The sequence below is a fragment of the Mastacembelus armatus genome, chromosome 4 (assembly GCF_900324485.2).
Source record: "Mastacembelus armatus chromosome 4, fMasArm1.2, whole genome shotgun sequence".
In the NCBI taxonomy this organism is placed as follows: domain Eukaryota; kingdom Metazoa; phylum Chordata; class Actinopteri; order Synbranchiformes; family Mastacembelidae; genus Mastacembelus; species Mastacembelus armatus.
The window spans coordinates 18,384,488-18,528,666 of record NC_046636.1 but is presented as its reverse complement, the minus strand read 5'-3'; the positions used below and the strand labels follow the sequence as shown (position 1 = coordinate 18,528,666).

Sequence of the window (144,179 nt, the reverse complement as noted above, 5' to 3'; positions counted from 1 at the left end):
GATGTTCAGGGGTCTTGCCTGTTGTTCTGCAGATGTTCGTTTTTGGTCAGTAACATTAGCCTGTCATGTCCATAACCTGGCTCCTCGTCCCAGTATGGGGTGACCGCCAGTCATCACCAATGCATCCGTCTTTAGCATTGATTTTCTTGTTCAAGTTTCCTTCTCATAGGAGACTTGCCACTTGTGTTTTACGAGGTTTTTCTCCCTCGTTCCACCTTCCTGGTCGCTGGGTCATATTCAGTGACCTCATCTGCCCAGTTTGCCAGAAAAATGCTATTTAACCCATAACTGGGCGTTGGTTCATGAGTATCAGGGCATGTCCACGCGTCGGTGGGCCTGCATGCCATACGATTGGGGGACAAACCTCCTTAGAGAAGTTTAGCCTGTGGCTTTGCAGTGCCCAGTTGACACGGGGCATGTGAGCCTATCGTGTAGACACTGCATGGGTCTTGCTGTGGAAAGGCTATGTACCAGCAGGTGAGGCTTACACTTTCGCTGCTCCCTTTTCGTTGTGCTGCCAGGTAGCCTGCTAGCTGGCAGTGAAGGCTGAAAGTGAGAGATGACAAGCACACAGACGCTACACCAACACACTAGATGCATCACACAGCCATTTGACAGGTGAAGGTCCGAGCTAACTCACCCTCTGATGATTGGAAGCCGGCCTTGTCAAGCTACACTCAATCAGGCATTCAGATGCAAAATAAGAAACTACTTGTGACCAACCAACCCTTGCAAAATTGATTGCAATTGACTGCGGACCAGTTTTGGTAATTTTGAATTTATTTCCTCAGCATATAAGGTTATATTTTTTAATGTTTTTGATAGATGAAAAAATGTTATGATTCTGAAATGCAAGAGATGTTGAACTTTAAAGTCTATGTTAATTATTAATTCATTCACTTAAATGCCAAAATTTATTTGAACTGAAAGTTTTAATACACAGCGAACATTAGATCACAGTGCATGTAATTAATTAGATTTTTTTTAATCGCTTGACAGCCCTAGTTAAAAAAAACAAACAAAACTCTTAACAGTAAAAGGTTATGAGATGAGGCAAAAATATAGCTGTGAATAAATAATACTTTTTGATTAATATAAGCTTTTTATCTTTGAAAGTTGAAAATAAATCGAGCTAGTGTAAGATAAATAGAAGTATAAGAAGTATAAAAATAAAATTAAATCTTTAATTTAATTTATTTAATGATTAGTATAGGTTAATAATTTGTGGTAAAGGAATATAAATTTTTTCTGTACGTATTTTTTTTACATTCAGTTGTCACTATTTAAAATGATCAGTTATTGATGCCTTCATTTCTAGTTTTTGACTTATATGAAAACCTTGCATTACCTAAGTCAGTTTTGGGAGCTTCCTATTCAAAATGCAATTTTCCTTCTTTATTTCGAAGGTATGAAAAATCATCTTGAAGAACACTCTTTGATGTTAGGCCATTGCAGAATAGTGTGGGTCAACACTTGTCAGGGTGCACACAAATACACAAAATATTAACACAAAGTTATATTTTTAGTATCTTTGTATTTTTGGGCCATACTTGCCATTCAGGATAAGGATACGGAATACCAAATCCCAAAATCAATAATGTAGTTGTTTCATTATAGGTTTTAGCAAACAGTACTCAGACAAAAGTAAACTGTGGATTTGTTAGGGACAATTTTTAGCTGCAGATTAATATGCGTTTGATGAGCTAGAGAATATTGAGGGTAGCACTTTGGTGTATGTGGGATTCACTCAAAATAAATGGCAGTACCCACATTTGTGGCACCGAAGGAACATGCCACCTGGTGTAACAGTATGACTCATAGGTTTTTTAATAGTGAGGGCTTATGGCACATGATATTTCCGTTTTTTTTTTTTTTTTTTTGATTTGGAAGAGGTCTTGAGAATGTAACTAGAGTCTCATCAGATATACAGCTGAAGATTGTAGTCATCTGTTTTAGAGAAGCTAGCTGATGTCCAAGTAAAACTATTAGAGAATATGTATTACTATTACCAGAAGCAGCGTATGAAGCAGTAGAGTTCCTTGTATCTATATGCATTTGCATATATGCATATGTCTCAGCTAACATGCAAACATTCATCTTCCCACTTGTTGATCAGGCCTGTGTGGCAGAGCTCATTTCTCTTCCTAACACAGCTCTAATGCAGGCCAATTTCACAGTGTGGACAGATGATGCAACTATTGTGGTCACAAAAAAAAAAACAACATTGTCTCACATGCAGATGGGAGTGATGCAGACTCCATGTCTGCAAGCACACCCTGTTATTCTTGTTGTGGCTGGTGGAGACTTGCATGGACTGTAAGTTCCAGAGCAATGTGGCCTGCTTGTGTTACATACTTTTGTGGGCCGCCTCCCTGACAGCTTGCAACAAAGGAACCATTGAGCAGAGGCAGCTACGAGGGGCTTTGATGCATAATCTGCATGCGTTTGTAGAAGGAAACTGGAGCTGGCTTAAAGGAAACAGGTGCAACTAATTACAATGTCCCCAGCCCTACTTTCCTCTGGATTTCCTCCTGCGTTCTCGCCTTTCAGATTCTTTATCATCTTTGTTTTCTTTATTGTAAAATCTTCTGCAAAGGTAAAATTCCTTAATGAGACTCTACTACACACACACACACACACACACTGCATAACACAGAGCGTGCAGCTTCATTCACTGCTTCCTCACAGGTCAGACATCAAAGCGCTAAGGTGAAATCTGTGAGGTAAGTAACTGGAAGATTTTTTTAATGTAATTCAACACACGGCAAACATTATGACTTTGTTCTTTGCACGTCATCAACATCTTTTCCAGTCTTTGATTAACCGAAAGCAGGATGACATATTATTTGGTACAGCATGGTCCCTCTTGTTCAAAATGCATGTACTCTTTGTGATGAAATGTGTGTTCACAAATCCAATCTATTGTGCAAAATAATGCAAATTTGCTTCAGATATTACCTTTAAAGTAGTTGAGATTTTCATTATTTCAAATTGCATGTTCTATTTCTGAATCTAGTGCACCACTCTAAAATGAGAGGTCATTCTATGTAGACACACTAGAAACACTGCTTTCAAATGTCTCCTTTCCTCAGAGCTTAATTTGAGCAGAGGCAGCTGTCCAAATCCATACAGACAAATAAAAAAACAAAAATAAGCTGCTCAATACCAAATACATTTTGTGCTTGGTATCGTCTGTGGTATTTTATAATCATAAGCAGATTTTTAAAAGAAGTTATAGGCTGATCTTAAATTTGGCAGCATGTACAATAAAAGGGATTTCCATGTTAGATGGTTGAGCCTGACATAAAATATACATAAACTGAATATTCACTAGCTTTGTAACCATAACTAGACTAGGTTTCTTCACATGCCAAAACAGTGTCAGTGGGCTGTACTAAGTCCAATGTGCAACCTTTAAGACATTGAAATAAAAAAAAATTGTTCTTCTGAAAGGGGTTATATTAGAACAAAATAATAATACATAATACAGTACAATCAATAATACTAAAACTATCTCACTCTTTCCGACAGTACAAAGACATAAGGTCTTTTTATGACTGTGCCCATGATCAGCAGACTTACATGTGACTTACAGCATTAACTTCAGCCATGATATTTCATCTGGCCACCAGGTTCATACTAAAAACCTCTTTTACTGAGGTTTTAAATTGAGGTAACAATGATTTAACCTCATAAACCTCATAAATAATTGCTAACAACATTGCAGTAAAACCTACTTTTGTCTGCTTCTGTCTAAAATCCATCAGCTGTTGTTCTACAAAAATACTAAGAATAGAGTGAGTGGTAAATTTGCCACAGATTTACACTGACATGAGACCATGAAGTGTGACGGGTGTAGCGACACTAAGGAGGGCAGGGTTAGCAAACAGTTCATTACTGTTGATTTTTTTTTTTTGTTACTTCACTGTTCATGTTCACTCTCACTATACTTCACTCTCAGTGTGTTCTAATGTACATAGTAATACTAAAAAATAAAACATTTAGATGTTTAAAATGGTGCTGAACAGTTTTGCTTGTATATACTTTAGAGCTAAAATTCATTTTATTCCATTACAACAAATGATTTTCACAAATGCAAAAAGGTGACTCCCCATAGAAAAAATATATAATTTCACAGTACAGATCCATTCATGATAAGTGAGTCATATTAAGACAAATCAAAGCCTGCAATCTTTCAACAACACATTCCAAAGTCTGTGCTTCATGTAGGGTGCAATATCTTCTCTTGCACTGCCACACCTCCAGTGCAGATTAGCTCTATCTATGTGTGTGTGAGGGAGGAAAGGAAAACAATCTTGCACTAACAAAACCATTATTAGTTCATTATGAATTAGAGAGCCACATCTGCAACTAATACATGGCCAGGTGGGATTTGTAAAGAGAGTACAGTGTTGAGTTTGTTCCACTAATGCATTATAAACACTGCCTGAACATGTGGCCTTTGAGGTTATAGTTACACTGAATATGGAGCCTGATGTTGCTCAGATATAATGTTTCTCACATGGGTCAACATTTTTGAATTAAACAATCTGGGATGAAACGAAGCAGTGCCCTTGTTTTTTCTCACAGAAAGCTTTTATTTCAGTGCTTTGGTCTCACTTTGGCCACTTTCCCTGCAATTTCAGGACAGAATTCTCAATTTTCTGTCTTCTTTCTGTGATCATTTGAGAAGGAATATCCTGCATAACAAGATGAAAACTATATTTATATCTCTGCTTCTCTCTCTGATTCACACACACACACACACACACACACACACACACACACACTCATAAAGCAATTAGGAGCCTATTCATTGCAACGAGACACAAAGCAGTTTAGCCTCAACATTCATTTAAATTCCATTTAGCTCTTAGTTGTCCTCTCAACTCTGTGACTATGAAGGTGGGTAAAAAGCCATTTTCCCAGGCTGCTCAAACAGATTTTGGCTTGAAAGAGAAGCACCGCAATGAGAGAAAAGGGACATCAAAATTGGCCTCTTGTCATCAAGTTGTGGTATGATGCCTATTTGCCTTTCTCCGGGCAATCCATCAGCAAGCCTTGATCAAAAAGGGATACGTCTGAGCATTCCCCTTTTCCAAGAGATGAGTGTCCCTCACTGTCCCACTGCAATCACTTCCTGTGAGTCAGGAAGCCACAAACAAAGGCTTGCCCTTTCTCCAGACCAGCATGAGTGCAAAAAAAGAAATACAACACATATTTATGAGATTATCTGGCATCTCATGTTTCATTATAATGAAAGAAAGAATTGTTTCAGCCTCACATAGTTGAAGCATGTGACACCAGGAAATGGTTTGGTACTGTTACTCTCTTGTCTCAGAGAAGGAGTGTATTTTTTGGCAAGAGGGATAAGTGATGATGTGATTCAGAAACTGGTTGGACAGGCCGGAATCTAGGGGAAAAAGGCAATATGCTCTATGGAGAAGTTACTAAAGATGGTTTCAGAAATAACAATAACGGTCTTATCTCGCTGCACTCTTTTACTAAAATGTTAAAAGTATTTTTTGGATGAGTGAAGCGAAACAAAACAGAGGAAGTCAGTAGGTTTGTATCTGTTGGACTCTCCCCACCAGTTGGGAAAATCTCTGTGTTAGAAAGGAATGAGTAATCTTTTTGCCTGGAAAAACAACAATTTTCTCCCATTTGTTCCGCTAATGTTGTTTAAAGGCCAGAAACTACATGTTTGTGGTTGCAAAAGAGTACGAAAAGAAAAACATGCACACTTAGCAAAACCTTTCCCATGATACATCAACAGCCGCAGCCACAAAGACAGTGGCCCTACCTGTGTTTGCTCTGGGCGTCCGAGTGACACAGGCTTGGTTTCAGTGGGATCATCTGTGACAAAAGCCTAAAGTTACAGGGAAAAGCCATTTAAAGGGAAGGTCCTTATTTTGACTCTGCTTTGTTCAACTTTGGAACAAGTCATTTTAAGGTTACAGTAGCTGTGTATTGCTGCTACTGCTACACAAGACCTGAAAACTATTGTTGTTGTTGATGTTGAATTTTAAACATTTATGACTTTCTTGTTTTTATTTCAGTACATAAATTGGCTGGTTATAAAAATGAGCAAAGAATTGAACATACTTTACAGAAATACTACAAAACATCAGTGGTGGAAAGAACTAATCCTTTATTATGGTAAGAATAAAGGTTTGTGCAAGTCTATTCATTTCAAGTTCCAATAAAAACTCTTAGAATTCTGATACCCATTACAGAACATAAAGGTTCAATGTGTAATATTAAGAGCAACCTATTAGCAGAACCTGAATATAGTATTCAAAAATATGTTGTGATTATCGTATGATCGCCAGAGAATCATTGCATCTTCTTAATCTTAGATTAAGCCTGTTAAACTCTTTTTTGCATAGGAAAAAAAAATACCCATAATGGAAACTTGTGTGTCCCATAATGGGACTGAAAACAAAGCTAATCATAACCAAAGTTAGTCCTTAGACTAGGTCTAGACTTAGAATAACATTGGATTCACATCAATTGTTAAGAATTTGCAACTCGTGCGACGACATCACAATAATAGTTCCAAGAGAGAAGGAAATGTAAGTGATCAGATAGTTGGACAGGTTGTATGGAAGACAACAGTTTAGCCACATTTGTTACAGTATCACTGTAGCTTGAGTGTATTACTTGAACATAAAACATGCTTTCTAAAAATCCCCAAACAGCAAAGGTCAGCCGTAACTGTAAAGTATATAACAAGCATGGATATTGTTAACACAAAGCAGGTACGTAAATTGTGATGAAAGCTTACAAAAGATAATTTAGGTTGTTTTTAGCTGTATGTTATTGTTAGATACTAACAGTAAAAGAAAAAGTTATAAACTTAGCAGGTTCTTGTACAACCTTTGAGGTTGTCTAACTTCTTAGGTTTCTAGCTATTTTTAGCAATGTTGGTGCATTGCCAAAGACTGATAATTACTTGCATAGTATAAGTTACCATAAGCAAAAGAACTGAGAGGAGCTGGCTTAGGGCTATCTATGCCCTATTTTGTGTGCCATTTGTTCAGGTAGCTGGCTTCATGAATGCTAGAAAGAGCACTAAAAGTTGCAGTTCCGCATTCACAATTTCAAGGAGAAACATGTAGTGCTATATGTTTTCTTTATTTTTCCATTACAGATGATGGCGTGTAAAGGGGTAAATATGCAAATGTTAAATTAAATGAAGCTGCACTATAATTTCACTATGCGCTTTGAAATAGCTGATCTCTGGGGTGTCTTTGTGTCATTGTGGAGGTTGATGTTTATTTTCTATGATCAAAAGCTTTCCTTCAATGCTATTCATTAAGAGAGTCACACTGGCTTTGACATGGCAAACATAAGGTCTCCTTATGCCCATTCACTGGGTAACTCAACTCAGGCAAAATGAACTATACATTACTCCCTAAACATACAGTTGTAAACAGTCAGTGTTAAAAAGGTGGTGGTGGTTATAATATTGAGACGATACTGTATATGCAGGGTGTTATGAATAATCATACATAAGAGCTATTGCTGGAAAGTAACTATTTATTGAATAAGTAGTAAGTTAGTCAGGTGCCATACTAGAATTTAACATTGAAGACCATGTACTTAACATAAGCTGCTTTATCATTTACTGCAACTTGATATTTGATATTTACTAATTTTTTGCCTTCCTACTTAAAAATCAAACATTATTTTTGTAACATCTTTCCATAAAGCCACATGGAAGAAGGTTAACTATTTCTGCTTCACATCTGTTTCTGTGTGTGTGTGTGAGAGTTCCCATTTCAAACATCTCAGGAACAAATTCACAACTCAAAAGAATATGAAGAAGAATTTTTCTTCTACACATTGGTTTGTCTTAAAAGCATTAATTGAGGGTCACTTATCCCCCTCAGAAATTACAAAAAACAGAGTAGTCTTTCATTGACTAATTGCACTCACTGACACATCGTCTGATTTTCTTACAATTTGGATCGAGCATTTATTTCTGATGTAACACGAAAAAAAAAAAAAAAAACAGTCTGAGTCCCCTAGAAGAGTGTTTTCCCTCCCCTTTGAAGGAAGAGGTAGAAGAGTGAATTTACGCTGTTATCTGCTTTTCATCGCCAGCAACCTAAGCGGCTATAAATGAGGCAGGGCAGTAGAGCTTTGCAATGGTAAATAGGGTGTCTGATTGAAAGATTAGCCCACCTGGCCATGACTGTCAGGAGGCCTCATCCGAACGCAGGCAACCACAAAGCTCCGCTAGCACCTTGCTGCACCCACTTCCCTGTGTCGCCCAAATAGCCTCAGACGGGACCTGTGTCTGAGGAGATTGCTTTCAGAGCACTGTCACTGGACCCTGATAGAAGAACACTTATCTCTGGGTAATTACCCTCAGTGCACAATGACTAAAATAAGAGACAGCTCTATAATCTAAAGCCTGGCAAGCTCAGAGATTACACATCCACTCATATTATTCGCCAAGACTAATATGCAAGGATGATAAACAAGTGAGGTTATCTTTGGCTCGTCTTGATATAGAGTGGGAGCCGTTCAAATTTATTTTACACTGAAATTTATTTCAGTTTAATTGCACATGCTTGAAAAGCCAGTCTTTTCGTGGATCTGTAGTGTTGCCTTGGTAACATATAGTATGACTTCAGTGCATGTATGACAGAAAACTGAACCTGCAAGTCTCTTGTCCACCAATTTGGACAACACACACACACGCACAAACACACACAAAAGAATGCATATTTTATTTCAATTCCCAGGAAGGTGACAATGTTTTTGCAAAGTCACTCTATGCTTATGGATATTTTGAGCTCTCCATAGTCTGCTGTCTTTGTGGAGGGTATAAGACTTCCCCACTCTATTGTTGAGCTTTGTAATTGGCTGTGTGTTCACGACAAAAGAGGCTCATGGAGGGACTCTGATGAGAAACTGCCTCAATCCAGCTCTTCTGTTTCTGGATGGGCTTAATTAGAATTGCTGCAAAGACCCTAAGGGCCAGAGAGAGGGCCTATTTCATTTTCCTGTTGTCTTTTGTCATCCTCACATTGTCTTCCCTAATTATTTCAGAGCCAAGAAAATCTGCTGGAAGAGGTCAGTTTCTTCAATTAGAAATGCATCCTTAGCACCAAGAGAGAACATTTGGGAGAGAAGTTAGTAATTACAGTAAGGTGCCACATAGGATAAATATCTGTCATGCAATGTGCCGTACGATATGGCTCAAGCATGGGTGGCTTAATCTACGATATGCATAACAGTCCAAAATAGAAAATAGAGCAAAATCCATCCATCCATCCATTAACTTTACATGATAATCCCTGAGGGTTGCTGGGGGTTGGAACCAATCCCAGCTGATACTAGGGTACTGACAGACAACCAGTCACACTTTCAGGCAATTTACTGTCACCAGTTAACCTCCCTACATGTCTTTGAACCATAGGAGGAAACTGGAGCACCTTGAGGAAACACACACACATGAAGTACATGCAAACGCCACACACAAGGGCTGTAGCTTTATAATCTTCTCATCTAACACTCAGCAAGACACCAAATAAGAGTATTTAGAGCTATTCCTCCAAGGCCATCATCATGCCATTCACGTTTTATTTGCTAAAGTTCTAACAGAAGCCTGTGAGGACCTATGGTACCCATCCAAATTAGATTGCATTTTGAATGAAGATATTGCAGATGCTTTATAAAAACCAATGTATACATTACAGACATTTGTGAATATTAACTCTGCACACTGGTGTAGTAACTACTGGTTCATAATCTGTAATTCCAATTAATCATAAACTAGTGCAATCACATCCATGTATTAACATTATTCCATGGATTCTATAGTACAGCGCAGTACATTGAGCTTGAAACATTATACAGTCACCTAACGTTAAAGACATCAGTCAGCACAAATCCAGAACACGTATGTTCAACATCTGCATAGATGGAGTGAAAATGGATCCATGCAGAAATACTCTGTCTGTGCAAATTAAAGGTGTGAAAAAGGCTACAGTGCCATTACTGTACAAAATAAGGACTCATTCATTGAAACAGTTAGTTTGAGCAGTTAATCACTTGACATAAATAGCCTTAAGTAACAATTTACCTGTCAGATTTTACATGTAAAGTCAATCACATTGGTGCCTACTGCACATACTGCCTGTACTGTAGCAGAAGCTATTTAGCGGGGATGTTGCGCTGTATGAGGGTGATAGGAGTAATCAAGGAGGGGAGGGGGCTTCTCCATAGGAAGTTCCTGCAAACAGAGTGCACCCACTTTTTAAACCCCATTTGTCTTGTTAATGCTCCCCTCTGATTACCTGATTGCACTGGATGACTGTGGAGAAATCTGATTGCGTAAAATTATATAGAGCAAACTTTTGATTGGGGAGGGATCTGGCGAGCTTGCTGCCACCATTGACAGGCTTTGTGAAATTTGGCCTCGCTGATTTCAAATCAGCTAAGTGTCACGTCCCGTAATTGTAATCAGAACTTAATTTTTTATCCTTGTTCTCTTTCACAGCACAACTTTCCCCATGTAAACTTTTAAAGCTTGAACAATACTGCAAGTATGTTCTACATACAATAATGTAAAACACACTCATCCATTCTCAAAGTGAGTTTTCACTGAGGCTCTTTTACACTCTGAGACTTCTATATGGGTTCTGCAATGAACTCTCGTTATGGTATTTGCGTATAACTCTGTATCCCATATATGGCACAAAATGAATGAATTAACTTTTTTGGTAGTTTATATAATCTAGACATTCCTGCCCATTCTCTTTTCACTTTGTACTCCTTGACCCTGCAGAGCCATCTGTAATGAATTAAAATGAATGGTAAACAAAGGGGACATATACCCAACAGTAGAATCGCATGAATATAATTGAAATAGAACTACATGTATTCAAAATTTAGCCTATGAAGATTTAATAGAACTGAAAATGATGCCTTTGAAAACTCATTAATGCCCTCAATCATATATTTAATATAACAAATTTTAGTCATGATATGATGCAATTTAATTCTCAGAAGTTCATCTTCCAGTCCAGAAAAAGTGTGTACTGCAGTGTGAGTTGCTGGTTTTAGCAAAAAATTTACAGAAGAAATTCAAGGTAAATTAAAGGTAGGTCGATTTTTTTTAGAAGTAAGTTGGTGACATTTCAATGATTAGGACACCATCATAGGCGTTCGGAAATCCATACTTCACAACATTGCAGACTCTTCATTAATTAACTTCCTATTGATCACTGACCTTGCCAGTTCAAATTATTTCCATTTCACACATCAGCTTACAATTCAGTCAACTTCTGTTATGAGTAATAGTGTAAGTTCAATTCTCTTAACCACTCCTGTCTCCCACTTGGAGACTTTCAATGCTTTCGTTGATTACAGCAGCCGATAAATTTATCTTGTTGATAATGAATTTTTCTGGAAATTTAAAGTGGTGGCTTTATTGAAGCTCAAGGACGCACCCGATAGAGGACAGGAATTCTTTGCAGGGCTGACAGAGTATGTTTTGCACTTCTGATCAGAGCTCATTTTTCAAGCTCAAATGACAAGTTCTGTTAAAGGTAGTATGATCAAGCTGACCAGACTATACTACACCACCATCATCAGTGACCAAATCAGTAGCATAAAGTGGAGGCCCTCGCTGGTGATGATAGCGTTGCTGTCAACACAATAGTGACACACAGGGTACTTTCTCAGTAAACACTTATAACAACGCCACAATAAACACAGAAACCATTGTGATGTAACAGCTCTGTTGCAAATGTTAGACTGCTAAGCTCCTACCCATTTGTACAGAGCTTGTACAGACTAATTTTGTACTGAACAAAATGTGACAACTTGAAATAACAACAGACTGAAAATACCTGAATCCTTACCTTACCTGAAAACAGTCTAAACCAATGTTGTGAATAACTTGGCAGCTTGAATAGCGTTCCTTTCATTTACTGTTTGTACTGACGTGTATCTGAAAAGTGATCTGCTCATCTCGGATAAAACATGAAAATATGACTGCTAGTCTTTGAACTAGGTTTCAAACTTTGCCCTCTTGCAGCAAATGGTGCATCCACTCACTAGTTGTGATGCTGAACACAAAAGCTGGCGAATGGAGTGATACAAAAGTCATTCTTAATGGAATATTGGGATCTGTATCACTCACTTTCCATTATCACCAACAGGTGACCAAGACTAAAATCTTAAAGCTGGATATTTTTTCATTGCTTACCAGGTGTTTAATCTCCTTCTAATGTTATATGGTGAATCTGATGGCATGCTGGCACATCCAGCAGAGATGAATTCACATTAGCTCTCAAGCTAAACCATGTTTGTGTCTACCTGACAAATGTAAGTACAACATTCACTTTTCTTTTAGCTCTGTTTTGATCACCACCGACTCCTGAGAAAATAATTAGATTCTTTAGTTGCTAAATGTTTCACTATGTTCACCAGCAATTCACAAACTTTTTCTTTCTGTTATTTGCTGTTGGGCAGGCAGTGTATATTTGGTTCATTAGAGTTTTCACTAAAACCAGCTCTCTGCTGTAGCTTGAAACAAAGTGTGCTAAGATACTAAAATGCTGTGTAGATCTAAAGGCAACTGTGGTAATTATTTGTGGGTTGGCCGCTATGAACAACTTTGACATTAATGTTGACTATTGCAGCTTTTAACATGTTGGCACATTTTTAGCAAATTTCAAAAATAAGGACCACTTGTGGATAGTTTTTTGTAGAAACTCATAAAATACCAGAAAGGTAATAAAGTGGCTTGAGTTCAAAACTACACTGTGGACCTAGGCTGCTGGGGCAACGTATGCAATTTCCTGTATTTAGGATAGAGTTAGTTCAGGCTTACATAAAGTCATAACCTTAAAGTCTTTAACCTGGCTTTGCTCACACCTTAAAGTTAAATGTCATTGTTGAGTAGACGGCAGGAAAGTTGGAGATAGACTGTAACATTTTGCCACGCAGTCCTAAGTATAGTCACATCACAGTCAAACTGCACAGAAGAAACACCATATTATACTGAACAACTCCTCAGCATTTTGGCCCATCTCCATGCAGCATTCTTTTTGGCTCCTGAGCCTCCAGCCACCTGCACAACTTGTAATAAAACTGTCACAAATGAATGAAAGTCGGGTGGGGGAGGGAGGGGGCAGGGGGGTTAACACAGATGTCCAAATAAAGTGTGAATGATTCATTTTGCCAAGATTAGTGGCATTCTCTGGCAGAAACTTTCCCATGGCAAAGGAACTCAGCTGCTTTCATTACTGCCCTGAGGATTGTCATCATAAATTGATTTTCTCTCTGAAAGACAAATTAAATTGCATATAAAATACAACAGAAAGAACAAGAAAGTGTCTGTTTCTCCATTTTCTTTCACAGCTCCCATTCCCTCCCTTCTCTTTGTTGTCCCCTTTTTGTCAATTTCCCATGTCTCTCACATCTAAGTGATCCAGAGTGTTCAAACTTAAATTAAGATCTCCGGCAAGATAAACAGTTAAAACCAGTTCCCATAGTTACGGCTCACACAGTGTGGTGATTGCATTATAATCCGACAGCAATCAACTCTAAATGAAACAGGGATGATAAGGGTGCTATTTTCTGTGTGTGTGCGTGTGTGTATGTACGTGCTTGAATGTAGCTTATTTCTTTCCTTTGTTCGACGTAGATTTTTATTACCTTCCAATCAGGTCAGCTCCACAGTGGAGGCTTTTTGGACAAACATGGCCATGATGTGGGCAGAATGAGATTAAGACACTACAGCAAGGACTCATTGCTGCTGCTGTGGGAAATTCAATGTCCTGTAATAACAGTTCAATAGACACTAAGTATGAAAGGGAGTTTGCCCTTCAACTGTAAGCAGTATTTTATTCTACAGTCCATATACCTAAAACATGAAAAATGCAAGCACACATTCCTGGAAGATTACCTTATAACATGAACTTTGTAGTACGGTTTCATAACGACTGTTGCAATGAAAGGAAACATAGATGCCACTGTTAATTTTTTTCAGTTTTAAAATCTTGTCTCACAATATGGTCAACTGCTGTGCAGTTTTTAAGCATCTGGTAAGCCTTCACCAGATCAACCTGTTGTTAAAGGCATCACTTGGCTGAACTAAGTCTTGGCATGCATTTCTTGCACTTCCTTTAGTGCAAGTTGCAGCTTTTAAAAAGTTTTATTTAAATTTAGCACAATATTTTGACTTGCATTGTTCCTTGGTAATAAATATTACATATTTATTATCATATTACATTTTTTTAAACAAAACCAACTCTTGAACACTAAGCAGAGATACCTTCCTGTTCATTCATCCAAGTCTGAGACTTGGTGTCTCTGTGGGAAGAATGCCACTCATCTGAGATGTCTGCAGGTTGTCAGAGCATGAGGGAAGAGGAGTGAGGGTAAGGCGAACCCTGAAGCAGCCCCAAGACAAACAAGAAAGGCATCTGTGAGTGGAAGCCATCATCAGTCATCCTAAAGAAATTATCCCCTCCACCGTGTCCCACTGATCAACAACGAACTGCATGCTCAGACCAAGGCCTCCTCACGAAAAGACAAAACCCTCTTTCATTACGTGCTTGTTTTAATCTACATTAAAGGGAGAAGATATCAATGCTTCTTACCACTTCTTTCATCTGATGTTTGTGATGAATCAATAAAGATGGACCAGATAGATTTGGCGTGGTGCCTTGCTGAAAGAAAAATGAGCAAAGTTAAAGAAATGATGCAAAACAGAACAGCCTGGTTTAAACAAAGGAACGACATCATTGCACAATGTGTACTGTATTGTATAACAATGACTGTATGCACAGTATGCAGTACAAAGCACGTCACTGTGCATAAAAAAGGGAAAGAGCAGTCATTCAATAAAGTGGGGTTAGAGCCAAATGAAATATGCTCCCAATTATGGCAATGGTTGTAAGGAGCTAATAAAGTGAATGTCCCTACAAGACACTGAACCCTAATGGATCCCAACTAATTTGCTTTGACTGATGAATTTCCCACTCCAGTTGTGTGGGGTTGAATAATTATGAAATTTATCACAAGACATTGAGACTCATTAAGGATTCACGACATTTCATTAAAGCAATGTTGTTAGAGGCAGCACATGGTGTTCTGTTTGTGTTTGTAGGTGTGCGCATGCAGAGAGTCTGAAATAGTGTGTAGAAGTAATTATCCCACGATTAAAGCACTTGAAGGAAAGGCTGCTTTTGCTTCTCTGTCATTTAGTTTCTGAATTCCATCAATTCACATCTTTTTTTTTCTCATGGCATGGAGGAGTTTTCTGGCTGTATTGTGCACATTCATTACTGTCAAGGGCTTCTGATGTGTTTGAAAATGTGCACCTTGAGCCATCAAAAATCTACAAAATCCATTACATTTATATAAAAATGGCATGACAGACTAGATGGTTCATTGTATAGCTTTACAGAAAAGTCTGTTTCTGAGGCCCAAATCCTGTACAGACTTTGGCTTAGAGTACAGTTAAGTTTGGGTTTAGAAAGGTATCAAATGAAAAGAGCTTTGTGGAAATAAGTGTGTATTTTTAAATATAATGTAAGTTTAAGGCTGTGAACGTGACAAAACCACACAAAAATGCTGCCAAATATGGAGAACAAAGAGATATAAACAGATTACCCTATGTGAGGGTTAGCATGACCAGCACTGTCAAACTGGACACTCCTTTTACACTTCACAGTTTTTCAGTTGCTGTGTCTCGTGTATCTGGGGAAAGCCCCTCAATGTAGGGCTTTTCTAACAATGAATACATCCAAAAATGACAGAACATTTGATTCTAAAAGGAATAGTTCAGCATTCTGGGAAATACATATATTTGCTTTATTTATGAAAATAGATCCATTTCATTTATGAATGTATGTTGTTTGTGATATATAGAGCAATTTCATTCTTCATCACCTGACTGGGATGGGACAAGGAAAAACAAGTCAACAGGAGTGGTGAGATGGGAATCATAATAATATCAAGAATTTGCTAGCCTACTTTGTCCAAAAAGTAGTTTTTGGAGTGGAAACACACTGCAAATGCAATAACTGCAATGACAATAATAATCACTGCTTTTTTAAGTTCACTTATGACCTTGCTGGTAAACTGCTGCCTATTTACTGCCATCAGTCAGACACAAAGCAAAAATATGCAGTCAGTGGGAGTCGTGTTTGTACTGCTGTGATATTTTCCTGCAGAGTGTGCCATCCTCCATGCAGCCATGTTCACCTACATATCTGTAGGTGAACTTGCCGAATGTTGTTCTGTGTGGGATGGGTAGTGTACAGTGGATTCAGCAGAGATTTATTTTAGTAGAGACAAATGGTGCTGATGAGGACCCTAAAACACTGAGGGGAACTTCATTATCTGCTGATAATTATCTGTGGGTTCACTACTTTGAGTTATACTTTTCATATTATGCTTATAAATGTAATGATTAATGAAAAAAATGGAACTAATGTCAGCGTTAAATTCTGTTGTCACATTGAGGTTGCCAGGTTTGGTGCCATCATTAGTCTGTGGAGACCATTAAAAACTCGCCAACTGTATCTGGCAACCCTTTGGCATAACTGCTGTTTGTCTAGACATTGTTTTAGCACAAAAATCCCTTTAAAATTACAAAATTATGTTTTTTTTTTTTAATTTATAATGTTTTTCAGGTTTAACAACTGAAGTACACTGTGCAAGTAAAACAGCTTTAAAAATGTTTTAGGTGTATTTTTGAACTTTGGACATACTTGAACTAACCGATTCCTCCTGTGTCCATTCTTTATGCTTAACTAGGTTAAAGATTTCCTGACATGATATCAAGTTCATGTCCTGACAAACACAGACTTGATATTAATCTTCTCATCGCAACCTTCGCAAAAGAAAACAGGTGTAAAATGTTGCACAGTGTTTTAGGGCCAAGAAATACTGCTAAATTAGATTGTCTTACTTCCAAATCTTGTTCTCTATTGACTCACTTCTATCATGGCCATGTAACTTCTATGCATATTTTAAGTATAGGGGAAAGTAAGCTGCAGTGGATTCACATATTACTTTAAGTACAATATTTGTTTGAATTCCTTTTTTATCCCTTCACCTTGAGATCACTGCATTTGACTTGACACATTTCTTCAGAGTTGTAATTCCTAATGAAATCAAGAACTACCAGCACAGGCTCTAAGGAAATCCACTGACATACAAGTGGTATTCATTGGGTTGTTGATTTCTATTTACCTAAGCTCACTTGGTTTTTGTTTAATTATAAACGATAAATGAACAAGATCAATACCACCAAATAAATGAAGTGAGACATAGTTTGAGGGGGGAATATTGAGCAAAACACGCCTGGCTGTTTCATTGTTTCGTGACCCAAGTTGAGCTGGGACCACATGGGAAAGTGGAAGGAGTACAGAGAAAATACCACAAGACAAAGCAAAACAGCCATGAACTCAGATTGAAGGGTTTGATTACACTCATTTAGTCATTTTGAATGTGCTTGTTTTCATGCCATTTTAACTACATATTGCATGAGTGTAGTCGTCTATAACCATGAACTAGATGTTATTGATTTGCAATGTATAGTATCCACAAATACACCAGAAAGGTTTTTGTTGTTGTAGGCTGACTGTCTTACCTATGGAAATAGCAAGGTTCCTTATTTCCAGTGCCAAATTGAACTTTCAATTCAACAGATATGTATGAAACTGATCCTGAATGAACTATTCTCCCATGGTTTCGGTCTTTATACTAAGCTAACTGGCAGCTGGTTTTAGCCTTATATTTGTTGAAGATGTTTAAATTATAGATATGTCAGTGGTCTCGGTCTTCTTATCGCCTTCATTCCAAAACGTCAAACCATTGCTTTAATGTGTTTTTAGGTAAGTAGCCAGTTGCTCATTTAGTAGATTTAATTTGGAGATTTTCCTGCAGAGTGTGCCATCCTCCATGCAGCCATGGAGTGGGTTCTCTCTATCTGTAGATAATCTGAACTCTAATCTTCCCTCATCAGTTGGCTCAGCTAGCTGAACATCATTCTCTCCAAAAGACATCATACACATGCACTAAAGTGAGTGTGATGCTATATCACAAACAGGAGACATGGCCATACACAGCTGTGGTAAAAATCCAGTGTAATCTTATGAAATGAGTGTGAGAGAAAGTTATGGCGCCCTGGGTGCTGTTTAGTTAGAAGATTGCCAGTGGTCTGTAAACTTGCAAATTGAAACCGGCCTCTGTGTGACTCACTGTCATGTTAATAGAATATAACGCAGAGTGAATCCCAATCCGAAGTTAACCACCATACTGAATGTTGCTCTCTTGCTTTTTCCCACAGGACAAGCAGCTTCATTATGAAGCACTGTGGTCTCCTTTTCATCTCGGTGAGATCACCCCTGTGGGGAGTATCAACACTGTGAGCCACATCTGACGCTTTCTTGTTGCTGTTTAAACATTGAAATAGTGTTCCACCATATTGTTGTGTGCCGCTGTTTTTTTTTTTTTTTTTATCTGGTCTGCAATAATGCAGCTGCTTGGAAACTGCCACAGGATTGAAAGATCTCAGTGGAGAAAGGAGATGATCAATTTGTGAGGGACCCCCCCCCCACCCCACCCCTCCACCTCAGCTCCCTTTCTCCTCCTCATCTCCAAACCCTCTCCCCCACAGCTCCCTGACCCCCATACCCCTCCTCCTTCTCACTTCAACTAGCCATAATTATTTTGCAAAAGAGCTCCAGCAAAAGAACACGCAGACTAATTTCTCTTGCCCAGTTATGAAAAGCTCATTAAAATAGGCCTGGAACAAACAAAGCTTTTCCTGTGAGGCCCCTTTTCAAATTCATTTCATAATTTCACTCTGTTTTAATCATTTATATCAATTAATCATTCCTTGGTGGAAAAGACATTCTTTGCCATCTTATGTGGTTTTTTTGTTCTACTGAGTGAGAGGCTTGATGAGAATGTCAAGAGAATAAGGCTCAAACCAAGGTGGAGTAGCACTGGCTTTGCCAAAGGGAAATCAGCTTGATGCAGCACAATCTCTGGAGCTGCAGGAATAATTAAACAATTAAAGTCAAGAAAAAGATCATCTTTATACATCTGATGTCTTTCTAATGAAGCTAGGGGCATCTTATAATAAAGCTGTTTTGTCATGTAAAACCACTCAACCCAGTGAATCTCAAAACAAATCTGCTCTGAGGCAACTTTTCTCCAATAGCAACACTTTTTTTTTAGTTTAACTGCAGACGTCACTTGTCTGCGTGGAACAGTTTCAGGCTGTTACACTGCAGCTTTTCTTTTGGTAAAAGCTAAATATAAAACAGGAGGTATTCGTCTTCCTTCTCTTCCTGCACTGTGACAGAAAACATGTCAGCCCCTCCACTTGTTTTCATTAAAAGGTGTTGCAATTGCTTCCACTGTATCGGGTCTTTGATGTCTCACATGATGGTGAAAAACTAAACCTGTGAGGCTAAATGAATTAAAGAACCTCAGCCAAATCAAGGTCTTGCAGATTAGCCTTAATAGGTGTTGAAACCAATGACCTAGGGCTTAATGAGGTTGTAAACGACAGCAGGCTGGTGCTGCGATTATTTCCAGTGACAGACGATGGCGCCACTACGCAGCTGTTAGGCCTCGATATTTCCCAGAGGTTAGAGTTACCCTTGGTAAACTAAGTACTTATTGAATGTCAACTAATTAAACTCAGACGTGAGATGAATGTGGCCTATTATTGGATGTTGCCATGCAGTCTTTATATTTTAAAAAAAAGCTCAGTCTGATCCTAAATTAAACAAGTGAAAAATGAAAATCCATCTTTTTTAGGATAATAATATTTAAGACAATTACTCCTTTTATTAATACTATATATGATTAAATGAGATAATAAATTACAGTTTGTGTGGCAACACGTTTAACAGGCTATACGGAACGGCTAGGCTCATTATAGGCTAGTGGTAATTTTGCAGTCTGTCAGTGTTTGACACTCTTCTCCGTTTCTCCCGCAGCTCTCCGCTCCGTCTCCCCATTCCCCCTGTCCATCCTTCTCTGCGTGTCCAGCTCAATCCCCCATCTCTTCTGATTGGCTGGATTTGTTATTCTTCTTAAATGAACTGCGCGCTGATTGGCTGCGGCGGCACTTTCGTCACGCGGCTAAAAGGGGTTTTTACTGGAGGTTTCTTCCTGTCAGCGACACATGTAGAACAAGCAGCTAACGGGACCCGAGCCCAGACCAGAGGACAGTCTACCATAGCCTCTCTGCCAGACTCCTCATTTCCTTTTTTTTTTCATTGCTTTTGCCTAAACGCGTCCTTCTGTGGTTTTGAGGAAACTATACGTAGATCTGTAACCACGTCTTGCAATGGACTCCTTTTGTTCCAGCGAAAACCAGAGCAGTAAAGCCGCCACAGTCCGCCGGGGACCATCCAGTGGAAATACTATCTGATAACTCCATTTGCTCGGTGCCAGTGACACGAGCTCCAGTCCTCGCTGAGGGTTGCTGCCGCGCTGAGCTGGAGGCCGACGGCGCGCGATCCCGTGTCCGCTTTTACCTGCACTTTTTGGGACTCCCGTAGTCTTACCTGTTCCGCTACGTGCCAGTCAACTCGTTAACTTTCCAGTCATTACACTTAAAAGAGACAAACGAGGTGGGTGTTCGGATATTAACAGCGACGTTGCATGATAACTCCTTAAAACGTATGTCATTATAGTTTGTTTGTTTACACCGTAGCCTCGTTGCTGTTTTTCTTTTCAGAATGCTAACAGTGATATGTGATAGGCTGTTATTCTTGCGATGTTATCCTCCTCCTTATTCCTGAATTGACCCCCGCAATAGCACCAGTGTAATGCTACATTTCTTTTATTTTCCATTAAAAAAAAAAAAAAAAAGCAGCCAGCGGACAGGAGCTTTTAGCACATGACTGCCTGATGTGCGCACCCCCCTTCACCCCCCACCCCCCCTTCCCTTTTTATTTCCATGACTTAGTCTCTGCGTCCAAATTGCCTGCCCGTGTAATTACTTGAGTTAGCCCATTTAAGTTAAAAGCCAGCCCCCCTCCTGTCCCCTTCATCCCTTGGCGGAAAAAAAAGGATCTCCTCTCTGAATGAAACTTGACGATGGTTCGTCTTGTTTATCCAGGGAGTCACTTTCAGGTCGGCTTTTTGATTCATCTCCTTTTAGATTTAATCAGCACTAAGGTACGCTGTGGTTTGTCCCTAAGAGCCATCGCTAATGGGCTTACTGAATGCTTTTCTGTGTGCACCCCCCCCCCCCCACCCTTCCCAACTCTAATTAGCCTACCTGCCTTTCAACAAAGATTTGGCTTTATCCAGCCATGTAGTCTGCCTGACCAAATTGGAGAGGATTATATTTGAAAGAACCCATATTAATTTTGTGGGTGAAACAAATGCCTGCATTTCATTACATTAGAACACTTAACATCGTTACAGCAGGTCTGTGGTATATCAGGGCTATGCCTCCTATTAAGGTTCTGTTATAGTCACAAGACAGATCATATTCATCGTCTGGGTCAAAGACCTATGAAGCATCAAGTGCTGGTTAAAACCAACATGCCAGAATGTTGAAGCCAATTTGGTTTCAGCCTATTTATACAGTATTCCTTTGTGTTTTGCAATAACCACCTCCCAGCTACTCAAACTGTAACAGAGTGCAGAATTGTCTGTTAAAAAGTATTGTGCTATTTAGAATTTCTTTTGGACAGCTCAACAAAAGCTTGTGCTGCGTGATTGTTCTTTTGGCCCCCAGTGTTATCAGTTAACAGACATTCATCATGAGCGGTCCAATGAAGCAGCAGCATGGGGATGAGACAGAGATCAAGGGCAGATTAGTTCACTAAATGACTCGTAGCTCTCTCGTAGCAGGACAGGTCTCACAACTGTTCCCTTAATGAGATCAGCTATTGTGCTTTGGTACAATTTGCAGTCTGCCGCTGTTTTAAAGACCACACTGATGTTCAAGAGGCTGGAACTTTTCCATTTGATAATTCACTTGTGGACCATGGTTCATATTACTGTGTTGTACAGAGATCCAATCTATCGCTATTATTACCCTCAGGTCCACTGTGTACAAAACTGTACTTACCTGGTAAAAGCAGGAGCTGCAACCTTCTGGGTATGATGCACAACTGTTGGGACTGTCACATCATCTTCTCTGTCTCTGTGTGTTTGTAGAGACAATGGTGAACCCCGGAGGCAGCAGCCAGCCACCACCAGTGGGCACAGGTTCTCTGTCCTGGAAGCGCTGTGCCGGGTGCGGGGGCAAAATCGCAGACCGCTTCCTCCTTTACACCATGGACAGCTACTGGCACAGCCGATGCCTCAAGTGCTCCTGCTGCCAGGCCCAGCTCGGCGAAATCGGCACATCGTGCTACACAAAAAGCGGCATGATCCTCTGTAGGAATGACTATATCAGGTGAGAACAACACATCGTGTTTACAATATGTTAGTTCGATTAGTTTTAAATTTCAGGATAATGTCACTGACAGTTATTACCACCAAATGTTTGCTGTTCTGACCTTTCATTATAACTTGGGTAACTCATTTCACATCTTGCATGAATTTGTAAGGAAAATTGCATATCTCAGAAACCAGATAACTTCAAAAGTCCTGGAATGTATTAAGCAATGATATTAAATAGAGTTAAAACCAGGGATCTTTTCTGGTCATGCAACGAGCTGCAAAGTTGGATGTGCTTCTGCAGAACATGTGTCTCAAATTGTACTAACATCATCAGTGCTCATTAAAGTATCCTGGTTGAAGTCTCCCTGGTCTTCGTTGAAAGAGGTCAGACATGCTGGGTTGTTGACAGAGCACAAAGCAAATGAGTTGTTCTGCAGGCACTCTGCATATCTGTCCTCTGCTGTTCATGGTCAACTGAAGGACAGAAAATTGGTCTTGTAGGATTTACTGTATGTTTTCTCTGGGGGACATGTATACAGATGACACAGATGATTTTTGGCCATTACATACATATACAAAAAATAAGATTTTAAATATTGTAATAGGTGTACCAGACACATAACTATAGTTTATAAATGACACTCTTAAATCAAGAATAAGTGCAAGAATGACATTGATTTAACACTTGAGTTCTTTTTGTTTATTGTGCAAACAAACAGATATTATTTATGTTTTTAATTGAGGTTTTCCTTTGTTATAAGTTATAATTCAGGTATCTGAGTTTGGATATAGTTAATTTCTTTTGTAATAATATAAAAGATGGAACTGCACTACAGCCAACATGCAACACTGCTATTAAATTTGCACGAATAATTCAAAATCTAAAGTGTGCCTGTGTGCGCTCACACCCATCTCATAAAAAGGATGAGGAAGTCAATGGGGTGCTTCATTCATAATGGGACTATAACGTAATTAAAATTGGAAGGGAAAAAAATGTGGCTACACCTTTCCACTTGTAATGAGAGCATGCTTGGTGGAAGAGCTAAAACGCATATTATGGAACCATGAGATCTCTGCAGAGATAAAGATACGAGTGGGGGGAAAACATCTGACAGTGAGTCTACACAATTAAATGCTTTAATTATAGTCCCCCTCCATTTCCTTTAGTCCTGATGGGTTTTATCTAATGAGATCTGGTCCCTGGCTTGTATCCGCTCCCAATGACGTGTCCGAAATGAATGAGAGCCACACTGCAAACAAAACATTTAATTAACCAAATTGGCTTTTGAGAGAGAGCAAGAGAGAAAGACAGATAGAGAAGAGGGATTATTGCGAAGGCCATTTGCTGCTGTTTTTCCCCCCTCATCTTAAAGGGACAGACTCATTTTTGTAATAGACTGCTAAACTGCCAATATGACATACATTTCCAGCCGTAGCTCCAAATTGACATAAATACAGCTGAAATGAAAATGTTTGTCTGATTGAGCAGGAGTGGGAAAAGCATCACATCAGACTCATGTTCACACCCATCTCCCATCACTCAGGTAGGAGTATTCACCAACATCACGGGAGAAGCACCGGCTTTATGCCAAAACTTTAATGTCGGTCTTAAAGCCAAAGTTGCTTCTGCTGTGGGGCTCATGTTGTTTTGAGCTAGAGGTGATATTATTTCAGTGGGCTGCTAGTAGAAGGAGAATTAATTTACTTGTGGCTGCTGGATTCAGGGAGAATGCTGTCCCCTTAATTGAATAAGCCTAGGTAATTAAATGGCACTTTTCCAATAGAATGTGTGAGGTAAATCTAATAGTTGGTTATTTAATATCACTTTGAAGTCTGCCCACTCAAGCACTATGACAGCACACGAGAATGTGAACTATTAGGCCAGGAAAAAACTGGGATCTCAGAAATTAATTAAATCGCATGCAATTTAGGGGAAACGTTTATCTTGATTTGTCATAACAGAATTAATTCAAGGCCTTCAATTCACTTGGGGCCAGATCTGTTACTCTGAATTAACCAAGTGTAATTTGGCTGATCCACCACCACCCTCCACCCCTACACACACACATACACACACACTCACAGACAGACACACCTCCCCATCCCCCTACTCCCAAAACACATGCACATAGACAACACAGATCCACACGCAACCTCCCTCATCCTCGCAATCTCCCTACCCTGGCCCCCCACACCCTTTTCTCTAATGTAGCTCTTCCCATTATGCAAAGCCCTGCTTCAGTATCAATATGTCCTAGTGCTTTTAAGGTGCTTTGGCTGCTGATGTAGAGAGGCATTTTTAATGGACTGTGTTGCAGAAATCATTGTTGTGGGGTAATTTTACCCTACTCAAAGGCCTTGGTGAATGAGGTCTGCATTTACCAGACAGCCTAGCAGCAAGCCATGCTATATTTCACCTGGCAGTCAGTGCTGAAATGAAATCCAATAGTCATTGCCTATATAGACAACAGACAGCTCCAAATGTGTTTTTTGTTTGTTATTTAATTTAATCAAACATGTCAGCAGTAGCAAAGTCAGATGCACGGGGGGGAAAAAAGCAGATAAATCAAGATAAATCCATCCTCCAGAACCAAAAAAGAACCACAGATTTTTTTAGGAGGGAAAAAAAACAGAAACCAGATGTGTCATTGCAATTAAAGAGTCCCTTGGCCTTAATTATACTGACCTGGGGTGTCTACTTCACCTCAGCGCTGTAGTTCACTGGCAGAAGAGGCCATTAGAGCCCAAGTTCAAACCGATATAGCAGTTTAATTGCACACCTAAAGGCTTTGGCTCCTTAAATCAAATACTATCAAGAGCTATCCCCTGGTAAAAATAATCAACCTGGTATGTGTTCTGCACTGTGGTGAAATACAAAAAGCAGTGGCGAAGACGTCCTGTAGTCCCTGTTTCAACACCTTTCAAAAGTGTTCACGTAGAGAAACTCCTTGAGGACTAAATTCAGCTTGAACGCGAGGAGCATGTTTTCAATTTGAGAAAAGTTTGAGTTTTAGAATGAGGCAGCTTTGATATGCAGAAATGCCTTTTCAGGAGAAGTGTAGTTTTGCTTCTCCACACATACACACACACACACACGTTGCATGAGCACAAGTCTTAAAGCAAGGCCTATATGTTCATTTCCACTATCGTGTTTGTCCCAGTGAAAGCAGAGAATTGGCAGTGTTGTGACGACAGTCTCCAGTTAATTAGTTTCTGAAATTGAGTTTTGATGGAGCCTTTCCAAATGATGCCAAGACAAAATTTGCTTCTGCCTAGTCTGTCTTATTGAAAGCCATTTCTGTGTCCCTTTGCAAAGAGCTCTGGCTTGTTTGTTCGTCAATATATCTAACAACTGCCTGTGTTATGGTTGGGATGGTAGAAGCATTTATTCTCTCGCTTTGTCTCAGTGTAAATTTGTAAATACTTTTCATAAAATTGTCCTCAAGAACATCTGAACAGGAAAAAAATGTAGATCTTACAACACTTTCCTCTTGTTTCTTTTCTTGTTAATTTTTTAAGTCAAACAGCTTTTCTCTGATGCACACACACCAATGTTAACCACTCCCCCTATCCCTTTCTTTCTCCATCCCTCTCCCCCTCTATCCCCTTCTCTCCGGAGCATGTCAGATGCTGTGGTCTTATTTGATTGCTTAGGAAAAGTGCAGTGATAGAGCAAACACCCGGTGAGATATGATGACAAATGGGTCCAGATCCCAGTAAATTACTTTCTGCTCAAATCGAAATTTCATTCAGTTTGCTGCTCACCGAGATGAAGTAATCTAAATTGTGGACTCAGAAGGAAGATAGAAGGGAAGCTGGAGCAAGCATTTCATTATCAAGAGGCAGAGGAGAGAGAGAGGGAGAAGGTTAGGGACGAAAGAGATGAGCAGAAGCAAATCTAAAGTGTTGACACCATGATTGAAAAGGTTAACCCATGCACATTATATATCAACCCGAGTAGCTACGGGTTTCTAATGGAAACACGGCACTGACAGAGCATTCACAGGAGTCCTAATGGCAAAAGCACTATGTCTCCGCCTGGATGTACAATCAAATCCTCTTAGGTCCTGATTGCTTATGTTCCAGGTTATTATTAGGTTGCAAAAAATGTGCACCAAAAGTAATATGCCGTTTCAGTGGTAGATGCTTGTGTAGAGGAGAGAACTGGAGGATTCATGTTTCTGTTGATATTGTGATGATTTTCTATTTCTCTTCTCCGTTTTTTCTCCTGTGTGTTTACCCCTTCAAGTTAGAAATAGAGCTAGGGAATAGTGAACTTAGCACTGAATATAGTTTTCATTCAGTCACATCCTCAGCAGACAGAAGTGTGGATGTCACAGTTCATTAAACACGACTAAATCTATGCAGATGAGTACACTGGTTTCACACTAACACTTGCTCCTTTTCTTCTTCCTTTCCCTCAGATTATTTGGAAACAGTGGAGCTTGCAGTGCTTGTGGTCAGTCCATTCCAGCCAGTGAACTGGTGATGAGGGCACAGGGCAACGTGTACCATCTCAAGGTAAAGAGTTTGTTGACCTTGTGTTGTGTAATTTCACCTGGACGAATAAAGTTGTATTCACTTGAATTTGGACTAATTTTGCAGGTGGGTTGATTGTAGAACTGAAACAAGTAGTTGATTGATACAAATTAAATCCACATCTGTTTTGATTCACTGTCAGAAATGATTTTTAAGCTAAAACAACATAAAAGTTGCCAAGTTCCAGAATGTAGCCTGTGAGAAATAGTGTTTTCTTTTGTCATACGTGACCAGTTAAATTAAGTGTTCTGGGACTTTTTTTGACCTGACCTGTTAATTAGTTGGACCTGTATTTTTCAACTTTACCCAGTTCCAGCGACTGCACAGAAATGTGTATATGTCTGTGTCTGTACACAAGCATGCTCAAAGATGTTATTACATAACAGGATTGAGCGCTGCCTCGTGGTCCTCAGGCCTTGTTGTGATCAGTTCTCTCTCTGTCTGTCTTCCCCCCCTCCCATCACCACAGTGTTTCACATGTTCCACCTGCCGGAACCGGCTTGTCCCTGGGGACCGGTTCCACTACATCAACGGCAGCCTGTTCTGCGAGCACGACAGACCCACACCACTCATCAACGGCCATTTGAGTTCACTGCAGACGAACCCGTTACTGCCCGACCAGAAGGTAAGACCCCCACCATCCCTACACCGTCCTTCTCTCTCTGCACCAGTGAAACACAACAGGGGACTGTCTAATGGTGAAGTTGGCTCTGGAGTTCTTTGTGAGCTTATTTTAAAGTATTAAGAGGGGCAGAAGTCAGAGGGGCAGAAGTCAGCTTTTACAGAATTCAGTCAGTAAAAGCTTGTCATCAGTCAGTTGGAGTCATTAGCAGGAAAAGAAAAACATCTGTAATTTTCACGCCAACATTTTTCACTCTGTTCATATTGATGTTGTCGATTCAACTCCACTGCAAGGCATGCAGCAGATATTAAATCTTACAGAGCAGAGATGAATTTTATTTTTAGACAGCCAATGGATTTTTCCATCATTCTTGTTTGAGAACACGCACTCAGAAAATCTGTATTAACCGTCAGCACAAAACATGTGAAAATGATTTTTTTGTACTGCTGTCCTCGCTCGGTTTGTTATGAGCAGATACATATTTGACTCATCTTGAATTTATTTGCTGTCCCGAGCCAGACTTGCAATTGTGCTGAAAAATGACACATGTTGCCATTAATACCAAGTGTTTAAAACTGCATTTGACTACTCCATCAACAATACTGAGATCACCTGGGCTAAATTATTACTCCAAGGCTAAAAATATGTATATCTGGGACCTGAGGTTGAACACAGACAGTAAACTGTAGCAGCTAGTATATCATGAAAGCTGTCATCATGGCTTTCCCTGATTTGATCTTGATGCCTCCAGTGAAAGCAAAACAGAAGGCCTAATCATATACGAAGGATAACTTCATTCTTCAGGAAAGCTTCATTCCACCCGCAAGAGATATAATCATTTTTGCCTCACAACAAGGAGCTTTATTGATACCTTGTCTGCACACACAGCACACAGAGAGATATGGGAGGTGTTTGGAGTGTGTCAGAGTTAGACTGAAAAAGGAATTATATTGTTGGGAGCATGCATTTCACCTTGAGTGGTTTTGTGAGTAGAGGAGAAGTAGAACTCCATTAAGCCCCCCCACGTCACGGGCCTTTTAAGGGCTTGTCACTTTTACAAATCAGCTCTCAGAGCTCTTAGAGCTCCTCACATTTAAATTGAAAGCTGTTGCATTATCTAGCTTAATTTTAAATGTCTGTTTAAGTCCTTACTCCCATCCCCAGTGTCTCTAGTAGCATGGCTGCCGTAGTAAATATGAGGCCTCATTGTTTATTTATGCGCTAACATCAATTGTAGTGAAAACTGCTGAATTATTGATGCTAAAATGCAATCTGAATATTGGCCCTGGTGCTTTAATTATAGCAGAGAGAGAATTATTAAATAAACAGAGACACATCGCTCAGTGAGAACAGTCTCAGGATGCTTTTGTTATCATGGTGAGTGAAGTAAGGAGAATTATCTCGCTGCTGAAACACTCCATACATCATACATTCTCATTTCTTGTGCGAAAACAGAATTTGGATGGCCTAAAACAGCACAGACCTACAGTGGGAGAACAGCTCTCAAAATCAATGTGCCTCATGTATCCTGAAGAGCACAACATAAATTGTGTAGAGAAGCACAGGCAGGGTTTAGCAGAGAGAAAATGAAGCAGTCACAGAAACACAGGGTTATCTACTGACCATTGTTTTGATTATGTGCGATTTTGCCGTGACATAATTGGTGTAGTCCGTGTCCAGGGTGCAAGACATTTGATGCTCATTTATTAAGCTTTCTTCTCAGCTTCTTCCTAATCTCTTTGTTCAGAACAGACAAATTACCTCTCTCATATGGAGCTGCTTTGACCCAGGGGAGTGAGACCCTCCCAGCGTCAGTCACTTTAATTAGCCCCCAAGTAGGAGTTTGCAATTACTAATAGAGTGAAGCCCTCCTAATGATTTCAGGGATGAAGGGGGAAAATGAATCCCCCCCCCCCTTAGAATCAGGATGGAAAAAAAGAAAAAAAAAACAAGAAAGATGAAAAAGTTGGATGCTGTTGGAACCCTGACAGATCATTTTCTTTACTCCCCTGCATTTTTCTGTTTCACAGGACTGAACACCTCCTGCAGTTATGTCGGAGCGTGGTTATAATTATACCAAAGAGAATCGCTTCATGGATGCACTTTTAAGTTAATGCTAAGTAAATGGGACACCAGATGGTTTTCAAAGCCTGGCTGATCAATAAATTAAACACTAGAGCTGGTGGAAAGTTGATTCATCAGGGTGTGACATTGATGGCATTTTGTGAACTGCAGCTCTTAATGACGGCTTGGATATTTTCAATGTTTTTATTTAATTATTTTTTATCTCTCACTATTCAGGTGTGTTAGGTGGGAGCTGTGGAGGAAGCAGGATGTGTGCCTTCATTTTAGCCCTTACTCATTGTCACCCGAGACAGCGTGGATCAGCAGCACCCCAGGCTTTTAGCTGTGCTCCCAGGCCCTTTGCCCTAAAGGAATCCTCTGCCCATCTTTCCAGTGACCTGACTTTGATTTCTGCAGCCCATACCCAACACTCAGCCTTCAACAACCTTGGCTTTTCCCCAAATATGGGTGGATACTTGCACTTACTGCAACTCAATTGGGATGCTGAGGACTCCAAGACCTTGGACTAAAAAGGCCAGAGACCGATCAGAATCCAAGGGGACTCTTCAGGAAGACAAAATGAAATCACACACAAGAGGATGTTGTGACTGAAGTGAGGGGAAGAGATAAAGACAAATGAGGTTAAAAAGATGCAGGCTTTTCAACTCTGCATATTTGTTTAAAGACATTTTTGGGGAAAACCGGGACCTTTTCATTTTTCCTCTCTTCCTTTTCTATCCTCATTTCCCAACATGTTGTTTCCACTTTATAGATTTTAAGTGTTGTGAATGGGGAATATGTTTTTTCCTTTGGTGGCATATATATATATATATATATATATATATATATATATATATATATGTGTGTGTGTGTGTGTGTGTGTGTGTGTGTGTGTGTGTGTGTGTGTATATATATATACATATATATATATATATATATGTATATATATATACATATATATATATATATATATACACGAAAGAAGGGGTTTTAAAAAATTCTGTGGCTTTTTTGTGGAAAACAAATCATGAACACGCTTGGTGTATTTGTAAAACTACCATGTATGTACAGTATGCATGTAAATGTTGTTGTCCTGGCGTGGCTACAGTACATTCAACCTCTCCCCACTCAGCTCCCGTCCTCCCCCCACCCCCTCCAAACCTGAACCCATGGCAAACTGAAGAAATTTGCTTATAGTCAGTAATGTAGAGATCATCACCAACATATAAATGCTGAATGAAAGAGAAATTTATTTGTGATATTTTCCGAGACATTTGCTCCAGTATGGTGTATTTAATTAATAAAAATACTGAAGTTTATGCGCCTCCTTAAATTCATTGTAAAACATCTGAATCTGTACTTCAGAGTGGCAACTTGCTATATTTGTGTTCATATTATTTAACTATATGTAACTATATAATTCTAGTTCACACACTTAAAACTGCTTCTGTCACAAAGTGATGTCATAATGCTGCCTTGAGTCCATAGTTTTTAACCAATGAACCATTTCAGTGATGTCTTTGTCTGAATTATGAAATTACTACAAAATCCCATTAGCTAAATGCTAAATTTGATCTTTCCTGCATAGGCCTGATTTCAGTGCATGACTTCTCTGCCATAGCACTGAAAATCCTGTACTGACGATCCTGCAATGCTGCCATTTAATTTCCAGCTTAGCAATCATCATAGTGCATGATGAGCATCTAACTGAAAATGGATAAACATGTATCCTTTCTTTCTGTTCAAACGACCATTTGCTATTCATCACTCTAATACCTGACAGAAATAGAGGAAAATGTCCCTTTGAAGATTCAATTACTGTAGAGAGGGAGAGAGGTGTCTCTCTTTGGCAGGCACAAATTGAATGGGCTATTTGCAGAACAAATTGGTGTTTGAAGTCCTTGCAAGACCTAATAGGTCTGAAGGAGGGACCCAGTAATGGCTGATGCGCTTATCATCAGAGTCAGGGCCCCTCACGCGCCTGCTGCTGTTGCTGAAACAATGCTGCTGTACAGGATAAGACTTTCATGCGAAAATCAGTTCAAATAGAAGAATAAGCCTGAAGAGTAACAAACATTTGTGTGTTAAATTGGAAGTTTAATGCCATGAAAATTTTGGAAAGCTCGAAAAACTGATCTGTTTGGAATGCCAAGCCATGTCCCAAAGTACAAGCCATGTCCCAAAGTACAAGGATACACATTTTGATTCCCGAACACTAGCCCTCCAAATATTTTTATGTTTTGTGAATGTTATAGCATACTGAACCTGTCTTTTGAATTATTCCAAATCTGTTACAACACATGATATCTAGGCCAAAAACAAGTAATTTAGCAATTGCTGTTTGAATAGGCTGCATAGTGAGCCTACATTCAGCAGGTACTTATCAGGTACCAGGTACCTGGTGTACACCTGCCTGTAGGTGTAAATAATATGCAGAAGAATTTCTGTGTACAATTTAGCTGCTTTGGCTTTCAGGTCCTGGTATTGTTCATGCTGGCTCATTACTTTCCATCCAAATTTACCGCCAATTTTAGCCGAATTTCCTGAATATCTTCCAAAGAAACATCAACCGTTAAACCACTGCAGAAGAAGAGGGATAATAGTCAAAAGTAGAAAATGTGATGGGAATTTACTATTTCTTTCATCTGTTAATTTGATCTAATTTTTCCACTCCTATCTTTTGTTTCTGTAGTGGGGCGGAAGCTTGAGCGAAGTTTAGGTCACATGCTTCATGTACATCATAATTTAATCCCAAAGAATTTCAGGCATTTCCAACTCAGATTTTTTTATTCGCATTTTTTTTTTCACATAAATCAGATGGATTGAAATCCATCTGGTGCCATGCTACTGGGACCCTGGAACACAACATAGTCATTGTTTATGTTATTGGTAACATGCTTTTCCTACTATTACAAGTCTGAAAATCTTCTGTGAAAAAGACAAGCAATTTCTTATAAAATATATTACCCATTTCATACATAGTACCAAGTCAAGTTTTATTATGCCATAGAAATTGAATAATAAAAACACAGGATTAAAAAACAAAAAAAAAGAAATCCCAGACATCACTGGGGAGTTTGTAGCATAGTGACAAAATGCTGCTTCCACATGTTTTGCGTTGACATGACAAAGAAGACACAAGGTCTGAGAAATAGAAATGTGTTATTGGCCTAGTAGGTGATTTGTAGACCAGCAACAGAAGTTTCAAATCTAAATCACTAGCAATATGTTAATGTTTTCATTAAAATTCTGGCTGAATTTGAATAAGTTGTAGTTGCCAAAGAGCTTTCTGTGATAGACCGGAGCCTGACCTAGAAACAGTCACACCTGCTCCAGATATGAATAATTTTTCAGGATCATGTTTGGACAAGAGTTTCTTTACTCCAGCCACGTTTTAGATGATAAAAGGCCGATGCTATAACTGATTCATATGACAACTAAAATTCAGATCCAAGTCAAAGACACCACCCATAATTCTGACCTGAACCACAGTTGATACAGTTAAGGTGTGGCTAGATGAGCAGGTAAGTAGTACCTCAGCAAACAGTGGCATTAACAAAAAGAAAACTTTCAATTAAATTTAATGTATCACATTTCAGAGTGTAGTTTGGAGAATAAATTGATTTTTTTTTTTATTGAATAAATGTAACCACCATCCATGTAACGAACTGTATTTGGTTGGGAAACATTAGTAAGTGAACCTTAAAACCTCACTCTTGGAGCTGAGTATCATTCCAAATACACAAAAGCAATATAGTCAGATTTACAAAAATAATGAAATAAATAAATAAATAAAACAATCTCAAGGGATAATTCTGCTTTTTCACGTGACATTTAAAGGGAGCTTTTGGCTGGTTCTATGAACTACTTTAAACTGGAATTTTGGGGGAATAGCTATGTAAACATCATAAAAATATAGTCAGCACTAATACTCAGATGACTGTAAAATGCTTCAAAACCATCATCCTCATTTAGCTTAAGTCATGCATTTGATTTAAGGTCTTTTAGGATGATTTGAGTATGAATTATGAAACATGTCACAGTTGTTATCCATGGTTGATGTTTAGAGGTGGTAACGAGAGAACCGTAGCATATGTACCACTTTCACCTGCCTATCAAATGCCAGAGAAGCCTCTGAGTATCAGATTTTGAAAAAAAGAATTATCCTTTAAGTTGATTTCGGGTTTGATTTTGCTTTAAAATGACCTCAGTAATCCACATCAGAACAACAGTATTTCGTGCTACATTAATGTTGGTTTTTTCCATTATGAAATCCGCTTGGTTCCATTAAGCTGTTTACTCACACACGTGCACACACAACACACATAAATATACATAAGCTGGACACACTTGTACACAGACAGACACACACACACACACACACACACACACACACGCACGCACACTCATATGTCTTTCAAAATCAACTTATTGAAGAAGTCAAATTGCTAAATTCCACACCGAATTAAAGGAAAAAAAAAACACTATTTACACTTAATCCATATGTGAGAATTTACTTTGATGTGGCAAACCAGAGTGCGGGCTAATGGATCTCACCCACAACAATGGAGCACACTCAAATGGCATGACTGCCTAAGGGAAATTATTTTCCTTCAACTCCAGCTCCTTCCCGCTCTCACCAGGGAGTCTGCTGATGCACCACAACTGGATTATGATTAGTTATGATTAGTCACCTTGTATTTATCTGTAATTAGTTTGTGTCTCCATTCTGCTGCACGTTTTTGATTATCATTTATCTCAGTGTGTTTGGGAGGTTTTTATAGTGAGAAGAAGCTGCATTCTCCATGAAAGGCAAACCAAGTTCCCAAACCAGTTTTCGTGTAAGTTTTTGTTTACTCTATCAAAATGAATGTATGTAACACCCTCCAGATGATAATAACTTTAACAGACTATAGATTTATTTAGTGGATAACATAAAGGCCTGAGAAGTGTCTGTTTTTGTCAAAAATTCTTTAGTTGTTCATGCTAGGCCTCAGTGCTTCAACATTCAGAAATTTTCAAACAGTGTGAAAAACATTTAGGATTCAGGAAAAAAAAAATCTTGCAGTAGAGCAGAAGTATTACATTGCAAATGGAACTATCCTCTTATTTGTACTTTTACCAGAGGCTGGTTATTGATGTGTTGATGACTACTTTGAAAATTGCTCAAGGCGGAAACACAGAAATGTCATGTTCTGTCATCATGTGGCTGATACTACAGGAACTACAGCCTTGCAACTGTGAAGATGCAGTTTGGCAAAAGTGTGATAGACGACCCGTTGAACTTTGGTTGTTTGGTGTCCAGTTTGTATGCAAATGGCACTTAGTGGTTATTTACCACTTATCCTTCAGGATTGTGGGTTGCTGGAGCCAATCCCAGCTGACAGTGGATGAGAGGTGGGGTCCACCATGAACAGATCACCAATCTATCATACGGCTGACCCACAAAGACAAACACACACTCACATTCACAGCAACGGACAATTTAGACTCACCAATTAACCTAACCCCAACCATGTCTTTGGACTATGGGATGAAACTGGAGTACCCAGAAAAAAACAAACGCAAACAGAGAGAACACGCAGACTCCAAACAGAAAGACCCCAGGGATTCAAACCTGGAACCTTATTCTTTTGAGGCAACATTGCTAACCACCACACTGCCCAAATTACAATTTTTCCTTTCTTTTGTTTTATTTTTACAAGTTCAAGATGTTTCTCATTCCAACTATGAAAAAATATATGTATACCTAACTATAATATTGCTTCTTTTATACCTGGGTATATAACTGAAAAAGTGACCAAACAAAAGCATTAAAGCTGAAAGGCTAAAGTAGAAAATTAACTTAGCTCTTCATCTTAGCTGTGTGTGTATATATATTATCACACAAATTTATAACATGGATTATAGTTCATTTCATCCTGTTTTCTAGATTATACTGTATCATAAATAACCTTTTCAGTATTAGTCACTGCCTGTATTTCCTAAATAACTTCCTCCAAACCATCACTCAACTTTCATTTCTTTATTTGTTCCTTCATTAGTTCATCCATCTGTTTTCTTGGCCAGTCTTGATCAGATTTTGCCAAAACCTGTGAAAATTATGCATCTCACCATTGTGTTCCAGCAATTCTGTAATTACACTGATTAGGTCCAAGGGGTATTGTCTGTTCTTTTGTTCATTTGTATCTTGCAAACTATCACATTTTGACAAGACCTGGGCAAGTCATGCATCTTACACTGAACTCCAAACTTTTAAATTCAAAGTGATTAAACTCTAATGATCAAAAGATAGGGGGATTTACTACTGACAGACAGGACTCAGGAAGGCTACATTACACTGCAAATCATAAATGTATTTTAGAAAATCCTACTTCCATAAAAATTACCATCTGTCAAATTGAAACCATCTATAGAGTTGGCATTGTAGGCAGTAGGCCAGAATCCAAGCTTTCAGTGAAACCTGAGGCCCCTAAAAACACCATAATGGTGTGAAATGTGGTTCAGAATTGTCTTGTTTCAGTCCACCGTGGAATCAGCAAACAACTTAAAATAGTTCCTGGGCTGGGCTGCTCAGTTTCCTAGCAGGGTGTTCAATAACACGGAGAGGGACATGCAAATATTGGTAGGGTAATTATTGGAAGTTATGTTTGGCCTAAAGTAGCAAGTAACTCTATCCTCTCCATTATGGGTACTGTGAACTCTGGTGCAAGGAGGACTGTTAAAGCTTTGCTCTTTACTGTTAAAAGGCTTCTTACCTCCTGACAAAAAGAGGCTCACTTTATGCACAGATGTCCTTTGCAGCATAAATGCACTCATAATGCACCAGGGGTAACAAAGCACCTCCTGCCCTCAGGACTCTTATCTTCTTAAAGTCACATTTAGTCTAAGTGGGACTGGTTAACTGGCAATACTTTTGCTTAAAAAAAAGAACAAATACATTATTAAATCTACATTTTCCCATAAAATACATCTTAAATCAGATTTTCTAAAAGTATGTCCAAAATATCACTTTGTCTATTTTAAAGCAAATCATAATGACATTAGGAACAACTATTATAGGATTAGGACATCTAATTATTTTATAAACAAGTAACTTCATCATCTTTTTCACAGAAAAAATAAACACGCAAAAGGAAGTGGAGCCACTCTTTCTGCATTGACATAAATATTTATTTCACCGGAGCATATTACAAACATTACATCTGGGCTCAGATGGCTTTTATGAGACAATGAAGAATACAAGCATAAATCCAAAAGGAATGAGACTGTCAACATTCATGTTATGTTTACCCTCTCACACACACATAACACACACACACACACACACACACACACACACACGCACGCACACACACACATGCATATCTTCCCCTTTTACTGGTTTGACTTTTGAAAAACATTCTTTGTTCCATTTTCCCCCATTCTCCTCAAGAATGTAGTAACAATAATAACGCATTAAGAGGGCTGAGTACTCTAAACACTCAGTGCTTCTTTGCACAGTAAGTGCAGAAACAGTTTGCCTGCTGTTGAAAGCATCTCACACAGAGTCCTACAGAGTGGAGAGTTCGCCTTTCCACCGCCCCCCTCCCCCCCACCCCTCACTCTCAATCTCTCACTCACAATAGACTCCTACACACTGTCTGTGACTGTGGATGATGAAACGAAAACACCGTCGGACTCAGGGGTCTTGCACTGTCCGGTGAATCAGACAACCTCAATGTGTGAAATCCTTCTTTTTGCACAGGCGTTCTGTCATGCCTCCAGAAAAAGTTCCATCTGAGTTCCAACACACATCATGCTCGTGTCTGCTGGAGCCACCAGCATGGTGCAGCTCTGAGCAGGGGGTTAAATCCCCCATAAGAACACCAAAAGGTCACCAAATGCTGTTGTTTATCAGCCATCCTAAAATGAAGTGCTGAGTGGGTATCCTGTGGATTGATTTTAGCCCCTCTGTGCCTGCAGCAATGCAAACAGATCATAATGATTATCCCAATACTCCTTTTTATGCAAACAATGCATAAAATAAATAAAAGAAGTAGGGTTTAAAATTTTCAGGAATTTTCTTAATTGCTTTAGTAAATTGGAAGTGGTAACACTAGTACATGTTTTTCCATAACTAATATAACATGTATGCATTTATTAGAGATAGACAGGAAACAAAGAAAAACAGAACATGAAAAATATAAAACTCAGGTCCACAGTAGGAATGATGAATGCGCCATAACCGTCAGGATAACAGGGCACCCCATAATAATTGTTCTAAAACTACTGGTGTGGCCCATAATCACCACAAACCAATGGAATTAGTAGTACTATTTGAGCAACACATAAGATAAACGAGTTTAGTTATAATAACACCTGCCAAAAAAAGTTAGAGTTAGAGCTGCGTTGCAGCAAGATGAACCAATCCATTATCAATACCACTTTTCACATCAAGGGACAGTGGAAGAGGTTAGTACCAGTATAGGGAATCTCTCAGTGTACCATTTACATGTAAATCAGATTTACAACCTGCAATGATTAGATGTTAGCTGGTTATGCTGAAGCTGTTAGCATAAGCATTAGCCTGGACAACTCAGTTGGTTTTACCTTGTTTTTTTTGTGACTCATTCAACTTTTTTTTTTTTTTTTGATAATCAATAAGGAGCGATGGTAAAATATGCATGCATTTAAGCCCTTTTGTGAAAGCACATTATTTTTCACGTTTCCAGTCCAGACAAGCAGCTCAACAGTGCAAGTAGAAACAGGGACTTTTGCAGTCTTCGAAGTTGGAGCCATTAAAGAGCACTAAATCAAGTTGCGAGTTGTCTCAGCAAAGGACTGTGTGATTTGGCATTATCTTTGCAATTACAAGGAAGGGAGTAGGATCTCTGTTAGATCTCTCTCTATGCCCTTTACACACACACGTGTGCACACACACACACACACACACAAATGCAAAGAGAGAGTGAGAAAGACAAGCACTCCAGGGAGAGAAAACATACCTGAGGGATATCCTCTGTCTTTGATTTCATAGCTCTGCACTGCCTAAGTCCTGAATTAACTTAAATACCATGGTATAGTATTTATGGGTGAGGGTAGTTGGGTGTGGTTGAGGTTGGGGGCATTTTGTGTTCATCTGAGTTGTGACTTCCTTTTGCTCTATTTATCATGAAGATAAAGAATAACAGATTTCATAATAACCTGGAGACAGAAATGCAAAGCACAAAACCTGAAAGTGAAAATTCTATTCTTCCCCTGGTCAATGACCTATACATGTAATTATGGGACCAGTCCAAGCTGCCTCAAATACACCCTAAAGAATGTCCTGCATCATCAGTTCATCGCCTCAGAACTGATGTTTTATTTTATTTTTTAGGCACTACAGCTCGCTGTTTCTTCATATGTCACAAAAATTCAGAATCTGTGACCTGAAACAGCCTGAGGAGAGCGACTTCACAGGCAGTTTCCTCTGGGACTAATGTGTTTTCAGAGTGACGACCATCTTTTTCTCTGTTTAATGAGCTCAGTCATAAATAAATGCATGGCCTTAATTAGCCTGCGTGTGGCGGGGGCACTGGAATTAGTGAGGAGCTGTGGAGATGGAGGCTCCATGCCTGAGTTCTTCTGGAGATGGTGATCCAGGCGTGGGGAGGTGGCCTTTGAGCAGATGCTTTCTTCGCTCTCTGCTGGTATAGGCTTCTACGACTTCCCTCCTTTCATCTAAATCTGTTAAGCTGTTTCTCACTCAGCTTTGCTTGGCCAGTGGAGGGGCATGTCGGACAGTGGGCCAAACAGTAATCTGTGTTTTGAGACATTTATGCCAGAGGGATGAAATGAAGCTAAAATCATATTTTTTCTTTGAATGGGTATCTTATTTTTATAGTTGTAGAAGTGAAAACAAATGAAATTCTGTGTATAAAAATTATTTATTTTATATCCCTTGCAAATCACTTCAATTATGATCTATCAGATCTATTATCAGTTCATTTATTATCTATTATCAGATTATGAAACAAGCAGTTTAGAATCTCAAAAAACTAAATTGCCTTAGTTTTCAAGTGCTGCTATTTTATTTATGTTTGAATTAGTGTATGTATCCAGGCTAATCTCAGAGTGCCACTATCAGTGTCAGTCATGACATCAAATGATAATTCATGATTGACTGAAATCTCATTAGATTAAACTATTTACTATATTTACTACTCATATATGTATTATGTAGAGAATAGTGAATGTACAAACCACAGATTTGGGGAAAAATGTTAAAATAACCCTCCTCCTCAGATATTGGTAATTTCTGGCAGCTATGATATTTTTCAGTTTTGCAAAAAGTAACGTTGAAAATAAATGTCAGCACATTGGTACAAAAATGGCTGAAAACTCTCAGTTAATATTGCAATAAAATACAGTATTAATACACACTGTTTCATCTAATTAAAAAATATACAATGCTTCTTTGTTACTTTTTAACCAACCATATTAACAATAAATATAGATAATTTAAGGGGTTAAAACAACACTTGGCAATGTCAATTGGCTAGTCAATGTTTGCCCACTTTGTGCAAACACAGCATTAACACCAGCCTAATTGCTCGTCCCGTGTATGTTGGATGTAGCTGTTATTGATTTTGTACATTTCTTGAATAAAATACAAACCACATTAACAATGGCAAAAATATATGTAACCCAGCTTCTAAAAATGTACTTCAGCAAAATTCAAGCTAACAGCTGCATATTAATAATTCTTTTGTGACTATTGGAGTGTAATTTATGTCAAAGCAGACTTAGAGCTTTACAGTGAGAACTACAATAGAAGGGAGAAATATTCTATATTGTTTCCGTAACTAACTGTTCCTTAACTAACTGGCACTGTTATAATCCATGCCACAAACTAGGATGAAGGCATCCCAGCCAGTGGCACACATTGCCATTTGAGTCTACTTCACGGACAAACTTAGCAAAGTTTCACCGTATCAAATATCTACTTGACTAAATCTTAGAACTCTCAGCACATAAATCCAGCCGTAACCTAACATGTTTGCATCCTGGCTGGAGGAAGAAATGCTATCGATGCAAAGCCAGTGACCATTTTAGTATACCTGAGGTACAGACTTTGCAACTTTTAAAACTTAGCAACTTTTATAATGTAACAATTATCTACTTGACAGTAAGTATGAGACTAATTAGGACTCTCAGTGCCATATGCTCAGGCTCTCCTGATTGTCTTCAAACAAAGCTGTAGAAGTGAAGGGAGGATCTCAGGTGGGCAGGTATAGTGAGAGACAGGACCATTTAAAGTACACAGGTGGTGACAGAAACATGAGTCAAGTGGGTGAAGGCCTGTTGGGAATGTGGTGACTAATTCTGCTCTCATATTGCATTCTAAGTTACAGTGCAACTATGAAAAGACTGGAGGCTCCTCCCCTCCGGTGATGATCAAAACCTAACCACACACATACACACAGGGTTGCTCTGATGAAAGCAGAGAGGGGCCTATCATCTCTTCTGACCAGTTCATCTGTCGTCCAGGATATTAGTGCGCTTGACCATGTAAACAGCTCTAGTCTAGTAGGCTACACTTTGACATTCTCGCTACACATCAACATTTGTCCAAAATAATTTGTAGAGAGTGGTCCTGGATCAGGATTGTAAAAATACATTAGAAAGAGACATTAGTAATATTGCTGGGCCATATGTGTGGCAGAAAACTGAGGTCACCTGACACTGAAGGTCACCTTTTTCAGTTCAAATTATTAAGTGCTTCCCCTCTAATCAAATGAGATATCCCACATACTGCCATGCACATAGCAACCAGTTTATTTATAGGCTCCAAACTGAAATGACCAGTTGGTTTAATTTAATAGTGAGCAATAGGATTATACATGGAAACAAATTACCTAAGTGGGGGTACTCGCTACCAAAATCTTTTAACAATGATGGAAACGACGGACATGATGTCTCCCAGCATTATTTCATTACTGGGTTTAGCCTCTGCATCTGTCAGCTAGGCCTGGCTTCTGTTAGGGCCCAGCTTGTGTCCAGACTGACGCACAGCTGCTAGCAGCTCACACAGACCCACACCCCAGCCATCCCTCACTCCAGGGTCATGAAGGGGAAGGGCAGCATCCTATTCCTCCAGCAACCACAGACTCACGCTTACTACACAATTACAATTCAATTGCATTGCCTGCTGTGGTCAAAAGAAACAAGCCCGACATGAAGGTTTAACGTTTGCTATGCTGTGAGAACAAACACTGACTTTCTCTGTAGATCAAGGTGTCTGTTAATATATCTCCATGATGCTCCTGTTAGTGAACAGAGCATCTATTCTGACATTGAATCTCTGAGTAAATGGAGGGGTTATTTAATCCAATGGAGCACAAGGGGCCAACATCAGCATAGGAGCAGAAAAGACACTGTAATAAACCATTTCTCCTGTAAAAGAGTTGTGCTGGTGACAAGATTTTTTTTAATATCAAGGAATGCAATTAGACTTCAGCCTTAATATCTCAGAGGCTGTCACATTCTCAAACTACTCTGCTATGCTTGCCAACTGCAATCAGAAATAACTCTGTCCCTTCAACTTAATGAAAAACAAGTACTTGGCTATAAACTTGTAGTCATCCTCTATCCAATCACATTGTCTTGAGTAATTAAAATGATTAGCTTAATTAGCTTAATTAACAAAATTTGACTACAGGACATGGCCATATGGTGAAGAAAAACAAAGATGGGAGCTAATTAAAGTTAAAATAATGCAGGTTTTAATTAACTCAACCCTTAGGCATCAACATTTTCAAATTTATCCAAGCTGATAATTAAAAAGTCCTCTTGCCCAAGCAACATTTCTTCTCTGAGCTAATTAAATCTGGAAATAAATTAGCAACATGACGCTCCAAATATTAATTCCTGCTAGAAGATGACTTCACTTTCTAATGAAATTAATTAGCTGCACTGGACCCTCAATCAGATGCCAGGCGCTGTCCATGAGCATAGACCTCATGTAATCTAGCGCCAGGCTAAGGGCCCGAGGGCAGAAATTTACAATTGTAATGAACACTCTTTAACTATGTGTCTCTCTTAATATACCAAATGAACATGTAGATCTATTTATGCCAAGGGCTTCCTCATTTATAAAGGAGTGGTAAGACCAGCTAGTTAAAACTTTCTTTTTTTTCAGAAAGAATGTGTAGTGTGAGAGAGCACATAACCACATAGCTGCCAAAAGCAATGCCAAGACCAGCTTCAGCAGCCTGTAAGGTTCCACAGGCTGTGCCTGTGTGTGTGCCAGCCTATTACAGAAGACCCTCATGAATTCACCCCCCTACAGTCTCTTGGCAGCTTAAGGGGATGACACTGTGGACGGGGGAAATGCAGTAAAATTTACCCGTCTTTATTGTGCGCATTGCCTATACATATAATTTACTGTATATACTGGGGCAGTGTTGTAAAACAAACTTCATTATCCACCATTATGGCTCTGTTTAAACACATGTCTGTGTGAGACACCGTAAAAAGTCAGCAATGACATGATTTAAAATATATTCTTATATACAGTATTTTAGGACCTTAAGACTTAGCATAAAGCAGTTTACTGCATCGGTGGAAAAGCAGGTTACAGCATAATCAAACAGATTTTAAGATTAAGATTAAAAAGATAAGACCAAGATGAAATTTTAATGATCCCCATAGGGAAAATACATAAAAATTACAGTTCCAGCATGCAGAGCCACAACAAGAACTCAGGTAAGATACTTCCTTTGTGATAGTAAAATATGTCACAAATACACAATGTCCTAAAACTACAGCAGTAAAAATAACACTTAGGCCAGCATGATAAAACAGATCATTTAAATGTACAGAAAGTAATTCATAAATATGTCATAACTGACAATTTTAATTTAAGTAGATACCTTATGTGTCTTATCACACAGGTGGAAGAATGTCATTCACTGCTGTTAAATACATTTATTGTAAGTGGCACTGTCACTAATAAGATGTTGTACTACCTGTAATGAATGTCTGCAGCGCTGTGTGCTCTTCCTTGTTATCATGTGGCTTTATTTTCAATAATTAAGTCAGAACAAGTCTCACGCTCAATGACAGTAATCAATATTTTGCACTTTCTATTATTCAGACCGCACCAGCAGCCTGAGACAACAACAAAAACACACACTGTACAGTAGGTGGCTCTCCAGAGGCTGTACCACATCCTGTTTCAGATGCTTGTTACAGCCTATTGCGCAAGCACAGCATGAAGGGCAAACCTTCATTCTACTATGGTGACAGAAGAGGGCCCCAGCCTTTGTGTCAAGCATGTTCCCTCAAAAACTAAATAATAAATAACAAAAAACAAAAAAGGTTGCAGTGTCTTGAAAATTGAGATAATTGTGTTTACTGGGCACAAAGTGGCTTTCAGTCTGTGCAGACAACAAACTATGAAGAGAAAAAAGCAGCTCTTTTGATTTTGTCACTTTTTCAATAATTAATGCTCTCCTCTGGCAATTTTGATCCAATATGTAAATAGTTTCTCATCCCATTATGCGGAGCATTGATGAATATGACAAAATTCCAAGAGATGACAAGCCAGCGAACACAGTTGTGGGCAAACATTACAATACACTAATGACCCAGGCCTTTTAATGTCATCCCATCTGAGACATTAGAGAATTTGAAATTAAAGGTACAGTTGGCTCACACGACAAAGTGTCCCTCTTCTAAGTGGAATACCCACATCAGTCAGGATGCAGCCATGATGCGCCCAAGCTAAGCTTAAAGCTAGTTATAGCTCACATCAAAGGACCGTCATCATGCCCAACAGCTACCCTTGCCATTTGGATCCCACTGAATCCGATCCCTTAGTTGTATTTTTCAAGCTATCTCTCCTCCAGCTTCCATGCTTAAACGCCATTAAAATAAAAAATATAGCGTTTTCTGCATCAGCCCCGGCCTTCGTTATTTCACAGACTTGTCCTTGTTATCTTGATTGCAGTAAACAAGCAGCATATACTCCTCTGAATTCTTAGCTCTAGTGAGTAGTTGTCTGACAAAGTGGTCAAGAAAGTAGACACAATTAGTGCTACAAAGACATGTCTAGATATCAACAAGGTGGTGCAATTTCCTTTAAAGCAAAAAAATTCCAAACATTCACGGAGCTCATGGAGAATCTCTGGCTGCTGCCATAACGGTCATATACTCATTTAATTCAGGTGTTTTTCATATGTTCTGCTTTGAAGAATAATAAAACTCAAAGCACTAATCATGCTGCTCTGGGCTGTGATTCTTCCCTTAGATACTCATAACACAGAGATACAAAGAGCCATTAGTTTATGTCAAATCCTTACACAGCTTTTAGACAGAAATGAAGTTTCTGATGGTGATTGTTTGATGTTGAGAGAGCTACTTTCCTAATTATCCTTCTGTGGATGATATAATACAAGGGTGTCCACTTTTTTTTTCTCATTTTATGATGCAGATTCTCTTTAAACTAGTTCAACAGAGCATGGCTGTGATTAACCTTAAAAGGTCATTTAAAATAGCTTTCAGGAACCATGTGATGAAACCTGGTTGAATGTTTCTAAATGATGTACTTGGAGATGAAGACACCACAGCAGTCTTGCTCAGCGACCCCAAAAATACACTTTATGCTTTAATGACCGCTGACAGCATACAGAAGTCATTTCTAGACCTTCTGGCACATGTACCTGCAGAAAAAATAAGCTGTCTTGGAACAATAATATATCAAGATTCCTGTAAATGAGTCCTTACATGTCTCTGAGTGCACCTTTTGTGACCTGCCTCAGACATCAAAGGTTAATCCATGACAGGGTTAAAAACTTATCTGGCCTTTCTGGTCACATAACATCCCAATTACTTTAACAATCTTACAGGGGGAGAGAGGGAACGAAAGAGATGGGGAGAGAAGAAAAATACAATAGATAAAAGTGTGTCTCACAGTAAAAGATAAGTTCTTATCTTAATCTAATGACTCCACAGCCTTAATTTGTCAGACCTGGATTGCCTGGAAGGAAGAACAAAAAAAAAAAAAAAAAGAGTTTCTTGTACACAGTGTTAATAAGGGACATCTCTCAAGTCTTGGTGTCTGTGAGTGGAGGAGAAAGGATCATCGGCGGAACATTCGGTGGCAACAACGAGATGCGCTTCATTCTGTGGATGTAATTTTTTACTTCTGCTAACAGTTGCTAATTAGCACCTTATCACCCTCCAAGTAGCTCCATACTGTGGAGATGCCAAGCACAGAGTATTTATAACCCAACTTCAGTGACTGTGGAGATAAACAGCTCAGTGTGGCCAACGGCCAGATCAAATATTTTGCTGGTGTTACAAAATTATTTAGCTGCATTATTCTAGACAAAATGTGGGCTTTACAGAGAAAACATTGCATTTTAGATCAAGTCTACATGAACTCACTACTCCAAGGGGCACTCTATTTAACATATTAACATGTCAGTTACAACACCAGCAATTAAAGTGAAGAAAATCATTTTATGAGTATTCACACTTTTGTAATATATCTCTAAGATGATGTTTTTTTTTTTCTCAGCCAAATCACTCCCATGTTAGTCCTGTGCTAATGCAACGAGTGTATTCATTTACTGCATGGCTGGATCCCTTTAGAATCAAACCGTTAAACCTGGCAGCGTTGGTGACATGCTTTGCTAACAGAGCTGCACAGGACCAGACTGACGTAAATGACACGAAAAAAAAAAAAACATGCCTCTTGAGCTGCAATTTCTTTGATGAGACAAAGACAATGGAATGTGAGCATTGTGTGAGAGCAAATCTCAATAGATTAATTTGAAGTGTTCACTGAATTGTGATTCCTTTTAATTAATGATAGAATTAACTGCTTTGTTAATGTGTTCCTGGAGGAAATGAGCTGCTGGCAAATTCTGCAAAGAACAAAAGGAGTACACATCTCTCTTGACATTTATACAAGTCTAACTTTGCCAGTGTCAGGCTACAATAGCTCATATTGGGTGAAATTTATCTTCATGTTTTCCTATGCTGCCATCATACAGCTATCCCTATGTTTATAATCAGTAAAAAGCTGATCTGTTAAAACCAAATGAAAACTGGAGTTTAACTGTCACGCTGGTGTTGCATGCCCTGTTGCCCTTTCTGTAAACTGGGTTGGTGCTATTGTTCTCTTTGGCAATGCAAAGTCACTAGTTTTTCTCAGTGAATATGCTCTCATGTGGCTTTGGCTCCTGCACCGACTGTGGTCAGTGTTACAATATTTCAACTACGGAACTCAACTAGCTGTAACCTGCAGCTTCAAAAACCCTTAACCCTTCGGAAGAGTTGAAGGGCTGATGTGGTCAGTTCTGTTTTGCTTTTATATGGTATTTTTTCCTGTGTCAGTTTACATGAGGGTGGGGCTTAGTTCCTCTCACACACACAGCTGAGCAGAGGACATCGAGTCAACCACAATCCTCGTTAATCATGTGTACAGCAAAATCTGTCAGTAATAGAGACTGTTTGAGCAGTTTATCAAACAACCGCTGAACACGCAGAAAACAAACTCACAGAAATGAGACATCTTCACTGTTTTACCTGTGGTTAGCTTGCTGAAGTACCCGTTTTGCTCCTTAAAACAGTATGAGTGGTAGTTTACATGCCATGCTTTCATTCATTCATTCATACATTCATTATCTATACTTGCTTATTCCTAATTAGGGTCACAGGGATCTTTTGGAGCCTATTCTAGCTCACCAGGTCACCAGCCCATCACAGGGCCATGCCATGCTTTTTGTTATGCTAATACATACAGTAAGACGTAATGAGACAGAGGTTGAGCCAATCACAGGTGACACCCCTGGGAACACCTACGCCCTTCCCCTTAAGTATCTTGATTTAATACTACCTGCTAAGGGTGCCCGAAAGGTAGCTCCTGGAACTCACCACCAAAGCAGGTGGTGGGCAGGAAAAATAAGCAGAACTAGGACCAGGGAATACAAGTCTGGTTACCGGTCGGGTAGTTAGAGAGAAGCCCTGTAAATATATCTAATGACAGTAACTGATCCCTACTGTTGTTCAGGTAAACCACAGCTTGATTTTGGTTAAAGTTAAACTTACACTTAAAGCATAAGACCAGTCATTTTCTATATTATACAATTATTTCTAATTATATAAGTATTTTTAACACTCAAACCAACAATGAATTGCCTCTACTCACAGGTAAGCTTATATGTTCATTTTATAGTTATAGTTGTTAAAAAAAACACAAAAGAAAAGAAAAGAAAACGACATCAGCAACACGCAACGCTGCACCAGGACACGCATTTTACTAAACCCCAATTCTGAATATTTTTTTCATTTCATTTTTTCATCCATGTTTAAATCGACAATTTAGTTGGTACAACAGACAGAAGTTGATCTCACACTCGAAGCCTGTTAAGTTCCTCCCCTTACAAAATATTACTAGACTAAACACTGCCTGTGAAGAAATTTCATGGTGAGGTCGCTGAAAAGAACTACCAACTGTAAAAGCCCTTGACAACATACCAAATGTGTTTGAGTCTGTTTGATTCACATCACAAAAGACATCCAATAAAACCATCCAAAACATAAAGTGTTCACAGAGCAATCTGAGATTTAATATGGCATCAGTGTAACACTTGGACAACATTGGTACAACGTGTGCTCTGTGACAACAGAGTGGATGTATGCTTGGAGTGGATGCTTCAGAACATTTTCTTTTTGTCAGTTTACTTTGTGATGATTTTGTGTTCGAGCAAGACGTGGAGACAGAAAATCATTGCGATTTCAGGAACAGTGATATTGGAAGTGGAATTGAGTGAGTATTACAGGCTACATCCCTGCAGTGGCTTTTAACACATACTAAATTACTCTGCATCCACGCCCATACTCGATATAAATCCATCAAAGTAGAGAGTGGGGGAAAACAGCACAATATCTTTTCATCCAGTCATTCTAGGCATTTAATGAACTATTTGGAATGTGTCTCTCCACTGAGTACGGACGCACATCTTTTAGTAAGAGCAGAGTTTGAAAGGGTGTTTACTCAGAAACAGCAGCATGTTCCACAATCCTGTGCCAGTGGGTGTAAAATGACAGCATACTGTGCTCTATTAATAGGGCAGGTGACCCATGTAGCTCCAAATTAAGCAGACATTTGACTCATTTAAGTTTTGGCATAGGACATTTATTCCTGCCCACACCTTTTGGACCATGATTTCAAGACAGTCAAGGCAGTTTCAAACTAAGAACAGCACATATTACAGGACATATTCACACAAATGTCACCTTGTACAAGTAGACCCTCCCTCACTGACCCTAAAAAAAAACAAAAACCCCAAAACAACTGCATATTCTATTGAAGAGCAGGGCAATGGGGCATCCATATGAGCATAATATCACTGAGCAGGCGATTCCCTGCTCAGGCCTGTCGACCATGATGTACGTAGCGGACCAGTATCTTTCCTACCAGAGCTCAGATTATTTTGATATTTTTATTAATGTGTCCTCAATCATAAATCACGCCAAAGGAAGTGAGGCTGATCCTCCTCTCTACGAAGCATCAGATTACGGGCAGAAGACAAAGTTATCAGACACCTTGCCAGGTGTCTAGTGTTTAAGCTAAAACATTTCTTTCTGTGTTTGTGTGTAGAGGATAAAACTCAGTTTACATTCAAACTTTGGAATGGAGTGGAATACAATATACATAGAATTATGTAAATTTGACTTGCCCATGTAGTGTCTGGGATTCAAAAGCAGCCTTCTATCCTTCATCAGTTTTTATCGAAGCCAGAGAAAGAACCAGTTGGACAGGGACTTCTTGCAATGTCAGGATCTGATGTCATTTCGCTTTAAATAACCTCGGAGGACATAATTTTCTATTTTAGTGCATCTTGTGATTTTATCTTCTCAAAATAGACATATTAATGCATTGTTTAAACACAATACCATGTCCATTTGCATCACAATAACACTTTTTTTTTACTCTTCAGCAAGCCAACCACTCTGCGCCCCCCACTTCAGCCAAGCAGCAGCCGAGCCATTTTGCAGCCACACACATTTTCACGTCAAACCAACTTGCCAGTGTGTGCAAAACTGTCAGACTCTCTTAAAGGCTCTGGAAGCTATGTGTAATTCCTTTAACACGAGGCCACGCAGATATCCTTATCATTGTTATAATGGCGTGCTCATGCCACCCTGCATCCTGCGAGCTTGCACAAGGCAGCTGGTAATTCACTTAATTTATTCAACTCAACCCGTGGTGGATCAGAGCACGCTGCGCTGTTCTTCTGAGGTGATCACAGGGTCATTTATGTTTCTATCACAGACCAAAAAATAACATTCATGATGTCCTGTCTACAGCCGGGGAAAAACAAACATGGGATCACATGGTGGACTGAAAAGTATTGATCAGAGCTGTGATGGTTAGTGAAAAGGTAAAATTGATGCATTATACCTAATCAACATCAAATCTCTTTTTTCTTCTTTTAACTATGACTTCACTTGAATCGAGATCTGATGGCTTTTAATATGTAAACACCATCTGTATTCTGTTTAATCCTCCTCAACAGGTAGCCAACTCTAAAGCAGATCCACTGTCACTCACAACCTAGGATATTTGGCACTCACACACTGATTCAAATCTGTGTGTTCGTGCTTCAAAGCGAATATCTTGTTCACATGTGGTCTGATGCGCTGTGGGTGTGTTAACTGGATCTCAGTCAGTGCAGAGAAGGAGCTTTATCTCTCCTGATGGATCTGGCCACTCATTATGAAGTGGACTTGTCTAACGAGCTCTGATTTCACAAAGGACTTGGCTTATGTTCAATCTGAGTATAGGGCATTAATAGGTTTGGATTCAGTGTTTTGTTAACCTGCCCAATTTTTTGAAAGAACTATACTGTAAATCACACACACACACAAAGTGTGTCGAGACCAAAACAGAGCTATAAAAGGAGAGAGAATATTAGAATAAATGATGTTCTGTATCTGCATGGGTATACAGGCAACTGTTTGTCAACATGTTTCCCATACAGTGATGAAAGGTATAAAGATGAAACTACTATGAAGAAAGATTCATGTTGATTCATTCGTTGATTGATTATATTAATAATTTATTAATTACTTCAGCACTAGTGTTTTCTCATACAGTATTACTTTGTCTGTCTGCTACATTTTCACATGAGACGCTTGAGTGACCCCATGTTGAATGCACTGACAGTGAAACCAAAACATAATGCGATAATGTGCTGATGGCAATAGTATGCTCATACAGGCAGCTGTAGCTCAGGTGGTAGAGTAGGTAAACCATTAATCACAGGAGTGCCAGCTCAATCCCTGGCTTCTCTTGTTCACATTACCAAGAATCCTTGAGTAGGACACAGCACTTGTAATCGCTCAAACTTGTGTGGATATGTGAAAAAAAATATTATGTACAAATAATTTTAATATTCTTCTTCTTTTCCTTTCGGCTGCTCCCTTCAGGGGTCACCACAGCGAATCATCCGCTTCAGTTTAACCCTATCCTCTGTATCCTCCTCACCCACACCAACTATCCACATGTCCTCCTTCACTACATCCAAGAACCTCCTCTTTGGTCTTCTTCTAGGCCTCCTTCCTGGCAGCTCTAACCTCACCATCCTTTTACCAGTGTATTCACTGTCCCTCCTCTGAACATGTCCAAACCATCTCAATCTGGCTTCCCTGGCTTTTTCTCCAAAACATCTAACATGAGCTGTCCCTCTGATGTCCTCATTCCTGATCCTATCCATCCTCGTCACTCCCAAAGAGAACCTCAACATCTTCAGCTCTGCTACCTCCAGCTCTGCCTCCTGTCTTTTTCTCATTCTTAGTGCCACTGTCTCTAAACCATACACAAATAATTGTAATATAAAGAACATTATTTTTACATCCAACACCTGAGAAAAGAAGTCTGTTGTCAGACAAGAAGGTATGAACATACGAAGATATGCTTGCCAGAGGGATTCATTTTGCAGGACAGTCTTGTAACCTTTCGGGCTGCCATTTACAGCAATACCCTGTCAATGGCGAAAGATGTAGGGAGGGGTCCCTCCCAATGTGCCCACCTGCCTCTCTTACCACAGTCTGCTGTACCATGTGGAGCCCCAGATGTAGCCGGCAGAATAATCCACACTCATACACTCATGAAAGTGTCCATCTGGCCCCCCACACACATTAAGCCCTGGAACTATACAGGCATGGGGACACTGGGACGCCTCTGCAATCCTGTTGCGGCATTTACCAGATACAGCAGTGTGAGATATTGCTGTACTTCTATTCTGTCCATAGAAAGGCCCGAGCTGAGGTGGTGCACAGCTGAGAGTCACTTGGCTGTGACCGAGAGGTGAAACGGAGAGGGACTGAGCAGGATAAGCCTGCAGAGCTGACTGCTAACAGAGCAGAGCTGAGTGAGGAGGATCTTTTTACATTAGCTGCGCCTGAGGCACATGCAGATAACAGCAAAGCTCCTGTCTGGCAGGAGAGGCACCAGCACTATATCCCTACATCACAGCTGGCAATGTTTATCCAATCAAAATAAAAGATTGCTTTTTTTATTTCAAGGTTTTCTTTGCAGATCTGAAAAATATTTTATGTATTTTTCTGACTGAAACACAGTAAAGTAAATAACAGACAGGCCTGCGTCAGATTTTATTTATTTGTTTTATTTGTTATTTGACATAGTGATGGTTTAGTTTTAGCAGCGTAATTTAATTTTTTAATGTAATTATTTTATATGCATGCCATTTATATAGAAATGACTATAAAGGGGCACTTATGTACACAAGATAATTTAGATGATGTCATCAGTATAATATTGGTAGACGGCAAAGTTATGAGAGAAAGCCTGCATTACAAAATGGAGAATGTAAGCATGAAGCATTTACATACTATGGAGTGTCTAGGAAAAGGTTGACGCTCCTTGCATTATAGGGTATGTAGGATCCAGTATATTTAGATATTGATGAATATTAGGGAACTTGACGACTACTGTACATCATGTATTGAAAATGGTCTGGATAATGATGTAGATGGTGCCCTGGGGACTCTAATGTATAATTTTTCCAATGACATAAATCTGTCATTAACCAGCAAAGTGAAAGTTATTATAACATACAGGATTCAGGGTCATTTATGAGATGATAAAAAAAAGACTGGTAATTCTATATTTTTCTTATTCTACACAAATGAAATGAAAAGGCTTACAACAAACTTACAAGTATTTTCCGTGTAACCAGTACCTGATAATTCTCATATTATCAAACCATACAGATGATATACAGATGACAACTTAAACAAGACACATGAAGAAACAGGTGGAGAAAACCTACAATAAATACTAGTTTAAATCTGTTGATGGTAATGTAACATAAGGCCTACTTGTTGTTTATGGTTTATGTTGTACGTACTAGTGTCACACTGGGAAACCTCACTCTCATATTTGAAGCAGCAGCGGGACAGACGTTGCTCTCACCCTCACTGTCCTCACCACTTCTCAGACTATTCAATTAGCAAAAGAAGCATGGGAGATGGAGCCATAATGGAGCTGATGAGATGCACAAGGACAGGTGACACTAATCAGAGCGGCGCCCCATTGTCTCTGTGTGGGCATCATTAAGGAAAGAGAGTAATTTCAGGCTTTTTTCCCCTTCTCTGAGCCTGAACATGCTCATGGAAGCTGCATGCATTCTGTTCCCTATCATCAATTTGCTGTATGTGAGAATATATATATCTCCACTGAATAAAGTGAGAGTGTAAGGCTTTCGTATTGAGGAAAACAGGAATATTTGACATTTCAAAAATAGATTTTAAAGTGTAAGACCTCATAAATGCCATGCTGATAAACTGAAACAGTGGTATCTGGAATGGTTGTAAGACACATCTCATTTCCAAAGGATTTACTCTCACCTCATAATCTGTAAACTCTTCCTGTTAGTAGTTTAGCGTAGGCGCAGACATCAAATCTTCAAAACATCCACCTTCCTGTTGTAAATTTGAACAATCCCAGCAGCCGCACCTAGTTCTGTCTTCCTTAAAGCCTCTGGCCTGGATGGTGAAGGAGCTCTGCTCAGCCTGCCGGTACCGTCTGCTGAGGTAGCTTGACAGACACCTGAGAAAACACAAGGGAAGTACAAACCTGAGGAGAGAACAAACTCAGGGCTCAAGGTCTGACTGTTTTATCCCACATATTTCTGTCCTGCAAGTACAATTACTGTAGCAACATTCACAAACTCATTCCAAATAACTTTATTAGTATAATAACTTAATCCCAGTCTTATTATTAAGTCCCTGTCCTCTGAGTCGTCAGTGTACGTGGGAAACTCTTGCTGGATCCAGGGTGTTGCTCAGCCTCTTGACAAACTGTGACCATGCAGTCTAGTAATAGCTTGTCTTTCCAATTATTTAGGAATTGGCAGTATTTTCAAAGTATGAAATCTAACACAGAATAGATAGATAGATAGATAGATAGATAGATAGATAGATAGATAGATAGATAGATAGATAGATAGATAGATAGAAAGATAGATAGATAAATAGATAGATAGATAAGATGGACGGACAGACAGACGGACAGACACAGACAGATAGATACTTTATTCATCCCCCATGCGGGAAATTCAGATTGTCCTGTAGCTCTTATATTAACTTTAACATAGAGATTTCACTAGAAAATATAAAATTTGAAATATAATTAACAGATAAAGGCACTTAATAACATATAACATAAATAGCATAACTAACTTACCAACAATAACTATTAAACTGTCTAATGGCTGTGGGGACAAAGGATCTCCTCAACATCTCAGTTCTGCAGCGCAGTGAAATGAGCCTCCCACTGCAGCTGCTGCTCTGTTTAGTCGGTATATCGTAGAGGGGGTGTTTATTATTGTTCAATATAGAAAGCAGCTTCCTCCAAATCTGCTGCTCCACCACAGTTCTGAGAGGGTCCAGCCCCCTGCCTAGCGCAGAACTGGCCTTTTTCACCAGTTTGTCCAGGCGCCTACAGTCTCTGTCCATAATGCCACTCCCCCAACAGACAGCAGCATAGAACAGTGTACTTGCCATGACACTGATATTGATCATAATATTGACATATATACCTTTAATATATCTGTAGTATCTGTGTACCTGCAATAATATTAAAGTTTGCATTTTATTCAACACCGTCTCCAACCAAAAATATTTACATACTACTAATCGCTTTCCCAAATACATTTTGGAGTACACAGCTGCTGCTGGAATAGGTTTTGTCCAATCAGAGAAGTGTGGCTTCTGATACGACAGCATTGATTGTCAGATATAAGGGATAGGTCTCTGAACAGACCCCTACATAGATGTAAAGGTCAATGTCCATTTTAAGGTTAAGACATATATTATGGTAAAGATCATGGGATTGGATTTATATTGAAAAATAAAGTCATCCAATTACATTGTTCAGGCCAGCAGGCCTTTATCATTACTACTAATATATATATATATATATATATATATATATTAGTATATATAATAAATATAATAAATAATATATAATAAATTCAAGCTTTTTCTAATAGTCCTTCAATAACAAGGTCTAGCATTATTGACATAACAACTGATAAAGCTCACAATAGTTACTTATATTATTGGTCAAAAAAGATAAGAAGTTTGTTTGGTTGTGTTTCTCTGGCTAATGTACCAGTGTTGGCTAAACAAACAAAACGAACAAAAAAAAAATTCTAGTGCTTCTATTTCTTCTTCTTTTGTTTTGGTTGACGGTTAGCAACCGGGTCCATTACTGCCCCCTCTGTTGGAGTGTGAACCACAGTTATGAGTCTGTTGTCCCGGTTGATAGATAGATAGATAGATAGATAGATAGATAGATAGATAGATAGATAGATAGATAGATACTTCATTAAGATCAATAATCAGAAAAGATTAGTTCACCTTTCAAGTCTCACGATAGGCTTAGACTGCATTGCCTTAGCCTATGGGGCTGTCACGTGATGGGCGAACGACTCGAATCTAAGGCGCGGAAGTTCAATCATTCTGTTGGGTACACAGAAGACGGCACGGCATAGCTTAGTTTAGAATGTTATGTGACAAAAGAACGAACGAATTCGACCCAGAAAATCCAGGGGTGACGTGATGAAGTAACAGACTGCACAGCCTCAAGACACAGGTAAGTTATTACTTATAATATGACCTTTTGTTATTCGAAACATGATCAATATGTGCATAAGTAGATGTGGGAATTACAGTGTAACATTTTAATTACTTTCTGCTGAAGTGAACGAAATGACTTGAAAAAAGATTCGTTTATTTTCCTGATCGAGATTCAAAGAACCGAATCAGTAAAATGATCCGAACTTCCCATCACTAAAATGAACCGCTACAGGGCTCGAATGGAAGCGGGCCCAGACCACCTCTTCTTTGCGATCTTGCTCAGGCGTGAATACATCATTAGTCAAGTATTTGTTCTTCTTTTTACTCTGTAAAGGTTTCCATCAAACCTGACAGCAATATCTAGTTCTGTTGCTCCACTACAGAATGTTTAAATGATGCACAGTTGGATGCAAGTTGGTTGCAAGCAACAGGGAGAACGTGCAGACTTGACACAAGAAAGGCTGTGTGTTTCGAACCAGGGGTGTGAGGCAACAGTGCTAACCACCACCAACTGTGCTGCCCAAGTTGCAGGATGTAAAACCAAAATGAAATGAGCTGAAAGATGCTAAAGTTCTCCACAGAGCTGAGATGAACTGCAGTCCCTGTCCTCTGTTAACTGCTAGAGATGGGTAATACAAGTAATACCTTTGACATTACACATAATAATTTCCCCAAATGTTAAAAGAACATTTGTTAGGTTGTAAGTTGGTTCTAGCTTCTAATTTATAATGTAATGTTTTCCAACATTGCTGGCAGGACAAAATAACAGTTTAAGGGCTGAAGGATAATGGACAAGTAGTGTCAAGTTTCAAGTGACATTTTAAACTGATATTTAAAAAAAGAAAACATGAAAGAAAAACTCCACCTATACAGAAAAACAGATGCAACAAACCCCCCCACATATCCAGGTCAAAAAATAAATAAATAAACTTGACTCATATGAGATAACTGACAAGCAGCACATGTCAAGCACTGAAAATAAATCTATGTACAAAACAAATGAGAACACGACAATATATTATGACAGAACGAAAAAGTTTGTAATCCAACCATGTAGTCCTTCTCCATGGCCACACCAAACTGCTCCCATAACCGAGTTTTTGCCTCCATCACCACCTGGGCTGCAGCACGCTTGACCTGGTGGTACCTGTCAACTGCCTCAGGAGTCCCACAAGCCAGTCAAGCTCGGTAGGACTCCTTCTTCAGCTTGACGGCATCGCTTACCTCCGGTGTCCACCACTAGGTTCGGGGATTGCTGCCACAACAGGCACACAAGACCTTACGGCCACAGCTCCTAGCCGCTGCGTCGACAATGGAGGTGGAAAACACAGTCCATTCGGACTCAATGTCCCTCGGGATCTGGTTGAAGCTCTCTTGGAGGTGGGAGTTTAAGATCTCTCTGACAGAGGGTTTGGCCAAACATTCCCAACAGATCCTCACAGTACATTTGGGCCTGCCAAGTCTGTCCCGCTTCCGCCTCCGCCATCGGATCCAACTCACCACCAGGTGGTGATCAGTCGACAGCCCTGCCCCTCTCTTCACCCGAGTGTTCAAGACATACGGCTGAAGGTCAGATGACACGACTACAAAGTCGATCATCAACCTCTGGCCTAGGGTGTCCAACTGATGGACACTCTTATGCTTGAACATGGTGTTCGTTATGGACAAACTATGACTAGCACAGAAGTCCAACAACAGAACACCACTTGGGTTCAGATCGGGGAGGCCGTTCCTCCCAATCACGCCCCTCCAGGTTTCACTGTCGCTGCCCATGTGAGCACTGAAGTCCCCCAGCAGAACCAGTATAGTAAGAAAATTATATTACAGCACAATGTGAGATAGATAATCTATTTATCTGATTTCATCTCGTTTCTGTTGCACTCTCCTTGTCTGCCATCTTGCCGCCTCCAAGTCAAACACAGTACGAACGCATGTGCAGTTTGTGAAATCGATGTATCTTCTGCTCAATACATAATGCCTGCGATTCCGTGACGTATTTTTGACAGTAAAGTCACGGTTGTCAATTTGTATTCATAAAGGAGAAACCCCAAGCGTAAAATTGCGCTTCGTATTATTATTATTTTATTTTTTTTGTTTTTTGGAATTGTATTCTCACATATGAACATACTTAGATATTTTATGTATGATTTGACTCATATGAGAGTTTACAAAACCATGTTTTTGTGTATATTTTATTCATTTATGCACAACGTTAGGCCAATATGTAAGAATGTTTATTAGTACAAGCCTTTTTTGTCAGCAACTTTACCCCATAGTCTTTGTCCAGGGGTTTGTTAGCATGTGTGAAAAATGGTCATGCTGTCCTCACAAACCTAGCAGATGATCTTTTTTGTATTCACCCGAATACAAGAAATAAACAAACAAACAAACAAGGTTGTTACAGTGTGTTGCCATCTCCTGATTTGCTAAAAGTATTAAGCAAAAACGTAGAACTCTGCAAGTACATCCAGAAACGGTACCTCAGTGTAGCTTATTATCTGACAGTGGACTCAACAGCTATAATGTGCATATTTTAGTCTTGGGTGATGGCTAAGTGCTACAGTGTCATGTGATTCTTTACGTTGGTGCATACTATCACTGCAATGAGTTAGTTATCATGAGGTTTATATGACTGAAGTGGGAGCTAATCATGATAGATTGACTCCAAGGCGGCTGGACGGCCTTATACTGAATCATTTTCTACAATCAGTGGCCACTTAATATTAAGACATAAAGAAATGCCTAGCAACCTGAGGGAGGAGCATTATCTCCACCTTTTCAAACTATAATACATTTTAATTCAACACTTTGTTTGGTACAAAGTAATACACTGGACAACACACACACACACACACAAAATCCCTCTGCCTGATTGACTGAGCGCATAACCTGAGTTCACATAGTATTTGTCTGCTGAGGCAAATCAATGCCTCAGATCAGAATTGAAGTATTTTGCTTGTTTACAACATCTATCATTTGTTCTTATCAAGTGTGATCAGAGCAATTTTCCCTCCCTTAATATAGGTTTGATGGGACAAAGAAAAGCTCAATTCTCAGAGAATTGGAAAACACATTTTTTTGTGCTTTGTGGTAACTAAACTGTCAACAGATAAGAGAGTCTGTAGTATCAACTTGTGGGTAATTCATCTTACAATTTCGCTGTTTTGTTTTCCTTTGAAACAACTTGGAAATATGGTTTGAGGCCTTTGCTCAGATGTCACAGGAAAAGCTTTGTCCAAAATGCTTATGCAAATGAAAATGTAAAGCAGAATGCAAAATATGTACACTACTCTCCTTGCCCCCAAATTAACTTATGTGTAGTTGTTATTAAAAAAAACACATTTGTACCCTTGTGTAGACTCATATCTGCAAAAGGGTGACAAACTACTTGTCCTTAGGCAGCTTTGCAAACTGCTGTAGACAGTAGCGTGAGGTGAGAGAGCAGTGTAGGCCACTTTGTATCATGTCAGCGCTAGCGGTTAGACGCCATCTCCACAGTGTCCCTTGTCACCAATCACATCCTTTTAAACCACCCAGGGAGCTCAACAAGCCCCCCCCCCCACCACACACACACACACACACACACACGCATACAGACACACTCTCCCTTATCTGTCAATGCTACTTAAATAATGTAATTAATGACTTAATTAACATTTCCATAATCTATTTTAATAAATCTAACACGGCATAATGAGAGATTCTAACCTCCAGGCAATGGCATATAAAAATTCACAGTGCAGAGCTGCATGGTCAGGGCACTGTCTGAGCGCTGCAGCTCTCACCATGACAGTAAAGGAAGGAGAGGGCACATATTGTGTGACAGCCTTCTGAAAGGCACTTCAAGCCTAGCAAATGTCATGTGACTTTGTGGATGTGTCCAATAACAGACCTGCAGAGAGAGAGAAAGATTCTTTTGGAGATTCAAAGTGTTAAAAGGAAGCCAGAGAGCAATGCATAAAGAACAAATGATCTCGAACACAATTCAAACGGTCTCCTATTACCTTATTCTGTGGCTTTTAGCACTTGAACCTGAAGCTGCTCTGCTGAATTGGCTTTTGCTTCTTCTACTTTCCCCTGGTAAAATGAAACTAAAGAAAATAGATACAAAACTGGACATAAAAATACTGGTTATAATGAAGGATTAGTCTGACGTTGTTTTATATTTTTGTTATTATAAACTGAGATGTCCTAAGCTGACCCTGGCCTGATATGGGGAACGAACTTTGTTTTTGTCCACCTCAGCGTGTTAGACAGCAGTGCTCTGCTTAATCAAAGTTTGTCTATAGCTAATTAGCATTAATTCTGAGCAACTTGAGGACAGGCCTAAATAAAATGTTTTTGCTGTCGAGTTAAGGTGCTCCTTGCAGCCAGTGTTTGTGCTTCAAAGATCATTTGTGAAGTAGCTCTACAATCAGACTGGACTGGAGTGTTTCTGCAGCTCCAACATCTCCAAAAGAGTGAGATGTCTTTTCTCTGGTGCACTGCATCACATCACTTTCATGAGGCACATTTGCATGGTATCAAAAAGCTTAAATATTTACATCTTGCACTGTCATTGCAGCGCAGAGTAATGTAAACTGAGCAGGGATCATGTGCATGTGCAAAATCAGTGATCTACGTTTAAGTAAATAGAAACCTCAGAAAGTTAATAGACTTGAATCAGAAATGTAGCAAAAAAAACAACAAAAAAAAACCAACTAGAACCTATTGTCTACAAATTCAATAAAAAAAAATAAATCTAAATAAACAATCTAAAAATCTTATCCATATCCCATTACTGTGTTTGTGGCACTTAGCTGCAAGTACTGGTTCCTGCTGTAGATGTAAATCAGGTCACAAATATAAACTTTAGTTCTGTTGTATTTTTATTCAGCTGGACAATGTACTTTTTAACAAATGGTACTTACGCAGGGAATTTTGCATATATTGATCATTTACAGCAGCACTGCATATGTATTTAGGGCAATGAAGGGACATGTTAAACAGGTTGTGCTTCGTAGATGAGGTTTTAACAGTTTGCGGAGGTCTATGGCACAGATGAATATCACATCAGACTTTGGCACCAACAGGATTTGTTAATAAAATCAGTTGACCAATATCAAAAAAATCATTGCAGGAGAACTAAGGACATAGTTTTTTCTATCCCACATATTCTTCTTCTAAAAAACCAGTGCCAACAATACTCATGTTGCAAAGGAACCACCTGCTCATCTGCTCTGAGAATCAGATGAGTTTTTTCTAGCAGCATCCGATGTACAGCAGCTAGTCTCGAGTACTGATCGGGTACAGACGTAACGTCACTTCTACCCCACATCCCCAGATATTTCTCCAGTTTCTGAACTTGTGGCCTTCTGCCACAGCTGACACTGACTCAAGTAGCATCACTTGAGGCCATTCCACACAGATTTCACAGTGTCATAAAAGGCTTTATACACCTTTTTTTTTTTTTATGCAGCTGTATGCTTCAAGATCTGTAAGGAGACTTTGATGTGTAAAAACAGCAATGTTTTAAAGAGACAGAAGAATGAGATAAAACAAACATATTAGCATAAACTTATATTTAGACAACATATGTATTTCTTTATTTAGAACTGTCCAGTAATTACCAATTTTCATTAAAAAAAAATCACTATAGCATTTAATTGCTTTAAGGCAAACTAACCTTGTGTTTGAAGTGTTGTATCCATGGCAACTGCCAACAGGTAACAGATACAGAGGCTCAGTCATGGGGAGGATAGCAAACTGCTTTAACCCCTGCCATTAACCAGCCTTTACTGTATGTTAGCATTTCATTAGGAGTCAATGTAAATAATCACTAAGTACTCAACATGGGTCCGACACAATAAAATGTCATTCTGACCTGTTTACCTGTTTATCTTGGTCTTAAAGCTTCTGGGACTAACAGGCCATGTCGTGTGTGAGAGACAAGGGGGTTGCTTCTTACATGGGTTTCCACCCTGGGGCTAAAGAGTGACTGAAATGCACCCTGACAGTGGGCAGCAGGAGGCTGGCACATCCCAGGCAGAACAAGCACCAAGGGGCACGGGTCTCTGAGGCCCACCAAAATTAATAAGGGCACCCACCAACTTTCCCACCGTACCATTAATAATGTAAGCATCGGTTGACAGTAAACCTGTTTAGAGCAGTGCAATACCTCCAGTGTTATGTTAGACAGATGCATGTACAGTATGATGACTATTTCTGCTCCATTTAACATAAACTACCTGTACTCATTTAAGATTTGGGCTTTGAAGCTTCAAAACAACATAAATATATAATAACAGGTTATTTTCAATGATTCATGCACATTAAGAAGATGTTTGTATTTTAACAGTGCAATTGTTCGCATGACAGCATATTTGAGTGTCTTTCACCTCAAACAATGAGCAAATACCTGCAGCCATGATCTGGCAAGAATGCAGCTCGTCTGAAGCTGCCGAATGTGTTGTAAACAAACCAATTTCCAGTCATAAAATTACAGCTCATTACTAGCATGGATAAGGGCTACAACAACATAATGATGCAGAAGCACATTACCAGTGCAACCATATTTATTAATTACCAGCTCACTAGCCACATTCCTTGCAAAGGCAGTTAATGGGGGGAAAAAAGTTACGAGCCTTGTTGAGTTAATTACAAACAGCTTCTTATTTTAGTTAAGACAAATACTGGAGGAAGAGATGTAGAGCACAAAGTTTTAATTTTGCTACTGGCACAAAAAGCAGTTTAGGGTGATTGGAGGGTAACATCAGTTCTGCTACTAGAAATTCATATTTCAGAATTTTATTAAGCAACATAACTTGTCTAAATCCCGGTATTCAGTCGATTAAGGTCACTGAGGTCATTAAAATGTGTTGTTCTAAAATACTATTAAGACTTTTATTATTTTTTCCAAACATAATCCAGGAGGTATTTTCAGTAATGTGCTCCTGTTTGAGTCATTGCTTTCGGCAACAACAGATTACAGTACATAAACTTTATTTGTAATCTGACTACAACATTCGTCATATGTTGCTTACTAATCACAGAGAAGATATTGTTTATGCCAGGAATCGAATACATTATTTACAAGTTAGATGCTAATAAAAATGCAGTTCATTTACTAATGGTTTACAGAACCGCAGGCATAATTCCAATTAGCAATATCAAAATGGAAAAGAAGACTAAGTGAAAACAAGCGGGGTGGAGGGTGTTGGGGGGGTTTGACAACAACATGTTTTCAGAGATGATTATTTGGGTGACACAGACGCTCACCGCTTCTTGTTTTGAAACTCACATAAAAATGAAATGTTACTTGAAAGTATTGCTTACATTTGGCAAATGAAAACACATCTAAGACCAGAATACCATAGCGGAAAGCCCATCATCATCATTTTAGTCATTAATATTCTGACTGTTTGGCATGTTGCACCAACTTCAGACCAAGGACACTTAAACTCAAAAAAGTACAGACGTGACAGCTAATAAACACAGATTAATAATGAAATACTCACTTGATCAGCAGGATCTCTGTCAGAAGACCAAAAGAGGCTGCTGCCACTTTAAAGGTGGTGGGTGGGGGAGGATCAGTGAAAGCGGTCATCATGCAGTGAACAACATAAGGCATCGTACCCAGTAAAATAAACGCAGTCATCAGCACAAGCCATGTCTGCCACTGGAAACAAACCAACTGCCATGGAGAACTCCTCTGGAGCTGGTACTGGGTGACAAGAAAAAACAGATATACAAGTGTGAGCCCAATACGATTTAAAGAATCACAGCATTCAGTCTAATCACTGAAAACTCTTAAATGGTCATCAACGTGGTTTTAGCTTTTGATGCACAGAAACAAATCTAAAGCCACAATCAGGTTGGATGCACAGTTCGGTTCAGTTGCTCCACTTTGGTTGACAAGTGTTGGAGTCATGACATTTGGTTCAGATAAATTGCAATAACTTTTGTGATACCTTTACTTTTTATCTAGTCTGCTGTCATCTGCTCAAAGTTTAATACTTTGATTTATGGCCAAATACCCGCAAAATGAAAAAAAAAAAAAAATCCCATCAGACTCAGCTGGATTTTAGGTTTAGTGCTATTTAGCAACTATTAGCATGCTAATACATTAAATTATGATAGTGACAACAGTAATCATTATGTCTGCTAAACATCAACATATTAAAATGTGATTCGGATCATTAGCAATTAACCCAAATCATTGCTGAGCCTAAGAACAGTTTGGCTTTATTTTTAAAACAATGCTGCAATCTCTGTGGGTGAGACAACAATCTAGAAAGTCCAATTTGAGTAATAGATGTATGAATTTAAAGGCTCGTCAGATACCAAAACACTTCACAGTGGTTTATAATACCCTGGCAGAAGATTTCATACTTTGTAATGTAGCCTTGCCAACCAGACTAACTCTTTTTCTAATCTATACAAAGAATCAGTCTGGAATCTTTTTGGTTGAGATTGAATTCCTGGGGGCGGGCCAATGGACGTAGAATAAACCGATCAGAGATGGAATGAATATGCCGAACAAAGCGACAGCAAGACCAGTGAATGGCGGGCAGTAGAGTAGAGATGCTAGTGAATTATTATTGAAAGTTATCCTTTTTGTTGTGAAAACATGAGAATATACGGCATTATCACCAGTTCTGTGCAAATTTTTGAACAGAGTAAACGGCAAAGGCCAGTTGAAAGATTTGCTGACTTGAGAAATGTTACAAACAAGTCACGCATAAATCCCGCCAGCCAGATAAACGGCTGCGATTGGCCTGGCTCTTTTGAAGCCAGAGGAAGAGTCCCTAAGCTAGGTGGTCCAGACCCACATTCTTTCGCTAAGAAAGGAGTGGGGCTGGCTGGCCAGGCTAATTGCAATGTTATCACATTAGCAAAAATGTTCTGTCTTGTCATGATGGCTGTATTCATGTTGGCATCAATGTTGTGCATTTTTGGTGGACTATGTGTTGAGTTGTGGCAATATTTAAGTCAAGTTATCTTGCATGGCCCAGCACTTTGCATTGGCACACCGGCTGGAATGCAACCCTAGCTTGTTGGGAATTCTTTATGATATTAGGTTTTACGGCTGTAGCATTAGATAGCTAGCTGTGTGGGATGATGACATAACCATTTTCATTTTTTAGATCTTAGTGCTGTTTCTGATAGTGTCGATCACGACACCCTAATTGACTATCTTGGATAGGCATCAAGGACACTGCACTAAATTGGTTTCTCTCATATGTTTTAGAAAGAACCATTGTGGTGTACCACAGGGTTCAATTTTAGGTTGGATTTTATTCTCCATTTACATGCTTCCCATGTGGTCATTTTATTCAAAAACACAACATCTCATTCCATTGTTACAAAGCAGCAGACAGATATACCTTGCATTAAGACCTTATAAACCCAGAAGCCTAGCTGCTGTTGTTGACTGTCTTAGGCATGTTGTTGGATGGCACAAAACTCTCTCCAACTTAACAACTCAAAAACTAAAATCCTAGTGTTCAGTCCTCTAATTCCTCACAGCACAATCTGTTTTGGTTTGCAATCTACTTACAGTACCAAAAACCCACAGCCAAAAATCTGGGAGTAATTCTTGATTCCGTGCTCAACTTTGTCCTGTATATTAACAAAGTTGTCCAGACCTGTTTCCTTCAACTATGGACAATAACCAGTATCAAGCCATTTCTTACACAATTTGACCTGGAAAAGGTCAACCATGCCTTAATTTTCTCCAGGCTGAATTACTGCAACACCCCTCTTTCTGGTATCACTAACAAGTCCCTCTATAGTCTCCAACTAGTCCAGAATGCAGCAGATAAGCTTCTTATGACATCACATCACCCCAATCCTGCCCTCCCTCCACTGGTTGCTTCTCTGTTTCAGATTCCATTGATCACTTTTAAGAGACGCCTAGGTCTGGCTCCACGTCTTATTGACCCCTTATGAGCTACTTTAGCTCCTCAGGTGGAGCCTTTCTGGCTATTCCAAACTTGAGGTTGAAATCTAAGGGTGATCAAGCTTTAGCCATCACGGCCCCTCAGCTTTGGAATGACTTGGCTGAGGAAATAAGGCTATATTATTACTATATTATTTTTATATTTTTATATTTTATTATTATTTTTCACTTAAAACCCATTGTTATAGACAGGCTTTTATGTGATGTTATCTTTTGTCTTTTACCATTTTTACTTCTGAGATGTATTTAAGTATGTATATGTATGTATGGCTGTATGTTTAAGCATGTATGCACATATGTATGTGGGTGTGTGTATGCACGTGTATATGCATCTAAGCTGTTGTCTGTGTATATATATATATATATATATACATATATGTTATTTTAATTCTTAGTGTGTGCTTATGTTTGTGCTGGCCTGCCCCACACCTGCCAAGGCAAAGAACACTAAATGCTGAACAAACCTGAGATGTGTGCAGCAATTTAAAGGTTTGGAATCAGGCTAATAGACTCTATGTTAAAATTAAGCATGAAAAGATGTGGCTTCATTATTGACTCTGGCAGCTTACAAGCACAGCACACAACACTAAGATTTGTGTTTGAAACCAATGGATCAATGTGGTGAACTGCCCTTTTTGACACAATCTAATGTGGTGGCCAAGTCATGGTTGTAATGGGGTTTTAAACTGTGTAATATATTCTAAGGCTAAAACAGTCAATATATACACTGTGAAAAAGATAGAAAAACAGGAATATATTTCACCATATAAAGTCTAGTATTTGCAGTGGGACCTCATAATGGAAAGTAATCAAACACCTATTGTTGGAATAAACTTAGTAATGCAACCTCACACGTTCTGTACATCTCATTGTTTTTATTATATCAGACACACATGTAAATACATACACAGGCCAATACAAGAAAACACAAAGGCATGTATGCAGTCACCTTTTCAGCATGCAAACACTGCCTTAAATCCTCGCCAGATATCGCCGTATACTCATGACAAACCAAACCACTTGAACAGTGTTTGATTAGTGTCTGGAATTCATCTGCAAATGCACACTTGCCTTTTCCTCTTTCATGGCTGCTATTCATTAATTAGATTCTTTGTGCAACTGAGCTATCCTCAGTGTTTAAGGTTACATCAGGCCCCAGTAAATGGCTGCCTGATAACAGCATGCATCCATCTTCATTACTCAGCCCTTTCTGTCTAGGCTTGCTCCTCTACAAGTGAGCTATGTCAGTAGGTTCTAAGGAACTTATACATTTCATTGCACTCAGATCCTTTTTCCTCCTTTGATTTTAGTCGCTGTGATTAAATTACTGGGCTGTGGTTACCTCTCATATTGGGTTCTTTTGTGGTGATTTTTCTTTCTCAAGGTAAAGCAGTTGTGCAATGAAATAAAAAACACTTTTTTTTTTAAATCACAAATTGTTATGAATGTAGATTAAACCTTAGAGCTAAGTAATTTGTAAATCTTATGTTAATGTCCATCCTGTCCTACTGGGTTTGGGTTTGACCCATTTTAGCCATGCAAGTCAGTAAAACTTACTATATTATTAATAAAGCAAGTTCATTAGTCTAAAACACTTATTGACTCTTGTTGATTTTTAATATTTCTTTTGACAATCAATAGCTGTAGATCACATTCAGGTCATTACATTGAAAAAAAATCTATTTCAAATCAGTTGGAAGAAAACAGATTATTATATTTGAAATTACATCTATGTAGTGAATTGTTAAATTACTCACATATAAATTAATAGTTAATGTTCAATTTACAAATCTTTTTTCATTTGGTTTCATAATACAAACCTGGTTCTTCCATGTGCAAAGGCTTATAGAGACAGAGAGACAAAAACTGTAAGCTTATTCCATCCTTTTTGCCAAAGAAAGCCCAGACATTCAGATAAATGTCTTCACAGACCAAAACACATGTTTTCAATTTTGGAGGAAATATGAATAGATTCAACATCCCAAGGTAACAACAGAGTGAATGTGTTTGCACACAGTGAAGGCTTTCTTTTGTTATTTAGGAAGAGGAACCGGATAACACAAGCTTTTAAAGATGGGACTGAATGTGGTGGTCAGTCCTTAAGGTTTGGGAAACTGAAAGCAATTGAACACACATTTTGGTGACAATCCTGAAAAGACACGTTTAAATGAAGCTGTTAGCATCACAGCCATCAGTGGGACCTCAGCTTTTAGTCATTTCAAGGCCAAGGCAGTTTGAATCAAGCTAAAAGCAGCTCAATAGGTTTATTGTAGTGCCTCAGCCAAATTAATTATCTGAGCTGAGTAAAGTAACCATAAGGACACAGACCATCACAACCGTCTGTCTCCACGTGACTCTGCATGGAATATTAGTAGTGTTTTTTTTTTTTTTTGTATTTTGGAGGCTAATGGTTCAGACAAAAAAGGAGACACAAAAGGTCTATCTCTTCCTTAAAGGAACCATGATTAAAGGCACACAATACTGTATTAGGATATGTATCTCAGGCCTGGTAGCCTTACCTACCCTTTTTTGGTAAGGAGAACTGTCTTGTCAGAAATTACATTTCCTCTGCACCTAATCTTAAATTCAAATAACGCATGGTAATCCAAACACTAGATCAAGGAACAAGCTATAACTTAAAAACTCAAAACGCCATACATTAACCACTGGAAAAAAAATCTGTTTGTTAATTACATCCTGATGTTTTATGACTATGACCTTTAAACACTACACCAATCAATCAATTCAGGAGGGAGGTAGCCTACTGGGAATATTTAGATCCACGGATTCTGAAAGTAGGGCACTATTTATCCAAACACAACCATTATTAATAGTGGGACAGTCAGCCCAAATACATTTTCTACATATTTTCCACATTACTGCCTCTCCCTCCAGTACAAGTACGACCACTACTGCATACAGGTTGTCCAGAATGGAGATAATTAAGCGCTACCACAATGGTACAGCTAAGGTGACAAAGGACAAATACAATAAAGTCACATTTAGATATGTTTGACCCAATATTTAAATCACTGTTATACTGCATATGATATAACATCAAACACGTACGATAATAACATAAAAGTTGTAGTGTAACAGAAAAAGATTACATGGAATACTATGCCATGTAATACCACAATCAGATTAATCACTGCATCATTTTCAATTTCATCCTCTTTTATTATGTTTCCTGTGAATGCTCTGGATTCTACAATAAATGAAAACCACTAAAAAGAAAAAAAGACTGAAAATATGCTTTTTTTAACATTTATATAGCAGTAGTTATAGTATGTGACACTATGACAAATAAGTGTTGAATCGACACAAAAAAGACCGCTAACTAAGTAACTAACTAACTGATTTTCCGGCAGCTTGATTTGTTGTTGAGGATATGCAGCTAAATTGAAAACTGTTCAGGCCTGTCTTTTAAATCTATCATTTGGGAACCTACACAAAACAAGTAAGAGGACAAGACAAGGAAAACACTAAGTAATTCTGTAAGCTTTTATTTCAGTTGAGAGCATCCAAAGGCACCACAAAGGTCTGGCATTTTCTATTAGTGCGATTCCCCCAGGTTCTAATGCTATGGTATATGGTTAAGTTATGATTACACTTGAATGTAATGTGTGACATTTTCACATTTTATGCTTAAGATATTATTCACACTATAGTCTCCTATGTAGTTTAGGAGTTAGCAATTATTAATGTATATGCCTTCAACTAAATTTGGAATCATACATTTGTCATAAATGACATTAGTGCTTTTCAAATATTTACAAACCAGATATTTCAAGGGCCTGCATACTTGCTGCAGTAAAGGTATGGATTTGTTTTCCTAAACCAGCTCAGCACTTAGTAACCTTTAACTGGCCATTATCGGCGTATCGACAAACTTTAGTTAGATCTCCTAATTTCGGCTGCAACACAAATTAACTGTGTAATGTGGAAATGCCAAGCAGCTCCTGAGACTGCCTCTCATGTACATGCTGCTTGTTTGCTAACAACAGGGATGAAGTTCAGACCAGACTGGAAAGTCTATTAACTTATTGAGATTAAAAGCCTGATGCCTTGGCTCCCACCCACCCCTCCATGGTCCCTTCTCCCGGCCGGCACCACACCTCCAAAGGAGAAAGGTGATTGATGAGAGCCATCAGGCAGCTTGGAATCTCTTCTCTCATTAGACTCCTTATGCATCTAAGCTGTTTCAACACACACAGAGAGCAGGGTAGGGGGAAGGGAATGAGGTATTGTCCACCCTCTAACTTTTTAGAAGATAAGTACTTGCACTAAAATATTTAGCTTGTACATTAATCTCTGGGAAATTAATTTGCCATTATACTTTCTCTCTTGGAAAAAAGAGACTTTTTTTAAACAGAGAAGTGTGGCTTCCACTCCCTACTTCTTGCTCAGTGAGCTTTCTCTCTTTAGACTCACTCATTGGACTGCGTGGAAATTTATGCCCCTGAGGGAGCGGTGTTTGGACAGTCAGGGTGGATCCTATCATCGACCTCTGAGGCTCTATTGAGAAGGGTTAGCTGGAGTGGGAAAGAATGTTACATATGCATATCCCTAATGCAGAAATGCTCAATCACATTAATGCAAATGCAAAACATTATTATGTGCTAATTGCCATTGGATAGTAGCATTACTTTAATGTGCTGCCTTTTGTGTTGCTGAAAACCAAATGGGGTCCATTCAATTCAGATAAATAACCACATTGTGACTAAGACAATAACAAAGATAAACAGTTGGAATCAGTGCTTTCATTGAAACAGTTTAGGTTGTTCTGCAGCTGAATCACTTGTTATACATTTTCTGAGTTAGTTGTAAAGTTTCTGAGGCAACGCTTTTGGTCAAATAGACCTGCAAAACTATGTTGTGTAAATAACAATCACATATAAAATGAAGTGAAAGTGAAAATCTTCCCCTTTAAATGGTTGTATTATTATATTATTATTATTGAAGTATTATTTTATTTACATACTTTTAAGTGTCTGTGATGACCAATACATTAATAGTGTAAGTGATGATAACAGGGTTGTATAGTCATTGTATAGTATACTCTAGCCATCAATATATGTTGTTTTGAAAATGACTCAGGAAAAGACCATTTTCAAACAATCTATGGAGCTAATGGTAGCTTAATTAGATATATACAGCTGATAAAACAGATGCCGGTTTTTGTCTATCTCTGCTTTGAATATTAATTAATTAGGATTTCAGGTAGTGAATCTGCCCCAGTTAATGTAAATGCATATGTGCCGGGTGAGAACAGAAAGCTTAACAGGCACACCAACAGTAACTTGGCAGATGGTCAATTGTGGTTGCATGGCTTCTTGTGGGGAAGTGTAAGACAGTTTGAGGGGATGAGCATGAGTGTATGTGAGTGGGAAGGACAGAGAATGCATTGTGTGAAACAGTTTGTGTGTTGGAGAGAGAGAAAGAGGGAATGGGGTTTTGGTCATCTGCCATCGGATAAGATATCCTGACAAGGCAATCAGAGAGAAACAAATTCTGCAGCCACACGGGTTCAACTCTGTCATTCTTCACCCTGATGAGCTTTTGAAAAATGGAGTGCAGTTGAAATTGGTTTTGTATGAGAGGCTTCAGATCTGTCTCTTGTCAGGATTATTGCCACCTGTCTTCATTGGCTGCAAAGGTCTGTTAATTAATCTGCCTCTCCTTCTTAGTGACCAGAGAGGACGGGGTGAACAGAGCACTGCTTTCCCTCGTTGGCTCTGGTGTGTCACTATTCCAAATACAATTTCAGATAAGGCTGCTGTGATGTTACTTAACATCTCTAATCAGTATCATTAAAATACAATATCGTGTGTTTGCTCTCTAATTTTGAGAGTGAAGCTCTTTAATTGAATATTTAATTTAATTTGGTTAATGAAAGTCCTGGGAAATTTAGTTTGAGTGACAGCAATATCTCTTGTGATCAATGAAGCTACAAATAGAGCCCTTCTATTCTGATCCAATCACGTCAGTCACTGACAGTGAAACGGCCTAGTACAGAATATTAATAAAAACATTTCCAAAAATGACTATTTGCTATTAAAAAAATGTATACCATGCACTCTGTTCTGTAGGAAGGTGATCCCTGATAAACCATGTCAGCTGATAAATGTAAGTGGAAGCCTGCAGTTAAGAGCACCAGCATTGATAAATTGCACATGGATGGATTAATATGCCACTAGATACCCATGCCAAGCTTATCAGAGTTAAAGTGTTATTACACAACCATCAGCTGTGATGTTGTAAATGAGCAAGAGGAGACAGATTTACAAGGTTAGGATACTGCAAGACCAGAGACAGGGAGAAAAACAGCTCAGTGGACTTTCTTTTGTTGCACGAGGTCCAATCACGGTCCCACAGGAACCAGCCATTGGCCTTAGCCCTACAAAGTGTCAAACTGATCAAGTGGTAGCTGGGATTGTCTGCTGTTGAGTGTCTGCACCTGTGCATTCCTCTAGGTGTTGAGATCCCAGTGATTGTTGAAGTGAAGTTTGAACTTGGCCTGCTGTTTGCAGCACAGGCATAACCAGACTTGCCTGGCTCAGAGCAGTTTGTATTGTACACACAATCCTGTCACTCTCCTCTGTTGCTTTGGAATGTAAACCATCAGTGTCACACCTGTGTGATATAGTGTGGCTGCACTGTTTTTGTTGCAGCACAGGTGCAATTTGGGGTGCACAACTGAAATGCTACGCCAAGTTATAGCATGCAAATGATTCAAAGGAACAGCTTCTGGACTTAACTGCATGCCCAATAAAGTTTTCCTTTACAAGTCTGAACAAAGAAAACCATCAGATAATGCTCATTACACATTTCCCCTATGAATGCATGCCACAGTACCCTTAATCAACAGCATTTTACATATGTTTGATTAAAGTAAAAATGAGTTGTTGTTCCTCCAAGGACATCTTTTCATGTGAAGAATACTTTTTCATTTAGCAGATGCTTATAAGCAGAAAGCAGTGTTGTTGCCGCCCACAGGTATAATCAACCAGAAAATTAATAATCATTCTGCAGGACTACAATAAATCATTACGCTTTGGACAATTAATAATGGAGGCGAAGCTTGGGATGTCTGATTACAATAGTTACGATGCATATCATCAAGATTTAAATTTAACATTTCACAATGGAATTTCAGACATCAGTGCACATTACTGATTTGGCATTAAGGTGGGCCATGGGGGCTGAGGGATGGTGTGAATCATCACCTAGAAATATAACCAAACTGTTATTACTAAAATTACTGCACACAGTAAGAACAGGTTTGACTAGGGAGTTAAGAAAAAAGTAGAAATAATGGAGCGCAACACATTCTGTTAAGTATAAGCACATAATGTTTAGAGGTTAAACTAGTTGAATACTATGTCTTAGATTGAAAACTTTTAAAAGTGAGAAACAAGTGCCAATAGCAGCCCAATAGCAGGTGTTTGATCAGGTTAAACATGATTTTTTAGTGAACAAAAAAAAAAAAAGTGAGTGATACAGTAATAAAATGGCTGGTGTTTGATTTTAGTGCTGCATCTAATTAAACTGAACATGAGGTGCCTGATGTGATTTTTTTTTATTTCTTTAGTCAACTTAAAGTGTTTCTAAACTGTAGAGTTCCCAGGGAAGTTTCCTGGTACCACAACAATTCTCTGTTTTAAAAGCGGGTATAATATTGTTTGCCGATGACTGCATTGTTTATACATCATTATGGATTATGGCTCTTTTAATAATAGAAATAAATAAAAACAAAACAAATTGTTGAGAAATTAATTGCACTGGCTTTAAATTGAGTAACCAAAAATATATTTTTTAGGGTGCCCAAGACTAAATGAGCTTTCGTCCCAGCCATACACAAAGAACAGAAATTTCATTATGTGTTACTCTCACTCCCTGTGGAGCAAATCAGTGAGGCTAGAATGTTAGTTGTCTCTTGATAAGCAACTATCCAGGGGTAATCACATAAACAAAATACTTGCACATTAGTGCATGAAGTGCCACTTTTACTGTGACTGTTTGTCATTTGTACCACGGCACAGCATCAGTTAAACTCTGATATCTATAGGTGGCGCTCAGCCTACACTCACACGTACAGCACCCTGTGCATGCACAGACCATACTATAATGAGTGCATACTTAGAAACTGAAGTAAAGGTTTGCTGTAAACTGTAATTATTGTGTATAGATCTGTGTTACTTTACTTAAATATTATATACTATATTCATTCCCAAACATTTCCATGCAACTAAACTGCATTATAGATACGTTTTTTAAGAACATATTTGATTGTTTGATTATATTTCAATATAACATACTTTTTGAATGAATGACATCCTACCATTTTCATACAGTAATACCCAGGTACTCTAGAGAAGGTTTGGTAGAGGTGAACAACACTGTGCTTGTAACCAGGAGACTGGAGTTCAATTCCCCGGGAATCTAGACTCTAATACGCTCTAAGATAAAGATACTAATTACTATAAATTTTTTCTCTGCACATAATAAATCTTTATATATATAACATTTAAGATATGGTCAGAAAACTTGCAAAGACCTTCATACTGGAGGATCAGAAATTTTGGAAGTTTGTAAATGTATACACAGCAAAATCACCAGTGTTAAATCAACACTTAAATGTAGAGATGCACCGATTGCAATTTTCTTGGCTGATTCTGCTTTCCAATTTTTCAGTAAGTGTGACCTGCCGATTCCGATTTGTTTTCGGATATTTTCTTCAATGAAATTTTTTATTTTATAATGAAAGAAATTAATAAACATTACAGGATCTTCTCATAACAAAATAACTTTGAAAACAAAATAAAGTGCTCTGTGCCTTGAAAAAGTTAGAAATAAAATATAACTAACACAATAGGCTTACTAACAAAAATGGTTGTTCCCCCACGTTGTATTTTGGCCTTACAAATGTTACAAACTGCGATCTTTGTGTCATCTTCACTCACAGGAAAGAACTTCCACACCAATGACATGTTTACATGTGACTGTGAGTGTGCACGTGGCTGTGACGTCATTACCTGTGCTGCTGGCAATAAAAGGATTGGCTCAAAATTGGCTCAGAAAAGATGTGAGACTGACCGGCCTGTCACTGTCATGTGAAAAATCAGCAGATTCCAATTACTGGCCGGTCAATCGGAGCATTTCTACTAAGATGTGATTGGGTATTTATTTTAACAGTGAAAACATACAAGCAGGCATATATATATATAGTAGGGGTGGGAATGTTTACAAATTATCATAAATGAGTACCCACAGATTTTTTAAACATGCTCACTAACCTAATCTGATACAAAAACAACAGGGTAAACCTCAGTGAGTACAGAAAAAAAAAAAAAACAACATTTTTCTGCTGTTCAGTAAAAGCAAGCAGATAAAAGTCATGCTGATGTCACATAGTCAAATCTACTTTCCACTTGAAAGTTGATGGTAGTTAGCCTAGCATGGTCCTGCAATATATGAAGGAGTGATATAAAAAGTCAGTCTAGCCAGTGTTAGCTTTCTCTGTATGAATGAGGCAGATGACCATATTGTTAAAATTCACAACATCGTGTAGTCCTGTAAGCTCAGCACTCTACACTGTAGCTTGCACTCTAATTCTAACCATAAAATGGGGAGTCATATTTAGGTGTGACCCATTAAAAACAGAATGAAAGAAACAAAAGAATAGCAATAAAAACAAACGTAAAGAATAAACTGAGCTTACTGAAAATGAATTTTAATTTCAACTCAACTTGAATATGGATCTCAGGAAGGATAGCTGTTGCCCAGGTAACAGCTAATAGTGATCAATGTTTATTCTCAAAGAAAAATTATGACTTTGAAGATTTTGTCTTTCTTCTTTGGCAATATAGTCATGTAAAAACTAAAAATAGTAATTTTCGTGTTCCACTGACTAGTTGCCAGCCTCACCTGTAAATGAACCCTAGTTTGACATCTTAACATATTCCCCAAATGTTATGGGCTATCATTATTTTTACAGTACCCTCATAACCCCCTTGTGCAGACGTCTTATACACTGTGAGGCTAACGAACACTGGCTCTGCTTTGACATTCAGCTTTCAAGAGGCAAAGAAGAAACACTGAAAAGCACCAGGGCCCAATACCTGAGCAGGGTAGTCAGCTCATTGAGTGGACATAAACTTCCTGCACCTGACATGTGGTGGGAAGAGGATTAGTTAAATACACTCAGCCTTGGCTGACTCACAGTTTGTGGAATCACAAAGTAATCTCGAGACACATTCACTTAGGAGGCAGCTTGATGATCCCAGGCCAGTGATTTATTCATCTTAGGCACATAGCGAGGCTGTAAGAATTTGTCAAGTTAGAATCCTAATTAAAACTGTTAATCACAGATTCCTGTTTGTTCAGCACTCTAGTGAAATGAAAAATGTGATCAAATTATTTATTGCTCCCATTCAGACAGGTAAGTCAGCATAGCCCTGAGCGTTAATGTACCGCAAATTTTTTAAAAGACTTATTAAGACTTTAAGCCTCAACTTTATAATTTCTTTAATAGAAATAGATATTATCATTTAAAATATAGCAACAATTAAACCATCTGATAGGTTTGGATTTATCTATGTAGATCAGCATAAGGTGGGACGTTTTGAAAATAGGCTCCAGGCAATGGAAAATGTTGAGAATAAAACCTGTAGCTACATAATGCAAAAGTAAAGTAACTGAGGAAAGACTGACGTGTGTGTGTGTGTGTGTGTATGTGTGTGTATATATATATATATATATATATATGTACACACTATTTTGCTATAGGGGCCCTCATCAGAGATCAGAGCAGGACCTCAAGGCTAGGTAATAAAGAAGCAGACACCTATTTGACTGATAAGGGCTTTATGTAGCTTGGTCACAATTTTTAAATAAATATGTGATATAATTATTAATTATATATTATATACTATCATGTTTATGCAGAAAAAAATGACGCAAGCAATCAGACTAAGTGTACTTTATACATGAGAGGAGAAAAGATTTAACTGCCATGTTGGTGATAAAAACTGCAGAGTCCTGTATTTGGGTAACAAGTTTGTTATAGGTTTGTTATAGTGTTGTAAATAGCTATGATGTTTAATATAACTGCACCAGTTAAAATGAGTTGACGATATGATCAACAATCACAATAAAAAAGTAATGTCAAGGCACTTTATATATGAACCCAAAAAATCCCTCATGAGCAAACAAAGTCAGGGTTATTAACACACAATCAGTAAACTCCTTCAATTTGTTCAGACCGTCATTTGTGACCAAATGCTCAGTTTATATTATAGAGATGTTATTTAGCTATATGGACATTTTGAAAAATGTAGTTGCTGGTGGTGTTGAACTGCTCTGCATTATATTGACAGGTGTCTCAATTATTTTGTCCACCCTGTTTATATCAGTGAGGCAGGGCTAAATAACATAAACAGCTTTGTGTATTGCGCAGCACACCTCAACAGCCTCTAAAATGATCAACACCTCCCTAAAACTGTTTCAACAAAACACTGAACATTATCACCTCATGAAATTTTTCCCAGAGCTGTTTTATTAGATTGCATTAGTTTAAGCTAGGTGTTTCTAATAAACAACCGGCTTAGTGTATATGTGACTTGGTTTTACTTTGGTGTATCTAATAAGCCCTGTGATGGACTCTTGACGTGCCCAGAGTGTAACCCTGCCTTTCACCTAAAGTGGGATAGACTCCAGCAGAACCCTGTGACCCTAATTAGGACTAAGCGGGTATAGATAATGAATGAATGAATCTAATAAACTGCTAAATGAGTTCAGATTCAGATTTTGAGCCCACTACCACTGGCCTTGTCATCAATGTAAAGAGTCATTTTAACATATTTTTGTGTCACTAATGTAATTCAGTGTCAGTTACAGATGAGACAAAAACTGTGCTTAAACTTTTAACAGCTGTCATGCCTTATGTCATGTTGAATGCCACTTGATTTAATATGTAGCACATGCATGTTTAGTATCCATTTAAAAGACATATGACATCTCTTTAAGTAAATTAGGTCAGGTAGTATTCTATTACAATGCTAGAATAGCTTATTTGAGTTAATGCTAGTTATTTACACCCATGAAATTTAACAGTGTAACTGTTACACACAATACAGACAATTATACCAGTTTCAAATAACAAGTAGCGGCAGTCAGAAAGAACAGAGAAGTGTGTGAATGTTTACACTGTGTAAAGAGTGGGGAATAATTATTGCAAATAAATCAAAAGAACACCCTTGGGCAAATGCAATTACTGAAATAATTTCTTTCAGTTGTTGGATTTTTGTTTGTGGCTGAGATTACAGTGTTTATCAGGCTGTAAAACAAGAGCAATCCACAGTGTGTACACACTGAGCATGTCAGAATCTATACATTTAAGCCCATAACTTGTTTGGTTGCACTGAACGGGTGACAACGTCAAACTCTGGCATGCCACAAATCACCACACCAAGATCCTCCTCCAAGCAAATGACTTATCAAGCTACTGGAAATGCTGTAGGGATTCCACTTTGGGAAACTCCTGGTTAGTGGATAACAGTGATTAGTATGGGGAGTGGGGTAGGGGGATGCTGTGGAAAAATTGGCCTACTTCCTCCAGTGTACAATCTTGGTTTTTTACCAAAGAAACAAGGTGAATGTAAAACTGTATATGACTGCGCTTGTACATAGAAACACTAATTCATCATTGCCGTTCATAATAAAACCAAAAATATGCAGTCTTTGACAAGTGTTTATGCTAAGACTGAAAGCCTTACATAATGCCATGGTCTAACATGCAGGTTAATGTATGTAATGCAACATCAATATTTTTTTTCTCCCAACAAGGGGAAAAGCTATTCCACTGAAATGCAAAACTATAAAAAAAGGGCAAGATTGACATATCTAGGGTAAGTCTATCTAGGCCATAGCTTACAGCATACAGACATCTTGAAGAACATGGAGATGCGTATTGATATTACTTAAGCAGGGGCATTCTTTTAGTTCTGTCTAAAACAGATTCTTTTTTGGCTTCCTACCATCTGTTTCACTACTCCAGTACTCTCAGAGTTCAAATCTGGACAATGAACATGGGTAAAAAAGAGCTTGTTTAACCCACATGCTAAATGAAGCCCTGGAATAAATTAAGGTGATAATAATATTCTGTTTGAGAGATGTGTGGAGGCTACTGTTATTGGTGGCAGTGTAATTTCACCACCAAAAACTGAACAATATTTGTTGGATACAAATTAGACTAAAAGGAAATAAGAAAAAATAGCATTTGATATTAAGAATCATGTTTTACATTAATTGTCAATAAATAAAAACTAGAATGAATGGACATAAAATAAATACTGTCTTAGCTAAGTCTAAAGCTGAATTTCGACTTCTGCTTTACTGCACATATGAGAACATGTGTCAGTCATTTGGAGACAGTTGCAAAGCTGTTGCATTTATACTTGTGCAAAGATTAATGGTATGAGTAATGGACACTAAAAGTATAGAAAAGGTAGAAAAAGGCAGTATTCTGTCTTCGTCTGCAGGTCTTTCTTTTCGCTGCTCCATTTTGTTGTTTGAAAACGCCCTTCATCTTCTCCTGCCTCCAAACAGGAAGTCAGATCAACCAATGCAGGACGTGCATTGATACACACACACTACACACAACGCGTAGTTAAGATTTGGGAGGTGTCTACATTGGAAGTCTGTAACCATCAGCAACCTACGCTTACTCATAAACGCCTTTCCTGCGTAGGTATGCGTCAACGCCTACTAGCAGTTTTGCACAAGTCTAAATTAGCCTTTATTCACAATCTGCTGCTTCTGTGGCTCCTGATCAGGAAAACAGATTCATCAGCCAAAATATCTCATCTAAAAGCTGAATTAGCTGTGACCATTACACAACCATGACTAAGCATCTTATGTTCTATAACTTTCTATCGTTGTCACTTGACATTAGTGCTTATTGGGATAAATGAGTTTATGACTTAATCTGTAATCCAAAAACAGCTAAGAAGATGCTGTCAGCACATCTACATTTATAAAATTCAGGTGTAAATATTAACACTGCTTTGTGGGGTACTACATTGTACTGAAAGGACTGCATTAGTTTTAGGTAGGTGTACCGAACTGCCAACTGAGTGCATATCTTAAAATTATTTTTTGGTCTTTGCTTTGTAGACCAACAACTACTGTAAAAGCTTTCTTTGAAACAGTGGGTACCACATTTTGATCATCCCAGTGATGTCATTCCAACTCCAATGACATTAATGCACCTTTTTAAAAAAGTAACCTGTATTATCATTTTCATTCCTCTTAGGGTCTATTTATTACATAATTCAATAACACGCATTTAGTTATTTAGTATATTAATAGCCAAAAATGCAGTGAGCAAACACATCAGTGATTACCAGAAATGATCAAGTAAATTAGTATAATATTGCTTCCTTAGTTTTACTTATTGCATGTAACCGTGATAATGTGATGTTAGTGATGCTTGTCAAATTAATGAGAGGAGGAATGCTAAAATAGCAGCTAGTAAATTAATACATTGCTGTTCTTTCCACTGATTTTCCCTATGGGAGGGTGCTGCTACTCTTATTTTTTTAACATTTTTATTTTTCCCCTGAGCCTTTGTGTCTGTGTTAATGCAAAAACAAGAGGAGGCAGATATTTGTAATGTGAACTTATAATATCTAAATGTAACTGAACGAGTTACCACTTGCAACTGAAGTTAGTTTAAATTAGATGAATTTAAAATCAGTTACTGATTTCCCTGGGAAAAAAAAGCTGCCTTTGAATCATGTAAATATTTATTAAGCGTACATTTATTACTGGAAAACATATTCTTCATATATAGAGAGATCAATTTTTGTTTGCTTATAGACAAACTACCTGTTTTCACATGTTCTGCTCACCTGCTGTGGCATAAAAGAGTGGATAGGTTAACCTAGCTTAGGTTATAATTGAAATTAGTTCACAGGAGCTGTAACAACAGAAAACTTCACTTGTGAAAAAGGGAAGATTAGACAAACATCTGAAAAAGTAAATATAATTTTGTGTAGCTTCCCCATTATGATATTCATCCCTCAACCCTTCACATTTATCACCTAACCCGTTAAGAGAGTTGGTTGACTGCTGTTGGAGAGCACTGGCATTGGCAATGCCATGTTATATGTCTATCATCACTGACAAGTCAGTGACATTTTGGGAAAAGTAGGGTAATTCTAATTGCTGGAATAATTTTTAAATGGAAGGTGTGCCTCAACATGGGTTACATTTATGAATTAATCAGAGCAGCTGTCACTCAAGTCCTCTTCATCAGAGGCAAATATCCTACTCCTCGGTCTGTTTAAGGTGTTCATTCTACCGTGTGACAGCCCCTTTAGGTGAGTGGGCCCCACTCTAAAAGCCCATCCAGACATAGATGCGTAGCACTGTTGACCTTTAATTTCATTCAAACTGTGTACAAATGACTTCAGCATAGCCCGCTTCAGAAAAAAAGTCTGTGAAAGAAAGTCTTTGCAAGATTGTAGCTACTCTGGGTTTCGGCACACTGGCATTATCTACTCCCTAGCTTTAATGACTTCCCGCCGAGAGGAGCCACGGTGAGAGCCTTGGCAGTCAGACTAAGAATAGCATTAGACACAAGGTTATCTGGGCATTACACTCACTGTAACATGCAATTAACTCTACTCCTCCATTTTCATTACACAATTATTCATTAATGTCAATTTAATTTTATGCATTGTTCTACATGACCAAAGCCTTATTATGGGGCCCTTGCACTCCAATATCCCAAGTTAACTGGTGCCAGCCTCACTTGCAGGCCGACTAATTGCAATTTAGCCCTAGACAGCACCTCCCTCTTTAAGCCCTCCTTAATGGAGCAACTGATTCACAGACAGGTAACGATTGGAAAGACAAAGTGCTTCTCTCTCTGAATGGAAAACAAATGCACTGCTGCTAAGCTGTTTTCTTTGTGATAGCACTAAGGTCTGCCCTTTGTATTCAGAGAGGGACAAGAGGTAATATGTTTCCTTAAATCCTATTTGTCTTCCAATTCTATCTCCATATAGAAATAAGAAAACCCTATTAAATCACATGGGAATGTCTATACAGCGAGCACAATAGAATTTAGTTTGCGGACAGATAACAATTTGCATGTGCTATGCCGAGATTAAGGTACTATATTTAAGTTTTTATAAAGTAGCAAAAAACACACTAAAGATACGAGGAAATATACATTTCTGATCCATGTATTCTCTGTTGGGTCTATTGCTGTTACATGTATTCTGTCCAAGGTTATAAAAAACTTCTCCAACTTCTCTATAGCTGGAGCACCTCCTGCTTCTTAATAAAATTCAGCCCTGGGTAACACTGGTAACATATTGTAACCTTTGTCAGAAGAAGAATATAAAAATATTATGTTTCCCAAATAGCAATTTATGGGAGAAAAGATGGAGGAAATAAGTGAAGTGACTGATGTGTGACGTAGTGAAGTAGAATTGACTGTTTCACTCTGTGTCATGACTCATGTTGCAGTATGTTTGTTGCTATGCTGTACTGCTGTGGCATTGGGAACATGCTTCTGGTTCTGTCTCTATGCTAACAGTAGGTTTAGTCCAGCTGTTCCCTGATAAATCAGAATGGCAGTAATTTGGATGTCTGCTTTGGGCAAATGCTACCTAGTCAGCTCCAATTATGATTTGTTGCATGTGTATAGCTGTGAGTTCCTAGTGTTTACACATATAGAAGCAAAAAGCAGTAAGTTTAGCTGGTCAGCAAAGACATTGCCTTAGCCTTTGTTGAACCAGTCAGTGGTCTTGTTGAAACATAATTTTCCCAGTACCTTACTGAGGGATGAGCTGAAATTTACAGTATTAGTGTGTTGTTTGTGCTGTAGTGCTAATGAAGTTTGTGCTTACTTGGTGTGTAAAGAAACAATCGTTTGCTAAAATGTATAAGGTGAGCAGTATTGTGTTTACAGGTTGTTACACAGCTTAGCTCAGCTAGGAAGGAGGGAGGCTGCTTTATTGCAGGGTAAGCTGTTTCCTGGGTAAGCAACCACCTAAAACTAACTAGCTTCTATGTAACTATTGTAACTATTGTATTGTTTTGTTTTTTTTTTGTCCAGCACCTCATGCTATTTCCAGACAGAATTTGTTATTGATACCTGTAATAAGTGTAAGTTTCTGGTAGCTTTGCAGGTGAAAATCACTGAATTGGAAGCACGGCTCCGCACCTTTGAACAAAAGCAATACACAGGTCCGCTACTGAGCTCAGGGCCTGTTAACTGTCCCATGGCAGCTCCAGAGCAGCCGGGACCACAGGCCTGTGTGACTGTCCAACGGAAACATACTGCAGATGCCCACGGCTCATCACCTCCCTGTTCATGCTTACCCACTGTGCGACACACCCGCTGAAAAACCGACTCTGGTAATTGGCAGCTCCATAGTCAGAAATGTGAAGTTAGAGACTCCAGCGACCATAGTCAAATGTTTCCTAAGGCTAGAGCAGGCAACTTCGAATCCTATCTGAAGCTGCTGGCTAAGGCTAATCGTAAATATTGGTAAGCCTTTAATTCACATCAGCAGCAATGACACCTGATTACGCCAATCGGAGGTCACTAAAATTAATGTTGAGCCAGTGTGTAACTTTGCCAAAACAATGTTGGACTCTGTAATTTTCTGTGGACCCCTTCCCATTCTGACCAGTAATGACATGTTAGCCGCATGCTGTCGTTCCGTTGCTGGCTGTCTAGGTGGTGTTCATCAAACAATGTGGGCTTCAGAGACAATTGTGTTACTTTCTGGGGAAAACTGGTCTGACAGCGAGGGACTTTGCATGGTGTGGGGCTCATCTCTAGAAATTTGGCCAATCTAAAGTCTGACAATCCGGAGTGGGGACTGGGACATAGAGAGTCAGTCTAAAGAGTCTCTCTGCAGCTGTCATCCCCCCACACCCCATAGAGACTGTGTCTGCTCCTCGACCATCTAAATTCTATAAATCACAAGTTAACACGAGGAGTTATTCTTAAAAGGCCCACTGAAAAAGCATCAAAAGCATCACTGAAAAAGAAGACATACTTAAAAATTGGTTGAAACTTATGTCTGTGGTCTCCCACATTTTTAAAATCGATGAAGAAACACGAAACACTGATGTGTTAAAAACACCCCACTTTACTTCTGCCACACAGTGGAGAGCAGCTGCCTCAACTTTACTCCCTACCAAGTTGATTATCTTGTTGACAATACTGCAGCCTCTCTGTGTGAAACACTTCTCTGAAAAATTTGGCACTGTCAGCAACAGCATGTTATTACAGAGAAAGGAGCATGGGATTGGGATCAGACAGATACCAATTTGTTCATATTCACGATGAACCTTCTATACGCTCAAACGTTAGTTATGGAGTTCCACAAGGTTCTGTGCTAGGATCAATTCTCTTCACCTTATACATGCTTTCTTTAGACAAGGTTATTAGGAAGCACTGAATTAATTACTATTGCTATGCAGATGACACTCAGCTGTATGTATCTATGAAACCTGTTGTTAACAAACCAGTTAGCTAGGCTTCAAGCATGTCTAAGGGACATAAAGGCCTGGATGACCAGTAACTTTATACTTTTAAATTCAGAGAAAACAGAACTTATTGTATTTGGGTCTAAACACCTCGAAATAGCTTATCTAACAACACGGGTACCTTAGCTTTGGCCTCCAGTACTTCTGTGAAAAAAAAAGTTATTTTTAACCAAGATATGTCCTTTAATTCACACATAAAACAAACCTTTAGAACTGCCGTCTTTCACCTGTTGCCAAAATTAAGAACATCCTGTCTCAAAATGATTTAAAAAAACTATTCCATGCATTTGTTGAGTTCTGACCTGAATCAGCAATACAGATCATATTTCTCCTATTTTAGCTTCTCTTCATTGGCTCTCTGTAAAATCCAGAATAAAATATAATATCCTTTTCCTCACATACAAAGCCCTTCATGATCAAGCTCATTCATACCTTAAAGACCTCACAGTGCCATATTATCTCAATAGAGCACTTTGCTCCCGGAGTGCAGAATTACATTTACATTGCATTTACTGGCCCCACCAATCTGCACAGTGTTTATTTGTTGTTTATTGTTGCTGTTCGTTTCTCTCTCCTCTATCCATTCACACCAACCAGTCAAGGCAGATGGAAAACCAGGCTCAGTTTGGGCAGGTTTGAGGTTTCTTCCGTTAAAGGGAGTTTTCCCTCTCCACAATCGCCAAGTGCTGCTCATAAGGGATTTGTCGGGTGTTGCCTTGAGATGATTGTATTGTGATTTGATGCTATACAAAATTAACTGAATTGAATTGAATTGAACTTAGATCAACATTTTGTCTCACTGACAGGCTCAGTATTTTTGATAGCATGTTAAAAATCCTATAATTGATCATGTTTAGGATACACTGCCATTTTTACACTTGATTAAAGCTTACAGTTTTTATATTCATATAACATTAAGCAAGTTAGCATGTTAGCGACACTAATAATGCAATACAATGTTTCTGATTTATAATTGCATTACCTTCCAAATCCAAATGACTATGATAGGAAATTGTTTCTGTTTGCAGCATTGTATCACTAAAGAAAGTATTGGACAGGTGAAAATTTCAGATAGTGCTTGTCAAAAAGGCACAAACATAATAGGATTTGTTCTCTGAAGACAACATATGGCTAAACCAAATATAATGGAAATCCATTCAGGTCCCCATTGCTGAGATATTTTGCTCTGGACTGAGGGATGGATATGGACATCAATATCCCTAGAGCCATGTTGGTAGCATGGCTAAAAAAGGATATGACTGACCTTTTAGTTCCATCCATCTGATGGTAATTAGGTGCTGCAATCCCAGTGTCTATGAAGGTATTAACACAACAACTGTTAGGGCTTTTCCTCCCATTCTGTCGCTGTCCTCTATAATGTCTTTCACAGCAAGCAGTAGTGTTTTATACTAAAACCATATTTGAGAAGAGAAAATTGTTTCACACTTATCTGTCAAGAAATGTGCCTCACACAATAATGGTAAAAAATTATAATCCACGAGGGACCATTTTTTTTATACCTGACACGGAACACATGATTAAAGACTGCAAATTTGAGGGTCACCCCAGGCCAATTGGACCTGTCTTTCATGCACTGATTCACATCAAAGACACTCAGGCAAGACTTCTTAAGGCATACAGTATGTGATCAAAGCACTCCCCTCTTTGTAAATTCTTTTTTATGCTTGTTGTCCATATTATGTTTCAGAGTAACCATACAAATCTCATACATAATTGGGAGGGTAAAAGACATTTTAATTCTTCCAGACCCATGTTTCATGCACAAAACAAGAAATTGTAATGTAAGATAATGATTAATGTACTTCTTTGTTGATTGACCATTGAAAAGACTACTCTTTTATTCTTCTATTCAGCAGACTTTGTAAGCAGTAGGGCAGCAATTATTGTTCATTTTCAGACTGGGAATAATCATGGCCTTCAAAAGAAAATTAGATAATAAGCATATAAAATATGAAAGGAAAGAAATAGCCAACTAGAGTCTTCATTTGGAATAAAAGATGATGTGATTAGCATGGCCAAAGGTTTACAACATTTTGTTTGATTATAATAGATATAATTACTTTGATGTTGGATTGAATTCACTTCATAACAATATATCTGAATGAGGTGAAATATGTCTAGATTAAATGTGCGATATTTTTTCTTCAATGTCTTTGCTTGGAGTGAATGGATCATGCTGCAGTCTGTTGTTACTATTATCTTTATAACCAATGAAAAGTCTTTTTAAAAGAATTTAGATAACATGAATTACTTTTTTGCTCTTATGACAACATACATATACACGTTGTCAGAATAAAAAAATACTCGAGTTCTGTAAAATCATTCAACATGTATGGTGTGTGTAACAGCTTACACTGACCTCATGAGAGCTTTTGAGCTAATCAGCAGGAGTGCTCTTCATGAAGTTTGATAAATTTGCTGCTCCCTCATACAGTACTTGTCATTATACTGAATTCCTCTCATAGTAACACACATGGCTCTACTGAATTTAATGTCAACACTGTTGTGAAGTAATGTGTACTAAGCTGCTTTTTAGCATATTCTTCTCAAGTACCTTTTTTTTAGCCACGAATAAATTCAAAGTTACAAGCAAAGTTTGAAGAGCTACAAGCAAAGTTTGAAGTTAAAAAAGCCTACAATCTGCCTTTGTCTGATTTAGTTACAAATGCAGTGGCTATAAATAATAGTATAAAAATGTCATCAAATTAGGCAAACTTTCTGCAGCTATCACGGCTCAAGATTTGCAATTTTTCTGCCACCGAACAAGCTTGTTGTGCCAGAGAAGAGGTGCACCTTTGACTGTTTATGTAGATCAGGTGGCTTGTGGTCTGGGTTGGGACAGGCTCTTCATGCTGTTTCTGTTTCTAAGTGCTTTTAAATGGGGATGAGAGGGAGTGATTTGATGGGCCACTACTGAAACTTGTCCTAGCTCCAGCTGTTGACAATGCATTCTTCCCTGTAATAACATACTCCAACTCTCCTTCACCTTTTTTTGCACCTGTTTGAGCCCTGTTTACACCAGCATAGGTCGTCACAAAAGTGGCAAAAAGGCCATTGGACACGCTCATAATGCCTTCGCCGAGGCTTAGATTTGCATCTTGTTTAATTCTGCCAAAAAATCTTCTTATTCTGAGTTATGAAGTCATTGCATGCCAGCAAGCTAACTAATAAGCTAACATATATTGTACAAATTACAAGGTTTGTGCAATACAAAACCTTCATATTGACCTCCATCTTGCTTGCATAATTTCTTATTTTCATCAAAGTTGGAACAGCAAACGAAGTTTGCCATAAAGTGGCAGCCTTAATGTATTCATGGTAATGAACATGTCACCCAATGCCTTTCAATTTCTAATAGTGACCCACATATTACAGTATATTAGGTCTACACTACACTTGACTACACTTGTTAGTACAGTACCATGAAGTCACTACTGCTTTTGCTCCTGTTTGGGATGTTGTCATGCTCTTCTATAGCCGGTTGGTCTTCCCTTCAGACAATAGGTATGGCTCAGTAGGTCCCTACTCACCTACTGGAACCTACTGGAAGGTTCAGTAGGTCGTTTCCAGCCTACAGATCTTCATTGACATCATTATACAAATTACGTAAGTTATGTCCTTAAGTTTAAGCACGACAACTACTCAGTAATATTTATGCATTAAAATGTCTTGGTTAGGTTTAGGCAATAAAATGTCTTGGTTAGGTTTAGGCAATAAAATGTCTCAGGTTTAGATAGTAAAATGAAAAAAACATACATTGCTAATACAATGCTACATACAATGCTAATCGGCACTGACTCATTGCCTCCAGTGGGTGTAGTAGGCTCGTACTGAACTATATAAATAGGATTGATGTACGCTGCTGAGGCCAATTTAATAGTAAGACAACAGTCAAATCGGCTGGGTTTTGGGAATATAAAGAAAAATAGATTCTGTTTCATTGGTGCGCAGACCTCTGTGCTATCGCTATGAGTCATATCCCCTCTTCATGCCTGCACACTGAAGAGAAATTCATTTATGTCCACACGTCCGCAGCTCCGATATATAAGGCGAGGGTTTGGGCGAGCTCTTCACTTTCTTTTCTTCAGCCTAAGCACTGAGAACAAGATCTTCGAACGACATGACTTCGTGAGACTGGAATTAGCCTTGGACCCATAGTCACACGACTCTGCCTGCTTGCTATGCCACTCGCCTGATGTCTCCCCACTCCACCTCCTCCCTTTCAGGAAGCCGGTGCAAATGTCTGCCGCTAGCATGCTAGCTGAGCAGCCTACGCCTCTGCCGGCCATGGCTCAGCTTTTACAAGCGCTCCAGGGCATTATTACAACAGCGGCTAACAGGTGTAAGCTCCTCGTCCCTCCTGAGCTGGTTCAATCGCTTCTGGATGCCCACTTCGGCCAGTACAACCTGCGGCAGGCACCAAGCCCTGTACCTGTTTGGCCTCGATCACCTACCATCTCCGCTTACCTCTCCACGGCAGCGTCGGAGCCAGCCAAGCTAAAGGCTCCGGTGTCGAACCTTCTCCCCCATCACGCAGGTGGCTGACCTAACCGTAAGGGGTTTTCCCACCACAGTCGCGGTGCTGGAACAGAGCTTGGCCCCTCTGTTCGGAGCAAAGTACATGCTACGAGCTGGGCAGCAGTCTGCCCCCCCCCCGGCTCCGAAGAACGTGCTAGCTGCTAAGCTAGCGGACAGGTCCCATCAGTGAGCCTTCCAGACCTCCGCTGCAGCTAATAACATCGCCGTCCTGGCTCACTCCCTGTCCAAGCTCACGGCGGACCCCGAGACCCTCCCATCTGATTGCTCTGACCAGATTCCTCCTGCTCCTCGGCGGCCTTTCAAGGCTCCTAGGCTAGCCTGGGTGGGCCCCCTCGCCCGAACTGAGTGTCCACACGTCCGCAGCTCCCATATATATAAGGCGGGGGTTTGGGCAAGCCAAAATACCCAAATAGCGAAGGTTCTGATGATGCACAGGGAATGTGTGTGGTGTTCTAACTTTTGAGGAATGTGTATGTCATGCTTACAGTTCAGAGGAAAATAAACATGTTTACATCCCCCTGAAGGGAAAATATTTCTCTGTAGCTCAGCCGACTCCTGCCAGTCATAAGGCAGCTGTGGCTGCTTCAAGCACATTTCGTACACAGTGCAGCCCTCAGGCTGCCGAGCACGTGCTGGCTAGCTTGAGCGAGCATGCTAATCAGCACACTCCGTGTCTTGTTTGGGCCCTCTGTTGGCTAATCTTCGATTTGACCACAAGAGGGCACCCGCGGATAGCAAATCAGACATCCTCGCTATTTCCATGTCCCATCGTCCCTTTCGGGAAGAGCTCCCCAAGGTTACCACCGGTCCGCTTCCAGGTCCAGTGATGGTGGAGAGAGCCATACAATGGCTGTCACAGAGAGTGGCAGAGGGGCTTGACATGACAGCTCGCCCTTTCTCGGATTTTTATCCAGAGTGGCGCAGGCGTTGTGAGATGGACTGCTGGATGGACAAGCTCATCCGCAGTGACCATACTCTTCAGTTTGCATGGCCCCCTGCGCCATTCAGCGGGATAATTGACACTCGCCTTACGGCGTCTCGTTGGCGCATACGCAGGTGTTGCTAACAGAGATACAAGATCTGTTATAAAAGGGAGTTGTTTCTGTTGTTCCTCCAGTGGATGTGGCCCGTGGATTTTATTCCCGTTATTTCCTGGTTCCCAGAAATCAGGAGAGATGAGGCCCATCCTAGACCTGACACATCGACGGCCCAGCTCCTGCGGTGCGTTCACCAAGGCGACTGGTTCACGTCGATAGATGTGAAGGACATATACACATACATTCTCGAAGTGCGTCAAGACGGCACTGGAGCGCCTTTGGAGACAGGGAATGAGAGTCCTGTTCTACCTCGACGACCTGCTCCTGCTGGCCCACTCCCCAGAGGAGTCGTGGCAGCAGACGGTGGAACTAGTGGATCATTTGAGGTCTTTAGGTTTCACCATAAATTGGAAAAAGAGCGTGCCCCAGCCCACTCAGTCCATAATGTATCTGGGTGTGGAACTGAACTCATCACAAATGAGGTCCAGACTCTCAGAGGAGAGGTCGGCCCCTCTCGGACAGTAAAGGGGGAGTGGACGATCAGGGAGGCTGGCCATATAAACGAACTAGAGCTGCTCATAATGTGGAAAGTTCTCCGGCACTTTTCTCCACTGTTGAGGGGTCACCACATTCTGGTGGCGTATATTAACAGGCAAGGGGGGTACGCTCAGCGCTTCTCCTCTCCTTCGCGCGTCGCCTGTTGCTGTGGACTCATATGCATCTTCTCTCCGTGAAAGGGGTGCACATTGCAGGAGAATGCAACGTGGCCACGGATATCATGTCACACAGAGGTCCTCTTGCAAGGGATTGGCGTCTCCATCTAAGCCTGGTGGCTCAGATATGGAGACGGTTCGGACACGCCGCAGTGGATCTTTTTGCAGCTTGCGACAATGTGCACTGTGACCTATGGTTTTCTCTGCGTGTGAAGGACAACCAACCACTGGGGGTAGACGCCTTGGCTCATCGGCCATGGCCCCGCTTCTCTATGCGTTTCCCCCAATCTCCCTGATCTTTGGCCCGGATTCAGGAGGAGGATCTGCAAGTGATTCTGATAGCTCCGGACCACCCCGGAGCATTATGGTTTTCCCCTTCTTTCAGCGCATGCTGGCATCTTCCCCCTGGAACATTCCATGGAGGGAGGATGCTCTGTTGCAGGCAGGGGCCTCATGCCATGAGGGGTTCGGCAACAGATCGATGTTCAGTCACCCGCTCACAAAGCGTTTTCTGAGGGGAGTGCGCAGGCAGCGCCCCATCGCTGGTCCCCTGGCACCGGAATGGGACCTCGCTGTGGTTTTACGCACGCTCACAGACACACCGTTCCAGCTTCTGCAGCAGGTCCCTCTCTGTTTTTTATTGGGAAAAACCTCTCTTCTGCTGGCATTAGCCTCTGCAAAGAGGGTTAGCGATCTGTCGGCTCTATTAGTATTCCCGGAGTGTCTTCAGAGGATTGCAGTGTGGCAGTTCTGTGTCCTAACCCTGCATACATGCCTAAATGCATCACTAGTTCTTCCAAATCTTGAGTGATCATGCTGGAGGCCTTCTTTCTCCCTCCCCACGCTTACGCAGAGGAAGCTGCTTCACATCTTCTCTGGTCAGTGTGCAAGCTGGCATGTTATGTAGAACGCACGGTGGAGTTACGCCATTCGGAGAGCTTGTTTGTTCACTACAGAGAGTGTTCACTTGGCTCCCCCCCTCTCTGCAGAACATTTGTCTCACTGGCTATGTGAGACCATTGCACAGGCTTACTCCGTGTTGGGCAGTGAGCCTACAGTCGGCCTTCATGCACACTCCACTAGAGGAGTGTCATCCTCCACGTCTCTCCTGCACGGTTTGTCAGTGGAAGACATTTGCGCGGCGGCCTCGTGGGCCTCCCTCGTGCGTTTTTATTTGCACGATGCGGGACAGGCATCCGTCTGTTTTCAGCTTTATATGAAACCAGTGCTTACGCATCCCACCTGGTGCTTGCTTCGCTTCGGGTCAGGCGGTTACTCGCATTCCTTTGTTTTTCGGACTCTTCTCCTGGGTGCCTGGGCCCAGTGAGGCGTAGAGCATTTCTGGCTATTGTTTTGACCCATAGCGATAGCCCAGAGGGCCCAAAATTCTGTAAATTGGGCGCAGCCCCACTGGTCCTTTGAGCTGGCTGAAGAGAAGACCGGTTCATTCTTAGGGAAGAGTTCATCTGAACTGCCGCCTTATATATGGGAGCTGCGGACATATGGATACTCAGTCCGGGTGAGGGGGGCCCACCCTGGGTGGGCGTAAATGAATTTCTCTTCAGTGTGCAGGCGCGAAGAGGGGATATGACCCATAGCGATAGCCCAGAGGGCTGCACCCAATTCACAGAATCTTGGGTTACGATATGTAACCAACGTTGTCTCTGCACTTGAACTTCAACCTCATTGCCAAGCTCTGCAGCAATTTGCAGTTTACAATAGACTTTTTTAGATATCAAACATTTTGACTTGTTATTATATTAATAACATTACAAGGGTTCAAATCAAAACAAAGCACACCTAGTTTGAACACTTGACGTACAAATTATGCTATGTTTCTATATTTCTCATTTGTTTTCTCTGTTTAATGTGAGTTTAAAAAACGACAATATGTTGTGGATAGGTGTTAAGTTGGTGCAGTGTAACCTGCAAAATAGTGCTAATTTAGCAGACATAAAAACCATCCTCATAAATGCAAATGTTGATTTTGAAAACAGTAATCAATCTGTCTGCTCTCTATTCACCTCATTCTTCTGACGGCTGTTGTGGCATCATCGCCCTAGCTGATTGGTGAGGATTGATTAGCAGCTTTGCGCATCCCCAACTTCTAATTTCTTTTTGTCTTTTAATTAAAACCCAGTTCACTTCACCTCTGGCTGCGCGGTGCAGCAGTATAACAAAAAATGAATGAATGAAGCACAGCCTGGGGTAAGAGCATGCTTTGTAAGATTATAATTGTCAGGATGATACTCTCCTAAACAAGCTTCAGTGCAACAAATTCTCAAACCTAAATTAGTGCATTCTCTTGTGCAGTGAATACATGCATAAGATATTTTGTTATTGTTATATTATTAATTCACACTATTATTCGTAAATGCCACTGGAGGTCTCTTGGAGAATGATATATTTTTTCATGGCTTTCTCCCTCCTTAATTCATAATTTAGAAATGTTTCACTCAAAAAAAAAACAACTCAAATATGCAGTTTATGGAGATGTGGGGGAACACTGCAATGAGCAGAGGAGGTCCTCCATGTTAATGGTAGACTGAACTCCCTCTGTACTCCATCCTCCAGCTGCAGTGTTGAGATGGGTCCTCTGCTTGTCCATTGAGAGTTGTTTACATTTCTTCAAAAGCTCCATTTAGTTTCCCATGACAAGGTGGAATAAGTGACTTGGCCATGATGGATGGAGGCACCTGTCCTGATGGTGGCTCAAACTGTGCCCAGTAGTGCACGATACATTGATAAATTGACAACAGTTGGGACATGCTCTACTAGCAGGGAGAATGAGGCTACTAGGACATCCGACTGCTCACCATGTCTCCATGTCAGCGTTATGGAACCTCATCATGTGGAAGATCCTAAACAGCTGCAATGGAGGAATAGGTGCTTGGAGGGGTATGTGACAATTACTGCTTGAGCTTTGTCACTGCCAAAGATGAAGATGATGAGTTTCAAAGATGTACAAATCTGCCATGTAATTTTTTTTAGCTATTTTTTCAACCTTTTTTGGCCTAATGCATAATGGAGTTAAATTTTGGACTTTATAAAAATAATCTGGAGGTTTCCTTACATTAGTGAATGTCTCTTTCATGTGGCTTGAGTGCACATCTGCGTCAGTGTATATTTAATATTCTATAATATTATATAATGCATTTCTTTTTCCCTTTTAGCATTTCAGATTCTTGTTTTGGATTTATGTCTGGCAAATATATTGCTTTGTTTCAGTCTCACAGCTCACATCAGACTTGTTTTAGCAGCAGTGGGCAGTTATTTTCATTGAAAAGGCTCTGATAAATCCATTCCATGCTACCTGATCACAGACAGAACAAAGCTACAGAGCATTTAGCTGCTCAAGAGCAAAACATATTTTATACAGAAGTTACTAGACACCAAAACACAGATAAAAGAAGACTGAATATCTGATGATTTTTTCACCATGTAGCCAGAAAGCCCACTCCAAATGGATCTTAATGTTGATCTGGTTGTGGTGGACATGTAAATAAGTAATAAGACTATATCAATGTTTTGTTTAAAGCTCATTCAGTGGCCCCCAAATAGCAAAAAAAACCATCAACATGATTAAACATGATTAGCTCTTGAGACACCATCATACATAAATAGAAATTCTGATAATAATGACTCACAAACTTCAAATGGTTGTTTTAAGAACTGCAGATAGTTATGTAATCTGTATTGCTGACAATCTCTCACACAACCTAAACAATTTGTAATGAGCGTTGGTTCAGCTTACCTCAAATGAGACCCATAAAGCTTCCCTTGGCATCCTCCCTGCTGTCAGTTTTGCCTTAGTGTGATATGGGGTCCATAACAATCAGCATCACCCTAATTATTTTTGGCACTCAAAACTTGCTCTGAAGGAGAAAAGACCAATTTGAGGCCTTTTAAATGCCTTAACCTTCTTTTAAAGAGCCAATTAGCTAGCATATCTAACCATGAAACTCAGCATTACACCATTTCTGTCACTTCTTTGGAGAGAAACCTATTTTACACAATTAATGAGGATACTTTGCAGCTTGCATTGAAAAGTCCAAACTCTGTTGTTATCTGTGCAAATCTGACTTTTGAAATCTCTGGCATGTGTTTACTAACCTTGTTTTAAACTGTGTTGCATTAGTACATTCACTTAGAACTTTGAATATACATTCACACTCTGATAAATCTCTAAGCATATCATCATGTGGCAGGTGAAGTTGCACAGACAGGAAGTAAGAAAATGAGATAGCTCAGCTGCATGTCACCACTCAAATTGACAGAGTAAATTTTGCAAATTCTAAATGAAGTTATTTGGAGAGCCTGTCTCTAAAATTATTTTACATCTGCAATAGTTTACGTGGGTTACTCTGGTGATTAGTCAGATACCTCAGGCCCTTTGACATCAAATCCAGATGTGTCTGTGTGTTCACAGCTATGAAGGGTTAATAGAAAAAACACATGCCTGTCTATTTATGTACCAAATTCCAAAAGACGCCTATTAAACATCTACACACTAATTCACTCACACAAACACACACACACACCATAAATGTTCTCTTCCTAATTAAAGCTGTTGTCAATAGGCTCTGTGCAGCCATGCGTTCAGCTTCGTCATACATGCGTCACTGCAACCTGCTGTGTCTTGGAACACTTCAGTTGATTCAGACAGCATCATTATATTGTCAACTTTGGTTATTTTTCCATTGATATTTAAGAGGCTAAAGTAATAGAATAGGGAATAGAAACTTTACACTCAAACAACCTAAATCCATAAAAAGCCTACTTGTTCTGTTATTTTGTCCTTATTTGCTGGCTTTTACTTTAAAAACATATTTGTCCCTGAAATAAACCTTAACAGCACCAGCATGGTAATTAAGTGTCTCTACCCCTTTTCCACTGCTCAACACTTAAAGGCAGATGCTTTTATTTTCATTGATCAAGTAAGTGCCATTAAAACTCCATGGAAACTAATTTCACAGATATGATGACTGTTATACCTTAGCAGCAGCACTGTGATGAGTTCCCAAACAGCATATGTCTGTAGATGAACCAAAGGAAATGCCATTCTCAACAGATGGTACTCCAAATAAAAGGTGTCCATTACTTCTTCAGCTTGTTGTGGTGTTGAAAGTGTGATAAAAAGCAGTGCTTGGTCACACTTTTCACTGTGGGACTTAAAAACACGCAAGGTCATGTAGTCATGGTGCTGGGTTTTGGGCCCAGTCAGGAAGTAGAGACTTTATGGGATAGTTACTAAGGTATTTACTAGAGAGTCACAAGAGAAGTTGACTGAAGCAGCATGACCACAAGTTGTGCGTTTGATCTAATGTGTTATGTAGCTTAAGACATTTACATTCACAGACACCAAATACAGGAGGAGAAATCAGAAGGTTTAAAATTACCCTCAGGACCTCACTTACTACCACTACAGCATAGGTTAATTGTGGCTGATATTGAATGTATTTAAAATTTGCACTGCTGTCAGCAGGGCATCTGTCATTCACCTGTCACATTGTCAGATTTACAAACATGTTTGTGTTTCTACATAGTTTCTCTTTTTGGGAAAAGACTTGTAAAAAGTGTGAGTTGTACAATACACATTTCTTTCTAACTACATATTTGTACCTTCAATCAACCTTTATCTTTATAACACATGAACACAACAGTTAATGTAAATAAATATAGACATGAATAAAAAACATGCAGCACATCAAAAAACATTCCCTCCCCCCCGCAATAACGTACCTACAAGGTGTCTAGGCTCTACTGGGAACCAAAAGCCAAACTTTAATTAGGTCAAACTTTAATTTAGATTTTCGTAGTGCTAGATCTGAGATGGAACAATAATATTGATCCATTCTGTAATTTGTGAGCAGTTACTGTGAAGGCCTATTGATTAAATTGCGATCTGGGAAGTTTGAGTAGAAATTGATTAAAGGATCTAAGTACCCTATTGTTCCTATGAAATGATAAAAGTTCAGCTATATGCAGTGGGGCAAGGCCATTTAATGCTTTGAAAGCAAACATGAAACATGAGTTTAAAATCAATCCTAAAGTACACTGGCAGCCAGTGAATGAATGACAGAATGTGGGTAAGATGTTCACATTTAGTTGATTTCAATCAAACTGCCGTGTTCTGGGGCGTATTCCGGAAAGCAGGTTTAGTGAAAACTCAAATTAGTAAAACAGTTGAGTTGAGGGAAAGTCAGACTTTTCAGTTCCAGAAACAGAAATCATTTAAACTTTGAGTTTCAGTATCTCCTCCCTCCTGTCAAGTTAGAAGTTACTTCCTCATTTATAAAGTTCATATCGAACGGCTAATCGTACTGCATTCATTTTCAGAAGTTTGTCTCAGGAGAAGCAGATAAAAGCAAACAGTAGCCAATAATTCATCTTTACTGACATGATTGTTTTAATGATCAGTTAGTGTAAGCAATCTCTCCTTGCATGTACAGAGTGGATTCATTCTCAGTTCTGAATAAAATCTATAGGCTGTACAGTCCTTTATTATACTTGCACTCCATGGATACTTCTATTAGAACTGTCATTTTGTTAATCAGATCAATCAGATTGTTCATAATCACTGTCAAGCCTTTTGAATGTTTAGAATAAACTGGAAATGCCAATAATAAAGTTGAAATGTCAAGTTTAAAGGCAAAATTTAATGTTGAGGAGGACTGTAATGATTTGCAGGTTAAGCCTACGCCTTGAATCTGCATCATGTTTGGAATGAAAGCCACTGCATGTTGAAATAAAACCTCTTAATAATATTTAATTTCTTTAATGTATCAAAAATGGTCATAATAATGAGCTTATATAGTATGCCTCACTGTACCTGTATACAATGATCTTATATTTGATTTTGAGCTGCTGCTAGGTGTGCTTTTTTTTTTTGGCTCAATGGATCGCAGCTAAATGAATATAAAATCCCACCACTTTTTTATCTCAAGCCTAGTGTTAAAAAAACAGTGTGGTAATTGTTAAATAAAAGGACTATGAATAATGTACATCTGCTTTTTAAACTTACACATTGACTCAACCGGCACTTTTCTCCCACATTTAATCCCTCTCCTTTGCCGCTGCAGCTGCATTGCTCTTCTTTCAAAAAAAAAGTTTCTGTTCTGCATGAGAACGCATAAGAATTTGTGCTTGTGTGAAGAAGGTGGCCCTTTTTTATCTCTGTTGCCATGGTGAAGCGTTGTATCTAAGCTCCACTGATGATGGCTTTTTATAGTCCTCATGCAGGCACTTACCTCAAAGTTAATCAACTCAGAGTTGACTAAACTAACTGATCAGCTGTCCTGAAACCAAAAACTTCCCATCTCAGGGTTAATCAGCTCAGAGTTCACTGTTTAGAGTAGAGTTTGTAAAGCTGCTTTCTGGAATACACCCCTGGACAGAGTGAAAATAAACTAACTCCAATGTAGTGCATGTTAAAATAATCCCAGCAAGACCTCATAAAAGCATAGATTACCTTCTCAAGATTGTTGTGAGAAAGGAACGACTTACGCAACCTTAGCCAGTGAATGCAACTGTAAAAAGCGTCCTTTCACAATATGTCAGATAGGATCCCCATATTCTTTACAATAAACTTAACATTTAAATAAACAAAGATTTATATCTAAACTGTTAAAATTATCAGAACATAAACTCACTTTTGCTTTCATTCAAGCACATATGTCCAAAGTGCCTAGAACCCAAGGCTATTTTCTGCAGTAGATAAAACTTTGGCAGAAACTGATTAAATAAGAATGGATTGTGAAACACATCTAATAAACCATGATAGCATTCTATTTCTTGGACACTCTAGCTCTGCATAGGTCAAGGGCGCATACTGCTTTGTCAAAGTACACTAATGTTGAACTGAAATGAAAAGATTTGTGTGTATTTCAAGTCCTCATGCATAGTTATTAGAAAAAAAAAAAACATCCATAAACCAGTAATTACTTTTTTGGTTTTTGAAAACCCCCAAAATGACTTCATAATTTCATTCAAAACAAACTGATTGAAGACATATGCCAAATGCAGTCAGCACAGAGAGGCAGGAAAGTGAGTTGTAGGACTGTATTTGGGAATGGGAAGTGAGGACAGGTGAAGGAAATACAAAAATCCAGAAAAGCTGAAACAAAGACACACCACACAAATTCTGGCACCTACCCAACACTTCAAGCAAAATCCAACCTTAATCCCTCACTAAAGAGTCCAAAGAGTTCAGCTCAGCAAGGAAAAACAGTTTACATTATGTCTTGTACATATGAGACATTGACAAGCCCTCTAGGCTGTAGGAGGCATCAATGTTGGCAGTCCCCTCTGGACTGCAGGAAGTGTTGACACAGGGGGCAGGAATAAGAAGTGTGTGCCAGGCTGTGTCCCGCCTCTAACTGTGCTGGGTGGCAGGGGGTACAGGCACTGCCCTGTACTTGGTAGCTGGTGTGGGTGGGAACTTTGGGTTCAACAGGGACTCTGACATGGACAGTATCTTAAGTGTGGATGTGGATTCTGAAGTAACTGGACACTGGGTTGCAGATCCTGTTGATGTTCCAGAATTGGAAAAGGTTCTCTGAGGAACAGGAAGTGGGCTAAACTGGGGAGAAACTGCAGAGCTAACAGCCGGGCAGGCTGTGGAGTAAGCAGAGAAATTGGTTTAAAGGTCCCAGCATGCCCAGTCTCCTTAGGCTTCACCCCCATGTCCTCCATATCAGAATCCTAAGACAGAAGGGAGGTGGACAGCTTGGCCCTTAAGCTTTTTCCAGATACTCTAGCTTCAGTCAGTGTCAGGAGCTGGGTTTAAGGGGCAGACTGGATGTTTGCGTGGGAGCTTGCTGCAGGGTAAGCTGCAATGATGGCAGGAGTGGGCTGAGGAGCAGGCCAGAAAGCAGGCAGCAGACCTGGTGGTGATGCAGCTAAGGTGCTATATGCATACACAGGGGGATCAGGAGAATTTGTGTCACCTGTAGCTGCTTAAGTTTCCTGGAATGAATCTCCACTGTAAAGGCCACAAATTGAGCAATGTCACACTCCCGCATTGGACAGGGTCAGTACATACACATTTGTTCAATGCAGAGCATGCAGTGATCTCTTGGGCAGGGTCAGTGGTGCTCATTAAAATTTCATTGAAGTACCACCGCCCTGAGAACCCGCACACCTCGTGCTGTAGCTGCTAGGTCTATTTTCAGCGCAGAGAGGCAGGACAGTGAATTGCAGGACTTTATTCAGAAAAGGGAAGTGAGGACAGGCAAAGGAGACAAGGAGACAAAGATTCAAGGGCAATTAAACAAAGACAGTGAATAACATGAATGCTAGCACTCTCCCAACACACGAGTCCAACCATAAACTCAAAATAAACAGTTCAGAGAAATCTTACAGGTAGTGAGGAGGTGGAGTCCAAATAATGTTGAGTGCAGCAGGGATGATGGCAGGCATTGTAAACACAGACACCACTAAGAAATCAACTGAACAAACCAGCACGGAAGGGAAAGTGACTGGGGTTTATAAACTGTATGACCAGGAGATAACAAGGCTCAGGTGAAAACAGTCAGGGCTGTAATAGGGTAAAACTAAAACCACTAAGGGCCAAACCAAGGAACCAAAAGTTCAACAGGAAGTTCAACGAAATAAGACTGTGCCAGGAAGTGAGGATGTGTTGTCACAACAACTCAGTAAATTATTTCATATCATTCACTTGCACAGGAAGCCAGTATGACATCAGTCTGCTAGGCAGATCACTGATGCTGTACAGGCCTAAAAATGTAGAAGCCTGAAAAATATAGAGGAGGAAGCATCCTCTTGGAAAATGGAAGCTACTTCTCTTTAATACATTCATGATGAATTTACTACACTATTGAAAGAGAATCCATTAACTGATGGATTCAGACCAGAGCACACCAGGATGTAATGTAAAAATTAAGCAGTGAAATTAATTACTTTCTTGCAAGACGATCATTTTAACATTTTTGTTTTTTTTCTAGAGATTTTACATCTTAAACAAATAGTTTAGATCAGAATTATGCTATTTAACAGAGCCTTTTCAGAATGAGTGACTACCTTTATGGCAAGAATGATACAAGACACAATAAGCAAAATTTGTACAGTGTTATCTACAGAACTTGTATTTGTATTGGAGTGTTTTTTTAGTATTGTTTAAATTGTGGTTTTCAAGCAAAACTTGGTGTCAGTTTATCTTAAAATAACTACAGAGCCAATGGAAAATGTGTGGATGTGTATTTCATGTGTGTGAAATCAAGAAAAACAGAATGACAGAAAGAGTGAGAGTGTGTCGGTGCATTTTGAGGGGGAGGTGTGTATGCAATGTGAATGTCACAGATTTCAGGATTCAAACCCTTCCCCCTCCGAGCCTAAAATCATTTATAGACCTATAAGCAGGATGCCTTGACATTTTTGTGATGTTGTCATCAGCTTAGCCTAGATGGTGGGAATTATTGAAAATTTTGAAAACATGTGGCAAGCTTTAAAGTAGCACTAATTCATCTTCTGAGCTTATCATACCTTTCACTTTTGTAAAGCCACATAATCTACATGATTATTCACTGCTTCAAACTCTTTAAGCTTCAATAATCAAACTGCATATGCGGAAAGTATTAGACTATAGTGACTATGCTAAAACACATGCAAAAAAAAAAAGAAAAAAAGAGAACCAGCATATGCATGAGCCAGGTGCCCCAGCTTGGTAAATCAGAACTGAATCAATCAAAGCAAGTAGAAGCAATTGCCTGTTTCACCAATAGCTGCAGGGCCAAAGTAGCATAGAGCAGGGCCAGACAAAAACAACCCCTAAAGGCTGATCTATTTTCTTGTTTGGAAGTAATATGAGTTCCTACAAACCTGCTTGTGATTTAAATCAAGGTCATTAACTGTGATGTGTTGGAGGATGCAGAAATTGGGACATTAATCCTGAGGAAATAGTTATCTGCCTGAAGAGGTGTGATCAGAATGCAATGGGACTGGATAGTAGTGGATGAAAAATGTGAGAACAAGTCTATGTCACCAGACATTATCTTTCCAACTTTTGCACATAACTCCTGAACTATTCAAGATGTCACTGAAGGAGGAAAATCTAGGGCCGTGCCTCTTGTTCCCATGAGCCTCATTTCTCAGCTATTTGCATTGCATTGCTGAAATTCTCCCTCTCTTCTGGGCCTACTTTTCAAAAGGGAAGACTTATTAACAAGGGGCTTTAGTTGCATTTTAGATAAGAGTAATAATAGTATCACAAATATATGAATGTCTGGAAGCAGATTTAGATGAGAGGCCATTATTTCTAATTCTACCTTTTATCTTATCTTATTTTACTAAGAAACCTCAATGCGTCCTCGTCAACGTAATTTGCTATTAATGCAAAATCAAAACCTCCTCTATATTTTTCAGTTATCTTCATACATTCAGTATAATGAATACTGTATCAAATATATTTCCACAGCAGCAATTCTATCAGTAATACAGTCATGTCCCTCACCTGCTTTGAGTTTTTCTTTTCCACTCCAACTACTGTTTCCAGTTGTATTTTCCAATTGCTTCCATTTTGCAAACTTTTTCAAACTGAACCTCAACACTTCCTGCTCTGATGTTTCACATTAAATTCCTTAGTGCTGCTTAAAGGGTATAATCTGTGTCATTCTGTCACAAAGGTTTTTTAACTTGAACCATCTGCAGGAAGCTTTGAGCCATGTTAACTGCAGAGTAGAGGCAACTGGAATTAATGATTTAAAACAATACTTCTACTTAAAAAAGAGAAACCCAGAGCAGCAGAGTGATGAGTATGACATGACCCTGTTGCTGTACTGATCAGAATCTGCACTAATCATAAACTGCAAAATTTTATGCTGAAATGAGTTCATTAAAATGTCATCACACTAATGGGATTTACTTGTAAGTGTGACTTTTTTGCAGTTCAATTTTGATAAAAGTGAACACGCAACATTTTCAACAGAAAAATTTACATCACTGACCAGTATAAAGCTGTCTTGATAATGGTGAACTACATTTACATTACCTGCAGATGTGGCCCAAATCTGATGGAAGTGTCAACAAACCAAATCGGTTTTGTATGTCAGATCTGAGCTACTTGCATCTGTGGTCCTACACTAGAGTCATATCCAAACTCTGACTTTGTGTCCATCATCAATGGTAAACTCAGATTCAATTCATGCAGCTTTTTAAGGTCTGTCTCACTTCTCTGCACATACTGCCTTTCATCGTCATTCAGTGTCAGCACCTCACAGATCAGTATGAATAAACATGACGGAGAGCACCCACAGCGGCAGGGAAAGACCATGGCATTTCAGATTTGTTGAAACCAGGGTGGAAGGGACATGGAAGTTCTTGAAACTGCACAGTTTTTCCTTGTATACAAGGGGTTCACATTTTAGATAAATTTGTGCATGCGTGGCAGTTTAGGTCCTCTAGTTAACGCCATCACCGAGTGCTTGCTCATAAGGGATTTGTTTTTTGTTTTTTGTAAAGTGCCTTGAGATGATTGTATTGTGATTTGGTGCCGTACAAATAAAACTGAATGGAATTTAATTGAATTCCATTCAGTTGAATTGAATTGAATTGAATCAAGACATAAAGATTGGATAAAAAAAAGAGATAACTGAGCATTTACAAAAATTTTCAAACATGGAAATATGGAAAACATACAGCTCATTTTTAATGCTGGAATTTGGAAGCATGGGTAAAGTATGTACAAGAGACCATTATTATTAACATTCTTCTTCTCATTATTATTATTATTATTATTCATGCTTGGTGCAGATATGTCTCTTGACTAAATTGTGCAAACTTCTTGTCTTGTTAGCGACTGAGCTTGCTAGTGTGCTGTAGGAATCCCTTGTCCCACAGTGAGAAGTTATTGGACAGCAGAGACTTTACTCTATGAATGCGACACACATTCCTTTTATTCACTAAGCTCAAATAATTAGATTCCACTGTTTTCTAAAAGCAAGATTTAAAAACTCCATCAATTAAATTTATGATCACTATTTACCTTGTCTACCTTCTGCTACACTTAAAATCATATGGTGTCCTGTGACAGATATTGCACAACCTTTTCTGACTTTACTCCAATAGAATATCCTTTAGATAGGCTGTTCAGTTCATATATTAATTAGACTGGTTCATCTGCAGCTTGTGACAAAGTTAAATCCCTTAGTTGGGAATTGGCAGGTGTATAAAATGTCTGAGAAGTTTAAAGCTCCTTGTAGTTTGTGTAGCAGTCCATGTCCTAACATTTTACTCTACACATTTTATGGACATTTTCTACTAGTGGATTCTGTACTGTAGGGTAGAAAACCAGATTAGATCTATGTGTGTAAAATGAGATTTCTTTCTATATCACCCTTACGTTGTGACCAAAGGAGATTAGTTAAGCTAAACCCAATCTAATTTCAGTTTTGCTCTTTACAGTCATTTGCATATTCTGAAGTCATAAGATGGGATGATACACCTTTTACATGTTCACAGATGGGATCATCAGGGATCAACTGATGCATCAATGTATTTTGATTTTCCTTTTTTCCGGCATTAAGTAGCTTTTGATAAAGTCTTAATTTCCTTACTACACCATTATTAGGTTTTGATACCAATGTGCCATCTGGCAAATGTTAAAGCACAAGCAGATAAGAATTCATAATGAATATGGTTGACTCCATGACAGATTGTAATAAAAGAGAGGGGCTGTGACAATTATCGCAGAGACAGAGCGTGAGGGCATTTGACAATGTGGCAGGCCTGCACTTGCTAATTGCAAAGCTGCTCGTACATTCCCACTATCTCACCGACCATCAGAATTCCTTTATGTGCAATCACATTTTTTTAATGTTTCCTCTCCTAAAATCCCACTCTCCTGCATAAGTCAGATTGTCTGTTTAAATACATTTTATTTAGCAGTTGAATGCGGTTTGGTAATATATAACAGAAGACCTACAACACTTTCCCACCTACACATGGTGAGAATGAATCCAAATCGTTCTATTTCGCAGCCATGTCAACTCCTCCCCAGCACCACCTGTCATCAGGATATTTTGCAGCAATATCACAGGAAACGCTCTGGAGATTGTGCGAGCTGTGTGCTTTCATCAGTGCCCCTTAATTAAATCTACCTTTCCCCAGGCTCTTCCATGATCTCTGTAAATAAAATACAGAGTAAACACACCTAATTAAAGAAGTTAAAACACAACCCAACCAGGTTCTGCCTCAGTGTCAGTAGCTGGCATATCTGCAGTGCACTGCGATTCGTCCCCGGCTCACAGTCAGTGCAGGCTAAATTCATGTGTCATTAGTAAATTACACAGGTGCCAGAATGAGTTTATCATCTTGAGTATGAAAAGCTTCATAATAACCTAAGGAGGTGCTTCTAAAATGGTCCTATCTTTTAAGCTAAATGAACACGCCACACTGATATGAGATTATCCAGCTTTAGAGCAGACACTGTTGCCCCGAGGCCTGCAGCCAGTTTATGATGCACCATTTTTCCCTAATCTTTTTCAACCTCAACAAGCAAAAAGTACAGGGTAAAGAGAGAAGAGAAGAGACAACATTTTCTTATATAGGTGTAATTTTTTAAAATGCTCTTTTAATTCACTGACTCTTCCAGAAAAAAAACTTGTTGGAGGAAACGTTTTCTGTAATATACATACACACACACACACACACACACACACATACACACACACACATATATATATATATATGTGTTATATATATATATAAATATATATATATATATACATATATATATATATATATATCCAATTAGGTAGGTGGGTGGGTACTCTAAGTATCAAGTATCTGAACTCACCTGCGTGACAGATAGTTGATGGGTAGGTGGGTGGGTGAGTTCAGGTGTTGTCCAAAAGTAAGGCAATTATTTTACATTTAACTATACAGTTTATATGCATGTTGAACTTTTGGAAGGAGCATCACAAAATCCAGTCCCACAGTAAATAGCAAGTATATATAACAGACCTTAATCTTGTGTTTGTGAAAATACCTAAAACCCTTTCATCTGCTGTTGCATATTTAAAAAGCAAAAGTATCACTAATAAAAGTGAGTTAATAGCACAATCTGTCAATCACTTATTCAAAGGACAGAAACTGACTAATAAACACAGACAAACAAAAAGCCTCATATTTACACTTAAAAGTATCAACATTATTTTTTTCATGGTATATTAGACAAATATATGGTGTTCAAATAAAACTACTTGGTTTAAGCTTAAAGACAATTTTACTTAAACTGCAGAATTTAGTCTGTATGTCCACATGAGGTTGCTCCCACTGGACAGGAGGAATCTTGTATTTAAGTATGTTTGGATATATCATAATATTTAGAAATATTTTCATATTTTTATTTACTCTGGATGCTATTCATTTATACTTTCTGTAAACTGTAATACCTAATGTAAAGACCTTCAGTGAATTATGTCTTCTCTCCACTGTCAAGTAACTGTAGGGTAGAAATGTTATGTACATGTACAAGATTTTATTGTAGAATCTAAATTCACCACAGGTTGCCAACACCAGGTAATTTAAAACAGAATAGAGGTTTCGATCTTATTATTCTGAGTGGTAGCTGTGGCCTTGAATTTGCAATCCAGTAATATAACATGAGAAACTATAGCCTCAAAATCTACCATACAGTTCAATCAGCAGCACTGTGATATAACAAACCCTCTTATTGTAAAGCTATTTACAGGACTGATTTATAGACTTAGGCGTTGTGTCTATTATGTTTCATGGATTGCCATTTTCATCCATGGCACAGAATTTGGTAGACAGGTGGATGCAGATACAGATGTTCCATGTAGAATAAACTAGGGGTAATTCTTTGCTATTTATTAATATGCATGACATGTGTCACCAGTAACATTTATATATAAATGAGAGGATGAATAAAGCGAGTGTCTCTATCTGAAACCATGTCTTATGAAAGCAAGTTGGCTTAGCAGTCTATAATTTACTCTGGAGTCCTTTAGGCCTGGGTGCATATTTCTCTGGTCCAGCAGCTCAAACACTGTCAAACAGAGATTGCCATATTTAATCAAGATTAAAAGAGAAAATGTGGAACAGGTGACTGTGAGAGTACCCATGACATTAAATAGGTTCAGTGTATATTCTGAACTCATGATACTGATGCAAACTGATGAACCAGACTTTTAGAGGGGGTGTGTTAAAACAAAAGTCCAGAAGTCTGGAATCCACAATATTGGTGTTGTGTTTTTTATCCACCAACTGTATATTTAGTCTTTTGATTAAGCTATGTGGATATCAGCAAGAGTTGAAGATAGCTAAATAGAAAAGTGAAAAAATATAAGATAGAGAAATGTTAGAGTAGAGAAAAGAATATTATCATTAGGAGGTTTTCATCCACATGTTTTTAGAAATAATTTCTGTGTAGTAACTGAAAACACCAAATTAGAAAACTTGAGCATTTGTAATGCAACCACAGGGGGGCACAATCCAGTGTCTTCATGTGCCAGTCCCAAGTCCGGGTAAATGCATAGGGTTGTGTCAGGAAGGGCATCCGACATAAAACTTAAGCCAAACTAAACTTGCGAATCACAAATATGACTTCAATATTGGAACAGTCGCGGCCCGCGTTAACAACGACCGCCACTGGTGCTGTTGACTTACAGGGTGCCAGTGGAAATTGGACTACTCTTGGTCGAAGAAGGAGAGGAGAAAGGCCTGTTCGTGGGCAAAGAGAGAAGAGGAAGGGCAGGAGTGTAGGACTTAGACTAGGGACTTTGAATGTAGAGACTTTGTAAGGAAAATCTAGAGAGTTGGCTGATATGATTGAGAGAAGAAAGGTGGATCTTGTAAGTTCAGGAGACCAGGTGGAAAGTTAGCAAGGCCTATAGATTAGGAGCAGGGTTCAATGGTATATCATGGTGTGGATACTGCATGTGTCAACTCTGCTTTGAATATCAGGATTTTACAAGTAAACACTACAAAATGTCAGTTTGAATAACAATTGCTGTGTAAAAAGTTGTCACCAACCTAAAAAACTGGCAGAAGCCTTATATATATGACTCTGTACCTGAGCCTGTAAATGTGTTTGTCAGTCTATTGCATTTCCATTTGTGGCCTTCAGTATGTGACTAACACTTATCTCTCCTGGAGTTATGGGAGTTAATGAGAGCAGTTTGACAACGTGAGACTACCTGGAGCCTGAGGGCCTGTTGGGAAGTGAGTAAACCATTAGTCCTAGCCCCGGGGCAAATGGCTCCTAAAAAGTAGAGAGTTCTGCAACACCATTTCATTACTAAATTCTCCATGCAAAGGATGGTACTGTGCTGGTATTTACTGGAGACAGGGACACGCTGCTTTGTCCTGTCACTGCCATTGCAGAGAGCTACTACTATGTACTGTCATAAAGTTGAAGCTCAGCCTGGTCAAAACAAGCCAGATATATAACAGTGACATACAGTAATCCCTACAACCAACAGTGGCTTTTTAGAAAGGCAGAGAGAACTGATACAGACAAGAGTAATAGGTCTCTCCACCTGTAACATGATTCTGTCTTTACAAGAAGGCCTCAGGATGGGTGGGTGTGCCTACCCTCAGTCCTCCCAGTTGGACACCACTATTCTGCAGCTAATTGTCTCTGTGCGATGGGTCAAGAAGATAAATCCTGTAGGCCCTCCATTTTTACAAACATCGACGGAAAACTGATAGCCATGGGAGCGTATTTTTGGCATCATATAAATAAGAAATGAAAAAAGTGAAATTATACTCCTGAAAGAATTATCTAGTTTAAAAGCTTTGTTGGAAACCACAATTATACTGTACACATGTGGTGCATTTTATTTCCACCTCCTCGTTTAGCATTTATAAGCTCTACTAACACACTGTAAACTAAAGTGTATTTAGAAATGGATAAAATAATATCTTTGTCTTTTTTGTATGTGAGCAAATATAACTTCTCCTGTGACTGGTGAACAACGACTAACGGATGCTTGATGACACAAGTGTAATCATATATACAGATAATCATATTTTCAGTAGTTAAACGTTGGTTATGTATCGTAACCCAAGATTCTGTGAATTGGACGCAGCCCTCTGGGCTATCACGCCTTCGCACTGAAGAGAAATTCATTTATGCCTACCCAGGTGGCGGTTTGGGTGAGCTCTTCCCTAAGAAATGAACCAGTCTTTTCTTCAGCTGGCTCAAGGGACCAGTGGGACCAATTTACAGAATCTTGGGTTACGATACGTAACCAATATTCTGTTTCATTGGTGTGCAGCCCTCTGGGCTATCGCTATGGGTCAAAGCGATAGCCAGAAATGCTCTACACCTCACTGGGCTCAGCCATCCAGGAGAAGAGTCCGAAAAACAAAGGAAATCTGGGTAACCGCCTGACCCAAAGCGAAGCAAGCACCAGGTGGGATGCAGAAGCACTGGTTTCATATAAAGCTGAAAACAGACGGATGCCTGTCCCGCATCCGTGTAACAAAACACGCCTCCCAGGCTTGCCAGCCTAATTACGACTGGGAGGCTCCCAGGACAGCGTGAAAGAGGGATGAGCTTGCAACATCCCGCAAATAGAAACGCACGAAGGAACACGGGGAGGCCCACAAGGCCACCACACAAATGTCTTTTATTGACAAACTGTGCAGGAGTGCCATGGAGGATGACACTCCTCTAGTGGAGTGTGCACAGATACCGACCGGAGGCTCCCTGCCCAACACGGATTAAGCCTGTGCAATGGTCTCACATAGCCAGTGAGACAAATGTTCTGCAGAGAGCGGGGAGCTCAGCGAACACTCTGTAGTGAACAAACAAGCGCTCTGAATGACGTAACTCCACCGTGCGTTCTACATAACATGCCAGAGTGCGCACTGAGCAGAGAAGATGCAAATCAGCTTTGTGAGTGGGACACTGAATACCAATCTATCGCCGAACCCCTCATGGCATGAGAAAATAGCTGCAGCATATGTTTTAATGGTGCTAAACACCAAGTGAATCTTTCTTCTTGCGCCTGAGAGAGTGGCAGCAGGTCACCAGTAGCTCCCGTGTTTTTCAACACTTTAAATTTTTTCTTAGTGTGTTCTCTTAGGATTTTCTATTTTTATGTTAATAACTTAGCTCAATAAACCTATCATCATGGTTTGTGGGCATTTCTACCCGCCTTTTCTATTTCTTTCAGGCCTTTCTGTGTTTGGCTGTAGCACTCAGCAGAGTGGCTCTTTGTTCTTGTACACACGGGAGCAGCTGTTAGTGCTTTCCAAGCCTCGAGTGCTGCTCGGAGCGAGGCCCGAGATTCCCATGGAACTACGGCGGAGGCGCCGGGGATGCCTTGCTGGGGACAAACTGAGGGAGTGGAGGAGAAAATTCAGACCCACAAGGACCGTGAGGAGGTGGAGTCAGGGAGGCTCTGCTGGACTGCTTTGAGACCACAGACTGGCGTATGCCCTGCCAGCCCCATGGGAATGACATTAACAATTTGATGGACTGCATCACGGATTATATCACCTTCTGTGAGGATACAGGTACCCCAACAAGGACTGTCCGCTGTTATCCAAACAACAAGCCCGGATCACCAGCAAACTTGAAGGAACTGCTGAACCAAAAGAAGCGGGCCATCAAATCTGGAGATAAGGACGAGTTGAAGAGGATACAGTGGAAACTCAAGGTGAAGTTGGGGGAGTGTAAGGACACCTACAGGAGGAAGCTGGAGGACAAGCTCCAGCAGAACAACACCCGCAACGTGTTGACCGGCATGAAAAAGATCGCTGGCTTTAACCCCAAAGCCCAGCAGCTGGAGGCCGACCAGACAGAGCTAACGAGCTGAATGCTTTCTTCAATAGATTCAGCTCTGGACTCCCTGCTGGCCCTTCCCCCACCACTGCAGTCCTTACACCTCCTCAGATGGCCAATCCACAACATTCCATTCCTGAGTGAGAAGCTGCTCAGGATGCGTGTCTCCTGGATTGCTGATTACTTGTCTGACAGGCCCCAGTCTGTGTGGCTGGGGAGCTCCCTGTCTGATACTGTGATCAGTAATGTGGGGGCACTTTTTGGAGTGGTCCCAGGCCAACCACCTGCTCCTTAATGTGGACAAGACCAAGGAGCTTGTGGTGGAATTCAGGAGGAAGAGCATACCAGTGGAGCCCATCATCATCCAGGGACCCGGAGGTGGAAGTTGTGGATCACTACAAATACCTGGGGGTTCACTTGAACAGCAAGCTGGACTGGAGGGACAACAGTGATGCTGTGTACAAGAGGGGCATGAGTAGACTCTATTTCCCGAGGAAGGTTAGGTCTTTTAATGTATGTGGCAGGATGCTGGAGCTCTTCTACCAGTCTGCAGTTGCGAGTGCCGTCTACTTTGCTGTGGCCAGTTGGGGGAGCAGCACCACCAACAGGGATATCAGTCGGATCAACAAACTGATCCAGAAAGCAGGACACATTATTGGCAGGGACATGGAGACATTCGAGTCAGTGAGGGAAAGGAGAACACTGGACAAACTGCTCTTTCATCATGGACAATTCTTCACACCCACTTCACCAGATCATAGAGAGTCAGAGGTGCTCATTCTCCAACAGACTCATCCAGCTCCGCTGTCACAGTGAATGGTACAGGACTTCGTTCATACCGCTCTCCATCCTTCTGTTTAATAAGTCCCCCCTTTGCAGCAGATGACGCCACTATCCTCCACCACAGTCTCTTCTGTGGTGTTGACTATTTATGTTTGTATATAATTTATATTTGTACTTCTATCCGTGTGTATATTCTACATATTCAAATATTGTATTTTCTGCTCATATTTTTCTATTCTATTTTCATTTTTATTATTTAATAGTTTTCAAGAGTGTCTGTATGTAAGCTAAATTTATCTAATCTAATCTAATCTAATCTAAATTTCTCTCCAGTAATAACTGGAGAAAAGACAGAATCGCGGAGAGAGGGCATGCAACAGTTCTCCTTGCATCTCCGTGCATCTCTCAAACGCGGCCCATTTAGCCCCATATGACGCTGTAGTGGACCGGGTGCGCGCCCCTTGTATGGTGGCGATAACGCCAGGGGGAAACACCAAACCCTCTAAGCGCTTCCTCTCAGCAACCAAACCCACAGTGTCTGCCCTATTACCGGAGGGCTGACTATCACGCCCCCTGCCTGCGACAGAGCATCCTCCCTCCATGGAATCTTCATGCGCTGCAGAAGGGGAAACCACGATGCTCCGGGCCGGTCCAGAGCCATCAAAATCACCCAGGCCAGCAGCTAAGGGATCAGGGAGATCGGGGGAAACACATAGAGAAGGTAACAGGGCCATGGCCGATGAGCGAAGGCGTCTACCTGCAGCAGAGGGTTGTCCTTCGCACGTAGGGAAAACCACAGGTTGCAGTGCTCGTTGTCACAAGCTGCAAAAAGATCCACTGCCACGTGTCCCAACTGGCTCCATATCTGAGCCACCAGGCTTGGATGGAGACATGACATAGTGGCATGACATGCTGCCAATAGCGCCAGCCATCTTGCTAACCTCCTTTGAGCGATTAGGCGGGAGGGCCTCAGGGTCTGTTGCAAGCTCAGACAGGGAGTGAACCAGGACAGTGATGATGTTAGCTGCAGCAGCGGTCTGGAAAGCGCACTGATGGGACCTGTCTGCTAGCTTAGCAGCTAGCATGTCCTTCAGAGCCAGGGTGGCAGGCCGCCAGAGGGGCCAAGCTCTGTTCCAGCGCCGGGACCGTGGGAAATCCCCCTACCGTTAGGTCAACCTGCGTGACGGGGTCAGAGATTTTAACTTGGCTGGCTCTGACGCTGCAGTGGAGAGGTAAGTGGAGATGGTAGGTGATCCAGGGCAAACAGGTACACGGTATGGCGTCTGCAGCAGATTTGTGGGCATCCTCAAGTGGTTGGACCAGCTCAGGAGGGACGGGGAGCTCACACAGGTTAGCCGCCGTCATAATGATGCCTGGGAGCTCTTGTAAAAGCTGAGCCTCAAGTGGCAGCCGCTTGCACAACGCGCAGTTCGCCCTTGGGGTGAGGGCTCTGCCGGTATGTTCCACTCCTATGCAGCCCACTCAACAGGGGTGCAGGATATCCCCGAAGATATAGCCGGTACCACACGCCGCAGATTCTGGTGACATCGCAGTCTGCCAAAGTCATGTCGTTCGAAGATCTTGTTCTCAGTGCTTAGGCTGAAGAAAAGAAAGGGAAGAGCTCGCCCAAACTGCCGCGTTATATATGGGAGCTGCGGACACTCGGTTTGGGCGAGGGGGGCCCATTGCAGGTGGGCATAAACAAATTTCTCTTCAGTGCGCAGGAGCGAAGAAGGGATATAACCCATAGCGATAGCTCAGAGGGCTGCGCACCAATGAAACAGAACATATTGTTTTAGACATTACCTGCCATGAATGTTTGATTTAATATTGTACATGCTTCCTTTAGGATATATCATTAGGAAGCACTCTATTAATTACCACTGCTATGCGGATGACACTCAGTTATATCTATCTATTAAACCTGTTAACACAAACCAGTTAACCAGACTTCAAGCCTGTCTAACTGATATAAAGGCTTGGATGACCAGTAACTTTTTACTTTTAAACTCGGAGAAAACAGAAGTCATTATATTTGGGCCTAAAAATCTCAGAAATAACTTTTCTAAAATTATAGCTACTCTAGATGGCATAGCCCTGGCCTCCAGCACTACTGTAAAAAACCTTGGAGTTATTTTTGACCAGGACATGTCCTTTAACTCACACATAAAACAAATTTCTAGAACTGCATTCTTTCACCTGCGCAACATTTCCAAAATTAGGAACATCCTGTCTCAAAATGATGCAGAAAAACTAGTCCATGCGTTTGTTTCCTCAAGGCTAGATTACTGTAACTCATTACTATCTGGATATCCTAATATCTTAATAAAAAGCCTCCAATTAATCCAGAATGCCGCAGCCAGAGTCCTGACAGGAACTAGCAAGAGAGATCATATTTCTCCTATATTGGCTTCTCTTCATTGGCTCCCTGTAAAATATAGAATAGAATTTAAAATCCTTCTTCTCACATACAAATCCCTTCATAATCAAGCTCCTTCATACCTTAAAGACCTCATAGTACCATATTATCCCAATAGACCACTTCGCTCTCAGAGTGCGGGCCTACTTGTGGTTCCCAGAGTTCTCAAAAGCAGAATGGGAGGCAGAGCCTTTAGCTATCAAGCTCCTCTCCTGTGGAACCAGCTCTCAGCCTGGGTTCAGGAGGCAGACACTCTCTGTACTTTTAAGGCTAGACTTAAAACCTTCCTCTTTGACAAAGCATATAGTTAGGGCTGGCTTCAGGCAACCCTGAACCATCCCTTAGTTAGTTATGCTGCTATAGGCCTAGACTGCCCGAGGACCATCGGTGCACTGAGCTCCCCTACCCTAACTCCCCCCTTCCCTTCCCCTCCTCTCTCTTCTCTCCTCCCACCTCATGTATATTCCACCATTGAATGTTACTAACCTTGTGCTCTCTCTCTCCCCTAGTTTGTGCTCTCTCCCTCTCTCTCTGTTCTCTCTGTACCTTCTGCAGGTGTCCCTGGTCCTGGAGCTGTTTATCGCTGATGTGCAGTTACTGGCCCCACCACCTTGCAGTGTCTATTTGTTGTTTATTGTTGCTGTTCTTTTCTCTCTGCTCTATCCACTCACCCCAACCGGTCGAGGCAGATGCCCGCCCAAACTGAGCCCGGTTCTGCTGGAGGTTTTTTTCTTCCGTTAAAGGGAGTTTTTTCCTCTCCACTGTCGCCAAGTGCTTGCTCATAAGGGAATTGTTGGGTTTTTAGTTTTAGTTTTTGTAAAGTGCCTTGAGATGATTTGTATTGTGATTTGGCGCTATACAAATAAAATTGAATTGAATTGAATTGAATATTGTTTCATCTTCCTGATGTCCAATATTCATAAATCATTACTTACTACTCCTGTACAAACATACTTGTGAACCATCTGTTACTTTGAAAATAAGACCTAAAGTACTGTGAAACGATCTATGATTTTAAAAATCAGTAATGCTCAATCAGAATGTTAGAATTGTACTCAACATACCATACAAAAGCAAGAATGTGCAGTGTGCAAAAACAAGTTTTTTTTTTCAAATATCAATATATATTAGTTGTTCTGTCATATAATATATTGCCAGTATAAAATGACAATGTGGGAATGGCACTAAAAATTAAAACAATTATACAGAGAGGTATTAATGAATATTTTAAACAGTAAATATTATTATTTATTATTTTATTTTTGGTGTGGTAATATCTGCAATATAAAAGAGCAATGCTGCAGAGAAGAGAAAATGATAATGATAAAGTGAAGTTAGGGACTGTTTCAATAGCAACCACACAAAATGGTCAAAAGATATTTTCAGATTTTTAACAAAATCTTTTGTATTTTTTTTCATCAATACATAATGCCAACTTTGTTTTCATGTGTACTGCCTCACATTATAAAGTATGTACAGCTCAGGTTTATAAAGAAAACCATGTATGCAATGCATTTGCTTTGTTAAAATGTCCTGCCTTTATTTCCCCCCAGACAATGAACAATTGCACTGTTTATATTTAGATTTATTTTAGACTTACAATTTTATCTTGTTGTGGAAGGTGGGGTTCAACTGCAAATTATGCAACCAAGTAACTTGTGTACAAGATCCATCCATCCATTATCTATACCTGCTTATTCCTAACCAGGGTCACCCTAAGAGAGCTGGGATAGGCTCTCTTAGGGTGAAAGGCAGATGTTTTTAGTCTGTGGGAGGAAATCGAAGTACCCAGAGTAAACCCACACAAGCACAGGGAGAACATGCAAACTCCACACAGGAAGGTCCCTGACGGGTTGCAAACCCAGGCCCTTCTTGCTCTGAGGCAACTGTGCTGCGCCTGTGTACAAGATTAAATATGTTAAATATCTGTTAGTAAACATATACAAATATATGTATGAGAAGTATGAATGACAGCAAAAACAATGCAAGACACACAAAAAAAAATAAGCAAGTTGGAAAATGTTTTGTTAAACAATGTCCTGAAGAAGCCATGGGCCCTTCCAAAATAAATCTAAATAAGATTTTTATGACATCAACAAATAAAAATAGTAGCTTTGAATGGTATCCTTAATAAACACTTACAAATGCCCTCATTTCTGTTTGCAATATAGTGCATTATAAACCATTTGTTTGTTGTTTATATAGTGCTTAGAAATACTAAATAGAGATCAAATTAACCACCATGTTTTAACCTACACAACTTTTGCCAATTTTGCCATACATTTCAACATACCTAATATACTAAGTGGCATTTCAATGGCAAAACAGCAGAAGTTTAAAGTAGGTGGAAGGTTGACTTAAACTTTTCAAATCTTAAATCTACAAAGGTTAAGAACACAGGTGGATCACCAAGAGTCTTGAGTATATTACAATTACTCTAAAACACATGAAACCATTGCAAACATGGAGCTAATTTATTATTAGCAATGAGCAGTAGAAACCAGCACAAAGGGAGATTGTATGAAGATTACAGTGATGAAATAGTCAAATTTATTATCTTGACAGCTGGATATTCCAATTTTTTTTGCCGCTGAGCCATGTAGATTTTCCAGAGTGCAAACACGTTTAAGTACTTCTTCAGAGTCAATTAAATCAGATAGTAGTTAAATTACCATTTTTATTAACCTACAGGTTCACATTTTGTAATTTTAATCACTATTGGAAAGACTATTAGAACCACTTTCCTATGAAGACAGAACTAAGGGTCATTTAGAGAGCGGCAGAATTAATCACACAATGTCACTTCAAATCTACCTTTCAATTCACTTTAAAGCTCACTCTATGATTTACATGTGCATGGAGAATTATCTGTGGTTAGTTAAAGGAAAGATTAAGAGTGGTGATGGGCTGCACCCACGTAAAGCTCCAGGAAAGTTGACACCTGAGCCTGAGCTCACACCTGAGCCAAAGTAAGATTCTTAAAATGAAGGTTGTACAGTATTTCAGAAGGCTTAGTGTGGGGCATTAAATATCCAAAGTTCAACTACTGGTAATATTATGCTACAAATCATTTTCCATTTCCCCCCATACCTGTGGAGTCTCCCTTTCCTCCTCCACCGTGTGTGGTGTGAGCCAGCCTCTGGAGTGTGGGCGGAAAATAATATACCAAGAGAACATTAACCTTTAGGTGTGGTGTTAAGATGGAACCTCAATTAACAAGAGTAAATAATCCTTGTTATTACTTTTAGCTGGCCTTTATCTAGTACATAACCTAATTAAATGGGCCATCCAAACATAAAACCACAACTAATCAAGAGCTTTGCTGAGGTATTGCGATATGGCTGTGTGGGATTTTAAAAACACACCCACACATGTGCGAACATCCGTGTATCCCACAAATACATGCACGCACGCACACACACAGTTTGAAAAGACTTAAAGAGTTTCTGTTTTGGAATATCTTCTCACAATTCAGTTAATTAAATATACAAGTTTATGACAGTACAAGTTTTACTTCCAATTTAAAATAGTTTTCTTAATGTAATAATGTTGACTTCTCTGATTTGCAACTAAATTAATAAAGATTAATTATTAAAATAGTTCATAAGCAATATGCATAATCTGAAGGTTGTTTAAGTCATTTTCTAACAGTCACAAAGACCTTGTTCAGAGTACAAATAGTGACTTTGGCCTTAGGAATAAATGGAAGTGACAAACCAAACCCCAAGGTATTTGTAGCTGCAATCTTATGCAAGTGGTCTTACAATGGTGTGCCCAAATGCTGTGCAATATACCAAACATTTTATGTGTCACCAAGCAAAACTGTTCCTGATGACACTACAATACCCAGTGTGCATCCAGTTGCATGCTTCTCCCATGACTGGCTTTCAGTCTGCATCTTTTCCAGTCATTTTGTATATTGTGATCCCATTCAATGGTTATCAGTTAACACAGCCATAATTATGTTCCAGTAGGGGCAAACTGCGCCTACCAGACAAGTTCAGACATTATTATGTATCCTTGAGCGGCTGTAGTAATTATGACACAGGCAACCGTCAATGTTGATGATCAATAAGAGGCAGTGTAGGAAGGAAGATGTGGTAGATGGGTGGATGACACAACAGGCCTTTGAAACAGGAGACAGGCATTGGTGTCCCATTTCAAAACGACACAGCCTCATTACTTTATTTAATGGCAATTGTAACCCAGTCGAAAATTCAGTTTTCATACAAAGGGGACAAAAAATATCTGCTTCTCCTTTTCAAATGTAAAATATCTGCTTGTTTCCTTTGTCCTATAGTTGTTTTTTGACTTTAGGTCAGACAAAACAAGCTGTGTGACAACCCATGTTTGTAGTTTTTTTTCTTTCTCAGAATATATATATTTTACATTTTCGCCATGACTGGCACCTCTGAACATAATGACTAGAGTACTAGCTAACCAAAATAATCTTTAGTTGCAGCTTTAAACCAAAATAGTGCTTGTTTTTAATTGTGAGGGCAGCAGTTTATTAGTTGCCTGTTAAAACTTAAAGTCTGCATTTCTATAATAATGATGGATGGAAGGTAATAAATAACAGCATGCAGTGGCTGAGATAAAAGTAATTATTGTAGTAAGTCTGGAATTAGCAAATGGCAAATAAGGATGGCAAACCTAATTTAAATAAATAATTTTTGGTTGGAGTTTCACAAGAATATATTACCTACTGATGCCACTGTTAAACTATTAAAAAACTGTGCACACCTCCAACCTTTAACAGTATGTCTAACAGTTTCTCAATGGACAGTTGAGCTTATGTGAGGTTTTAATGCAATAATATCAGATATGGTTTAATTGTGTTTGCAGGTTGGAATTGGTTTAAATAGGCCATAGGAAATTGACTCCATTTAATCTGAGCATTGAAATGTAGACCGTGTAATCAGTTCTCCTTCACATGTGGGCCAAGATAATACTGTTCTTATTTGTGTGTAAATCTATGCTGAGAGGCCTCATTCTTGGCTGTGGCTATAGTAAGCCATGCCTCCAAGCTATAGCAGCGTGTGTGTGTGGACATAACTGGTCCTTCACTTGGGTCTCCACCCTTTGCCTCAGGATCCTTGTGTAATTGAGAGATGATATGGGCATCGCACACAAAGCATGGTCACACTGCCTCAGGAAGTGAGCACAATAATCTTTGTAACGAGGCAAGGATGCTTCTTCCTCTTCATGGTGGAAATAGGAAAATAGGGGAGATGATATAATTCCTAAAGTGTATTGTTCAATCAGATAAAAACAGAGGTTACCTTTAAGCAAACTAATCTGGCATGTATTATATATCCCTTAACACCCCAGAACCACAGTCATGCCTGTGTAAGAACACTGTACTCTTTGTTTTTGAAAAAGATGCAGTGCAATATGATACGTGATGTACTCTTAATCATTTGCACCCATATCTGTACTATGCATTATGAGGGAAACTTGACTGTGAGTTGTCACCTGAGCTACATTCCCTTTAATTACAGCCATTGCATGAACATATATGCATACAAATGGCTTATTTGAAGAGTGGATGAAAAGGAGTTCATTTGAAAAACTACAACAAAACCATTTGTTCCCACCAAAACAGCACTTGCTGTATGACAAATGATGCTTTAGTCTTATGAATAATTCTCAAATTCCAAGCAATCAAGTTTTAAAGATATCGTAAATCCTGTTTAAATGGCCTCATTCATTACACTGCAGAGATGGGAGGGATACTAATAAAGTGTTACATCTGAAATTGTCACTGAATTCATGCTTTGCTGGGAGATGTTGAACACTGAGCTGATGTATGGCTCGCCTGACTGTATGGAGATGGAAATGTCGCTGTGGCCTTGTTAGCATTCTGCTGTAACCCTCAGGCAGGGGTGTCAGATTCCCTCAAAATTTACAGCTCCGTTTGGAACCAAAGGAGTCCGTGCATAATGGCTGTGGGGGTCCTTATAATGAAAGTGCTGATCCACGCTAGCAAGGTCTGCTCTGAGAAAAATGTTGATTAATGAACAACTACATATGTGAAATGTTAGCAGTGGTCAAAAGCAGTAAAATAAATATGCAATATATAATAAATAACTTTTTTTGCTAAAGAATGAGTCTGGTCATATTTTCAACAGGTTACGTGAAAAGACCAAAATCAGTAATGAATTGATCTGATTCCTTTGCAAGATAGACAGGCTTCCTGTTTACGAACAATCAAGGATGTGTGTGTAACATTGGGATAAAAAACACACTTCCACAATATCATAATAGCTTCAATATATTCATTTTCATTATTTCAAAAAAGCAAACTAAAGCAACTTGCATGAAACCTGTGAAATGATTGTTTAGAGATGGATTTGTATGCGACACACATCCTTGCATTGCATACCTTTTTTAACCAGATGCTGCTTGAGATATACATCTGTCAACTCTGGCAGCTATCATGATGCATATTCCAGTGAGGAACGACACCTAGAAGCAGTAATAATGCCAAACAAGACTATACACACAGTTAGCTCCGAAGGTAGGGAGAAATAACCTGTGTCCGAAAACATCACCTGACAGCGCAGGTTGAATTTAAACACACAGAAGACCTTTCATATAATTGAAGTTAGCATTAACAAGCTGACCCTGTAAAGTTGTCTTTGTGCTGCACAAAAACACCGACCCCACTGTTTTTGTGACTTTAGCATGTATGAAGATCCTGCTTTTTCTTTGAAAACATTTCAGACACTGTATACACGACATTTAAGCAAAAACAATGTTCACAGTGTTCCTGTGCCCATACAGGATTTAATCAGTATTATTGACTGAGCCACAGAGTATGAAAAGAGACTTTTTCCTCTGAAAAATTATAAGCAATCTGATACATTTCAGTGATCAATCTGCTTCTCTATTTACTGTCATCTATTCCCAAAGTGAAACTCTAAAAGCATGTCAAACACAGAGTCTTAGAAATACTCATTAACCAGCCTTACACATGCAGGAACAGTGGGAGCTGTAGTACCTTAAACCTGGCATTTATGCCTGCAGTTTTAGTGTAAAACCATCCACAGCCTTTGCAAAGTCCAAGGCTCTGACCAAATTACTGGTACTAACAACACTGAGCTAACACAAACAATTGCTTGTTTGCTTCTTGAGGACATTTTTCACCCATTACTCTCGAGATTTGTGCAGTTTCAGGGCCAGAAACAACTTTTCATGTTGATCTCTTAATAAGTTCTCATTCATTTTCTGTTGGTTTCCAACACACTGCACATGCATCTTGCTGTTGTCCAAGAACAAATAAAAATAGATGACTGACTGACAGTGTTGCTCTGAGTGACATGTTTTACATTACTCTGTTCTTCGTGACTCAAGTCAGACGTTCTGCTGTTGTAAATACTAACACAAGAATGTGTTTTAATCTGCAGCTTAAAAAAAAAATGAAAGTAAAGTACTGAGTTGACACAGCTGAGGGAGTAATGCAATGTTGCTTTTGGTCTTTTCTTGGATTTAATGAAAACAAAAATATATAGAATATCACCATTCTTACCATAAGGAGATCAGAACATTTCCAAGGAACACAGACATGTCAGGGTACTTCCCTGGGCTGCAAGTAAGAAAGATTTTACTGTACGTAATCCACTGATTATTCTCATATCTAATCAATTAACTGTTTGGTCCACACAATGTCAGCCATCAGTTTAAAATGCAAAAATATTCCATTTATGATCCGAGAAGACTAAAAGGAAAACATTCGCACGGAAAGTAATAACAATTGAGAAACTGGAACCAATTAATTGCTTTCATTCCTTTTTAAAAAAAGTTACTGAATTATCTAAACTATGGCTGACTAAATTTGTACCATGTGGCAGTGCAAAAGCAAACTGAACCAGAAAGCTACAGTATATTTTAATAATGGAATAGCATGCAGCTATATTATAATGTCTCTTTAATGTCACTTTTCACATAACTGATTCCACACATAGGCATAGGTCATAATTATTTCCAGCTGAAAAGAAGACCATATTTACATTTCTGACAATGGTTTTAAACTGGTCAGCTGCAATGAGGCTTCAGCTTCATTCTGATGTTATGAATGCTATGTTTATAATGTTGCTTCCTGTCACATGTTGACTTAAGACATTATGTAAAAATGTAAAATAAATAAATAAAAATAAAATTCTATATAAAAGATGCAAAAAGATGACAGCCCTTCTGTATTTGAGACATTTGTTCCTGCATGTGGCCCACTCCCATCCTGCTTTAGTCATCTCATTCCTTGAGCACACTCTGCTAAGAAGGGTAGAAAATGTGAATTACAACTAAGCTACTTAACCACAATGAATTAAGGCCTAACATTTGAAAATTTGATACTGAAATTACTGTCATTATGGTGCATTATGTCTGAACATAATGATTGCTTTGGCGCTGTTTGAAGACAAAGGCAGACTCTGGGGGGAGAGTATAGTCAGAGGAAAAGTTGATTTCGTGGTTGTTAATAATATGTGAACTTCAAACCTTAATTTTAGCAGCCATCATTTCCAGCCATTTCACAACTCTGCTTCAGTTAGTTATCTAAATAGTAATGCATCTGCAAATGATTTCTCTTTCTCTGGACACAGAGCCATACCCACAGAGAACTACTTGTCAGATAGAATAACTGCTCTGTTTTTATGTTTATGTTTGCTTTGCTTGATGTATGCTTCAGTGACAAACAAAGAGAAAACATATTGTACAGGAATGCACAGATTGTTTGAATATTTTATCACTAATTAATGGATTTGATGGGTTTGGAGAACAGTAAACATTTAAAAACCTTAGGATTCTTTTAGCAAAAGTAGGAACATTAATTTGTTGTACTTATGCATTGCTTTCTTTGCTGTGTTTTTGTGTTCACTCAGTTTACACCAAATGTTAAAGGGTGTTGACAAAGACAATAGAACTGCATACCAAGAGTGAGGACAGACACATCCTGGAAAACGGGCTCAGCCTTAATTTTTTTTAGTAGGTTGCAGGTTGTGGAGACGGACCAGAGCTGTTATTAATTCTCCATCAGTTTTAGTTTGGATGCTTTAAAGCCAATTAAAGGAGAACTTAATTGAATCAGCCTCAGGATCCTCCCGAACAGGAACTCAAATGAATTGTTTTAGGGGATGGATGGCAGGAAAAAAGCAGGAGGGCAGAAAAATAAATAAAACGGGTTTAAATACCAAAGTCCAGATCTTGGTGAGGAATAATGGCTACATACTGACTCTGCGATGCGAATTAAATCTTGCTTGCAGCTTATTCAACTAAACCAGATGTTGTAGTTTTTGAGTTGGGTCTGATGACCTTGTGACTCTCTTTAAACATTTAGTTTGGAAATTGTACTAAACATATTTGGAAACCAGGACTATGTGCAGGAAAACATAGTGATGAACTGAAATTAAAATAATTGTTGCTACAAACTAATGTTTTTTTCCCCACAGACAGATATAGTCATACATTTTTGTTAGATGATTCAATTAAAGTAATAACAGTGTAAGAAATAACAACAGTTTCCAGCCAAGATCTAATTGATTGACTACCTAATTGTGAAAGAGAGAGAACTAACACCAGCTAAATGTCCATCTTATCATACAGTAATACTGCATTGAATGTGTGAGAGCTATCCATAACTCAGCAGATGCTGAAGTAACATAAAGATGAGATGGCGTCTAAAAATTGTTGATAACCAGCTTATGTGAGCTTGTATCAAACGATGTAGGATATATGAATTTGACATTTATTAGCCAGTAGCACACCCTGAAAACATGTCTCATAGCAATCGTGACTCGTAAATATCAGTTGGCCATGGCAACGCCAAGGCTTGGAAAAAAATATGTCTGAAAACAGTTTTGCCCTCTTGTGCACAATACCTACATTATCTTATGAAATTTATATTTCAGCAATCAAAACTTAATTCCAGTTCAACTGTAAGAAATTGATTTTAAAAGGAATATATTAAAATCATTTTTAGTGGGATGAAAGAGCTGGGATAGGCTCCAGCAGATCCCTGTGACCCTAAATTAGGAATAAGCGGGTTTAGATGATGGATGGATGGATGGACAAAACTAATATTACCTTTTTATATAATTACAGAGAAATCAACTTTCTACTGTTATGTTTTCACTTTTGTACTGAAGTGGTTCATTAGTAACTGACATTCTCTCACTCACACGCACGCATGCACGCACGCACACACACACACACACACACACACACACACACACATATATACAACCTCAAGGCTATGTTCCTTTGTCTTGGGAAAACCAAGAGGAGGAATTCCTTTCATGTGTCATCTCCTGTCACAGTACTGTCCTGACAGAGGCTTAGTGACATATGAGAGGGCTCGACAGAATGTCCTGCTTTCAGTCAAATTTAGAATCTGGTAGCAGCTGCATTCATCAAAATCAAAGGATAATCTGTTTCCCTATATAATCAAGTGATGATTAACATTTTTTTCAGAGGGAGGTGGTGGTATAAATTCTAGCACCTTTAAGGAGACACATGAGAGACACTGGGCGGGGAAGGTTCAGACATTTTTGTCAGAAGATTTTAAGTTACATGAATGTAGAGTACAAACCAGGCTTTCAGATTAGAGTGTTGCTATGTCTGGGCTAATTTCTCCTTCTCCTTTTAACTGTATATTGTCTTCAAAGTTCATTATAGGAAAAATCTGCTAATTTATTTGAGGCCAAGACAAGACTCACAGAAAGGGCATAAAAATCATTCCATTTGTATTTTATCAGTTGCTTTATATATCTGTGTGGTGGAGTATAACACAAACCAGCAGAAGTACAAGCTGTTAAGAATAGTAGACAGTTTACTGACAATTTTTTATAGTGTCAATTTAGTTGTAGCTACAATGTATTTTTCAAGATACTTTTCAAGAGGCATTGTGTTTAAATCAGGCCTCCTGCATATTGAAGTTTTGAGCCTCAATTCTTGTAGGATTTGACTAGATGTAGAAAATAAATAAGGAGACAGATTTCTTTTTCTTTTTTTTTTTTTTTCAATTTTGTGTAAACATGCATTTGGGTGCCACTATATGATAACCTTGCTACACTACTTGAAAAAAAGAAAGTGGTAGTTTTATAAAGCATCATTGTCTCAGACAGTACTTTGAATGACATTCTTGCTACAGACAGTCCACTTAATAAGGATGTGCAGATAAAACCACTTTTCTAAATGGCCTTATCCTTGTCAACGTGTATTTTGTTGTGGTTGCCATGGAAAATGGTATAAAATGGGTTTACATGCTCTGCATCTTTGTTTTTCAGTTTTGAATTTAAAATTATTTCTATTTGTACCAACAGTTGGCTGGCTGAATCCAAGGATTTTCTTATCTTTATGCAACATATAATTTACCAACAAAGCCCGACATTTCAAATACACATTATCATTTTCATGCAATGAACAAGTAAGATTTGAGTGCTTTCCATTCACCATACAAAGGATATAAATCACTGATATTATGTTTGCTGCCACAATCAAAGATCATAAAAACTTGACCTGTGAGTTTGACCTTCGTCACCTAAGAGACTCACATTTGTAGAACAGCACAACATTGGCAATGCATAAAAAAAAAAACAACAGATTTCTTTTGAAAACAGTATTATATTAAAATAACTCCTACAGTTACCACCTCCTGGTATCAAGAATTATTATTTTTTATTATGAGTACATCATTAGACACACAGTCTGTCCTCCTGACCCCACCTCTGTGTTGGACTAATCAGGGCCAAGGAAGAGAGCTGTGAATCTCTTCCTCCTGCACAACTCCCCAACAATGTCTTCTCTACCGGACTCCAATCAAAAGTAGCAGAGGTCATTAGGCGGCTCGGAACATCCTTTTCTTTATAATTACACCCTCCTGGATTGACCGAGCACCAGCTAGCCTTCTGCTCTTTCAGTAATTAGTCCAGAATGTGAGCTGTCAACATGCAAAAATGGTGCCAGTAGGCCCACAATGCCACAGCCACCCCCACTGTGTTCAACAACAAGCACCTAGCCCCTTTTTTCTCCCTCGGCGACTCATGTCAAATCCAGGTCCCTCAGAACAAAATCTTAATAATTAACTGGCAAATTTTAACATGATTGCTTGTGACACACCTACTCTGGTAATTATTGCTTTGAGGCCATGTGCTAATGAAATTAATGCATTCATTGCCCCAACAAATTAGCATAACTCATACAAATGGCCCACATTTGAGACCTCACTGCAAAATGCGAAAACAACAACAAGAAAAGCTGCATCAAATACAACAACAACAAAAAAAGCTGGGAAATGAAATAGGTGGCGCATTCAACTGGAGATTTTATGATGAGCAGTGTTTGCTCAAAGTGTTAATGGTTAAAGCCTCTTAATGTTAACCAAGGGTGATTGCAGTAATGCATTACAGAGGTACAACAGTGCAGGACCAAATGATTATCACGCTCATCATTATAGTCACTGCTGATCTACATATACATCTCTCTGTGCACAAAATATTAAATGACTGTGCCACTGCAGACATTAAAATGTTATTATACTGATGCATTAACTTACAGTAGGAGAGTTCATATCAGTATACAGAAGAAGCTTCCCAACAATTATTCTCTAAATGGCACTATGCCGCTAAACCCTGTTCATGGCTGTCTGGCTTCTCAGTGGGATGTCTCTTAGACACTTTGCTGCTCACCATTAATAATTGATTACGATGCCAATGGTACAATGGACAAAGACAAGTGCAACAGTAAGTTGGAGTGCTGTAACAGTGCAAGACATGTCCCACCTAAAAATGTGTTTGCCTGCAGCCAAATACTGGCAGGGAAATAAAAAAAAAGGATGAAAATGGCTTCCATTCAAACAACACCGACTTACATTACAACAGTCAGGCAGGAGTTTGGAGGTTAGCACTTCTCCATATATCATGGAGCCTCATTTTGTACAAGACAGAAACAAAAAATCTGTATTTCCACAGTATTTCCTTTAACATGTTGATCATAGATGTAATTACCAAAAAGACAAATGTAAGTTACATGTACATGTCTGACCTCTGGTCCTTAGGCTGGGAATCACAGGACTAAACTAGCCAACTGTAAAGAAACAAAATATTAGTTCCACCTCCGCCAGCTATTACAGTAAAATGCTGCTTACACATTGATGCATTAAGATTAACAATGTTGTATATAAAAGATGATAATATGGCAGATGAGGGTGCTTTTTCTCCAGAAACTACTTTTACTTTTTATACTTTGCACAAGACGCTGTTTTACTTTTACTTAGTATAATTATATAAGCATGACTTTTTCCTGTGAGTATTTTTAAATTGTTAAATTGGTGCTTTTTTTTTTAAGTGGAGGATCTGAATGCTTCAACCACCCTTAGTCTTACTCAATATGTTACTCCGTGTCATTATTTGAATAACGGTATAAGATTCAGTATGAGGGACTGAGGTTACACAGTTATGAGTTTTGACAGTATTATCAATAACCATCACCACATCTGGACCCACAAAACAGAGAACACTAATGCTATCTACACCTATTTTCTGTCGTGTGTATACTAAAATGACATAAACAACAAGTAATACCTAATGGGAATTGGTGTTAACCTTGGCAAATTAGACTAACTAGTTACTACTAGGGGGGGAAGCTAGTTAGCCTGGTTTTGTAGTTTACACTGAGAATATGGAAAACTTTGGTCATTTGCTATCACCATAAAGAGAATGGTAACACCAACTAGACTTTTGCTCTAGTTAATGCACGACTAGCACAGTGCTGAGTGTGTGGAAGATACTAATGACTCGACAGGTATGAACTAATATGAATAAAAGTAATGGAAACCAGTAATAATGCTGGGAAGCTACAGCATGGTGAGAAAATGTTGTAAAGGGAGCGGAATGTTAAATGCTGTCGCTACAAACATTAATAAGAATTGGTGTGTTCAGTTGGATTTAACACCTGGGCCTTAAAAACACCCTCATCACCCTGTTGGTAACTCCAGCTGTAGGTAATAAAGAAATATATTATAGAAGATAATTAAAGATAATACCACATTTGTTCTTTTACTACAAAAAACTGGAAGGATAAAAACATCAGTGCATCAGATTTCAGGCTAAATGTTTCATTTAACTTCCATCAGTGTGTGAGTGTGTATGATTTTATATTTAAAACATCTTAAAATCCTGACAGGTCGTCAGAGTTACTGTGACATTTTCCTCCACTCCCATACATACGCACACGAACAGAAAGCGAAGATCACATTTTCAACCCGCCGATGTAGAGCAAACAATGAATAAAACACTCCAGTATCCAGCTTGTGATGCTTTGACCCACAGCACAAGCATGAATACATACAAAGCATCAACAGCATACTTCCTAATCTGAGATGGTTAGTAATGTGGCCACCTTATCCAGCATGCAACCCCATCTGTGATGACACATCAGCTCCACCATTTCATACGAATAAACTCACAAACACAAGACACAATGTGTTGATGGAAAATTTGCATTAGGAATGTACCACAGGAAAGCGTGCTTAATTTCTGCTCATGAAATGAATACAGATTTTGTCATTACATGGCTTGTTTCCTTTGCCAAATATTGTAATGTTTCTCCCTTCTTTTCCACAGCGAGTGTTCTGCTACAATAATAAGGAATATAAGACAGCTTACAGCTCATAAGCAACTGCTGGCAAATCAGCTAAATCACAGAGCAAAACAAAGACCTGATTGCTCATTAGTATTATGGATCTGCTGTTTAAATCTGTTTTGTGAGATGCAGTGAGTGTTTAATGACTTAAATGGTGTTTGTTTAAATGCTTGCTACCTACATTTCTCACAGAAGATTAAAAGAATGAGACATCATCAAATATTTCATTGAATTTTTATAATATCCCCTTCTAAAATACACACACACACATACACACACACACACACACACACATATCAATACACTTACTTTGGCTTTGCAGATGATGCATTGCAGCCTGTCTTTACTCCCACATCCCTGTTAGAAAAGAATATTTTAAAGTAATTTCGTGACAGTGAACCATCAAAACAAAAGATCTAATGCTGGACTTGCTGCAGAATGGCATGCATGAGTGACAATTCATTTGTTTGTGTTTTGATCAATAAACTAATTATGTTTGTTTGGAAAATGTGATTGCATTTGTAACCCAAAGGTGCATTGCGCATAAGAATGCTTATTTAATTACAGTGCTAAAAATCTGTATACTATGTGGCCCTGAGGTGAGAAGCACAACAGCATTAGACTAAACATGATAACAAAATAAAAAAAATACAACATTTAAAAAAACACTGCATCAAAACATAAATAAGAAAGACATAAAACTAAATAAATAAATAAAAAATTAGTTTTCTAACCTCTTGTGCGTCCTATTGTGTTATTCTCTTGTGTTTTGTACTTCTTCAGAACCATTGTACCAAACAGTAATTAATAGTTCAACATAGGCATTGCTTTAATGCATGCTCCAAAGATTCCACTTCACGTGACAGAGCTGCACATGAAACAAAAATAACATCCTAACAATAATCTTCAAGCTGGTGCTAACTAACTGAAGATGCTAATAACAAGAAAAACATTTGTACAAACACAAAGTGCCAAATCCACTGTTAATATGCGTGGCATGTAGGAGCACATTTTGATAGATGTTAATGGCATATAATTATAGAACACTGCTATTAGGCAATGCAGTTTTAAAGACGACTATTGCCCCTGGCACTGTGGCCTGATTGCTGTGAGTGTTGGTCTAATGAATGTAAACCAAGTCTGTTTGCGGTGATGAGAATTATCAGCCCATAAGAGAAAAGCAAAGTGAGTGAGTGTGTGTGGGGGACTTAACTCACTATTCACACCACTCGCAATTAAAGGGAGCTGTAAGTATGCTCTGTCAAGGGCATGCTTACTGACACAAACACACACATGCATATGGTATACCACATATGGAAAACATATCTAATACATGTGAGCAGTTAAACTCATTTTCTCATTATGCTCCTCATGTGTTCACACTTGGGTCAACACTTCATTCTCTGCTGAATCAAAGCTATATTTAGCTAGCAAGTTGGTAGCATTTTCAAAGCTCTTCTTCTCACACTGTTTTTCCTCTAACTAATATGCATTCAGCTGGATGGGATTACAAAGTCTGCACAATGCCATCTCAATTAACGTCAGCACAGCGAAAGCAAACATCTTAAAAGCAAAAAAAAAAAAAAAAAAAAGTATTTATCCTTCTGGACAGAGAGTGCATATGATTACTCTCCAAAAGCCTTTGTTCTTGTTCTGTATTTTCTCAAGCCCGTTGTTGGGTTAGGCAGTGAGACACACCAGGCCACAGTCAGCTGGTGCAGTACAAGCCTTACAGTCCTCCCATGCCCTTGTACTTTGTGCTGTGAGGGGTTTCACCCCTCTAGGAATGCACTCCATATAATGAGGGTCAGGGGTCAAAGTGCTGCTGTGCCTGGAGGCCAGGATCTCATAGGCACATTCAGTCACTGACTCTATCCCTATATTTAAAACCTGCCTCAGGACATGTTTTTCAAAGGGCATCTTCTAACTAGTTCCTGGTTACTAATTAGTTCTGTGCCATGCTATTTGTCTTTGGGAACCTCAGTGAGGGTGGTGGTTGGGTTGGGTGGGGGGGAACAATTGAGGCAGTCAAAAAAAAAAGATAGCGTATGGTTTGCCTCAGTGCAGATGATACTCAGTCGGACAGCCGTCTGCTGCAAACATGCTGAAGTATGTATCAACACTTGTGGAAATGAATGCCAATGCTGTTTTGTTGTGTTTGAAGTCAGTCAACCCACTGTTTGGTGACAACATCTGTGTCATACTGTTGCGGGTAAAATTAAATAAGGACGAGGAATTCATTCTATTTTTTGTTCAAGCTGCTTTTAGGAGTGGTAACAGTGCATGCTATCACTCCCAGCTGGCTGGCTTGCTCTCCCTCTCTCTCAAGTCAAATCATTATTGGATTACATTTTCTGGCTTCATAAAGTGCGGTTAAGAGGCACTTTAGACATACGTGCATGACCTGCTTTCCAGTGATGGCTATCAGAGCAAAAGTGACAGGTCAATTGCTGATTTCTGTTCGGTAAAAGGGAAAGCGGCTCCCCACCCTGAGCACTCTAAAGGTCGCATGCTCCCCCCCTCCCCCTGGTTTCTGTCCGCTTCTCTCACACAAAAAACTAAAGTAGTCTTCTAACACCAGCACACACTCAGAGAGTGAGGTTTGCTGTGTAGGTGTGTGTGTGTGTGTGTATGTATGTGCGTGCACCTCTGCTTCATGAGCCTGAGAGCTTGTCTGTATATAATTGTATAGTGGGAAGACACACACTTAATGGAAGTGGCTCTTCACTCTGACATCTGGGTGGTACAGATGAAAGGTCTGCTGTAGCATGTTGTCGACCACTTGTAGAGTATACAAAGAGGCCAAAAAGCTCCCAGGAGTGGACGGCACAACACCATTTCCATGACAGATGCACGGTTTTATCATTAATTGATATACAATCATTTATATCCTAATAACAGCACATCACCGTACAGACACTGCATATTGTGAATTAGATCTAGATGTTATTATTAGGGTTGCACTCTCAAGCAGGCATTTTGAAAAATGTTAAGTGCAGATTTTGTATAGTCCAAAAGTGCATAAGTGACACAGATTGAAGCAATTTTCATTTTATCTGCTCTTTGGCTCTCAGTGCAGCAGATTCTGAAATATGCTGGCCTTGTGTTCCTAGTATAGATCAACCTCCCAAAATATTTGAGTCTACACCTTCCATAATGCAAGTTAATATTGTTTTTTTATTAGATCCTCCCTGTCTGGCAAATGCCTATATTTTGAAATACCATGCCTCCAGTTTGCCGTGCAGACTTTTATGTTAAAAAAACTTCTTAAAGTCTTAAAGCCAAAACCCAGATTACCTGGGTGATATCAGGGTGAGTAATACACCCCCTGACAGGTAAACTGAACTTTAAATGTAAATTGCTTAAATTCCCCTTTAATTACTGAACAATGCCAAGTGCTTACAACCAGTGTTTGCAGTATCATAATGTGGCTGTTATGATTCCCTTTATGGCATTTAAACAGTAATTACATTATGTAATAATGGAAGTTCGATCAGTATATCATCTATCCTTGCAAACTAACAAGCCCTTAAGAAGCATTTTCATGTCACATGACATGAAAACTCATTTCTATACAAAAGAGGCTTATTACTTATGTGAAAAAATTATATTTTCACTCTTCTGTTTTTGTCTTTGGGTGGAGTAACTTGGATATACAGACTTAATTATATATTTTTTACTATTCTGGTAGCAGCAGCCAGGAATTAATGGTGGAAGAGTAATTAGCATGAGAAGCAATAAGCACTATGACTGAACAGAAAGAGAAATGTATGCCACCTACAGAAACGTACATTTCATTAACAGAGGGGACTGTAAAGTGGTCTTTTGGGAGGTGCAGTGCAAAAACACCACAGCAGTAACTGCTGCATCAGTACAACTGCTGGTTCAAGGAGTACTACAGATGTTAATGAGCTATTTTGCAGTAGATGACAGGTGTCTAGTGCATGATAGCTTTCTGAACTTCTGCCAATCCATTATGAGGTACTTCTCACTGTTTCAGCCTCTGTGTTTCATATGTATAACAATGACATGTTGGCATTGTCAGCAACCCTCATTAAAACTAATTGGTATTGCTATCTGAAAGGTAGCTCATTACCTTGAGGCAAACAGCATAGTTTTGTCTTAATAAGGAATGGTAACATGGCAAACACATTTACTCATTGTTAAAAATCCAGCAGACATTTCCCCCCTTATACATTTTGACAAATGTGTGGTGAGAGAAAAGAGCAAAGTTGAAATATCAAAATATTAAGGTTTCCTACATGGAAAATCTTTCTTACCCTTCGGATCCATGTGGAGAGACACATGTGATGGGCAAGTAAATTCTTGCAGTCGCAGAAATTCCTCAGTGGGTCACTGGCTTGAAGTTCAACATCCCTGCATATAAAGCACTCTGATGTCTCTGTGGACAGAGAGGAGAAGATGGGGCTATGGATGGTACAGGACTGATTTCAACAGTCACATTGCATCAAACGCTAATTGCTGATGCACCTGCCTGATTTGCACTCATTGCTGGCCAGAAAATCTTTAATAGATTCAGAAATTGTCATAGTTTTATTTTCTTAAGAGAGAAGAGTTTTGTCAAGATTGCCCTATGCATACATTCACCTTAAAGCATTAGTTTTTTTTTCTGTTCCCAGTAAAAGCGTGTAAATATTTCCTTTTAAAAAAGTAATTGTTGCAAGTTGACATTCCTGACAAGATAATAACAGTAACGGTACAAATGTGAGACTAAAGATGAGAAATGACATACAGTATTCTAATTGTTCATTTTTCACTGCTAGAATCTTTTTGGTTTGTTTTTGATTTGGTTTTCTTATTTGCTGAACACGCTATTATTTCATTTATGTCCACCATATATCATTTTGTTACTTAAGAAATAAATTTGGATGTACAGAACTTTTATTCCTTAAAAATAACATAAATCTTACAAGAAAAAGACCATTCCTGAAACTACATCACAAAGACTTTTTAAGTATTACATGCTGTGGACATACAGCTTTGCCACAAACAAACATTTAGGAACGGGCCTTTATCAGGTCACCCAATGGTTTACATTTGAATTTAGAACAGATTGTAGACATCAGTCTACAAGCTCATACAATTGGTTCTCAATTGACCAAAACTATGTAAGTAATTTTTTTTTAAAAAAATCACCATGGCAACTGCAACTCAAGCTAAAATATCAGCTGTATCTAATAGCACAACAACAAAACCAGAGAGAAGTTGAGAATCATGCTCTGTGTAACTAACAAACTGTAAATCTAAACTCTAAATCTAAATTAAACATACAAACAGAGTTGATTTGTGCCATATAAAATATATACAGTATACTGAACAGGACTATGTGTCCTGTCCAGCTCAGTGCAGATTTAATCCTCATACCGATTCCAGTTAAGTCAGTAAAACTGTTCTGAGGGTTATTGTAATTTTTAGAATGAAGCTACTGAAGAAAAAGATTTACATTGTGCAACAGGCAGATTACTACCTTAACAGGCTGCACTATCATAGGGTTTTGAAATATAAACAGGATTTGCAAAATATGTTGAGTCTTGAGATTCAAGACAGTGTTTGGCAAAAGTGTGAAAAGAAGGCTCAGGAGTTATTAATTGTTAACAACAACACATCGTTCAATACGTTCACAACTTGCAACAGCTGTTTTGAACTTGCAGCTGAAATGAAGCATCATATCTAACAGGAAAATGGTCCATCCAGGTTCAGTTAGGACATACAGTATATGGTGAAAAGGGGAATCCATCATGTGCTAGTTGCTGGACATGCGGCCCAAGCCCAGGGCTGCGGTTTAGCCAACAGGTCCATCCATTGTTATATCCTTCCATTGTACTGCAACCCATGTCTCATTTAACACCAAACTTCACCAACAACTTTGTCAGTGATGATTAGCTTTGAAGCTAAATATCAGACAGTAGCTGAGAGCAAGATTTGTTGGTTTCATCCCATAAGAACACTTGGAGACAGCAATGAGGGCTAGCCGTGATGTGCGCACTCGCCTCAATGGGAGATAAACTGCTGCCTCAGAAGCTCTTGTCTCTTTTGGGGCCCTCATTGAGCTGGATTGCTTCAGGTGAAAATCTATCTTCGGATGAAAAATCTTTTAATCAAAGGGTGGGTTTTTAATGTAACCCATCAGAATCTGTGTAAGCAGATTTTATTACTGACCAGGCATAAATCTTCACTTGCATTAATATCTCTGAGACAAACTGTGAAAAAGAAAAACCCTATAAACTTTTTCTCCCTCAGCACTCATTTTGTATAAGCCAGGAATCCTGCATTTTTAGATAAATATGTGGTGTCTGGCTGCCACTTTCTTTGCCACCCTTTTACTGACACCAACCACCTGGCCTACTAATGGAAATCATTCCAGTGAGGCACTCTCCAAATACAAACTGTCAACACTCATATGTTTGCTTCCTTTTTGTCTATCTGTGTAACAATATATCGTGTTTAGTTGGTTTTCAAAATAACTTTGTATGTGTAGTTTGCAGAAAATAATGGAACCATACAGAGACATGCCTAAAAGAATATGACAGTCTAGCTAACAGGCAGTCTGCGTGTTTCAACAGCCCAACCGTTACTGTGATGGCAGGTTCACCAATTATACCCACAAGTCCTTTTTAACATTTCATTCCTCCAAATCCGTACTACTTTTACGATCATTATGGCATGCCCTGAGGCTCTTCTGGAGCTAAGTAACAGATGCACTGCTGTTGAGAAAATGACTAGAAAACAATATTACAACAGAGATGTAAACATGTGGCATGTCAATCGTAGCTGAGCTGACATGTCTGCATGATCTGTGACTCCCAAAATTAACTGTCAGCAGTGTCAGTGTTCGGCAGCATTTCACACAAAGGTGAGTGCTTGACTAACTGGCTAACAAAACTTCCTCTGTGCAGCTGCAGCAACAGCAGCAGCAGTGATGTACTCAAACAAAGTTTGTCAGATAAAGATGCTGATCTGCTGCTATCACAGAAGAGAAAGTGTTAATACCAATTCTGTCAAGAGCTCTCTTTTTACTAGTTGGCTCTCTGAAAATGGCTTTAGTGGTGGGCATCTGTCAGTGATGTAATTCACTGCTGCACACTACCACTGACATGAGTAATGGGGGCAAAATATTTAAGGGATAGAAACCATAATCTCAACAGTATCAGTCAGCCGGAGCAATGCTATTTAATGAGTTTGAAACACTGTACAGTACACTGTACAGTAAACCAATGAGGAAAATGCCAGATTGGGATCATTTAATTGTCCATTGCATTGCTAACGACCTCATTAACAAAAGAATGATGGGAAATCAGCATGGTGTGGGCGAGGAATTGCCTGTGTGACAGCCATCTGGCTACAGTGAGGGGAGGGATTGGGTGGGGGTTGGGGGGGACTGGTAAGCTAACACCACGGCTGTCACAAAGATGGAAACAAGGACTAGTTTTTACTAACCAGTGTGAGGTCAGCTTTTATATGCCTTTATATAATATGCTCCAAACCACAAAAAGACATTACAGAAATAATGGGAAATTAATAATGAGACATCTGCCTGGTAAAGCAGTGCACCTGTATTGTGACCCAGAGCTCACTCAAAGCCTAAAGATACATGTCCAGCATTTATATTAATTGATTTGAAAAGAATATGGGAAATGCCTGAAATTTCCTAAATTATTATTGAATCAAATTTAATAGTTAACATACTGCATTGCATAACATGCAGATTCATTCTTTTCCACAAGCTACATTCATGCAAAATTTAGCTTAATTTATTATTTAAATTGACTGGCTGTGGGCCTTTAATGTTTGAGAAACATTTTCACATTGCACGAATTCGTGACAGGACAGAAATAATATTTTACCAAACTGGCCAAATGGGCCACTTTGGCAAATTATCACTTTACTTTTACAGTTGGGTGACTTGTGAGAGACAGATTTATAAAAAGAATAAAGTGAGTGTGGTGTAACATTACTGCAGTGCCCCTTTAACATGAAATATCCTTGAAAGGGGGATCAGTCCATGGAAGAGAAGAGTCCCTGTTCTGCATAGAAAGATAGTTAATAACCCACAGAGGATTAGCAACATCACTACTGTGCATGCAACACTGCATATTACATGCAAAATGCAGCAAATTTTAGAGGTGTTATAAAACAATAAGGACTATTTAATGTTTAATTCCATACACTAGAATGTATATGACTGCCCAAATTGTTACTATTTAGATGCTGATTGGTAAATATTACGAGATTTAATAAAGTTTTTAATTTTTACACGGTTAAACATCTCTAATATGTACAGCAACAAGATGTGTACAAAATGCACAATTTGTGTATCTTTCTTGTAATGTGGGAAGTGTAGTTTGTGTCTCAATCTCAAGCAGATCAGGACCACTATGAAAATAAATTATAAACCTTTTTTATGTTTTATACTGTATCATTGTGCAGTCTTAAGGATAACACATAGTTTATGTCATATATTGTATAGGTTTTGTTTTAATTCTGTATTTTTTCATGTCCTGTTTCTTTCTTTTGAACATTCAAGTGTGTTCTGTTTAAGTTGTTAAATAATAAAAAAAACAAAACAAAAAAACAAACCACAAGCACTATATTTTTGAAAATACTGGCCAGATAACTTAGTTACTATTGCTATTTCATAACACACATTAAGCCAAAACATACAAAATGACACTATTGTGTGTATTTTAGATTTTAACATTTGCTAATATTTCAAATTGTAACTGTTGGAAAACTACAAAATGTCATCAGATTTACAAAGACAGAGTTTTCAGTCTTAAAGACATCTGACTGGGAGTTTAAAACGACAATGATTGGATGTGCAGTTTACGTTTGAAGTCTAAATTGTACTTCTTGAAATTTTCATGAAATGTCAAAAAAGTCTTTAGGACAACATACCTATGAATAAATCTCTGCACGACTCTGCTGAAGACAGAAGTTGGTACTCACTGCCCATATTTCATTCTCTTCTTGCACCCTCTTCTGAATACTTTGATATAGCCTACCAACAAGTTTCCTTCACTTCTTGTTTTCCTGTGCTAGGCTTACACAAACATTTTTAGACAAATGACTGTATTGAAATGAAAATGTACTACTTCACTTTCTGCTACTGCGTTGACTCATCTGAATGCTTTTTGTTATAAATGCAAGCGGCCAATCACAGCTGGGGCACATCAGGACAGGAAGTCTGATGACAAAACACAGAAAAGCTTAACAGTGAACTTTATTCATTCTATATAAAGACTGTCTAAAAATAGATGCTGTGGGTGAGAAGCTGATGATTGGAACAGAGGTAGAGGTACAGTCTTTTTAATTTCAGCCATATGCGCATTGCTTTCTTTATGGGAAAATGGTATAAGGATTGGCAAGGTTTCAAAATGAAGGAGGGGCATGTGATGGAAGAGTGTGCTTCCCAAAAACCATCACTATGTTGCAACCAGTTGTGTAAGTCTACTGCTGCGCAATAACAAGCTTTTTGAATTTCCCAACAAATCTTCCTGCATATATCAACTACAAATATCAACTCATAAGCTAAAATTAACCCTTATTTGCATGGAAATTCACAACGTTACAGCAGCAGGATGACACAAGTTAAACAAGAAAAAACAGCAATAAAAAACAAAGCACCAATTTACAAACTGAACCTGGTTCTGATGGAGATTTTTTCTTCTGTTAAAGGGAGTTTTTCCTCTCCACTGTCGCCAAGTGCTTGCTCATAAGGGATTTGTTTTTATTTTTGTTTTTTTGTCAAGTGCCTTGAAATGATTGTATTGTGATTTGGCGCTATACAAATAAAATTGAATTCAATTGAGAATTTTAGGACTGCTGGTAAATTTATTAAAACGAAAAATCTGAAATATCACATTTACATAAGTATTCAGACCCTTTACTTAGTACTTAATTCAAGCACCTTTGGCAGCAATTACAGCCTCGAGTTTTTTTGGGTATTACGCAACAAGCTTTGCACACCTGGATTGGGGGATTTTCTGACATTCTTCTTTGCAAATCCTCTCATGCTCGGTCAGGTTGGATGGTGACTGTTGGTGGACGGTAGGGATGGGACAATGTAAATCTTTTTTGAGAATATTCGATATGGTGTTTACAGTTTGATTCAGTCACAATACAATGAAAAGTTTAATGACAATATGTGACTGCAGAAAACTTTATTCCATTTTTTCCCTTTTCTAGCACTGGTTTGTAAAGAAAAAAAACATACAAGGTTAAAATATTTCTCAAAAACATGACATCTTCTGATGAAACAAAGAAAATTCTCTATTTAAGACAGAAACCTAAATGCCCTCTTGAATAAAAAGCTTTAATACTGTATGTATACTTAAACTGATATAGCGCAAAACCAACAAAACTATTGAGTTGAATACCTGAACAACCAATTCACCTAAAATACAAACTGTCAGGCAAGGTTGTCTTCACTGCAGGGAAAACAGAATAACTGAATTCAACATAAGTATTCTATATTTAGGAAATTAACGGTGCTTTTACTGTAGCATTACAATCTCGTTTCTTGGCTGTCAACTTTTACAATACTGTACTTTTATAATACTGTAAAACATGATGGTCAATGTGTTCTTCGTATTTGCAGCATCTCTTTTGCGGCGTTTCAGTATTTGCAGTGTTCGGCCCTTGCAGCGCATTTGTCTTTGTCGGCTACTGTGTGTTTTGGCGCCAACACTGCCAGCAACTTTCCACTACAGCCAATGGCTGTAGGTCGGCTGGTTCCGTGGTGTTTTTTTTTTCAGTGAGTCCTTTTTCTTTGCTACGTCTTTATGGTAGCCGTGGAGATGAGTGCTCATGTGTAAGTTGTGTAGGGAATTCCTGTTCTGCACAACTTACAGATCGTCTTCATCTTATCAGCAACTCTTTAATTGTTTTCTCCATATTTTACAGGAAAGCTGTCATACCCATGACTTAAATGCAGAGGTGGCATTTTATATTTCTGTATTAGCGCTGTTACCACCTTTGCCTCCCATTGCTGCTGCCATCTCCAGTGTTTTAGGCCACATACCATAGCGTATAGTAAAAGATGATTGCCTTGCGTTATGTTATTTTATTTACAAAAAATGTAAAGTCACATGTGTGGAAACTGAACAATACATATTGCTAGACCACACAATCCATTTCTTGATGTTTTTGTATCACAATATATTGTATTTCGATACATTGTCCCATTCCCAGTGGACAGCCATTTTCAGGTCTCTCTAGACAAGTTTGACAGGGTTCAAACCAGGGCACTGGCTGGGCCACTTTAGGACATTTACAGAGTTACAAAGGACTAAGCCACTCCGGTGTTGTCTTGGCTGTGCTTACGATGGTTGTCGTGTTGGAAGGTGAACCTTCGGCCCAGTCTGAGGTCCTGAGCGCTGGGGAACAGGTGTTCATTGAGGATATTTCTGTATTTTGCTCCTTTCAGCTTTCCCTCAACTCTGACCAGTAAACACCCCCACAACGGTTAGAATTGAGGCCGAGCAATTCGATCTTGGTTTCATCACACCAAAGAATCTGAGAGTCTTTCAGTTGCTTTTTTGCAAACACCAAGCAGCTTTCATGTGTTTTGACCTGAGCGGCTTCTGTTTAGCCACTCGGCCGTAAAGCGCAGATCGGTGGAGGACTGCAGTGATGGTTGTCATTCTGGAACTTTTTCCCATCTCCACACAGAATCTGTGGAGCTCAATCAGTGTGACCATCAGGTTCTTGGTCACCTCTCCTACTAAGGCCCTTCTCCCACGATTTTTTTTGTAGACTTCCGCAGCTCTGTGCCTATCAATAATCCTGTCTCTGAGCTCTGCAGACAGTTCCTTTGACCTCATGGCTTGGTTTTTGCTCTCATATACCTTGCACACTGTGAGGCCTTCTATAGAGAGGTGTGTGCCTTTCCAATCAATTTAATTTATTACAAGTGGACTCCAATCAAGGTGTAGAAACAGCTCAGCAAAGATTAAAACAAAATAAAGCCACCTGAGCAAATTTTCATGTGTTGTTGCAAAGGATCTGAATACTTATATAAATGTGATATTTCAGATTTTTCTTCTTAACAAATGTACAGACATTTCTAAAATTCAGTTTTCATTTTGTCATTAAGTGTAGATTAATGAGAAAAAAAATAATTTAAACAATTGTAGTATCAGGCTGAAACATAACAAAAAGTGAAAAAGGTGAACGGGGTCTGAATACTATATGTACTTTCTATTTTTGCATCAAGGAACAATTTTTTCCATGTCAGTGTTTACAGTACATTGTTTATACCATATTGCTCTTCCAACTTTTCCCAGAACTACTTTCAAAACCTTTTTAAACGACAAGATCACACAAGTTTTTCTTTACACAGATGCAAAATCTCAAGAGTTCCACACCTTCTCTGTCAAAGCACTTAGCTCCAAATAAAAGGAAACCTTGGAGAACTTGTGGGGAAGGAATAGGTCTACACACTGCCTAATTAAATGGCATGTCTCCTAGTATTCATGAAGAGCGCTTATTAAAACAAGCATTCACATCCAATCCACTAGATAAATGACTTTACACCAAGTGCCATGAAGCCCATTAAATTGCTTCTTTAGAGATGGATCAGGTCCAAACACACAATCAAAGGATTTGACTCGGATTATCTCAGATTAGAAACACTCAGGGACAAATGAGGAGATGACAGGATATCATACATTGAAAGGATAAATTAGCAGTCACATACCAGACCAAATTTGTGATGGGTGTTAGGGAATAAAGAGAGGGGGAAAAGACTAAGTGCTAAAAAGCAAGGAACAGCCCAATGATACATGGCCAATGTAAACCACAGTAAAAGCTTTTCCGTCTCCCTCTAAAACCTCCTGCCATGTAAATAAAGCCCACATCAGGGAAAGAATCAAGCACCGGTGACTAAGAAATAGACACAAAGTAACTTGCTACAGATTATTCTGTTAATTTATGACTGTATGGTTTTGCTTTGATTTTTTTTTTTTTTTTTTTTTGTTTCCACACTCCATGATGCCCTGCGTTTAGTAACACTTCAGGTTCACTCTCAGGTCTAACAGTCTGCAGTAAATTCAAAGTATTTTCTCAAAGCAGAACTAAATTTATGAACTAAAGTGAAGTACAGCTTGCATCACATAGTAATCTCAGAATTTATATCATATTACATTATAACCATGTTTTGATATTATTTCGACATTTAAAGTAGGCTACTATACTTTGTCAATCGGCTTTCCTTCAGTCAAAACTGAACCTGTCACTGGACTCAATGAAAGCATCACTTTTTGAATGCATGTGACACTGAAAAAAAAAAATATATATATATATAATATATATATATATATATATATATATATATATATTTCATGAATGTGACCTATATATATATATATTGATTACTGTTGATAGTTAAGCTTTTGGCAATTCCTTTAAAAATTGCAGTTCTACAGAATTTGCAAGAAACCAAACCCTTTTTAACGGAACATGATAATTGTGAGCTTAATTATAAAATCAAATGTAAAAGAGCCCTTTTTTTGCACAATAGATATTTTAGTTCCACCTTAATTTGAATATTTAAAAGTCAAGTAAAGTAGGCCTTGTGCTGATAAAACACTTTTCAGGACGATAAATAATGTAGGCAGTGGATAATGTTAGCATGTTCTTCTTTGCATATTTTAAACCCAATGAGGACCTCTGTTGTTTCGCATTAAAGTAAGGCTTTCACTTTCTCCAAGATAGCAATAAAAGGTATTTTGGAGGGTTTCCACATTAAAGAAATGTGACCTATGAACATAATCTTCTCTGTCATATGTTCACTTGACAGGCTCTTTTCTCTTTGTTCTATGACTAGATGGCATTGACAGTAGGAAGCAAGACTGTACCTGCAGCGCCTGTTGAATTTTGAAAAGCACAACTGATGTACTCTTTGATCTGATTCATCATCTTTAATGATGAATGTGACTTACAGGTTGTCTCTGTAGGATTTTTTTTTTTTCACCACGGTAGAGTCAAAGTTCACTACTGGTTAAACCACAGCTCTATATTTAGATATGGGATCTTTCATGAATTGTGACTAGAATCCACAGGATGATCGGTGCATATAAATCAGAATTACATAATGCCCACTACAAACTGAAAACAAATAGATGTCTCAAGCTTAATAGCTACAATAAGCTAAAAATATACTAGATATCACCCAGTCAAATGATGAATCAAAGGTTACATTTCACAACAGAATAAACATTTACTTTTCTTGCTGGAGAAATTTTATTATATTCACTTTGTGTAATACAACACGAAAAATTTAACGATTCTATAGATAGTATGAACATTGACATGACAAATTTTCAACACATATTTGTGGAAACAGCCTTTAAGATTAAGGCCTCTGAGTGGACCTTTCATTTGGCAGCAGCTGAAGGACATTTGAGGGCTTTTATTATTAGGAGACACACTTCTGTATTCAGTATATGCAATGAAAGCCGTTTACTGGAGTGTTAGTTATCAACCGCTATCTCCCCCTGATAATGTTCAGCATTTCTGAATAGAACCATGCGGCTCTTAAGTTTGTACTCCATTAAATGGAAGCTGGCAAGGGAGGCCAACAAGTTACCGTAGCATATCCAACTCAGAAAATGCTAGTTTTTATAGTTATTAGCTAGACATCTTAACATCAGGATAGCTTTAAAGGTTACCTGTGAAGATTGAGTATGGTCATATGGATGCATGTGTGCGTAAGTGATGTGATACACAGGCCTAACAGTGGCATCACACTGATTTCACACTTATTTATTTATTTAGGTAGCCTACTGCTGTAATACCTGCATTTTCCTGCCAGAGGATGAATAAATTGTTTTAATCTAATATAATGCACCAGCAAATGCACGAAGGAGGACTGCTAACATGTAAACATGGATATAAACAATGATCAATTAAAATCCTTTAAAAATTGGCTTTGCAAATGTTTTATGAGGAAGAAAATACCCACAATCCATTCTCAAGAGTGAATTTAAGATTTTACTTGTTTATTTAAAAGCATGTCATGATTTGGCTGCAGCATACATTTCAGAGATTTTATGTTCCTGAACTCAATCTTAGAGCTTGCAAAATAAGTTTAAGTTCAGTTCAAATTTATATAAACCTCACCTGCACTCTCACAAGCCAGACACACATACTGTTCTTCTCAATGGAGTACAGAATGCCTCTGATCATACCACTTGATCTCATATTAAACATGTCAGAAGCATATGATAGTTTGTTATTGGCTCCATTCTCTTTGTTATCCAATTTTACTGCCTGAGTTTACAGCAGAAGCTGACAATTTCAGTGTGGGTGAGGGCATTAACGTGCACCGCAGGAGACACATTCGGATCTTTTGGACTACTCGCTGAAGATTTGCTTACTACTGAAAAATAAAAATGGTTTCTGTCACAAAGTTTTAATTCTAGGAAAGCTATTCCACGTTACAAAAGAGTAATATTCAGACTTGACCATGTAAAGCTTCCAGATGTAGAGCATTTTCACTCCATTAGAAAAGGGACAAGCAAATTATGAAAATGAGAAAAGGGAGAATCAAAATGAGCTGATTGAAAAAAGAGAAAAAGTCCTCAAGTGCAGAACTTAGTTTGATTGATTCAGAGCAGACGAGCCCAGGGCTCCGCTGTTGGCAGCTCAGGGTTCGTGCTGTAATGATAGCTTTATAATTAAGATTAAAGACCACAGAGCACAGACAAGACACTCGAGTGGTGTTGGGGGCTTCTCCAATGACACTGGGAATAATTGGAGAGAAGTATCTACAATCCCTACCTCCCCAAAGAGTAGGAGAGTTTGGATATTACTATATGCAAACACTGGATGTAACTGACAATGGGACTGGGACGTTTATATATCATGAACACTGAAATCTTCTAGATTGCATGATAACTCCATCTTGATGTTGATACAAGACATAAAAGAGAA

General features: G+C 39.1%; 2 protein-coding genes and 1 long non-coding RNA gene across 6 annotated transcripts; 1 reads left to right on the top strand and 2 right to left on the bottom strand.

Moving 5' to 3' along the window:
- Positions 1–12,600: 12,600 nt before the first annotated feature.
- Positions 12,601–22,226, bottom strand: LOC113129489 (uncharacterized). The gene is made up of 3 exons (XR_003295609.1): positions 22,091–22,226; positions 14,631–14,699; positions 12,601–14,420 (listed from the first exon to the last, which is right to left on the bottom strand). It is a non-coding gene; the product is annotated as an uncharacterized LOC113129489 (long non-coding RNA).
- Positions 20,186–30,486, top strand: lmo4b (LIM domain only 4b). The gene is made up of 5 exons (XM_026305513.2): positions 20,186–20,636; positions 22,180–22,420; positions 26,832–26,928; positions 27,416–27,571; positions 29,870–30,486. Exons 2-5 carry the CDS (start codon positions 22,185–22,187, stop codon positions 29,876–29,878), a joined length of 498 nt encoding a protein of 165 aa, XP_026161298.1. The 5' UTR covers positions 20,186–20,636; positions 22,180–22,184; the 3' UTR covers positions 29,879–30,486.
- Positions 30,487–37,230: 6,744 nt separating this feature from the next.
- LOC113129487 (uncharacterized) lies at positions 37,231–137,357 on the bottom strand. 4 transcript variants are annotated; one of them, XM_026305510.1, is made up of 6 exons: positions 137,142–137,357; positions 132,506–132,627; positions 128,535–128,582; positions 63,277–63,482; positions 53,546–53,747; positions 37,231–37,591 (listed from the first exon to the last, which is right to left on the bottom strand). In XM_026305510.1, the coding sequence occupies exons 1-5, from the start codon at positions 137,197–137,199 to the stop codon at positions 53,570–53,572; spliced, it is 612 nt and encodes a 203-aa protein (XP_026161295.1). In that variant the 5' UTR covers positions 137,200–137,357; the 3' UTR covers positions 37,231–37,591; positions 53,546–53,569. The 4 variants fall into 4 exon arrangements, with proteins under 4 accessions (XP_026161295.1, XP_026161296.1, XP_026161294.1 ...); XM_026305511.1 differs by lacking the exon at positions 37,231–37,591 and adding an exon at positions 37,601–39,416; XM_026305509.1 differs by lacking the exon at positions 37,231–37,591 and having other exon boundaries at positions 52,568–53,747.
- Between the last annotated feature and the right edge of the window lie 6,822 nt (positions 137,358–144,179).

Coding starts and splice junctions, on each gene's coding strand:
- LOC113129487 (XM_026305510.1), bottom strand. CDS start 137,199: ATGGGCAGTGAGTACCAACTTCTGTCTTCAGCAGAGTCGTGCAGAGAT. Junction 128,583..132,505: donor TCTCCACATGGATCCGAAGG/GTAAGAAAGATT, acceptor CTTTTCTAACAG/GGATGTGGGAGTAAAGACAG. Junction 53,748..63,276: donor ACAGAGATCCTGCTGATCAA/GTGAGTATTTCA, acceptor GTGTTTTCTCAG/GTGTCTGTCAAGCTACCTCA.
- lmo4b (XM_026305513.2), top strand. CDS start 22,185: ATGGTGAACCCCGGAGGCAGCAGCCAGCCACCACCAGTGGGCACAGGT. Junction 22,421..26,831: donor TGTAGGAATGACTATATCAG/GTGAGAACAACA, acceptor CCTTTCCCTCAG/ATTATTTGGAAACAGTGGAG. Junction 26,929..27,415: donor GCAACGTGTACCATCTCAAG/GTAAAGAGTTTG, acceptor CCATCACCACAG/TGTTTCACATGTTCCACCTG.